The sequence below is a fragment of the Phacochoerus africanus genome, chromosome 7 (assembly GCF_016906955.1).
Source record: "Phacochoerus africanus isolate WHEZ1 chromosome 7, ROS_Pafr_v1, whole genome shotgun sequence".
Taxonomy (NCBI): Eukaryota; Metazoa; Chordata; class Mammalia; order Artiodactyla; family Suidae; genus Phacochoerus; species Phacochoerus africanus.
In genome coordinates this window covers 85,134,134-85,278,312 of record NC_062550.1, presented here as the reverse complement: position 1 = coordinate 85,278,312, position 144,179 = coordinate 85,134,134, and the positions used below count along the sequence as shown (strand labels likewise).

At 46.2% G+C, this 144,179-nt stretch overlaps 2 protein-coding genes across 2 annotated transcripts; one reads left to right on the top strand and one right to left on the bottom strand.

Annotated features, from left to right (window-relative positions):
* Positions 1–30,373: 30,373 nt before the first annotated feature.
* Positions 30,374–105,779, bottom strand: PAH (phenylalanine hydroxylase). The gene is made up of 13 exons (XM_047788162.1): positions 105,511–105,779; positions 99,622–99,729; positions 86,423–86,606; positions 72,865–72,953; positions 58,409–58,476; positions 51,051–51,247; positions 48,502–48,637; positions 47,348–47,417; positions 43,876–43,932; positions 41,357–41,452; positions 40,555–40,688; positions 37,254–37,369; positions 30,374–31,066 (listed from the first exon to the last, which is right to left on the bottom strand). Exons 1-13 carry the CDS (start codon positions 105,568–105,570, stop codon positions 31,023–31,025), a joined length of 1,359 nt encoding a protein of 452 aa, XP_047644118.1. The 5' UTR covers positions 105,571–105,779; the 3' UTR covers positions 30,374–31,022.
* A 24,652-nt stretch (positions 105,780–130,431) lies between these two features.
* On the top strand, positions 130,432–132,217 carry ASCL1 (achaete-scute family bHLH transcription factor 1). Its single transcript, XM_047788594.1, has 2 exons — positions 130,432–131,754; positions 132,128–132,217. The coding sequence occupies exon 1, from the start codon at positions 131,012–131,014 to the stop codon at positions 131,705–131,707; it is 696 nt and encodes a 231-aa protein (XP_047644550.1). The 5' UTR covers positions 130,432–131,011; the 3' UTR covers positions 131,708–131,754; positions 132,128–132,217.
* Positions 132,218–144,179: the final 11,962 nt, after the last annotated feature.

Here is a 144,179-nt window from a genome sequence, read left to right as displayed (position 1 = left end):
GGAGTTTGCCGCGGGCTCCACAGCTCCCTGGGGGCTTTGCTGGAGCATCACATCCATGAGGTAATGGATGTGACCCTCTCACAAAGCCAGAGCACATACGAGCTAATTCAGAGAGCAAATTTCGAGAAAGGGTGATGTAATTGGCCCCAGGGGTCCCCGGGTGGAGCCTTGTGGAGAGGACAGCCATTTCACTGGTCTGGCATGGTCTGGCTATGAGTTAGACAAGAGTTGACTGGTAGGAAGACAGAGGCACAAGCAGCAGTGAAAGGTCAGTGTCGAGGGTGGCCCAGCACTAAGGCCACTGAGGCTTCCTAGAGGGGCTGTGCTGAACCAGAGGTTACAACAAGAAAATGGAAATCCAGAGAGGTGAAGCAGCTCACCCAAGGTCACACAGCTTATTCATGGCAGCATTGGAATTAAATATTTGTTTGCCCTGTTCCGAGCTAGACTGCCAGCAAATTGAAGTCAAGGACTGTGTCTGACTTGCTCATCATGGATTCCTCAGCACCTAGGACAGTGCCTGGTACGCAGCGTATTTGGAACATGCCATGCAACTGTACATTCACTGTACATTTTGAGCTGATGTGTCTAGGGACAAAAAAAAGTCAAACAGGTGGAGAGACCGAAAGGGTGAGTGGCTTATCCCTGAGCCATTCAGCATTTTCATCTGTGCTCCCAGCTCCTTTCTGTCACAGTCGTCCCTTGGTGTTTTTACCAGCAGGTCCAAGGTTCTTCTTCCAAAAGAGCTTTGAAGTGCTTGATCTAATGTCACAGTTGAGGAAAAAAACCTAAGCATCATCATTTCTCCATTTTAGGGTCGTTTAAAAAAGTCGGCAGTACACCACCAGGTTGACTCAGTCCAGGTTATCAACTCACTGGAAGCATATTGGCTCAGTGCACTGCCCAGATCCGGTTAGCTAAATAGCTGTGTTCCTGGAAATATAAAGTGGTAGGAAGCATCGTGTGGGACAAAATGCAGATTCCTGGGTTTGAACCTTATGAATGTGCATTTTAGCAAATGTCCCAATGACTCAGATGTAGATGATGTTGGATAAAAAAGCCTTCATGCAGGACTCAAGAGATGAAAGTCCTAGTTGGGGACATGCCTCTAGGTGCTATGGGAACTTGTCCAATTCCCTCGGTCTCCCTAGACATGACTCTCTTGTCTGGACAACAAGCATATAATTCAAGGCTTGCAAATGGGCAACTTGGTGAACAGTATGACAGTCGTAAAGGTTAGGCGTTGCCATTTCCCCCACCCCTGAGTTGTAGGTTTTCTTACTCTTTTATGCCTATCAAATCTAGTGAGCAGGTTAAAAATGAACCACAATCCACATAAATGCACCTTAAATTAGCTACAGAATAGTTAAACTGAAGTGTTTTGGTTGGTATGTTATACTTTGCAGGCATCTAGTTAAATTTTTATTTTATTTTATTTTATTTTTGTCTTTTTAGGGCTGCACCTGCGGCATATGGAAGTTCCCAAGCTAGGGGTCCAATTGGAGCTGCAGCTGCTGCAAGGCCTACTCCTCAGCCACAGCAACAGCAGATCCAAGCCGCATCTGCGACCTACTCCATAGCTACCTACAACGCTGGATCCTTAACCCACTGAACGAAGTCAGGGATTGAACCCGAAACCTCAGGGTTCCTAGTCGGATTCGTTAACCACTGAGCCACGACGGGACCTCCCCAACAGAGTATTTTAACAGGCAACAAAACTAGCCAGGAGCTACCTTGAGCGGAATACGAGTAGTAAGTCTCAGAGGTCCTAGGCACTGTCTGTGTTATACTTTGGTATTGCCTGTCTAGCCCTGGCGTTGTTACGCACTGTCTTTCAGGAGAAAATTTTTAAGATGACCCAACTCTTACTATTTTATAAATTGTAACTTCCCTGCCCTATGAAGCATAGGTCCTGTACATCAAATTGGCTAGTATATCTGAGGTGTTCAGTTGGCTCTGGTCTATCACTTATCCATTTGTGATACAGAACACATATTTGGCTAAATCCAAGCCTTAACTTCTCTATTCACTTGCTTAAAAAATGCCAGGGCAATTGACGTATAGAGTAACAAGTTCTCTAAGCCTGCATTCAGAGCCATCAAAAAATTGTACAAAGAATAGAAGTTCGCATTGTCGTTCAACAGGTTAAGGACCCAGCACAGTCTCTGTGAGGATGCAGGTTCGATCCCTGGCCTCACTCAGTGGGTTAAGGATCTAGCATTGCTGCAAGCTGTGGCATATGTGGCAGGTGTGGCTCAGATCCTGCATTGCTGCAGCTGTGGTGTAGGCCAGCAGCTGCAGCTCCAATTCAACCTCTGGCCTGGAAACTTTCATATGCTTCAGGAGTGGCCATAAAAGGAAAAGGAAAAAAAACATTCATGATGATTTTAGAAACTCTCGTCACAACATATAAAGCCAATATGTATAAATCAATGAAGAGAGAGAGAAGAAGGAAAGAAAAGGAGGAAGGAAGGGAAGAGAGAGAGTAAAGGAAGGAGGAAGGAGGGAGGGAGAGAAGGAAGGAAGGAGGAAAGGAAGGACACAAAGAAAAGAAAGAAATGGGATATGTTCACCCAGTTGAGATCTTCTGAGATGTATCATTTACTCCTGGAAAGGGATTATCACTTGAAAAGTCGGGAGAAAGAGGAAACACATTTTGTAAATAGATTCTCACCTTGTGGTTTCCTCCCACACGGATACTAGAGTTAATCGTACATGTCTAAGGAGTTCTAGGCACCTTAGTTTCTGAAATATCTGGTCAGTTCTCTGACAGGGATTTCTCACTGATGAAGCTTAATGACACCACCAAGCCTCGCCGAGCTAGGATCTAAGTTCCAGGAAAGCAGGAACCATTTCTCTCTGGTTTGGTACTGCATCTTCAGGATCTTGCCAAAGATAGGCTTGCATATAAGTATTTATCCAACGAATGAACTCCAGTAGCTTTTGCAAATTTATGCTACTACCACGTGGCAACAAAGAATATTGAGTGTATGCCTCCTAGAAAAATCTGAAAATAAACATTACCATGAGAGACAGGTGTGTGATGACTAAATCAGGTTAGCATTTGTTCGGGGGTCCAGACAGAAATAATGAAAAAAGTACTGATTATTCAGGTTAATTTTTGGTTATGCCATTATATAATTTGTATGTGACCGTCATTGCTCATCCCTTAGGCACAAGCTCTGCCACACTATGCCAATGCCACTTCAGTAGCTGCCTGGTACTTGTGCAGATGTTGAACTTGTCCATCAGCATAGAAGGCTGTGTTGGATAGTATTGCTATAGGGAATGTGTTTTGTTTCTATCAAAAAATCTGATGGTCCCATATTTTATTGGAGCAGGTTTAATTATCTGTATCTCAGTTTCTATTTCAAATACCAATGTGGAAGAATGTTTGGCGCCACAATTAATGTATGGCTAGCTGAAATGTTGTCTAATAAACTGAGCTTTGTAGTATATCAACATATATTATACTGGTTAGAAGCAAAAGGTGAGTTTTTAATAATTCAAAATTGGAGAGTTCCCTTCGTGGCTCAGCAGTTAATGAACCTGACTAGGATCCAGGAGGGTGTGGGTTCGATCCCTGGCCTCACTCAGTGGGTTAAGGGTCTGGCATTGCCGTGAGCTGTGGTGTAGGCGGCAGACATAGCTCAGATCCCAAGTTGCTGTAGCTCTGATTAGCTCTGATTTGACCCCTAGCCTGGGAATTTCCGAATGTCTCAGGTGCTGCTCTGAAAAGCAAAAAAAAAATTCAAAATTGATTTCTACAAATCCTATAAATCTAACTTTAACATAAAGCTGCAGTATAGATGGTCATAAATAAAATATCCCATATAATAAAACATTGTTTTGGTTTGACAGTTTATATCCAGTATATTTGATGTTTTCATTGCAGCTATTAGAACTAAGAAAAAGATAGTCTGTTTATGAAAGTAGACAATCTATTTATTCAACCACCGTATTAAAATATAAGCAAAAGAACAACTAGTATTTTTAGGACAACCTTAGAAAAGAATTTAAAGTTGTACCTCAAAGTAGAAATAGATATGCTGTATCTCTCACCAATCAATAGTCTTATTCTTTAAATTTTTTTAACCTTTTAAAACCCAGTCTCAATTCTACCTTTTTCTATTTTCACACCACTGGCAGGTTGCCATCCTTTAGAAAAGCATTTCCAAAAAAGAGTACACATATCACTTTAGATGGGACACAGACAATTATTTATTTTTAAATTTACATATTAGAAAAAAATATAATTATTCCTTCAAAACCATAAATTCTCAGACATTAAGCTTTTTCCAAAAAATAATTCATACAAAAGTATAAGAAAATGTATGGACAATACTGGCTAAATAATGGTAGTGGTATCCTCATGGGAAGAAGAATCATGCACTTAGTATATATGTAAATGACCAAGATTTAGAAAATACTGCTTAAACTAACCACCAGTCTTACCTGGTAGATCATCTAAGTATTGGAAGATGTGTTGACTAAAAGAAAAACATCACAGCCTAAGAGCTGTGGGTTTCATTTTTATTCAGAGACCTTATTGAGAACAATAGCCTGGGAGACAGCCTCTCAGTAGCTCCGAGAGGACTGTCCCCAAGAGATTGGAGGAGAAACCAGAATATATATGATTTTTAGCTAGGGAATACATGCAGTCAGGCACACATCTGGGTAAAAGATTCCTGCTCCTCACGAAGAACAGAGGTCTCGGTGAATGATTTTCGAGTGTTTCTGTGTATGAGAAGATGTAAGACTCTGAGTTCATCAAGATTCTTCCTGGGATACACATCTTTCTCTCTAAGGGGACTCTTTCACCAAAGCACAGAGTGCCTCATCCTGTTTTTTTGCCTGAATTCCCTTCCAGGTATACTCTCGGCCTGCGACTGCAGTGGCTAATAACTTAATCTTTGCACAACAGGATGATGGGACACATTTTACAGTCCTCCCATTTTACAGTACATTCAGCCAAGGTTTTGAAGGCATTTCATGACCAGTTCATCCCACGGTGCTAGGAAGGCTAATTGCTAAGTCAAACAAGGTTTGCAGTGAGTGACCTCTCAATGTGCCTTGACTGAGCGGGGCCATGTTGACAGCAGCCATAAAAGTCTCAGGACCACTTGTCTTACTAGTTCTGTTATGGTCCAGGAAATGATTCTCCTTTGCTCCTTCTTCCAATATTTAGAGTTACACTATTATAATCATTTTAATCTTATATAGAACTATATATTTGGCTAACCATTTTGAGTCGCTTAGTCATTATTTTTGTTGGAGACTCAGTTACACATTAGGTAATACAAGAAACAACAATCTTATAAAAATAGGCAGAATACAAGTAATATAGCTGGTAACATTAGTGAGGTCATAAGTAAGAATTTAAGCCAAGAACTTCCATTAGATGTGGTCCAGTATCTCCCCAGTTGTCTGATCCAGTATGTTCTGTACCAACTGCTATTTTAAGGGTAATGATATATTGGCATTTTTTTCATAAGGCATTCAGCCTAATTTCCCAGTGTTATTAGCTTGATTATCTTTAGTATTATTTAATTGTTCCCACCACAAGGGGACCTTTAAACTTAAATAACCCATATAAATCCATCCCATAACTAAAGGAGAGTCCCTCATAGTAAGTAGGTGGTTATGGTTATGGTATGAAATTTAGCTCATTGCTCTGATTGAGCTTGAGTTAGGGAAACTTGTAGGGAAAATTTATGTTATAGCCAGAGTCAGAGCAAGTATACTTGATTGGCCAAGTAAGGGGATCCCATCTAGAATATCAATAGTGGCCCAAACAGAACTATAACTTATTTCTTCTAAAATTTTTCTAAGAATTACCTAATTGGAACATTGGAGAGGAAAAATCTAAAATCTACCAAGGTAAACAGAAGTACTAGATGTAGGTAATTGACCACTGACCCAACAATTGGATTAATTTTTAGGTGCTGCATAAGATTGTGCCCATGATAGAAAAACATTTGATTCATATGCAAAAAGTCCAGGAATTCAAGAAAATACTATAAATAATCCTATGGTTCAAGTCCAGCATCTTGGGATAGCTGTCTACTTCTGGTATAGTTGTCATTTCTCCTCTGTTTGAGCATTGTTTTGAGGTGCATTTGAGGTCAGCAGCCCTCTCTGTGGAGCAGTTCAGTGCATGGTCCCTTTTTAAGTGAGATGTATAAATCCAAGAATTAGTTTCCTTCAGGGTTTTTATTTTGTTTTGTTACATGTGAGCTACCTAAGAGTACCTGGTGAGGGCCCTTCCGTCTAGGTTGGAGAAAGTCACTTAAATAATGTCTTTTCCGGAGTTCCTGTCATGGCTCAGTGGTTAACCAATCTGATTAGGAGCCATGAGGTTGTGGGTTCAATTCCTGGCCTTTCTCAGTGGGTTAAGGATCCGGCGTTGCCATGACCTGTGGTGTACATCGCAGACGTGGCTCAGATCCCGTGTTGCTGTGGCTGTGGCATAGGCCGGCGGCTGCAGCTCCGATTCAACCCCTAGCCGGGGAACCTCCATATGCTGTGGGAGCAGCCCCCAAATAAATAAATAATGTCTTTTCTATTACATATATTCTCCTGGTTGTAGGTCATGGGGCATCCAATCTTCATCCAAATTTACATTATTTTTTAAAAATGTAGATAAGCTTCAAAAACAAGCTTTGAATGTCCTTTCACTAATTCAGTTTACAATAATGCAGCATAGTTACAAGGAGCACCTAGGACGTGCGTCTTAAGCAATAAATACCAAAACTCAAAGACAATTAAGAGACAATTAACATTAGAAATTAATATACACTGAAACATTTTTTTCTCTAAAATTAACCCTCATTTGTACCAGATATAGCCACATTAATTTGTTTGCAAAATAGGTCTGGTTTCAATAAACTTGGTCTGATTATTTACATAAGTATAATTTATCATGTAGGTTCTTTTAAATTGGCTTTGCTGTAACTTTTCATATGGAATGTCAGATTGAACTCTAACAGGCCTTTCAAGGCCAGGAAAGCCACTCTGGGTACTTGCCATCAGATTTTGCCTGCAATACCTACAAATTTGGGTGAACTCCTCTCGTCTTGAGGTCCCCCAAATATCTTAAACTTTTTGCATTTGACAAGAAGTGACCTTCCTTACTCACCTTGTAAGGCTGCTTAGAACTCTAAGTAAGATACCAGATTGTTTTTCCAAGGGGCTTTATGGCTCCAAAAGTCCACCTTAGTTCTTTAAAGATGTTTGGTCATATTTGATTTCATGTATATTTGCAAATATACCATCCTAATCAAAGCCATGGTAATATAACCAATGTTTTCAGTGTTTTTCTGAGAACATATTCTTATTGAACTTATGCAAATAACTATATTGCTATCAAAATAAGAATGCTCACTAAAAGTCTCCAATTTTGGAGGGATCAGATATAAAAAGGTAAATGTTTCCATTATACTTACAAAGATCTAATTTACCAAATTGTCATAAGCTAAAATTAGCTTAAGGAGAAAGACTTCTTTATATCCGGAAAACAAAGATTAAAAGGCAGTAATATTTCAGACAGAAAGTCATAAAAATTATCATTCGGTCCTATGCAACTCATTCTTGTTGCTCTTCTGTTAGCAGTTTTGCGAATCTATAATGTTCCCATTAAAATTCTATAATTTCTCACCCAATTCAATGGTATAATCTGAAAGTTATCAGAGACCTGTACTTGTTGCAAAAAACTTTCTAAGATTCTTCCAGAAGATGAGGCATTTTATTAAAATAAGAACTCCCTATAAATGACAAAAGACTTTCTCAATGTCTTTCAACTGGTAAGTCAGGTACCTCTTTATCTGCTACAGAATAAAATTTAGGCTTGCCAACCAAGATGGGAGATCTGAGAACAGGAGAGACTTACCCAGTCATGTGGCCTTGCTGAGGAGGCAGGTGGGCATAAGGGACCCTTGCTGGTACCATGGCTCCAGATCCTCCGACAGTTCAGGATGAGAGAGGTCTGCTCTGGGTCCCTTTATGGTCACCAAAAACTGTCCACTGAAAGAAAAATGCACAACACAAGAGTTGTGGGTTTTCGTTTTATTCAGGACCTTACTGTGGATTATAGCCTGGAAAATAGCTCCTCAGTAATTCTGGGGGAACTGCCTCCTAGAGGCAAGGGGAGAAGCCAGTATATATAGGATTTTCCCTTGGGAATACAGGCAGTCAGGCACATATCTTAGTAAAAAATTACTGCTAGTCACAAGGAACAGATATCTCAGTTAATGATTTTAGTGCTTTTCTGTATATGGGAAGATGCAAAAATCTAGGATCATTGAATTCGTCCTGAGATGTACATCAGCTGTCTAATGGGTCCTGTTTTTCCAAAGCACAGAGTGCCTCATCCTGTTTTTTGTCCTTAATCCCTTTCAGGGTGCACTATGGGCCGGTGACCGTTGTAGCTAATGACTTGATCCTTATAAAATTGGATGGTGAGCAACTTTTTTTATTTCACAGATGTTTTAACTTGATTCTAAAAAGGCCTTGTGTTGGTCAGAAATACCACTCTTCTTCCAGCCCTAATTCTCCAACATTATTTAGAATCTCAGTTTTATTTTTGGATTCTCATGAAGAGGTGAGCATTTCCTCATTTTGCCAGAACATTCCACACTGTATTTATCCTATAAATAGGAAACTATATTTAGCTTCCCTGCTGAACTCTGTAGCTTCCTAGTTTTACCTCTATACTTTTTTTTTTTCCCTTCCCGAGAAAAAGCAGTTCCGACCGGTAGTTGACATACTTTAAATGCACACTTTAGTCTTGCTTTAGTAGCCTTAGCTTTGAGAACAGACATTAACATGACAGGAGCCTTCTCATCAAATTGGCATTCAACTGAATGCTAACCATTCAATGACTTTATAATAGGCCCATGGATTTGTATTGAAATTAAATTTTAAAAAGGGATGGCATTTTGTCATCATATTATGGAAGTATTTCTCACAGTGTGTCCTATTAAACACTAGTCCTCTTTGTTGACCCTAGAAAAGAATTCCAGACCCAGACAAATTTAGGAAATTGCGAGTATTGAATTCCTCCTCTTGAAGTCTCACCTTGCAGACATTATAGGGGGATGGTCACCTGTGCAGCTTCTGTAGCTACATGGCCTGTGTTTGAAACTCAGCTACCACTTAGAAGCTCTGTGCCTCTTTGTTCATTTGTAAAGTGGAGAATTGCATCGGTGCCCACTCCTGGGTGGTGGGGAGGATTAACCAGGTCAGTGTAGGTAAAGCATGCACTGCACGTGCCAGGCACACTGTGAGCATGCCCGAGTGTTCATTTTGTACCACAAAACCTGTTAAAGTTTCTGAAAGGTCTTTCAGGTAAGACACCTTTTAACTTTGCTTAAACCAGTTACCTAACCTTATTTGAAAGGGTGTGGAACCCTTTCTTCAAATACAGTTCTTCAGAGTAAATATTTATTGGGTCAGTCATTTGGGAAACACTGCTTGAAAGGCTTATGTTTGAAAGCCAGGAGGCCAGAAAGCCAGTCGTCTCCTTTAAGGTGCTTTTCTACATAAGGATATGCTGCCCCCAGGCGGACAGAAAGGTTTGGGCCAAAAACTTGGAATCTAAAGAGCCAGGCTTGCCACAGGTGCTGTTAAGAGGAAGTGAAACACACAAACAAATGGTTTTCCAGTTAGGACATATTTTAAAATAATTTGGGGAAGAGCTCTTTATTAAAAGACTAATATAAAAATAGATATTACCAGGCAGAGGGATGACTAAGAAGTGAGGCTCTAAGTTGCCTCCTGTGAAAAGACATTGTCTTTTCATTGTTATATAACCCGATTGGAGCACGCCAGCCAGGTACAACATAGGTGATCAACAGACACTTGCAGAATAAATGACTGGCTGTATGCTTTTTCTCAAGAAGGGGCAGAAAATCCAACTTAGTTGTGTCTCTTCAATCTGATCTTTAGGGAACTCAAGCAACTGCGGCAGATAGAAAATTCCAGATAAAATGGCTTAGAATCCTTTCTCTGAGATAATTCACTACTGACCAAGAAAGGAAAGTAAGCTAATAGCATTTGCACAGAGGTATCAATTGGAACTAAAATTCCAAGGTGCTAAACAGTTAACCAGCAAATTTAATTTACCAGAATAGCCAACTCTATAGAAATTACAACCCAGAGAGAGTTCTCGTTGTGGCTCAGCAAGTTAAGCATCGGACATAATGTCCTTTAGGATGTGGGCTTGATCCCTGGCCTCGCTCAGTGAGTTAAGGATCTGGTGTTGCCGCAAGCCTTGTTATTAACGTGGTGTAGGCTGCAGGTGCAGCTCTAATTCGACCCCTAGCCCAGGAACTGCCTGTCTTTTTCAGTTTCTTTACACCTTTTTCCCACCCTATCTAGTGTATCCAGTCCCAGTACGAAACTCTTCCCAATCTGAGTGTCTCCTCTGTTTCTTGCTAGAACCTGCTGGATACCAGGGATCTATCATGGAATCCATCAGGCAATTACTTAGCTTCTCTGGTCTATAGTTTCCTCAGCTGGAAGCTTGGATCAGTGCTTCACAGAGTTAAGTGGGGCTTAAATGTGTTCAGTGGGTTGGCACATAAAAAACTCAATAAAATTAGGCTATTATTATTATTTTGTTTTTACAGTGAAGTGTGTGTGTGATTTAAAATGTTACCTAAGAATTTACACATACGCCCTTTTCAAAATTAGGAAAAATTCATGTGTGGCCAAGTGTCCCCACTTGGGGCAGGGCAAAGTGGGATCACAGTGGCTCTGGTGCCCTGCCCAGTTGTAGGTAAGTAGCAGATTCTCAGTGGTTATGCCTTGATTCACTTTAAAATCTTAGAGATGGGCTGTGAGCAGCTCTTCTGCCCACTGATGACCTCTACTGCTGAACTTCATGAGAGTGGGTCTTCAGAAGAGCACCCACAGCAGACACTGCCCCTTCTTCTCTATGGAGCAACACGACCTGCTGGCCATCCCACAGGACAAAAAACATTCCCATGAGGAAAAGAATGCTCTTTCCCGGGAGCGTTATGGAGCCAGGAGTACTGTCTGAGTGGCTCGCTTACTCTCTGTAGCCCAAAGCCATAATATCTGCTCTTAAATGCTATATTCCAGATCTGTGTAGCTCTAGAAGGAAGAAGCTAGCTGGAATCCATCCCTGGAACATGGTTCCATTCATTCAGCAAGGATTTTTCCCTCTCGGAGAAGTTACAGCCATCCTACTGCTGAGGAGTGTCATTCAAGATAGGCAGCATGGCCCAGTTGAAAAAGCATGAGCTACAAAGCCAGAGAGCCCTGAGTTCAGTCCTAATTCAGTAAGTCACTAGTAGATGATCTTGAGAAAGTTATTCACCCTCCCTGGACCAGAGGATCCTCATCAACCCGGTGGGGGATACTTTCTATTTTTGTAGGATTCTTGTTAGGATTTAGTGAGAAAAGATGTAAAGCATCTCAGTGGTGCCTGGCACACTCGGTAAATAGTGACTGCTAGTGGCTGGAACAATAGTCATTTTCCACTTGTTAAGTGCTAATGTCCTTGCCTTTCATGCAGTGACCCCAAAGCAACTCAGAGATCCTCACGCTCCGTTGGAAGGGACCAAAAGATCCAGCTACTTGAGCACCCCCCACACCTCCCCAAACCCTTGCTGGAGAGAACTCTGTAAAGCCAACTGGGCAGAATGTACAGAAGCTTCTGAGCCATCCAGCTGGCTTAAATCTAGACACATAGTAATAGTTTGCATTTACTGAGAGCCACTCTGTGCCAGGCACTGCACTAAGACTTTCATAAGCAATGAAGTCAATTCTAAATTAATCCTCAAAACGATCTATGTTGTAATTGCCCCCCCCTCGTTTTACAGGTTATGAAACTAAGGTTCAAAAGGGTTAAGTGACTTTCTCAAAGGCATATAAGCCCATACGTGGACTCAGAATATGACCCAGGCAGCCTGATCTCAGAGCCCCCACTCTTCTATTGTATGGCCTCAATATCTGGCAGGAAGACACAGCAAGGCAGAGCCACATTCCAGGATAGCTATTTAGATTGAACTGATGAGTTCATCAGCGAAGCAAGGGTTAGGGTTAGGGTTCAGGTTGACTTGGGCATGCTGCCTCTACCAGAGATATAAGTATCCTATAGACCAGAGGTTCTCAACCCTGGAAGAATATTATGCTCATTTAGGGAGGTTTTCAAAAAGTACCAATTCCTGGACCTCACTGAAAGATTCTTATTTAACTGCTCTAGGGCAGAGTCTGGGTGTAGAAAAAATTTAAAGCTCCCCAAGTAGTTCTAACGGGCAGCCAGTGTTGAGTGTGGACTCTCCTTGTTCTTGATGGGCACTTGATGTTGCCTCTTAGTCACAGAGCTTCTTGGAGTCCCTCAGGGATTGGATTTGTTCCTCTTGACATTTTAGTTCAGAATTAATTAGCCGATCCTCATACATTAGGCAATAATACATTGTGTAAATTCTGACTTAGGATACCGCTTTGCATAGAAATCTGAGACTTCCCAAGGAGAACATTTTTCTCTATTACTAAGTGTAGTCAAGTTTCCTCTGGAAAATGGCAACATCCAAATCCTTTCCTACGAATCATGTATTACAAAAAAAAAAAAATTGCTTTGAAACATTGCAAGGCAGCCAACATCATTCAGTAAATTACACCATGTAACTGGCTGAGACCTCATGAGACTTGCCCTCTTTGGCTTTATCAAGGGAACAGCCACTTCTCTCTGCAATCCCTTATGGGAATGGATTTCTTCACTTTTCTCTGAAAGGTCAGCTCGCCCCCCCTTTCCTGTATCCCTCATCAAGTGGTGGCAGCTCAGCCTTTTGTTATCTTCCTGTGCAGCTCCCTTGGGGATGCGTTTTACTTGCAAATAAGAGATGCCTGCAATTTTAGATAATCTATATTTGAAAAAGAAAAAGAACAGTTTTATTTTGAACAAGGATATTTAGCATGAATTCCATTAGATATCTATGCTGTATTTCCTTTGCTCTTTCTCCCAGGACCCCGTCTTGTTTGGGTTCTCTTCAGTCCCCTGCGCAGTCTGAGCGTGTTCAACGTTCCCTTGTGCACACTATTCCGTTTGCTCCTCCAAGTGCATCTTTATTCTCCTCCTTTCTGACCTGGAGCCTGGATGCCTGGCCTGGGGATGGGTGTGCGTTGATGGCATTAACGGTTCCTGGCCCTGTGGCTTTTGGCCAGTGGTGGAAGAGTGAAGTTGGGCTCTGTATTCTGTGGGCTTTCTCCATGGCTGAGTAGTTGCAGGTAGACTGTGTTTTTATGAATGGACAAAGATCGTCCTCGATAGCCCTCTCCATCCGATGCTCCGTGCATCTGTTATAATAAAAGCTCCCTGTTTCTCAAGCTGGGGAGCACTAGTGGCTCCCTGTCATTGCTAGCCCCTGGGCACTGCACCAGCCCTGGCTGAGTTCCTTCAGCTTTGCCCACAACTTCATGGTCACTTTATTAAACTTCCCTCCTTGGATCCGTTCTAATAATGTCATCTACTTTCTGCTGAGACCATAAGGCATCATGCAATTCACTTCTTCAGTTTCAGGGGCCGGATCTTGCTTGGTCTGCTGTAGTCCCAGGATCCCATCTGCTGGTCATCAGTTCAGACACCCAGGATTAAGGCCATCAGAGCATGGTCTTCCCTGAACAAGGCTTTTTGATCCAGCGATGGGCACTTGACTTGAGTAGCCCAATTAGATGGAAGGTGTTTCTTATTCTGCCCAAGCCGCTCTAAGAAAACACTACAGACTAGGTGACTTAGAAATAACAGAAATTTATTTCTCGGCATTCTGGATGCTGGGAAGTCCAAGATGAAGGCCCCAGAGTTCTGGTGAGAGGGTTCTGGTGAAAGCCCTCTTTCTGGTTCATAGCTGGCACTTTCTAGTTCTCTCTTCACACAGTGCAAGGGGAGAAGGATATCTCTGGGGTCTCCTGTATGGGAACATGAAGGCTACAGTGTCTGAACCCAGGCACCTCCACGGACCCCACCTCCAGGAACTGTTATCTTTGGCGGTGAGGGTTTCAACGTTTGAATTTTGCAGGGACGGACCACTGCTGAAGGGAAGTAACCACGCTGTGAGCATGAGGAATGCCATTGTAAAGACACAGACAGCACACTCAGGGCAGAGCCAGCGTAATGGCATTGGAGCTGTGATTGCCGCATTTGGGGACTTAACTGCTGTCATAAATCCCCTTATAGGTTAAGCTAGTTTTAGTCGCTTTTGGTTTTGTTTTGTAATTTGATGCCACAGCCAATGTGGTTTTAGCAGTATTTCTTTTATTTGTGTAGCAGCCATAGGGCTCAAAGTATCTCCCATTCATTGTCCCATTTGATTTTCTCAATAGACATGTGAATGATTATAAGTAACAGTAATAGCTAAGTTAATAAAAAATGATAATAGTTATATCCCAGGGATTATTCAGAGCACTTTATCTGTTAATACTAATTTGATTAGTGATCAAAACAACTCCATTAGGTAGGTACTATTATTGATCCTATTTATGGTTATTATTAGATGACAGACAGAAGGCACAGGGGTATAAAAACCATACATCAGGTCAGTCAACCAGCTGGTAAGTGGTAAAGCTGAATCTGAACCCAGGCGGTCGCATCCTAGGGTCAGTGTTCTTTGTCGCTATATTCTACCACACTGTGGCTCAAGGAGGCTGGTTTTTATGCCCTTATTTCAAACGAGGAAACTGTGATACAGAGAGCTAAAGAGCCAGTTAGGAGAAGACTGCAGACTCACATTAGATCTAGTGCTATTTCCAGAATGCCACATATCCCTCCCAGTGACCTTTCTATCCAGGGCTTTTCTAATAATTTATGGAGCAATCAATGCAAATAAGAATTCTCCACCCTTCCAAATTGTCCTTGAAGTGGAACTGAAAAAGGACTCCCTCTAGGGGCCACTAAATATAATGCAGCCTATGGATGTAAAGCCTTTATTTCCTACACTCTCTAAAAGAATTTTGTAAAACCGTATACTCTGTATATGATTCAAGTTATTTTTTATCATACTTTGCAAAGAATTTAATTCCTGATGTATTAACATATTGACATTTAAAATAAAACTGTAGAGCATACTTCTATAAGTTTCCGATGAAATCTGAATTCCATTGCAATTTGTTATTCCTCATACTCCATTCAAAATATGTGAATAAACATTTTAATAATAGTTCAGAATTTTTATATCTTCCCTTTTAAACAGTCCTATTTCCATTCTATATTGCACATATAATTTTACCTCCATGCAGTATACTTCATTTCTTATAGTATTTTATTGATCTTTGCAACAAAAATATGAATATAAATTAAAAGCAAATATACTTTTTAAAAAATTTCCTAGGATTATAAGCTCCTAAGGGTTAAACATTTCTTCTGGATTGAATAAAATGTACAAATATTATTGGTACACAATGTAAAAATAGTTAAAACCCACAAAAGTTCACTTTAATTGGAAATGCATTTATTAAGTAGAAACATGTTTTTTTTCCATTCTGTGAAGTTTTAGTGAAGTGTGGTTTATTTACAAGGTTGTGATCATTTTTGCTGTACAGCAAAGTGATTCTGTTATACACATACACACATCCATTCTCTTTCAGTTTCTTCTCCCACATAGATTATCGAGAAAAGTGGGGATTTTTTTTTTTACCTTGATTAGTTCATATAGAATTTACTCATGGCTAGAATTAATCAGGAACAAGTATTGACTATCTTGGGTATTTTAAAATTTTTCTGTAGTCCTAAGCACTGAGAAACCTTACTGACATACACGGGCAAATGAGAATATAAGGTTTATTAGAGCAGTGTCCTTCCATTATCTGAACACCCTCAGATTATTTGCTGAAAGGATATAGTGATTTATCATCAGAAATTATTTTCACGAACAATCGGACGTTTAATTGCTTCATAGCCCTTATCACGCAAAATAATTACACTCTTTTATTTATGTCTTCCCTCCTGCCTCAGGATGCAAACTCCACAGAAGCGGGAAACTTGCTTATCTTCTTTGGAAGCGTCTGGCACATAATAGATAATTAACAAATCTTTGTTGGACAGATAACTAAGGCAGTCTGCTCCCTTGAGGGGAGGCCATCCTAGTGATTCTGTTAGAACAGGCCATGAGGACAGGTTGGCTGTGTAGGTGACCAGGTTCTCCATGAGCCCAGTTATTGAAGCCTCCTCATCCTCCGTGAATAGGGAGAGGTACTCTTTGAGGTGCACTGTTGTTTCAGTACGATAGAGAGTCTCCTCCCATCCTCCAGTGGGCAGCAGAGGCAACTCTCTGATTCTGGAACCTTGGCAGCCATCCCCCGTCCTTGCCTCAGTTGATCCTCTTAACCTCTCCCAGTAGGTAGACTGAATGGCCATCCGCGGTGTACTTGAGTAACTTTAGTGTATTTGGTGTGTCCACCAATCTTTGTTCATTTCCCAGCTGTGTAACACTTAGGGGTGAGTATCTAGAAGGCGCCAGTGGTACCTTAACTTATATTTCCATGCCGTCCGAAGGTCTGCAATTTGTACCGTCGTAATTGATTTTTATCCTTACCCGGGCTTTGGGAGGTGGGTGGGACAGATATTTTATCCCTTAATGACGAGGATACTGAGGCCCAGGGAGGTAGAGAAACATGCTCGATATCACATCATCAGCAGATGGCTGAGTATGGGTTTGAATGCCACTCTAAAAGTGGTAGATTTGAATTGAAATCCAGCCTGCTTTAGCTGTTATTAGGAAAGTGACTTGGCTTCTCTGAACCTCAGTTGTGGAAATTAATGTATTTGTGGCTCTGCCACTCACCAGTACATTGCCTTCCCTGACATCAAGAGGCGTTATTATTACCCCCATTTTAAAACTGAAAAAACCCTGAGGCACAGCATAGCAGAATAGCATAGCCTCCAAGAGTGTGGGCTTTGGAGTCAAGCTGCCTGAGCTCAAGTCTTGTCTCCTTACTCATTAGCTAAGTGACCTTGGGCCAGTTAAAATACTTGCCCAGCACAGGTAGAAATCACTATGTGTCCACAAATATTATCAGGCAATTTCTCCAGGACCGCAAACAAACAGCAGCAGTGCTAGTGTTCAAAGGTAATCAATCTGATCCCAGAAACTCTGCTTTGATCCATGTCACCATGTTGTCTTTAGAGCCAGAAAGTCAGGAGATAGGAAGGCAGATAGGAAAGAGCAAAAGGAGAGCAATTGGAGTATCAGGGTGTTTTTCTGTAAGGAAAGAAGAAGACTTTCCTTTAGGCACCCTTTCCAAGGATGCCAGTAAGGAATTAAATTGCTCAACCATGCTTCTTTACCACGGCAATGATGTTTTCGTTAGAAGCAGTACTGTGATAAGATAGGCTGTAAGGCAGTACAGCTTTATTTGGGTTAAATTTCGGACAGAATTCCAGCAGTTCACTCTGATTAAGGTCGCCAGCATGGGGCTTTGGCGACAAGGGGCAGACATTTCTAGGGCAAATGCCACTGTGCATCCCACCAGCAGCAATGGGTCCTGCATAGTATGGATACTCATTCTGTGCTGGGAACTGATCATCTGGCCAACTAAGAAATTTACCTGGTGGGTGTGTCTAGTCAGAAGCCACGCTCCTTCTCTGTTCCTGTGTACTCCTGTCTCAGTGCCACACTGAGAAGCCCACTTTTCCCTCTGGAAAACTGCACCCAGGGAGCCCCTCCTTCCTTTCCAAGATAGAACATTCTTTGTGGCCACATTCTTGGCCTGGAGAAGAGAGATGGTTTACTTTTTTTCAGCTGGTATTAGGTGTTGCGTGTGGTCACCTGCTGGGTGAAAATGAATAGGCTCAGCGCTGACCTGTAGCCTTGATGTCTTCCAGCACCTAGCTCTCCTCTTTGCCTGTAGTTCCAACAGCAACACCAGCACCAACAAGCATAACTAACAGGTGCTGAACAATGACTTCATTTGCTTGCTGAAGTCAGTTGTGTGCCCTGTAGAATGTCACCTCCCCTTTCCTCAGTCAGAGGATCGCTGTGCTGCTAGATGTGTATCGTCTCCGTGCAGTGTCCAGATTCTATGAATCCATTGCCTTCTATGTGGTCCTTTGTGGCTCCTCTACAAGATGTTGTTGTTGTTATTATTATTAATAGTTAAAATGAGGGCTGACATTTCTTAGACACCGTATGCCATTGTGTCGAGTACTTAATATGTATTAGCATATTTAATTGCTAAAATAAAAACCCCGCAAGGTGTGTATGTATATGGTCACCCTCAGTTTGCAAATGAGGAAAACCACAGTTCAGCAAGATTCAGTACATTTGTCAAGATTACACAGCTAGTTGTGAACGACCTGGGATAAAATCCCAGCCTGACTTCAGGCTACCAGCTCTACTGTGTGGAATTGTTCCTTGCAAGGTTCATAAACAAGAGCTCAGTCTACCTTTGTCTGAGGTTAGAGTTTGCGCAGTACATACACTTTGGCCTAAGTCAGTGTTCGTGTTTCCAGTCATATTGATAAGGAAAGGATGATAAGGTTGATAAAAAAGACAAGCCTGTCAGATTCCCACATGACAGTGACCATTGATGGTATTTATCGTCAGTGCAGAATCCTGCCTGGAGGCTTATATTGGAAATTTGGAGAGTAGAAATTGTAAGTTATGGAATGGATTTCAGACCAACAGGGTGATAGTAGTCCATCACCAGGTGGTTGCTGTTGTCAAGACCTCATATGTTCCCTGGAATCCAGGCAACATTAAGAAAGAGAAATGAAGATATCTGAGTTAAGAGAGAGCAGTTAGGGAGTTCCCTTGTGGCACAGTGGGTTAAGGATCTGGCAGTATTGCGGCAGTGGCTTGGGTTGCTGCTGTGGGGTGGGTTTGATCCTTTGCCCCAGAATTTCCACATGCCATGGGTGTGTCTAAAAATAAGAATAATAAAATCAAATAATTTTTTAAAAGGAGGGAGCAATTATGTCATAGAATAAGGTTTACGAATGGCAATCATGGAAGCAAATAATGTAGAAGCTTGTATGACCAACATATGCTGCCATCATAATCACCACTGAAACGCTATGTCCTTCTGTCTTACTTTGGGTTCTCCCAGAAACAGAACCTGAGAAAAGAATTCTAGTGCAAATATATATATTTATAAATTGAAAATAGTAAATTAACAAAGTGAGACAGGAAGAAAAAGGCAATAATTAAAGGCAGTGTCATCAAGCAGCTCTTATTGTGAGCAGTTGAGCTTAGTCTCACTGAGGAAACCCTGGGAGTTTATATGTAATCCGGAAATATATATATAATCCTCTAGAAGGCCGATGGGGGATTATTAATTTCTAGGCACTTTTGTTCTACTATAAGGGCAGTCAAAGTGTTTTAGAATCCAGATAAAACTTTTAGGAAGAGACGTGCAGGAGCTGGCTGCTGGCAGTCAGCCATCCTGCACTGACGTGGAAAGGACGGGGGGTATGGATGGCCAACTAGATATTTACCCGGTACTCCTATTTACCCGGTACGTACTCCTATCTCAGTGCCACACTGAGGAAACCCACTGACAGCATCTGAGCAATTTTGTTTTTAAAGGGCAAGAGACATAGAGTAGCTAACAACGCATGGATTCACTTAATTTTCACAGCCACTATATAAAGTAGGTGTTATTACTGTTGTCATTTTGTAGTTAACAAAAAGTACATCGAGGTAACAGAATTGCTTATATGCAAATAGCTGACAAATGGCAAAGCCAGGAATTGAATCCAGGGGTTCCAACTCTAAAACCCATTATCTTGTTCCATCTTTTTTTTTTTTTTGTCTTTTTGCTATTTCTTCGGGCTGCTCCTGCGGCATATGGAGGTTCCCAGGCTAGGGGTCCAATCGGAGCCGCAGCCACTGGCCTACGCCAGAGCCACAGCAACTCGGGATCCGAGCCGCGTCTGCAACCTACACCACAGCTGACGGCAACGCTGGATCGTTAACCCACTGAGCAAGGGCAGGGACCGAACCCTCAACCTCATGGTTCCTAGTCGGACTCGTTAACCACTGCGCCACGATGGGAACTCCCATCTTGTTCCATCTAAATAAGCAGTCTGTAAGAGTGCCTCTTGTGGCTCAGCAGATTAAGAACCCTACTAGTAGCCATGAGGATGTGGGTTTGACCCCTGGCTTCAAAGGGGATCCCGGTGTTGCCTAGTTTCCGTGAGCTATGCGGGAGATCACAGATGCAGCTCGGATCCTGTGGTGCTGTGGCTATGGAGCAGGCCAGCAGCTGTAGCTCCAGTTCAGCCCCTAGCCTGGGAACTTACATATGCTGCCGGTGTGGTCCTAAAGAGCAAAAAAGACAAAAAAAAAAAAACAACCCACAAAAAACAGACTGTAGCTTCAGGCTCCTTAATTCTCATTTCCCTAGCTTCATACCTCTTGGCTATGTGTTTTTTTTTTATCCAGAAAAAAAAATCCAAGTTGCTTCTAGCAGGTTTTCATTGCCCCATGATGAGAATTTTTCTAGGCAGTGTTATTGATAATTACTGCTGACACTTAGCCTGCTCCTAAGCTATTTATAGGCTTATCTTTTCAAACCAATGAGGCATTTACTATAGTACTCCCATCTTACTGGTGAGGGAGCACTTACTTACAGGAGCACTGGGTGGTAATAATTTGCTTGGGACCATGTATTCAGTGAATGAGAAAACCGGAAGTTCAGTCTGACTTCAACTCCCTTACTTTTATTTACATGTATTCTTTTTCTCACATTATCCTGCATCATGATTCATCACAAGTGACTATATATAGTTCCCAATGCTATACAGCAGGGTCTCATTTCTTATCCACTCCAAATGCAGTAGTTTGCATCTATTAACCCCAGACTCCCAGTCCATCCCATTCCCTTCCCCTCCTCCTTGGCAACCACAGTCTGTTCTCCAAGTCCATGAGTTTCTTTTCTGTGGAAAGGTTCCTTTGTGCCATATATTAGATTCCAGATATAAGTGATATCATATGGTATTTGTCTTTCTTTCTAACTTCACGTAGTATGAGAGTCTCTGGTTTCATCCATGTTGCTGCAAATGGCATTATTTTTTATGGCTGAGTAGTATTCCATTATGTATATATGCCACATCTTCTTAATCCATTCACCTGTTGATGGGCCAAACTTTCATTGAAAAAGATACATGCTCTTGTACGTTCATTGCAGCACTATTCAGAATAGCCAAAACATGGAAACAACCTAAATGTCCATCAATTTCCTTACTTGATCACTATGTTCTGCTGTCGTCTTAATTGGAAAGATTTACAAAAACAAAGTTGTTTGTAGACTGGGCCCTTGGGAATTCCAGGAACTACCTTTAACATGAGACAAAGTCAGTGAGCATAGCCAATCCAGGGAAGTGGCATCTCTACTCAGTTTTGATTCAGAAAGTATAAATAGGGAAACATGACGATATGACTCTGGGTGAACATTTGTATTTCTGAGCTCTTGATTAAAGTCGTCGCTAGATGGACACTGGACTTAGAAGTGTCACATTCATGTAAGTTTCCAGCTGAGTCAACGCGCTCTTAGCTTTGGGAGCAAGTTTGGATTCTAGACAGTGGATCTTTGTTTCAAAGCCCTAAAAGGGAGAGACACATCAGTAGTCGACATCTTCACGTACTTGTTTTTTTCTCGGCGGTCTTTGTTTATTACAGAAAATATTGAAATAAAAAGAACAGAAAAAGTTGAAATTAATCACATCATTTGTCTTCTCTTAAAACCAGCAGATTCAGGCCCCCATCCCAGCCCCAGTAGGAACCACTCTCAACATTTTGGTGCTCCACAGCCTTTTTTTTCCCTCTAGGATCATAAAAATATACCTATAGGCTAAATGCATAGATCTATACCATTGACAGCTTTAAAAATAAATAAATAAATAAAAATGTGATCATGCTTTTTTCACTTACCCATTCCTCCTAGACTTCCTCAATAGTATTTACAGTTACTTCATTCTACCTTGAGCCCCTGCACAGTATCCCAGTATATAGATTATAATTTATCTAAATAAGCTCTTATTGATGGCCATTTGGCTTGTTTCAAAATATTCGTTAATACAAAACGTGCTACAGAAATCTTTTTTATTTATTTATTTATTTTTTTGCTGCCAAATTCATGTCTTTTTAGAGCATTTAGCACCTGCCTGAAGGTGTCAGATGGTTGTGACTTTCCGTCCTTGAACCACCTAGATAAAGCAGAACAGAATATTTATTTTTGAGAATCCTAGACTCCCTTCCACAAATACTTCTTTCTTCTGACTCTTGTTTAGATGCCCACAACCAGTAGCAGTCATTTAAATTATAAATCCCTACAGACAGTAATGTGTCTGCATTCCCATTCTGATACCCAACCAGGAAGAAACCCCAGTGGGCATCGTCCCTCCTCCATCATCTCTCCTCCCACCCCCACCTCGTCATAGGTCCAGCCTTCTCCCCTGGCCGCTGTCTCCTGGACCAGCCCTGAGTCCTTTTGGGGTTCACAGAGCCTTAAACCTTAGAAGGTGTTGCTCAGCAGAACTGAAATATGCCTCCATGCTTCCTGCCACTCACCAGCCATGCACACACCAAGAAAGCTCCAGCTCCTCCAACAACGGCTTTATCTCTGGAAAGCTTCTTCAGTCTTGGAGGGACAGAAAGACTTTTTCTCCTCTTCGAGCTCTGCCTCTACACTTAGCATGGAAGCCAGCAGAGAAGACCCATCTGAAGCAGAAGGATCTCACTTTCCCTTCTCACCTTCCAGCAAAAGGCAGGAACCCCCAGACCTCAACCCCCAGCCTTCCTCTCAGCTCTTTCTTCAGGACCTGGGGATTGTGGCATCTGCAAAGAGAGGAACTGGGGAGTGTGGAGACCGATTGGGATCCTGAGATGGGAGACTGGGGGTGAAGGAATTCCACATCTGGCCACCCCACCCCGAGAGCTAAGAGGGGCAGGAAACTTGTGTGGAGGGGAAAACAGAGATACTGAGCTTACCTTCCTGGGACATCTCAGCTCCACTGTGCAGAGAGGCTTCTAACACATCTCTCTCCCTTCCCTCACCTAGAAGGGAAGGGGTACCTTGCCAAAGGGGTACTTTGTCCAGCTGCCCTGGGGAGAAAAGCAGGATCACCTCCGCCCTGCTGTCTCCTGGGTCCTGCCGCCGCCTTCTCCCCTCTGTCATCTCCCTGGGTGCTGCCTCTCTGGTGCTGAAGCTGAGCTCCCAGCGCTGCAGACCTCTCTACTTACGGGGCTCCCCTTTCTTGGCTCTCGGCTTTGACTCTTCATAGGGCTCTTAGCTCAAGGCCAGACTCCACGCTCCCAGAAGTCACCCCGGGGATGGGTGGGGAGGGAGCAGAGCAAGAGGAGGCAGATTCCATTCGGCAGCCACAGTCCCGGTCCTGGTCCTCCGGGTGGAAATGGAACAGCCCGGCCCGAAGGAAAGAAGGACCTGGGGTGGCAGCTCTCCGTGGTCCTGGCCGACGCCAATACGTGGATGTTTAAGGCCAACAGCCTCCTGCCCATATTCTGTTAAAACGGATGAAGGAGTCAGGGCCTGTGGTACCGGAATTGGTTTTAATTAACCCGCTCGCAGTCTGGCTAATTAAAGTCTGAGTGCCCTGTTTCCACACTCCCCCGCCCCCCGCCCCCCAATCGTGTGTCAATTGCCTGGGCGGATCTCAAGGTTTCTTTTCACTTCTCAGGGCTCTCTCCCCTCTGTGAACTGAAAAGGCTTTGACTGTGTTTATGCTTCCCACCCTCTCATCTTGCCTCCTCCCCATCAGTTCCCCCTCCAGCGGCCTTCTCTGCCCCATCTCTTGGTCTGGGCAGAAAAGTGGGAGTGAGGCAGCTCTAGCCACTTGGTGGTTTCCTGCTTTACTCGCGCTCCCCCAGCTGCCAGATTGGTCCTGGAAATCGGAGTCTGGGGTTGGCTTAAAACCCACTGCCCTTGTCTATAGGTCCAGGGGATGCGATTTTAATTTCATCAAGTAGAAACAGGATCTTTGGATGGGTGAGGTTTGAACCGCTTAAAAATGGAGCCTGTGTTTGTGGTTCCATCTGGGCTGAATCTGAGGCAAGGCTGAAACATGGAAAGCGCTTCCTTTTAGTTTGGAGAATTCTTGGGAGGGAAGAGAAAGGAGGTTAGGAACTGGGTTGGTGCGGAGGTGGGAACATATCAGCTGAACTAATTCCATGCTGAAGGGCCACAGAGGCGGGAGCTGCATAGCCCTCACAGTATAATCATTTTAATGTGCCTGGTCCCAGGCTGAGCAGAAAGTAGACAATCAAATGATTGCTTGTTAAGTTAAACCTGAAAAGTGCAATGAATTGCGTTTTTAAGCTTTGTGTTTTGGCTGATTCTCTCTTCCCTCTGTTAAAGTATACAGTCAGTGGCAGATTTTGGAGACATTTATTTTACAGTCTTTTAATGAGTGGAGATGGAGGAATACTCTTAGAGGAACAGGATGCTTTCTTGTAACATCCACGTCGTTGAGAGACTCTTTCCACTTGGCCTTCTATGCTGGCTATGCTTCCTCGGTCAGCTTTGGAGCAAAATGTTCAGAGGGAGAAATGGCTTGACCAGAGTACCAACTATTTTTATTTTTAAAATTGATCTCTACTTCCTGCCCTTGGAAAGAACAACAACAACAAAAAAAAAAACCACCCCAAAAAACAAACAAAAAAACCCCTGCCAACTCTCACATCCCAAAGCGACCTTAAAATTGGGCAGCAAAGTGAAGCTGTTTTCTTGTGTTGGTTCCTCCATAAAACAACATAGCTAGAGCAAGATGATTTTCAGGTCAATTTCCTTTATGTTAACAATTTTGTAGAACTGGCACAACATGATAATCCCTGTGGAAAGAAGTGTCATTAGCAGCAGATGAATGCTGGCTCTTTGAGGTTATGATTTAAAACTGTGCTGGAAATCCCATAGCTCCAGAGGGAAAAAGAGAACATGCAGTGGTGAGGGAATATCAGAAATAGGGTGAAAGGAGAGCAAATCTATTGCCTTGAGCTTCAAATAGGAAATTTTCCATCTCCACAGTTATCTTTTTCAAGATATAATTTAAAATTTGATGTACATCTCATTGTTCTATTGCTCATGACTTTAATGTATACGTATATAGATTTGGACTGTGTGGAAAAGCTGCAGTTCTGTTTTAGTCAAACTCTTTTCTCATGTGTAAACCAGAGATTCTTCACGTAGGGCGCCTCCGTAGCCGTCCGTCTTTTTGGGAAAACAGGTCAATTGGGACCATGTTTCTGGACCAAAACAACCATAATAATAACCAATTCTTATGGGAGTTCATTTGTGCTTTATGCCAGCATAACAAACATTTAAAATTGTTAGAATTCAACTGAAAGTGATTGAGAGGTATCTATGCACACAACATGCTATTTGATTTTTGTGACAATCTCATAAGGTAGGCATGCCTCTTCCTCCTTTTACAAAGGAGGAAACTGATACTTAGGGAGATTAAGAGTCTGTCCGAGTAGGTTCAACTTGATGGAAAATCTGACATTTGAATTGGGAGTCTCCGGAGCAGTGCTACTGAAAGATGCTACATCTTCTGATCTCAAATAGCATCATGTGGGAGTGCACCACTCACCAAAACAGAGCACCTGTCATCTGTATAAGGCACAAAACACTGGATGTTATTGCCAAGCAGACCCCGTCACACTTGTCCATGTTGTCTTTCCTTTACTCAGCCAGATGTGTTAAAAGTCTGTAGTTAGCAGGACAATTGTCAGAGTCATGCCTCTTGACCTTTGTACTAACTTTTTCTTGACTCTTCTCTCTCCTGACTTTTGCTGAGTAAAAGGATGGGCTTCTGGCCTTTCCATCCTCTTCCAAGCCTGTGGTCCCCTTGCTGGGTATGGGCGCTGTCCGCGGTGCTGAGAAACTGTCACGGGAGGCGAGGCTGGTCCAGTCCTCCCTCCCCCTGCTCCAGCCTCAGGCAGGCTCTTGCTCTCTTACCTGGCACTAAGCCTTCATAAAATGCTGCTTTGTAATCCGAGATTGTCCTCTGCTCGGGCAAGTGATTTTTTCCCCCAAGAGTGACTCTGCAAGGAGCCTCTTGTCCCTCTCTCTTTCCCAAGGACATTCTGGGAATGGAAAGTTTGGAAAAGGGTCAGCTTCCTCCTTCCTTGCTCTGAAATTTATTTATTTATTAAACTATAGTTGACTTACAATGTTGTGACAATTTCTACTGTACATATAAATGACTCAGTCTCATGTGTATGTATATATATATACATGTATATACACACATTCTTTTGAAATTTTAGGGCTATGGGCTGTGAAGAGTATCTGGATGCTAGAGGAGCTTGAAAGCTTTCTGAGGCCAACAATTAACCTTTGCTGTTGTTCTAGGCTGATTTTCTACTTCTGGGTGGTGCCAGTGGTTGTAGGCTCTCTAAGAAACAGATTTAAAATGTTCTCCCCCACATATGTTCTCTGTGTCTTTGCTGAAAGAGTCCTTAACTCAGCCCCAGCTCATCTTGTTCAAGGTCTCTTAGAGGTCAAGGGAATGATGTGTGTGAGTGAGAGAGAGAGAGAGGGAGAGAAAGAGACTTTTCAAAGAAACTCAAGGGGCCACGCTTTTGAAAAGAGAGACACAAGGGAGAAACTCAAAAACACACAAAGGAGCGTACATTCCTGATTGCTTCGTTCTAGGCCCAAATTCCACTCTCCCCTGAGAAAACGCACAAGGACTGGTGGCAACCAGCCCTTCGCCGCCACCGTCTCCGTTTGAGAGGTGATCGCAGAAGAGGGCAGGATGCCGCTGACCTTTCTTTGAGAAACTTTAGGAATAAAGGGGGCTCCGAAAGGACTAGACGTAATTTTTATTCTTTATTAGATATTCCCTAATTCCTGATTTGCTTCTGGGAAGAATAAACATAAGCATCCCCAGTATGTGTTGATTTTAATAATCTCCATGAAGGAGCCTGATTTACTTACTCTCTTTGGGCATCACCTGCGTCCTAAGATTGATCTGAGGAAAAATAAGACTGTGGTTCAAGCTAATTGCCATTCATCTTTTATCCATTGAGACAAACCTGAAAATAAACCGGTATCAAGCTTCCTGCAGAAACACCTCCTTCTTCTGGGAGACTTACGTCCATCTCTCAGAGACGCTCAGCCTCTTTTTATTTTTCATAAATGCTCTATTACTTAGAGATTGTTGTCATAAAAGGCACAATGTGCAGGACACATAGAACAGCCATTGTTAAAGAGTAATCCTGACCACTTATGAATAATCTTTTAGAGGAGAGTTGTTTTTACCTTGCAGGGTGAGTCAGTCTTCTCTGCACTTGCTCACCAGTCTGAGCTTATTCTTTAAAGGAACTGTGCTCACTACAGATGAGAAGGGAAATTGTGCCTGGAAGCTACTAGCAAAGTGGAAAGATTATAAACGAGGAGAAATTTCAACACAGAAACTACTAGACTCATTTCTAGCACGTATCAAATCTACTATTGTTTATAGTTTTTGAAAATGAACAGGAAAGCTCATAAAAGGCAGTGACCATGTGTGTTCGTGTGTGTGTGTGTGTGTGTGTGTGTGTGTGTGTAGGCGTACAGTCCACTGGGAAGAGAGCTTTGACCACGGTTTTCTCTTTCTTTTGCCAGGTCCATTTTTTAATTAGCCTTTTTATTTTGTCACCTCTGCGGTTTTTTGCAGTTATTAGGCAAGTCACTCATTGCGTTCTGACTATTTCAGCCTCACTGTGGGTAACTGAGATGTTTCACTGATGTGGTTTTGTCCCTTTTATTAAGTGACAAACATTTATTAATCACTTACATATGTTAGTTGTTGAAGCAGTGTAAATACAACCTATCTAGCCATAATCTAGCCTAAAGAAGAGATATGTCTTTCTTTTAAAAAATCATAAGGGAGTTCCCGTTGTGCCTCAGTGGACTCAGGTTCAATCCCTGGCCTCGCTCAGTAGGTTAAGGATCTGGTGTTGCCTTGAGCTGTGGTGTAGATCAAAAGACGTGGCTTGGATCTGGCGCTGATGTGGCTGTGGCTGCCGCGTGGGCCAGCAGTGTAGCTCCCATTTGACCCCTAACCTGTGAACTTGCATATGCCGTGGGTGTGGCCCTAAAAGGACAAAAACAAACAAAGTCAAATGGCTTAGGCTAAGGTGCAAAGTTTTAGTTGTTTTAAAAATAAAATTGCAAGTTTATTTGTTTCTCAGGGTTTTTTTTACCTTGCAAAATAGTTTATGAGGGACAATCTTCACTATTCCCTGTGATTCAACTCAAAGAAACTTTTAAAGATTGCTGAATACCTACCATGTGCTACATGCTCAGCCTTTCGGAGGTGAAAAAGATAGCCAAGGCTCCTGTTCTTATGAAGCTGATAATTTAGTGGTAGAGTCGCTGAAGCACAACTGAATGACTGAGTTAGATTTTAGCTTTCTCCTTTTAGAAACCTATTGAATGCTAATACTACACAGTTTTAATATTCTTACATATATTCCTTTTGTTTGGAAATAGCAAGGTTAGCTGTCATTAAAACATTACTGTTGTTTCTTTTTAAAAAACCTGCTCATTTAATATATATTAAATGGATAATAATACTAACACATGGACATGTACTGAATCCTGTTGCCATAGCTTTTATATCCAGGTAAAAAGTGCTAAGTACTGAGGAACACATGAAAACTTCAGATACTCTTTTCCATTCAGTATGTAATTTTCTCCTGCCAAAATTACAACCTCAACCTTAGCTTTGACTTTGAGCATACTCATTCATATTCAGTAGAACTAAAAAAAAATCACTATAAAATAAAATATCCAGTCTAAAATACTATATAATACTTCTGTTCCAAAATCAAGAAAGTCTCAAGTTTACATTTAATGTGAAGTAAAGGAACAGTCATCAAAATAATCCTTTTGGGAGTTCCTGTTGTGGTGGCGCAGCAATGAATCCGACTAGTATCCATGAGGACGTGGGCTTGATCCGGCACCGCCATAAGCTGTGGTGCGGGTCACCAGTGCTGCTTGCTTCCCGAGTCACTGTGGCTGTGGCTGTGGCCAGCAGCTGTAGCTCCGATTTGACCCCTAGCCTGGGAACTTGCATATGCCGCGGGTGCAGCCATAAAAAGAAAAACAAAGTTCCTTTGCAGGTGTTTGGGCACTAGAGGAGCACCGAAGGAAAAGTCCACTTCCACTCGTAGAATCAGTGCTTGTCAATGAGCTCTTCAAAGTCATGAGGAAATAGATAAAGACAAGACAGTCCCAGCTTCAAAGCAATGAATCTGCAGACACATTTAGACCAAATTACTCTTTGCACCCAGCTGGCATACGAAGGCGGGTTTTATTACTTCCTATTAATGGACTGGGGACAGCTCTTTGAAGACACATGTTAGCATTTGAATTGTATTTCGAGGCTGGAAGGAATCTTTGTTCATCCAGTTTAACTCCTTCATGATTAAAGGAAAACCAAGGCCCAAAGAGGGGCTGTGGCTTATACAAGACGACATAACTGGCAAGCAGCAGAACTGACCACCGCGAGTCAGGTTTCCTCAAACTCGCTGTACCTAGTAAATGTGGCTGGGCGCAAGAGAATCACCCGGGGCACTTAAAACACAGGTCTCTGTGCCCAACCTCAGATACTCTAGTTGTGTAGAGCCGGGACGGTGCCTGGGATTCGTTGTTGATGATGAGACAGCTGGTCTGAGAATTGCACTTGAAGAAGTACTACAAAAATCCTTTAAGCTTTAACTGTTTTCAAAATAAAATGGTATAGTAGTATGAGCAAAGCTTTTAAGGAGTTTCCATTGTGGCGCAGCGGGTTAAGAACCTGACTAGTGTCCATGAGGATGTGGGTTCGATCCCAGGACTTGCTCATTGGGTGAAGGATCTGGCATTGCTGCAAGCTGCTGCATAGGTCATGGATGTGGCTGTGGTGTGGGAACTTCTATATGCCTTGGTGCAGCCCTAAAAAGACAAAAAAAAAAAAAAAAAGCAAAGCTTTTGAGACATTGTTATCCTCCCCACTGTCCCTCAGCTATGCACGTATTCCTGTAAAGTGCACAACCAACAAAAGTCGGTCTGTCAACTGCCCAGACTTGGCTCAGATGATCACAATGAGCCCCCACAAAGTGTGGGAAGGCTGAGATCCTGATCATTCTTTTTTTTGTCACAAGTTGATCCAGCTAATGTATTTCTAAGGCCATGAGAGGAATATTTCATTCCAAGAAGCACTGGAAACGGCACCATTTTGTAACCAGTTAAGTTTTTTTAACATAATTAAATTGCCATTTAATACTGTCTTCCCTTATTCATGCAAGAGCATTTACTGAGTATCTACCAGCCGGGCTTTTAATGAGCATCCACTGCATATTAAGTGTCTTCAAAATGTCTCCCCAAACAGACCTGACAATCAATCGGAAAATGATAGTGCAAGGTTTGGGAGTCAGGTGGAGAGTTCTATCCCTTTCCACAGCAGTATTTATGATTACAATAAAACTTACAGAAATATTTTGATATTATGCTTTGATCTTTAATATTTATAACTATTTCAATAGGCTCCTGAATGAAAGAAAATCTACACAGGCAAAATAACAAAGCAGTAATTAGAATCACAGTCCCCTGCCATAGAAAATGACCTTTATAGGTTAAGATTTATATTAAGCCCAGAACTTCAATTCCAATAGATTCATGTTTCCCATTCAGTGACACATATACTCCTTTAGGGATTCTTAGAGCAAATACAGAAGTATTTAGGAAGGTTGAATGAGGCAGGTCCCAAATTTTAATTAAGTCTGATGAAATGTGACAGGTTATTGATTTTTAACTCAATTAAGAGGATGCGATTATCATCTCTAAATCAAAGATGAGCCCCCAAAGAGCCACCGTTATATTTTGGAGCTGTGTATTAATATGCTGTCATTTCTGATTATTTTGATTTACTTGTTGATCCTCCATCTTGTTCTAAAAAGGATTTAAGGCTGTCATTTCAAATAAAGGTTTGCTTTTCAGATTTTTTCAGATGAAAGAAGTAGCTGGATTTCCATCAATAGCTTCTTAAGCTGACAGATGAGGTTCTGCCCGTGGCTTCACTTTAATTTCTGGAGGGCACTGCAAAGGATTCCAACTTCACCTACAAAGAAAAACAAATGAGCCACTCATATCATGAACACACATCCTTCAAGTGTCCACTATGTATAAAACACGAGAGGATCGGTAGGGTTCCTGGATGCATGATGGACCACCCCACCCTTCAAGATGCTGACAGCTGAATTTGGGCTGTTAAGGCCTGGGCGACTCCAAGTTGTGGGCAGTGCTAGAGCTCTGACTGTAATTAGCTTACTCTTTCCAGGGGCTGTTTCTCAGGGAAGGAGGTCATAGTTTTCTCCCGAGGGAAATCACTAGCTCTTCTGTTTCTCTTTTATATGCCCATCCATAGATGCTTGCAAGGAGCTAAGCCACAGGACCTAAAAGTGTGGTTCACACAAACCAGAATCACCCTGGGGTCCTATTACAGATACAAACTCCTGAGCCTTGCTACAAATTCGGTGAATTTAGTCAGGAAACATGACCCAGGACTGCTGATTTTTAAGTAGCTTGCTAAGCAGTTCTGCTGCACGCTAGGTTTGAGAAGCCATGGTCTAAGCAGATCACTCAGCCCAGGTTGCCAGACCGCTGAACTTGGTATGGTATGGTGGAGCTGCTTCCATTCATGCCATGTTCTCACGTGCCAGGGGGCCACGGGGACACAGACTTTTCATAGACGTGGAAGAGGCTTTGAAGACAGACCAAGCCTCACCCTTTCCTAGATCCGAGGAAACAAACGTATAGAGAAGTGATGGGCCTTATGTAAGGTCACATAGCTCCGAGGTCCCTCCGGTTCTTAAATGTGTCAATCTGGGATTTTAAAACGTCCCTTATAGACAACAGCTGATAGAGTGATTTTTGCCTCCTCGGAGGCAAAGAGAAAGAGAAAAACAGCTATGGCCTAACCCTCCTATCTTACATCGCAGCCTCCAGAGCCCTTCGCCAAGCCTCTCTGGTGAGGAGATCTAGTCCAGCTAAATATCCAAGATGCCATCTGGGGGGTGAATGAGCCCCGGGCTTTTGCAAAGTGGCTGACTGCAGGAGGCCGTGCCTCATTGGGACTGACTCTAAGGGGCCAGCTCTACGTATTAGAAATGGCCCCAGGCTGCGGCAGAGGGGTATTAGATACATGAAGCCCACCTGCCCTTTTGGCCTTTGCCAGTATTATTTCGGACAAAAACTCCCACTTGGCTGAGAGCTCCGCCCTTTAGGTTTGCAGATGGTTTTGTCCATTCATTCACTAGCTCTCGAGAACCTCATATCCTTTTTAGGACGAGGACTAAGGGCTGAGGATTTGAAAGCCTGTTGGAGACGGCCGAACCTGCGGAATTCTGTAGTAAACAAATTGGGCGCTCATGCAAAAGCACAGCCACAAAGAGAGCTTTATCAGTACCTGCACCTGATTTTGCTCCTTAACCTATGTCACCTTCCCTAATAAAAGTCATGTGGGCTAAAGCCTAGGGGCATTTGTTCTGCGAAACAGAGTGCCTCCGGGTCCCCCCGATTTCTGGATGTGAGAGAGTCTTGTGTGTTTTGTTACACCGCGCCTGCCCTCTTCCAGGATCTCCCGTTGCCCTGCAGCGCCGGCCGTGGTTGAGTGGTGCCCAACGTGGGGCTGGAGGAGAAGGTCTGCCATGAGTAGGAAAAGGTGAAACTACAGACAGCGGAAACGGTAGGCTTGCACTCGATGGAGTCGAGACTGTGGGTGGCAAGTGGCGCAGGGGGGAAAGAATCTGCCCAGGAACCATGAGGTTGCAGGTTCAATCCCTGGCCTCCCTCAGGGGGTTAAGGATCCGGTGTCCCGTGCTGCTGTGGCCGTGGTGTAGGCTGGCAGCTGTAGCTCTGACTAGACCCCCTAGCCTGGGAACCGCCATATGCCACAGGTGCGGCCCTTTCAACCAGGATAACAATGGGGAAGAATCAATCACAAGAAACTAAACCTTATATTCAGTTACTTAATTTAAAACAGTCAGGGGCTCGGGTAACAGAGTCTAACTGAGATAGAGGAATTGTTAGAAGCCGTGATCAAATATAAGCCTTGGTTTCCAGGCGAGGCTACTGTGGACCCAGAGTGGCGACATCCTGTAGGAGAAGGTTTAAAGCGTGCCCGTCAGCCTGGGGCCTCTCTCTCCGTTTGTTTTTTCCACATGGGATGTCATGTAGTAAGGCCCGTTTTGGAACCCTTGCGGGAGCATACATTTGAATCCAGTCTCTCTTGGAACTGACAGGTTTTACACAGATGTACTTTATTCATGGCTAAAACTTCCAAATGGGAAATACGAGGTCTCTGTTTGGCTTGTTTGTGTGTGTTGTGCATGCATGGCATTGCCAAAATTAATTCATGAAAGGGCTCTGCTTAATTGGCTTAAAGGAAATCAAGCGCTTCCATAAATTCTCAAAATACCTAAAGTAAATTAATTTTTGGTTCACGTGAACTGCAAAAAATTCAGTATTTGCTATTATTAGATGTTAATATTAAAGTTTGTTGATCTAATAGAGACAGGCTTTAGAGTCATCAGCATTAAGCATAATACCTTACTGTACCTGGGTTTAATAGAGGAATGTACCTGCATTTTATTAAGAGAAAAGAGCCTGTCTTAGAGCTTGTTGTTTCGAATGGGAAGATGGGGGACAGAGTAATAGGGGTACAGAAAGTGATGGAAGGTTTGTGGGAAGTGGACAATGAGAAAAGAATTTTGTGCATGATTGGGGCTAAGTTTAAAATTTCAGTAAACTAATTTTAAAAGCAGGCTAGTGCAAAATGTGAATTTGGATTCGGTCTCTGTTAAGCTTTTCGTAAGTCAGGGCTATGGGAAATCCAAGACGGCTGCTTGGCTCTTCCCGGCTCCCTGGCAATCCCAGTAATGAAAAAGGAATGGTTAGAAAATGTGTTTTCCATTTGGGGAAGACTTTCTACAGCCCTAATTTGGCTATATTTGGTAAAAATGAGGGTAATTTTAAAGAAAAAGTGCTTTGATTCATATTCTAGTTTTGCGTATTGAGCTTAGTGTTTACTGTCTAAAATTCACCTCCCAAAGAGTTCTTTGCTGCTATGTTACATTATTATAAGCTTTAACTGAGTTATTAAGAAAAATAATCTGTGCTTTTTCTGAAGCTGATTGCTGTAATTGTCTCTGGGCGAATATCAGATTCCCAGGATCACCAGGGAACTACATATATATATATACATTCTGGAAAAGTATCCTTTAAAGGGTTGTCTTCAGCCTAACATGTTTCTTATCAGGAATTAAGAGCCACAGGCACTAAGAGAGTGAAGAAAATTAACTCCTAAATTTACACTTCTCACTTCAGAAGGGCCTCTACATTGGACTGGTCCATAGAGTGACTTCAAACTCACCCTAAAACAAGGCTCTACTAAGAAAAAGACAACTTCCTGGACAAAAAGAAGACAACACCAGAAGTAGGACTACCACCCCAAGATTGTCACACCTGAAGGTATGGGTATTTGTTTTACTTCTGATTTAGCCCGATGGGTTTCTCCCCTCCAAGGCTCTTATCATTGACGTTACTCGGTGGGATCCCTCACCTGGCCAGTTAATACCTGCTCTGACCCAGGCCACAAATATGTTTTCTTCTAATGTTACTCAAGCTCAGTCAGCAACAAGTGAGACTTTAGCCAAGGGCTCTAACTTTGCCAGGCTATAGTAATTTAAATCTAAAGGCTCCTTTATGTTGGGAACAATTAAACCATCTAGGGATAACCAACCTAATAGCACTAGGAAATTGGGCTGAATGGATAAAGCTGGTATATAATTTCCCTTAAAGATAAGAAGACTAAGCCAGCTGAACAGGGTGAAAGCTCTTAACTTAAACTCGTGTTTATGACTTTACTAATACTGCTATATTTTTATTAACTGTTTTCAAAAAATTGCGATTTCTTGCATTGCCAAATTTGTAACTGAGTCTCTGATAAAATGATAAACAGTTCCATATGAGGTCAGTGATCTCTGGATATGGGAAGATGCAACAAGTGGGAATGTTTTCCTGGACCATAGCAGACCAGAAAGATAGGTGGTCCAGAGACTTTTGGCTCCTGTTCATAAGGCCTCATCTAGTAATAACACACGGAGTCGCCTATCAGTGAAATCTTTGCCAGATCTAGGAATGTTCCTGCCTAGCACTGTGGGACGAGATGATGATGATACGCCTCCCAAAACTATGGTGGATTTATGACCGTGGGGGAGCCCTGTGAACTGAAGTTTGGCACTTGCCATCAGCCTCTACATAGAGTAGAACATGAGCCCCTGGTAGCTGCCGACCCGCAGCACCCCCTGAGCAGAGCTCAGCATGGAGACCAGGAGTGGGGCACTCTGTGCTCTGGGAAAATGGACAGAACCGGCCTTCAGTTAGTTAGATTTCAGGTGAGGATTTTTATGAGTCCAAATTCCTGCATCTTCTCATATCTAGAAAAAAACAAATCATTTACAGTGGCATCTGCATCGGGCATTAGAGAGAAAAGGCAGAATAGAGTAGCTGTGGGTCAGACAGCCAAGGTGATGCTAGGAAATATGATGGGAGTGATTTTAAACAAGTCCTTCTAGTGCTGAAAACGTAAGGTTTATGTGCCCTGTCAGACTTGATGCCACCAGTTGTTCTCACAGCAGCATCAGCTGGCAGCTCAACCTCACATCTTCAAGGCCTCCTCTTAAAACAACAGAAAGGAGACAACATTATAAGGACCGAGAGCTCCTGTTATTTAGGTACTAATACCACACGAAACATTAAGACCTACTTAGATGAAACTACACTCCTCCTTCAACAGTACCGGTATCAACCTAAATTCCAAACCTCTGTTGAATCTTATTTTTCTTTTCTTCCCAGTCTCTATAGTAGGAACCTACCATGTCCAGCCACCCAGTACTCGTCGCCCCTAGCCAGCAGGAAGTAGCTACAGAAGAGAGCACCGTCGCCCTGTCCCATGTGACCGAAGGCTGGGGTGATAGGTTCCCAGGAGGATGGAGACAGACCCCCGCCCCCCCGAATGTGACCGTTCCCCTTGGAGACCTGCTGCGGACATGGTCTGCAGAATCGGAGTGATCCATAGAAACCAGGTGAACGCTCTGCAATCAAAATGTACTAAGACTGTTCTTATGCAACAAATAAATAACAAAGGGGGAGATGCTGGAGACGGCCGAACCTGCGGAATTCTGCAGTAAACAAATTGGGCGCACATGCAAAAGCACAGCCACAAAGAGAGCTTTATCAGTACCTGCACCTGATTTTGCTCCTTAACCTATGTCACCTTCCCTAATAAAAGTCATGTGGGCTAAAGCCTAGGGGCATTTGTTCTGCGAAACAGAGTGCCTCCTGGTCCCCCCAGTTTCTGGATGTGAGAGAGTCTTGTGTGTTTTGTTACACCGCGCCTGCCCTCTTCCAGGATCTCCCGTTGCCCTGCAGCGCCGGCCGTGGTTACAGCCAACCTGCCATGGCCCTCCACTCAGGTCTAGATGGGCAGCCAGACGAGTGAACAAATACACAATTACCAAAAATATAATAAGTGCTCTGAGAGGGGGCTCTACTGGAAGGCCAGTATGTCAGGGGGACACCTGAGCCAGGCTTCCCAGAAGAGAGCTCTGGGAAGGACTTGAAAGAGGAACTGGGGCGGGGGGGGGGGCACTGGTAAGGAGACGATTTCAAAAAAGAACTGTGTGGGCAAAGGCCAGGAGCCGGGGGCAAAAATGGGGACTAAAATTTGGTCAGTGTCAGTGTTGCTAGAGGGGAGTTTGAAGGCCAGAAAGAATTCAGCAGGGAACATAATAACACTGTGCTGCTTTAAGAGCAACTATTATTATCGCCTCATCATTCAGAAAGAATCAAAAGCCAATAGATGAGCTACCATATGGTCAATGAAGTAGATGGAATCTCTCTCTTAGGGACTGATGGTCCAGGCAGAGCAGGATCCAGTGGACACTTTAGAGGAAAGGGGATAAAAATGCAAAGGAGAAAGAGGAACAAGCAAGTGAGTAGCCAGGATGGGAAGCTGTTCCGATGCTGGGGCGCGGGGTGGACTCTGGGAAGCTCAAAGAAGAAAGGACATTCAGGGAAATTCTGGCCTTTATGCCACGTTTCGTTCTCTCAATCAATCAGTCTCTTCCCCGGAGATACTTTTTTTCATAATTGACATATTCATTAAATTTCTTACTGTCCCTATGGTAAAGGTATACAATCTTCTATTTATGGAAGAATGGCCTCAAAGGGTAGAAGTTACTTACCATTGATGGAGTCAGCCAGAATCTTAAGTTGCTGGGTGTTGTCCAAGACCTCAATCCTTTGGGTGTATGGGTCATAACGAACTGAGAAGGGCCGAGGAATTGTGGCAGCAAAGTTCCTGAAACCAAAACCAGAGATCTGAGAGGAGGACACAATTTGGGGAAAAAAATAACTTTCGAAGATTTCGCAGTGGCATTTCACTTAGCTATTAGCAGTAAAACCTTACTAGAACAGAGGCTTCGGGACCAGGCTGAGAGGTGAAGTGGCGTTTTAGTGAGGTCCTCTTGGGAACCCTTTCTGTGCGGTAGGTGTGACTATGTGTGTGTACACACACGCTTATTTAACCATCTCCCTCCAAAACGTCAGAAGCGGCTTACAATAAAAGCCCAGAAGGTAGTAAGGCCAAAATTCTTATAAAATAAAGAGTAAAATCCAGCCAAAGAATGTTACAGAAAAAAAAAAAAAAAAGCTCTGAGATGCTGCACCATCATCACAAAGAGAAGCACAGTTCCCAATAGTTAAAAACCCCATTAATGAAGTTTAACATGGATTGAGCCTCATGTGTACCAAGAACTGCATGCAGCAAGTCCTAACTGTTCTATAGTCTTAGCAGCCGACATCACAAACTTAATTTTCATAAAGACTTAGGAGGAAGGTACCCATTGCTATTCCCATGTTATAGATGGGGAAACTGAGGGACGGGCAAGGTCATACTGGCAACACACTGTGGAGCTAGGAAAGGACACAGGTAGTCCGGCTCTGGCCTGGGCTCTCCACGGTCCTGCCTTCCAGATGCATCACTCCCGGGTCTGGGAGGAAGGCACCCTGAGGGGCTTATGCAAGATGTCAGACCACGTAATTAACAAGATATCCCCACATGGCCTCAAAGATGCGAAGACATCCCAAGGAAGGTTTTTGGGGTGGCTCCTGGTGAGGGCAGGATACCGGGAAGACAGTTAGTTCTAAGGGAGGCTAGAAGGCCATCCAAGTTCAGCAAGAGTAGTGCGGCTTAGTGGCCGGACCCTCGAGTTCCAGAGGCGGACTGCCTGGGCTCCAATCCTGCAATGTGACGATCACAGCCCTCGTGGCGTGGGCAGGGGTTCCTCTGCACCTCCTTTCTTGATTCTTCCGTAAGACTGGAACAAGCATAGGACTCTGTGAGTGTCAGGGGTGGTCTTTTATTCGTGACTGGGGCCGCACGAAGAATAAAAGGGCAAGTACCTCTCGCCCTCTCTTCTTCTCTGGAAAGAGCTTTCTCAGCCTGGCTGGTGACGTGAACCAGGTAATACAGACCCATGCCTCTGTCTGCTCTTCCTCTTATTCCCAGAGTGCACGTCAGTTTTGCTCCGGGGAGCCTACCTCCAGCCCACTGGATGTACATCAGCTGGGCTGTCAGTCTCAGGCCCAGCCCCCCCCTGGCCGAAGTGGGTGGGCGACCAAACTCTCTGCTAGAACTTGGATCTTGAAACTGAAAATGGTTGGTGTTGGTTTCTTTCAGGCAGGATGCTCTACCACTATCCCAGACATGCTCTGGAACCTTGCTCTTTAGAAATTTCTTTGGCTCTGTGGGTCACCTCTCAGCCTATGGGAGTTTTTGTGGGTACTTCTTCTGGGCCCCGGACACTAGCAAAGTAGGTGGGATTTCAAAGACCTGAGGGGCCCAAGTCCTGGAAAGGTCTCCCCTGCTGGCCTGGGACTGATAACTTCCTGGGTTAGGGAGTTGTCTCCAGACGGGCCTGTCCACATGTGATCCCAGTGTGACAAGGCGGTTAAAAGTACTGCCTCTAAGCTCCACCACCGGGGTCCAAACCCCAGGCTAGCCACTTACCGGCTCTACGATCCTGGGGGAGTTACTCAGTCCTGCTATGCTTCTGCACCCCCATTCATGATGAAATGAGCACTTAGTGATTGGGGAGTTCCCGTCGTGGCGCAGTGGTTAACGAATCCGACTAGGAACCATGAGGTTTCGGGTTCGGTCCCTGCCCTTGCTCAGTGGGTTAACGATCCGGCGTTGCCGTCAGCTGTGGTGTAGGTTGCAGATGCGGCTCGGATCCCGCGTCGCTGTGGCTCTGGCGTAGGCCGGTGGCTACAGCTCCGATTGGACCCCTAGCCTGGGAACCTCCATATGCCGCGGGAGCGGCCCAAGAAATAGCAAAAAGACAAAAAAAAAAAAGAACAGTGATTGGTACAGAATAGGTATTAGGCATCTTACCTGTTACTATAATGACTTACAATGCATGAATCCACTAAAATCCATAACCCTAAAAAGGTCCCAGGAATGGCAGTGGCATCTTTAGGGGATAGAAGAAGGCTAGGCTCCCAAAACAAAGATCATTTGTTCACTAGCATTTTACCTTTGGTTACCTAAGCCCAGTGTGTTGAAGGCTGACATGCCTAGCTTCGCAGATATGCCTTAATGCTTATTATCTATCCCTGATGAGATATAAAAAAAGAAGTGGTAAAAAAAAAATGGTATCATGGGTGCCATGTCTAAGTAGACCCTCTGCCTGGCCTCACTCCTCCTGGTGAATGGCAGGTTAATGGCAGGGCCATCCTCTCGGAGGGCTGAGGGTCTCAGAGTCCTGGTACCACCCCATCAGCCTCTTGCTGAACTGCCTGTGAGACTAATGCATTCACCAATTACTTACTACGTGCCTTCTATCTGTCAAGCACTGTTCCAGGGGCAGGAGAGAGCGGGAAACAGAAAGGACCAAAATCCCTATCCTCATGGCCTTCAATCATGTAAGACTGGAGACATTAGTAAGTGCTAAGGAGGAAAAGAAATCCAGAAGGGGATAAGGAGTACTGTGGGGACAGGGCTGGGGGGTGGTTTAAATAAGCTGGTTAGAGAAAGACACGTGAAGAAGCTGAAATGTGGGTGAAGACCTGTTGGCAGTGGGGGAGCGAGCTGTACAAGCATCTGGGAGAGTAAAGTGACAAGGGACTTTGCAGGTTAGAAGAGTCCTGGGGCGGATTTGATAGGAGGACCTCTGCGGTACCTAGGACAGTTTAGTGTGTGGCCTGGGTGGCTGCACTGAGCAAGGATCAGGTGGCAGGGCTGTCTGCAGGGGTCGGTGTGTTTAGCCAATAAGCCATGAAATGGGGCCCCATGAGGGAGGAATGTCTCGCGACAGAGGGGAAAGGGACGGGGGTGGGGGACGCTGGGGAGATAACCCTGTGTGGGGCACGCTGTTGCTGTGGGCACTAGAGTCCCCTCTCCTGGGTGACCACCCACAGATCAGGGGCGCCAGATAATGTCAGGAGGTCCCAAGAGCTGCTGCCCCATCCTGCTCACCAGCTCACCTCACTTTCTCCTTGGCATCATTGAAACTCTCGGCCACGTAGTACAGGGGCTGGAACTCCGTGACTGTGTACTCCTGGACAGCTGTCTTCTCCAGTTCCAGAGTGAGGAGCTTTGGCTCACCTGACAAGCAATACTGCCGGCCCCAAATGGAAAGTTTTCATGGTCAAGTCAGGGCGGGTGGTCCCCACCGCATCCCAGAGGCCGCTTGTGCATCCCCTCCCATGTCATCTTGAGTCCTTCCACACCCCAGCCCAGATGCAGTGTACTCAACTATTTGGCGTAGACCAGATAACCTTCATAGCTCATCTAAAGACAACAGTCCAGATAGAAAGGAGTAATTTGCCCTGGTCGTTTTCATGTAAGGCGGTCCGTGGACATATGGGAGCCAACCGCATTTTCTGGCCTGTGTTTGCATAAATCCTGAAACACAGTTCAACCTTGGGCTCAGGAGGCCCTGCAGCCCTGGAGATCTGTGTGTCTGTGGTTCAGTTTCCTTTTTTGAATGGTCACACCCACAGCATATGGAAGTTCCCAGGCCAGGGATTGAATCTGAGCCACATCTGTGGCAGAGCCAGATCCTTTAACCCACTGCACCACAACTGGAACTTCTTGTTTTTTCATTTCTATCTCTAATACCCATAGTCCATCTTAGCCCCTAGGAGATCAATCACTTGAGAAGAAGAAGCCCCCAGGTTAAATTTCAAAGTGGGTATAAATGGGTTTCAGTGGCACAAAGATAAAAGAATGGTCTGCTCTACCCACTGCTTTCAAATCCATCCTTGGCTCCTGCTAGGGTCATACCTGTAATTCACCAAAGGATGACAGGAGCCCAGCACCATATGCCTTTATGGAGTCTTCTTGCTTGCAGAGCCCAAACTCCACAGTAAACCAGTAAATCTGAAATGGAAAGTCAAGTTGAGAGCACGTCCCAAGGAAGGAAAAGGCACCAGATGACCGAGGACCAAGGACAGGACTGCCCGAGGTGGGAGCTCATGTAGGCCTGTAGGCCTGAATCAGCTTGACTTGGGGTCACGGTTTTGTGTCCTCTGTCTTACCCTATCCAGTCACCTGTTGAATCAGGAGTTGGCTGAATGCAAGATGTGACGGGAAGCAGTGAAGGAATATTGAGGAAACCCCAAAGGATACCCCCAAGAAGACAAGCAACTGTCTCCAGGACAGGCGCTCTTCCACCTCTTTTGTGGTCTTATCCACAGCATCGACTGGTGTGAGGTGCTCCCCTACGTGGGTGGGGCTTTCCAGACAATCCCGTCATGCTCCCTAGTGAGAGGCAAGGGAATTGGGCCATAACGGAATCAGTGAGGGCCATCCCATCAGCTGTGTGGCCGAACCACACTGACTCCATTTTGTCAGCTCCCTCTTAGGCCCGCGGTCCTAACCCCTCTCTCCTTGCTGCATGACTGACTAGCATTCCTCACAGGGAGCGCGCTCTGACCAGGTAAGTTCCCCACTGACGTTTGCCCTTGCCTTCATCGGATATAAAAACGATATAAAGCCTCATCCGATACAAGCATTTTTCTGACATAGATGGTCAATGGCCCTCAAGGAATAACGGTCATGAGACCACCCCCGGGGGGAGGAAAGAGCCCTGGTTCCACTTGGCCATGCTTCTCCTTTAGCAGTCAGACTCTGCCTTTGGCTTTGGCCCTTTCAAAATCTCTTGTACCCTTTTTGTGGCAAAGTGTGTCTGTGAATCCTCTGGGTCATGGTCCACCCAACCCTGCCTGCGGGTGTGTCACCCACAGTAAACGTCACAATTGGATTTCATGGAGTTGCTGGCTCCTCTTTTTGGCCTCCAAGCTCCTTCTCAGTTTGGAGGTTATTATTCAACATCCCCACCATCCAGCAATCGGTGTTACAACCCTGTTACTCACTGCCTTTAGCCTCTCCAATAACCAAGTCCTTTTTTTTTTTTTTTTTTTCCCAAGAGCTCCCAGTCCACCATGTCCTAGATAACTGGCATGGGAAATATGGTCTTGAAATTCTGGCATCACCCTACTGAATAGGACCGAGAGAAAGCCAAGGCCCAGTTGGCTTCTGGAGAGAGTCACAGGCTTAGACAATTAGGGGTGTGTTTCTACTTAAGTCTGTTGATTGCCCTGGAGAATGGGAAACATGGGAAGGCTGTCCAAACTTAGTCAGTGTGACCTCCTCAAATGCAGATGAGAAACCTTTCGCCCAGAGAGGTCAAGCAACATGTTTACAGTGACACAGCAATGCAAAGGCAGAGCAAGGACCCCAAGACTGTTCCCAGCTCGGTATATCAATATTAAGAACTTTTTTTTTCAGAAGTTAGGTCAGTGATGAGTACTTTTTATTACTGTGACAGCAGGTAACATGATGCTCTAAATTTGAGTTTATTTTTTGCTTATAAGTGAGAGAGTCTACCAAGCTCTGCGGCCTCCTTCAAAGTTGCTTTTTGCTTCACTACAGCATCGGATGTTCAAACACTCATGTTCACACAAATTTAACTCTTTAGACCCTCAAGATCCTTGTGATATGCTTTTGAGATGGGCAGAATATAAACAATTGTACCCATTTTTAGACGCGAGGAAGCAAAAACCACTTGCCAGGGTCTCAGAGAAGCTGGTCCATGTGAAAGAATCTGGGGTTTGGGGCCTTCGGATAAATTGAATTCATGAACTTCGAAATGGATACATCTTAACCATCTATTTGCATTCATTTGCAACCCCTAGTTCTAGGGTTTTCCCCTAGGGGTTTCTAGGTCTGACCCCTAGTCATAGGGTTTTCTTTGTCATCTTCCACATTATAAGGACTGCGGCTCAGAGCGGGGAAGGATGCACTCAGGTTGGAAAGGGGTCTGCAGGAAGGAAAGCTGCTGTGCGGAGCGGCTGCCTCCGTTGCTTCAATGTGTAAAGGTCACCACATCCACCGGGAAGAAGGAAGTGCTGGCTTAGAGGGAAGAGCAACCTTGCGCCTGAGAAAGGAAGGGTCCTAACGCCGGCTCCAGAGTAAAGGCAGAGCGTACATTTTCCACTCCCTCTTCAAAGCTGTGAATCCAGACTACTTCCCACACACGAAAGGGATTCTCAGCGGCTATCATTACAGCCTGTTGGTGTTTTCAAGACCGTGTGTTTAAAATTACATGTAAACATCTGCATGCTGTTGATTTCAAAAATCAAACCATTAAGAAGTCAAAATGTGAAATGTCACTTGTGCGGATGTAACCCAGGGCATCCTGATTTTTTTTTCCCCCAAAACCGACCTGGCTTTCAGGGAAGGAGCAAAGCTTCAAAGACCTGAGGTGCTTCTACTATCCACCAGGGAGAGAGGGAACTTACTGTTGCAAGTTTCTCAATATACTCGTCAGGTGCCCCCAGAGAGGCGAGGCCGATTTCCTGTAATGAGAAAGAAAGACAGTCACTGGCACAGCTGGAGTCTGCCCATCTTCAACTTTTACCCTCAGCTCTAGCCTTGTACTTGACCACAAGGAAGGGGATAGGTGGTTAGATGCCTTCAGAAGGGCCCAGGTAGACTCTGATCGTTTTGTCAAGTCTTCCTTGACCACGCTTCAGAGAATCACAGAGCTCTGGACTGGGGGAAGCCTCCTCCATCACTTGGTCCCTCATGTTCACTTTGCAAATGAGAAAACCAGAGAGAAGAGATGACCTGTTCAAGGTCACACAGTAGGTTGTGTCTAAAGCTTCGTCTTTTGACTTCCACTCAGTGATTATTCTTGCAGAGTTCAAGTGGAGCTTTCCTGGAGCACTAGATGAGATTTAATCATGTACCCTGAAGACATGACAGGAGACTTGCAGAGACGGGCATAACATCTGTCCAAGTATATACCTAGCTGGAGAGTCTGAGATTTCATGGACCGCGTCTCATCATAGCTCCAAATGCAGAATTCCCCTAGTGGTCTCTGTCTCTTTTATAGCACTGACCCAGCCTTACGCTGGACAGAGTGTAATATACAAATATATGCATATACGAATGCATATGATACATATATGAATTAACCTACTATATGCATTAATTAATTCCAGAAGTATTTGCATAGTCCTACTATATTAATTCATTTCAAAAATAGTTGTTGAATGCCTTCTATGTGGCAGGCGGTGTACCAAATTGATAAAGACCCTTGACCTTGTGAATGGTGGGTACAGACGGACAGTAAATAATAAGCATATACATAGATATATTCGAAGGTGATAAGTTCTTTAAGAAAGAAGAAACAAAAAGAGAAAGGGGCAGGGGAATCCCGAGTCCCAGGAAAGCAGGATGGGGTGAGCCTGTGATTTGTAAATAAGGGTTCAGGATAAGGGGTGAGAAGGTGATATCTGATGGAAGTGAGGTCGTTGACTCTGCCGACCTATGAGGGAAGGTACTGTGAAGACCAAGTGTACAGCTGGTGAAAAAAATCTCTTGAAGGAAGGGCAAGGTCAGTTGGTTCAAATAAGGAAGGACAACACTGTGGTTAGAGCAGAGTAAGGTGTGGGGGTGGCAGGTGCTATCAAAGAGGGTTCTGGAGCTCAATCACCAAGGACCTTTTTGGCTACTTTAGGGCTTAGGATTTTCCTCTCAGTGAAATGGGGAGCCATGGTGTGGCTTTGCGCGGGGGTGGCGAGATGGGATGTGTATCATTAAGGAATCACTCTGGCTGCTGTGTGAGCATTGACCGTGGGGTCAAGGATAGAGAAAGACTAGTTAGGAGGCTACTGCAGTCACCAGCGTGAGAAGTGAGAGAGGAGACAAAGTTGCAGCGGTCGTGATGGGCAATGGGCAAGAATCCACACATAGTTTGAAGGTAAAACACATAGAATTTTATGAAAGATTGAGTGTGAGCTCTGCCAGAGAGCCGTCGATACTGCTTTAGGTTTGAGCAACTGCACAGACAGAATCGCCAAGAACTAACTGATACAGGGCGAGCTGTGGGAGGAGACGGTTTCAGTGGGAGGATTGGGAGTCCAGTGTGGGACGGGAGGAGCGGAGATGCCTAGTGGACCTCCAAGCGGAGATGTGGAGCAGGTGGTTGGATGAGTACGTCTGAGTCTGAGGACTGAAGTGTGGGCTGCAGATAAGCATGTGTTCATCATCAGAGTAGAGACGGTACTTAAAGCCGTGAGACTGGGTGAGGTAACAAATGGCAGCAGCACAGAGAGAGAGGAGGACTAAGGACCAGGCCCACTTTGAAGCAAGAGGCTACCTGGTCTTCCTCTCTGTATCCTTCCCTGGACAAGCCCAGTACGTGCTGAGAAAATGCCGACAGTGACTTAGCCTGGCTCCACTCTCCTGCCCCTTCCCCATCTCTGCTCCATCCAGCCTGCGCCGAACACGCCACCAGCCTGAGTCTAACAAAAGTCATCGGTAGGTCCAAAGTTGACATGGTGCCTGTTCTCATTGTCACCATTCTTCGTGAGCCCAGACCTTGCCTAAAACAAGGGGCCCAACGTGCTCTATCCTCACGCCATCCCGAACTCCAGTGAGACGCAAGTTCTGCGTTTAGATCAAAAAGGAATGTGCTCGGGGAACTTTCCAAATGATTCCCTGCCTTGGAACTGTCCAGGTCCAAGCTGGAACCATGAACACTGAGGACCCAGTGGCTTCTGTCTACAGGACTCAGGTAATGGTCCACTCCTCTGTGGGGATCCCCCGAATGGAAATGGCTTGAGGGGGGATGGCCACTTAGCCCCTGACCGGACAGGATAACTTCTGGTTTTAAGAATAAAAAGTTTCCTATTCCCCAAGGGAGAAAACTGATTTTTCTTTGGTCATAGGAACACACCCTGGTTTTAAAGCTATCCCCAGCAATCAATGACATCTTAGCAGCAGGAACCACACTTCTGAAGGTCAGCTGGTCAGCAACAGCCTCAGCCTAGGGTGACACTTCTTCTGCTTTCTGTTTGGTTCACTCTTCACTGAAGAATGGAAGGAAGTCATTTCTTTCAGCCGAGGGAAAATGCTTATGAAATTCACACACAGTCCCATCACTCAGAAATTCATCCTTGGCCCAGCCTCAGCTCATGGGGCATCCCTTTGAGCCTCCTTCCTCCTCGTGAGGAAGAAGCCTATCCGAAAGGTCTTTGTGTGATTGATCCACAGCTGTGGTGACTGAGGCACAGAGTGGCCTGGCAACTTGCCTCAGGCCACACAGCTGCATCATTCAGCTCTCCCCCGATCTCAGCTACCCACCTGTGGTTTGGGACGGCCTCTCAGTGCCAGGAGAGAGTTGGTAGGATTTTTTCACTCATCCAAAAAAGCATGTTTGAGCCCACTCGCCACTGTGATAGATGAAACAAAGGCTAGCCTGTTGCTCTGATGACGGTGGCAAGGCAACTGGCTCGTAATTTTTTGCCAACTCTGAGTCAGGCTGTTGGCACTGGATTCTTAGCAAATGCCATCTCAATTAAAGCACATACAAAAAGGACTGCCTGGCAAGGTAGAAAGTGCCAAAGGCCCTAAAGAGAAGGGGAAAGCGGCTGGGAGAATGTGAAAGAAGGTACGGTTGCTTCTGCGTGGGGATCAGAAGTAACCAGGGATGAAGAAGCTCTTAAAACTACACACGTGAGAATAGCTGAGTGGGTAACACATACAGTTCAGAGGATGACTGGGTCCCAGTTCCATTCTGGGGTCCCTGAGATGAATAATTAGCCAGCTCCACGAGACCACATACCCATCTATGATGGGATCACAGAACCGTACCTGGTTTCCAGCCTTGCAGACGACAGGAGGACCCCCTCCACAGACTGAATTTACTTGAGCAATCCAGGTCTCAGCCCGACAACTAGAAGGCTCAAGAGATCAGTTCCTCACCTGGGAAAACTGGGCAAAGCTGCGATCTGAAAACAAGGGTACATGTCCCAACAGCTCATGGCAGATGTCACTGAAAAACAGAAAGCACAGAGCTTAGAGGGGAGGAGGGTATAAGCCATGCAGACCCAGGCTTTCTGTGCAGAGAATGGGTGGGGAGAGAGAAAGCAACTCTTTCCTTCTTATAACCTTATGCCTAAGAATAAGTGCTGTGTAGCGCCTGGGTCGGTCGTGACAAGGTACAAGAGAAGAGGAAGAAGGGGAGGGAGAAGTAAGGACGGGGCAGAGCACAGCAGCCAAGGGGTCTTAGGTGTATGCCCAGCAGGATGCAGAACCAAAGAGCCAGTGTCCTGAGGGACATTATCCAGGCCCCAGAGCAAACTGTGGCTCACAAACACCTCCCATCCCAAATCCTCTCCTTGGTATTGACATGCTGGGCAGATAAAACACGCTCGGTCACTCCTCTTGGGAACTAAATAGTAACAATGACGACGGTGACGATGCTAATAATGATGATGTTTCTCTCTTTTTCCGGAGGGGCAGCCATTGGTCAGAGAAGAAAACCTGCATTTATTGAACACTTGATGTGCCAGGTTATGGAGAACAGGCCTTTTAATTTATAGGAATGAACTTTGCGGGCAGGGAAAGATCATTTGGGATGTCCTGCTGACTTTTTCTAGAAGTTGCTTAAGTGCTGTCTGGCTAAGAAGAGATCTAAGTGCAAAGGTAAGAAGCATGTGCCCAGTCATCCTCTACTCCAGCCGAGCCCAATCCAGGCAGCGAGACATCGGAGTCATCTAGGTGCGGATTCAGGAGGTGGGGGGCTGGCCTGGCCATCCCTTGCTCCTGTTCCCCCTGGACGCTTCTTAGCGCTGACTCCTACAGTCTCTTGGGGATTGGAACGTGACCTCTCATTCTTTCATTCAGAGGAGATCTGAACCTTTGATCCACAAGATGCCTAAATCTCCATTCAGTACCATCTGTTTGGACCGGGCAAATCCCCAGGGGAGATGAACTTCTCTCACCGTGCTGTCATCAAACAGTGCAGGCAACTGGTGGTGTGGACCAGCCCACAGTGAACCCAAGCCTTGTTCCCGGAGCAAGGAGCGATGGTGCTCGCTGTGGCGGGTGGCTGGTGGCAGGAGGACAGTACTCACGGTTCAGGTGTATACATGGGCTTGGACGCGTGTCTGATGTACTGAGTGCAGTGGAAGACTCGGAAAGCCAGGCCACCCAGGAAATCCCGAGACGAAAGCAGGCCGGCCACAGGTCGGAGGCGGAAACCGGTGCAAGCTGGAAGCAAAGGAGAAAAAGCTCAGAGCCCATGGCAGAGGGCCTGCGGGGCCTGCGGACCCTGAGGCAGGGCAGTGCTACCCTCAAGGGCCCAGGAGCCTGGATGCTGAGGCCAGGTGATCTGGCTTCAAATCCAAGTCCCAGGACTTGCTCGCCGGGCAATTTGAGTCAATTCACTTCCCTGGGCTTCAGTGTCGTCATGTGCAAAATGGGATAGGTACTTCCTAGGAGAATCAGAAGAGCTAATCAATATAACATACGTAGCGCAGAGTCCCGCACATGGGAAATTGGGAAACCGCTGATGAATGCAGCTTTCGTTATTGTTTGTCAGGGTGGAACCCTGCTTCCCTCCTTCTCACGTTTTCAGAGTGGGGAGGGAATTTTCATGCCGCCGCCCAGGAGGGAAGAGTATGAAGGGAGCACTGCTAGCTTCTCACATGGTTCACACAGTACAAGCCACGAGCAACGGTGACTTCTCCAGTTGCAGCATTTGAGACGAGGAAAGGAACATTCTCAACTGGACCCTTCCTGCCCTTGGTCTTTCTTCACTGCCCAGACAGGAGCACAGCCCGGTCTGCTCTTGACCAGGCGATGGACTACACTGTGCCAGTGAGTGGGTAAGCAAGTTTACCTAGGCCAGGGGTAAAATCTTAAGAAGCCCGTTTTGGCTGCACATCTATACCACCTGTTCTAAGGAGCTTTTATCAGTAATAAATTTGATCGCCCCTCTCTGATTCCTATATGTCTCTCCATTTGTTTCAAACTTGGGAGGAGAAGAGTAATGGCAGTGACCATGATAATAACAGCTAAGATGACACCATATTTGTGAGACCCAGTTCTAAGCACTTTGCATAAACGAATTAATCTGCATCATAATGCTAGGAAGTAGATGCTCTTATTATCTCTATTTTACAGACGGGGGAGCTGAGACATACAGAGGTTAAGGCTCTTGCCCAAGGTCAAAGCTACCAGCAGTCTGGCTTTAGAGTCTGTTTCCTTAATCACTACTCTATACCTCCCCAACTGCTAGTATTACTGATTTTTCTTCTCCTTGTTGGCCATAGCCACATGGGGAATTAGCAAAAGAATGTTTTTAAGACCCCCTTGTTCCTCCACTTAATATGCCCTAGACCTTCAGGCTGAAGTTCATTCTGCTTGGGCTGCTGTTCCTCTCTTTATCTGAGAAGTCAAGACTCTAGACAGAAGGAATTCAGAAGGTCCCCAGCCCAGTCTATCCCCGATACCACGTCCCTCCCTGGCTTCTTGCCCCTGAGCTGTCCATGTCATCTCGGCAGAGTTCAGAGGCACAGAACACGCCATTTATATAAGCCCGTGATCTGTCTCCCCACTTCCCCTCATCTTACCGGGCACACAGTAGATGCTGAATAGGCATTAGTTGACTGTTTATTTTGGTTTTGCTGAATTAACACCTCTTGGGAGAAAGGAAAACACGTATTTCCCCTGGAAATGATGAGCAGGTCAACCCAATCATGTAATTTTTTTAGCCACTGAGTTACTCTGGTTCCAGTTCTGCCCCAGTTTAATGAGTCCCTACCATTCACAGTGTGCAGCACTTTGCTTTCACGTTCAGTATCTTATTTCTTTCTCAGAATTGCCCCATGAGAAAGGCTAAAAGGCTAACAGTCCCCACTTGACAGGTGGCAAAACTGCGGTTGGTTCTCCCAACTAGAGAGGGTCAAGACAGGATTCGTACCAGGTGCACAGACTCAGGCCTCAGGTCTCTTGGCACAAACAGTACATTTCTTACACAAACACACCCTACAGCCAGCTCGTAGCACAGCAGGAGCTGCAGGGAGAACCCAGACTTGTTAGTCACTTTGGGCTTTGAGTATAAAAAATAAAGTACTTTTCAGGAGTTTCCATTGTGGCTCAGTGGTTAACGAATCTGACTAGGAACCATGAGGTTGCAGGTTCAATCCCTGGCCTTGCTCAGTGGCTTAAGGATCTGGTGTTGCCATGACCTGTGGTGTAGGTTGCAGACATGGCTCGGATCCCGTATTGCTGTGGCTGTGGCTGTGGCGTAGGCTGGCGGCTACAGCTCCAATTAGACCCATAGCCTGGGAACCTCCATATGCCACGGGAGCGGCCCAAGAAATGGCAAAAAGACAAAACATAAAAAAAATAAAAAATAAAGTACTTTTCAGGATCATGGAAATGGCAAAATCCACAGCTAATGCCTTTTCTTGGATGGCAGTAGACTAACCGTGGGGGCCTGAGGGGAGGCAGAGCCCAGCAGGGAAACAGTGAAATTCTGGTTTTCCTGGGAGAATCTGTCTTCCTGCATCAGCACAAACGCACTCACGCGCACCTCGGCCTCAATTTACTTTCTTCCCTTTACCCTGCGCCCCCCCCTCCCCCGGCCCTCAACCTTTTGACCCAGATGTGGACTCACACTGCAGAAACTGAGAAACTTCTTCCAGCTGGGGAATATTATCTTCGTGGAAACCACAGTACTTTTCCAGAAGTGGGAAAATGTGATTGTACTCGTAGCAGGCGTGGGTTTGATACAAGGATTTCAGGTTCCTGAACACCGTCCCCCACGTTTTCTTTTCTTCCTCTGTGTACTCCACTCGGGGGATGGGCTGCCCACTAGGATACAGACAGGAAACACTTGTCTGCGGCAGGGTCCGTGCAGACTAGAGGGTGAAGGAGCCTCCGCAGGAGATGGGGCCAGAGTCTGAGAGCCACCACCCCCAGACAACAGTGGATTTCATAAGTTATGCGAAAGAGGAAAATTCTACTTCTTGGTATAGGATTCACGTGATGTGGTTAAGCAAGAATACAAGCTCTCACCTCACTCAGAGCACCAGGGAATTCCTCTCATTTTGGAAAATCACTTGGCTTTTCTTTTCTTTCTCTCTCCCTTTCTCTCTCTCTCTCTCTTTCTTTCCTTTCTTTCATGGCCAGACCTGCAGCATATGGAAGTTCCCAGGCTAGGGATTGAACCCACACCTCTGCAGTGACCCAAGCCGCTGCAGTGGGATTCTTAACCCACTGCTCCACCACAGGAACTCCTCACTTGGCTTTTCTGCTCTCCTATTTCCTATTCTTTACCCAGTATGGGAATTCACTTGCCTTCAAGGGCCTGTAACATAAATATGTCAAGTAGCAGGTATAGATTAGAGGAGGGTGGGGGCTGGGAAAAGTGAAGAATGCATCCCCTTTCTAAACAAAGGCATCCAAGTTCAAATAAAACAATACAGAGTTTTGTGTTGTCAATGAAAGCACTTCTAACTATGGGCTAAAGTGCATTTCCTATGTGCACCATGAGTTTCAAATCCCTTGTTTAGTGGGCATGTACTTGCTGGATTTGATATCTCTGCCCTTAAGAAGTTATAAAGGTATTTAAATGCATGCTGGGTCTAAGATCCAGATCCATTTACCTGGCATCTCTGGCTATGACAGAACAAAACTACGGGCAGCTTGTTAAAGTACATGTGTTGGACCTGCCCCCAGATCTTGAACCTGTCGGGGCGGGGGGGTGGGGGGGAGAGCCCAAGCATCTAGATCCTAATAAGCTCTCAGGTGACACGCTATAATCTGAGAGTCATTAGTTCGAAAGTTCCTTTTGAAAACCATCTAAGAGGGAGCTGTGTTCTGAACAGCAAAAACAAATGAAAAGCAAACAGAGCCTGAGTTCAAAGACCAGTGACCGCTCTCTGGGCTGCAGGCCTGTTTCCTAACAGGGTACACAGTGTCTGGGACAGGGCGAGGCTGTTTACCTTAGAATCATGGATCATCTTCAGGACTTCAGGGAACTAGGTCCCTCTTGCCCTTTCAGAGTTGTAGCTCTTCCAAGGACATTAAGGCAAAGTCATTGTTATGTTCCACGAAAAGATGGGCAGGGATCGGGGGAAAAAGACCAATTTTTTGCTGAAGAACTGAAAGCAAGACAAGCTTAGAAGCTTCTGTGATGGTGTAGGGACTGTGAAAAGATGCTCAGGTCAGCCCTTGCCTAGAGATGCACCACTGGTTCAGGCTGATGCAAGAAAAGAAGAGGCTCGGAGTTCCCGTCGTGACTCAGTGGTTAACGAATCCGACTAGGAACCATGAGGTTGCAGGTTTGATCCCTGGCCTTGCTCAGTGGGTTAACGATCCGGTGTTGCCGTGAGCTGTGGTGTAGGTCGCAGACATGGCTCAGATCCCGCATTGCTGTGGCTCTGGTGTAGGCCGGCGGCTACGGCTCCAATTAGACCCATAGCCTGGGAGCCTCCATATGCCGAGGGAGCGGCCCTAGAAAAGGCAAAAAAAAAAAAAAAAAGAGGCTTTGGAAACTGACAGAGATGGGTTCACTGCTTCGCTCTACCACTGCCTCGCTGAATGGCTTTGGGCAACTTAGTGAACCTCTCTGAGCTTAGTCTGTATAGCCCTTGTGCTAAGAACAAGCAGCACTGGAGGGTGTGGAGGAGAGTTAAGTGAAAGGCTATGTATAAAGTACCTAACACTGGTGCTGACAAATAATACCACTGGATAATTGGTAATTACCATTACAATGGATTCCTGTTCTGAAGAGAAAGGTATTTGCTATTTCTGCAACAAATTTTCAGGAGAATAATATTCTGGGCACTCAGACGTCCCCCTGGTTGACATTTGCGCTGCCGGGGGTTCAGTATTCATTCTGGTTCTTTCAGTAAAGCACCCTTCTCTCTTCTGAGTCTGGAGGTTCAGATATGGGGAGATGCCACCTTCCTGCCTTCAGAGATGGGCACGTGACCAGGCCTGGCCAATTAGAGTGCCTCACTTCCTTGGCCACAGTGACTGGCTGAGAGATGGGCCCATGTCCTAATCTGAGCCAAGGAGACTCAGAGAGAGAACTTTTGATGATTCTGTTGAAAAAAGACAGAACCTCTGGTGGGTTGGCGGTGCTGGGCTCCATCTCCGAGAGACATGAGGCCAGTTCCTGAGAGTAAGGCCACTACTGGGGAACACCAGAGTCAGGAGGGAGAGAGAATGAGATGCTGGGTCCCAAGCCACCTGTGCTGCAACTACTCCACTTTTCACTTACTGGAGTCTATAAAATCCCCACTTTTTGTTTGAGCTGACTTGCAGCTGAAAAATACAAATTCCTATAATCCATTAGTGTATACTTACATAAAAGTTTAAAGCCCACCCCTCACCCCAGGAACAATCAAAAGCTGCTGCAGCTGCCTTCCAAGTGGTTCCAGACACAACGCCCAGCTCCATCTCTGACTTAGCACTTTTCATCTTCACTAACTTGCGGTCTCTTAGATCCATGCATTCACTCACTTAACAAATATTTATTAAACACGCACAGTGCTCTGGCAATGCAGCCCTGAACAAAACTGTCAAAAGTCCTTTGCAATGGAGTGTTGTTCAGCAGTAAAAAGGAGGAACTCCTGCCACATGCAAAGACATGAATGAGGGTATTCTACTAAGTGAAATAAGCCAGTTACAGAAGGTCAGGTAGTGTGTGATTCCACTTACATGAGGTTTGTAAAAGAATCAAGGACACAGAAGCAGAATTGAATGGAAGTTGCCAATGGCGGAGGGGGGGGGGGGACATAAGGGTGTGATTCAACAGGTATAAAGTTTCAGTTATGCTAGATGATTCCTTTCTAGAGGTTGGATGGACAATACTGTGTCAACAGTCACTGTTACTGTACAGTATGCTCATACATTGGCTAGGAAACTAGATTTCCTGTTAAGCATTTTTACTGCATAAAAAAGAAACATCCCTGCCCTCTTGGAGCCTACGTTTTTAGTGGGGGGAGGGGGCAGAAAAGCTGCACAATTTTGTTAGATGGTAAGTGTGAGGGAGGAAAAGAAGGGCAACCTATGGGGAACGTTAGGCTGCGGTTTTGATCTTACGTGGGACACTGGAGAAGACCCGGCTGAGAAGATGCCATGTGACTAAAGACCCAAGGAGGTGAGGCTTCCCTGTGGAGCCCTCCTCTCACCTACACACACCTGTCTGAGGTTCTGCCTCAGCTGCCCCGCAGATTCAGCCAGTCAGCACCCAGCCTTACAGTCTGGGGAGGGAGGCTGTGCGCTTTACTTAGTTGCTGGAGCAGCTCATCCCAACTTAGACATCGATGGCCCAGGGGCAGGAGACTAGAATTTGAGTGGTGACTCTTGCAGCTTCCAGGTGGTGGGAGACCTGGGGCAAGTTTTTGTCACTCTCTGATAATATACATCATACACATATGATAATATAAATCATACATATATTCTAAACAAGGATAATCAAACCTACCTTATAATGTTGCAGTGATCATCAATGTGTAAAATGCTGCCTTGATGTAGTAAATTCTTCAGAATTTGGTTTTACACACACACATACACACACACACTCACACACACACACACACCCCAATTTCCATGGTCTACCTAGGAATTAACCTTGGCACATTTTCTTCCATCTTCTCTTTCCACCAAGAGACCTGAAGTTCTTCAAGATCCTCAGTCTTTGAATATATTGTCAATTCTTTTTATCAAACCATGATCTCATTAAGTAAAATACATGATGATATTTTGTGAAGACTATCCCTTTGGCCCAAAATGAGTTACCGTTAAAGCCATTGGTATCCCTCTTTAAAAAAAAAAAAAAATGTGTTAAAGAGAAGACACTGGTTTTGAATTATTCCACTCACCAAACATGGCATTCAAGGTACTCCAGAACCTGGTATAACTTTCCTTTTTCAGTTTTATTTTACCCCAAGCCCCCACACATGTAATTATTACCAAGACAAATAATTTTGTGCCCCCCAAATACAACAGCAATTTGTCAGTGCCTCTTCAACCTCATATGTTAAGACTGCTGTTAAATATTCTTAGGGAGGAGAGTCAGAACATGGCATGGGGACGGGCAGAGAAGGGGGTGGCTAAGAGTAGCAGGGTTGAACTGCTTCCCTACTGTCTAGAGTAATGAGCTCTGGCCCCAAAACACACACAGCTCAAAACAAAAGTCCTGTTTCTAGCCAAACCCACCCTCTCATTCATGATCCACATTCTCTTCGTTGGTAAACTCTTGCTCAGTCTTCAATTCTCAGTCTGTTGCTTCTTCCTAGCCTATTCCCCCAGTCTGCATTCAAATTCTAATTAGATGGCCTCATGACACCCACATTTTGATTTTAGTAATACTTATTGCATTTACTGTCCTTTTTGTCATTGCCTGTCTTTCTCCACAGTCCCTCAGGGGACATGGACTCTGCTGGTCTAGCTCTTGGCGTTGGGTCCTAGAACACAGTAGGCACCTTTTATCAACAGATCCTGTGATTCTATGACTCAATAGGCAGGAGTTTGATCCCCATGTGGGATGATGAGTGGGAAGGTGCTCGCGATTGGAAAGTGGGACCTTTGGCAGGAAGGATGGCAGAGCCCGAGGGAGAAGGCCAAAGTTGAGTCCTGAAAGGCATTACAGTTTCTGGGTAGGAGGAAAGAGGCTGGAGGAGATTGAGAAGAAGCCTCAGAAAGGAAGAGGGAAACCAGCAGAGAGTGGAATAGACTCGATTCTCCTTATTTGCAGCAGTTCTGGTCCACGAAGTTACCATGATCTCTGAGTGAGTGAACACGAAATCGTTCTCCTTAGCAAAATACAGACTCTTCGCAACTCATAGAACCTAGCCTTCCTTGTGTGTGCTTCTGCCTAAAGATACCCTGTTGAATATAGATGGTTGATTGATTCATTCCCACTGAACCCACAGCCAATAGCACTGCAACTCAGGCCCAAAGGAAGTGCATTATCACCCATGTTCTCCATTAGGTACGTCAGAGCCATGCTGCACTTGGGAACACCAGACAGTGCTTCAGAGATCCACCGGAGGGCCATTTTAAACAGCAAAATTACCAATAAAAAGAACCCCCAAATTCAACAAACGTGGCTCTAAAGAGACTGCAAAAAGAACACTTGTTGACAGCCGAGAAGCGGCACCAAGCAGGCAGTGTTGCCTTATTTGACCTCAGCTTATGCATGAGGGGGACTCCAGTCCTTCCCTGCTCTGAGCATGTCTGGGAACAAGTGAGAAAGTGCCCCCAAGCTTGGGGAAGGGAGAGGGTCTCAAATAAATTTAAGCAAGTCATCCTCAAATAATGAGAGTCAACTGTACCAGACCCCAAGCGAAAAGACAACTGCAAAGAAGGAAGGGATAGTAAAGAGCATCAGAAGCTCAAAAGAGGGAGCTGAGGTCAGAAATAGGCTTTGAATTGGAAGACAAGTTCCGTCCCTAATGAGTCATGACCTTGCGTACACCCCTTAACCATCTGGGATTCATCTATACAAGGTGGAAAAGACCTCTGGTATTCCTCGCAGTACCAGCCATCTACAGATAGTTTTCCAGAACTGCTTTAACGTATCTGATGACCATCCAGAATGGTGAGGCATTCCACCAATTCCACACTTCTCCATCAGCTGAAACATTTTTATGGAAAAGAGCTTGAGGGGGACCAGTTTCTCACCTCAAATCCCACGCAGGAGTGAGTTTAGCTCATGAGCAGCTCCTGGCTTATATGGAGAAGACGGGTCCCCAGACACTCCGGGACCTGGTCGAGAATGCCTCTGCAGTTAAACAAGCCTGAGGGCAACACCAGACCACGCCACCTACAAATCCTATGACTTTGGCAGGTGACTGAACCATGTTAAGCTTTAGTTTTCCCACCTGAAAAATGGGGAATTGGGATTAAGACGGAAGGAAATCACATGAACAAAGCATTTAGTGAAGCCCAAGGTAGAGCGAGGGGCTCATGAATGAGACCCGTTACAACTGACTGTCTGAAGCGGACGCTTGTCCGCCCCTGGATGGATGGTGTCCACCTGACTGCACTGGGGCCACCGCGGGGACGGAGGAGAGAGGCCATCTTCCTCTGCGTCTCCTGCTCGCCACAAACCAAGGTCCAGGGGGGCCTGGCTCTGACTAAGGTCAGCACTGTTCTGGGTCCTCCCATTGCTAGGAGCCACTCAGAGAAGGGCGTTTTCTCGTTTTCTCTGGAAGCCCTTCCCTTTGGAAGGTAGGTCTTTACTGGGTATCCAGAGCCTTAGCTTCTCCTTTACCTCCCCTGGACTCTCTCCAGCCATGTAAGTATCAGCAGCTCAGGGTTCCGAACATCTTGATGGTTTGTTCTCATGCCCGTCTTCTGTCCCACCCTAAGCTCAGAAATGGAGCTCAGGTCCCCTAAGTTTCTCAAGGTAGAAATATTTCTGTGCTTCCTGAGGACTTAGAGTAGCAAAACAGTTCTCGTCCTTTTAAATAACATATTTGACATTTGCGTGTTCCTTTGGTTCACATTTGGTAGAGGAGGAGCGTAGAACCCCAGAGAGAAAAACGGTAACTCTTCCTAAAATTGCCCTTTGCATCTGGGTCAGATCAGATAAAAGCAGAACCTGGAGGCTTGGCTCTAGTGATTCACTGATCCAGTAAAGCAGCCACTCCTACTTGAATGTAAACGATTCTCTTTTTCCTTCTTCCCGGTTTCATGACCAGAGGCTGTTTTATTTAAGGCCTTTTAGAGTTACTTCAGACATCACTGCATAATTACACAACAAAGCTGGGAAGAGAGCTGGGCCCTGGCGCAGTGGATAATTTGTTTTGTCTAGCGGCAATTCTTTAATGTGTGTTATTGAAGGGAGGGTTTAAACACACAGGTGGATGCGCGCGCATGCGCACATATGCACAACACACTCACACACACAGGTAAGGATTCTCTAAGATGATGGTATTTCCCAACCTTGGGCAAGGGAGAGGCAGGCAAGGCTGGGTCTGCTCCCGACCCCCAACCCCCCACAAGCAAACTTACTGTCGATAGTTGTAGGCAATGTCAGCAAAGTACTTCCGTCTTGTTCGGTATACAGGATCTTTAAAACCCTAGGAAGAAGAGGGACACTTGATGTCTCCAGGCTTTGGTGCATCTATGCACGACTTGAATGAGGGCCCTGGAGCTCTGACAGTACATCTCTCTGTCCCCTGATTCTCCTTTGAAAATAAAGTCTCAGTTAACCCGAGTATAAGCTCCCCCACCAGGTATTAAGAATGACACATTACTAGCATCATGTTCAATTCAGTGTGAACCTCTTGGGGTTCCAGAATGCAAACGGTGCCCAGGTTTTAAAGACATCTCATCTACAGCATTTCTCACCTGTAAACTTGCTAAGTTAGGCAGAAACTGTCTGTGAAGGAGATACACAAGAGTCACTAAATTCCTGACCAATAATATGTGTCCGGCACTGTCTCCTAACTTCTTGATAGGCAGACAGGTACAACTGCTATTGCAAGTGTTAAAAATATATATATATACCCTTTATTGAGTGTCTATTATGTGCCCGTCTATGTGTGAGAAGAACTTATTTTATTTATTTATAATTTTCACAACAAATGTGAAAGGTACACTGGTAGGAGTATCCCTTTCTTTGCAGAATAAACAGCGGCTCAGCAAATATGAAGCCAGGATTTGAATCACCCAGTTTCATGCTCCTCTCACTTCACTTTAGCAAATGTCAGCCTTTACAACTTGACAGGGGCTCAACTAACTGAGATTCTGCCTCAGTACATAAAAAGGATGATGACAATTTCTCCTTGAGGCTGACTTGCAGGCACCTTTCCCCAACAATGTGTAAGCAGTGAAAAGAGGCCAGATGTGTTTTTCAGTGTTGCGGGGCTGGAATGGGGGGAAGTCACATCCCTGAGTTGGAGATGATCACAATTGGATAAAAGGACATTTTCTTTATGTGTTCTTCTTGGAGTTTTACTGTTTCAGGTCTTATATTTAAGTCTTTCATGCATTTCAGGTTCATTGTTGTGAGTGGTGTAAGAAAGGGATCTAATTTCCTTCTTTTAACATGTGAATATCCAGTTTTCCCAACACCATTTATTGAAGAGACTGTTTTCCCCATTGATATTCTCTGCTCCCTTGTCAAATACTAGTTGACTACATGTACACGAGCTTATTTCTAGGTCCATTGGTTCATCTGTCTGTTTTTAATGCCAGTATCATACTGTTTTGACTACTATAGCTTTGTAATAGAGTTTGAAATCAGGATGTGTGATTCCCCCAGCTTTTTTCTTCTTTCTCAGGATTGCTCCTAGATGTTGGTTTATGGAATGAGTTTTTGGCAATGACGTCAAAGGCCCAAGTGAGAAAAGCAAAAGGAAGTAAGTACATCCAACAAAAAAAGCTTCTGCACAGCAAAAGAAACAATGAATAGGATGAAAGGCAGCCTATAAAATGGAATAAAATATTTGCAAACCATACATCAGATAAGGGGTTAATATCCAAAATATATATGGAACTCACAACTCAATAGAAAAAAAGTCAAATCATCTAATTTAAAAATAGGCAGAGGATCTGAACAGGCATTTTTCCCAAAGAAGATATACAAATAGCCAACAGGTACAGGAAAAGATGCTCAGTATCACTAATCATCAGTAAAATGCAAATCAAAATCACAATGAGCCGTCACCTCGCACCTGTTAGAATAGCTGATCTCGAAAAGACAAGAGGTAAGTATTAGCGAGAATGTGCAGGAAAGGAAACCTCTGTGCACCACTGGTGGGAATGTCAGTTGGTACAGCTAACTTGGCAAATAGTATGGAGGGTCCTCAAAAAAGTAAAAACAGATCTACCCTATGATTCAGCAATCCCATTTGTAGGTATATATCCAAAGGAAATAAAATCACTCTCTTGGAGAGGAATCTGCTCTTCCATCTTCACTGCAGCCTTGTTCAAACAGTCAAGACATAGAAACAACCTAAGTGTTCACTGGCAGATAGACGGATAAAGAAAACGCCGTCTATACATACAGTGGAATATTATGCGTCCATAAAAAATAAGGAAACCCTTCTGACCACATAGGGGGACCTTGAGAGCATTTTACCAAGTGAAATAAGTCAGACAGAAAAAGTCAAAGGCTGTTTTGGCCAGATAATACGAAGCCAAACTCATGGACAGAGAGGACATTGCTGGTTTGCAGAGAATGGGAGTGGGAGAGACGGGGATATGTCGGTTAAAGGGTCAAACTTCTAGGTAGACGATGAATAGGTTCTGGGGATCTAATGCACAACGTGAAGATTACAGTTAACGGTGCTGGTTCATAGACTTGAAAGTCGCGAAGAGAGTAGATCTTAAATGTTTGCATCACAGACAGAAACGGCAAGTAGCTGAAGCGACAGATGTTTACCATGCTGGTCATTTCTCAACATATACACGTATCAAATCGGCACCTCAGACGTACGCAACGGTATGTGTCCATTATATTCCAATAAAGCTAGAAACGTCACGTTCCAAAAAATGGATCGTAATCTGAATTTCAGTAAGACAAAATAAATGTAGTAGAACTTTGCTTTGTTCCCCGCAAGCAATAACGGATAAGCTGGGTAAGCCATGCCATCCATCCCTTTACCCTGCAATTTCTCTGCCCCACCATCCCTCCAAACGAAGGCATTAACGGATTGAAAACAAAGGCTGATGTCATGGAGGGTCCTGTTTAAAGACTCTTTTAAAAGGATAAGTGCTCCCTGACTTTCAGACTTTGGGGGTTTTTTTTGTTTTTTTTTTTAAGTCAAGCTCTATTAGTAATTCCAAAGAACCAGGGGTTCACGTGTATCATGTAATTTCACCTGAGAAGCCCTGGCCCAGAGTCTGGCATACAGAAAGAATGACAAGCGCTCCTTGAAAGAGGGAAGGAAGCAAAGAATAAGGGGCAGGGAGGGATAAACAGAGGGAGGCAGCAGGGAGGGAGGCATTCCCTGTTTTGTTTCCTAGGATGTGTTTTGAGAAACAGAGAAATCCAAATGGTTCACACTGGAAAAGTAAAATTACCCTGCATCTTTCCTTCCAAAACTAAATCCCAGGTAAATTAAGTGATTATTTGGTTTAGAAAAGAGCCCACGACATGGTTATTACAAAGGATAACTGCAGTATTTCCCCTAGAGCACTGAATGGTTTTGAAGCATTCATTCCAGATAGGAAAGCTCGGGAATCGGAAAACTGAAAACTCCTGCTGGGTTCAGCTCTACCGGGTGAAGATAAGTTGCTGTGGGATGATGCGGCCAGAAAATGGGACATTTTGATTTCTAAGCAGCACGACCACACCCATGGAGGAATCTGGCTGCTGAGCTCAATGAACACATCTCCATACTTAGGGCTTAATATACAACGTTAATGGGGTTTTTTTTGGGGGGGAGGGGGTTGGTGTTTGTTTGTTGTCTTTGAGGGCCACACCCACAGCACATGGAGGCTCCCAGGCTAGGGGTTCAATCGGAACCACAGCCGCTAGCCTACACCACAGCCACAACCACGCCAGACCCAAGGCCCATCTGCGACCTGCACCACAGCTCACGTCAACGCTGGATCCTCAACCCACTGAGCAAGGGTAGGGATCAAACTTGCAACCTCATGGATCCTAGTTGGGTTCACCAACTGCTGAGCCATGACGGGAACTCCCTAGAATGTTAATGTTTGTCCTGCATATAAAGACTTTGGCACTGCCAGGTGCCTTGGAGAAAACCTCTTTTTATATTGCAATCTAGACACGAAGAAAGCAGAGCCCACAGAGCCATTTGCCCAGGGGCCCTGAACGACAGAACCAACACCTCCACCTGGGTTGTGTGGTCCTCCCCAGGTGGCGGGTTGAGGGTTGAGACCGGTAACCAGGGAGACAAATGAACAATTCTTTTAACCAGTGGCTTTCCACCTCGTTATGCTGCCTCTAGCAGTGGGATGCTCATGATAGCTTCTCTTCTCCATGTGGCTCTTTATCATTCAGCCTCAGTGTACTCTGTCTAGGTAGTTTAAAATTTTTTTTCCAGCCATAAAAAAAAAAGCTTAATCTAAAATTTTAGGAGTTCCTGTTGTGGCTCAGCAGTTAACGAACCCAACTAGCATCCAGGAGGATGCGGGTTCGATCCCTGGCTTCACTCAGTGGGTTAAGGATCCGGCGTTGCCATGAGCCGTGGTGTAGGTCACAGATGCGGCTAGGATCGTGCGTTGCGGGACTGTGCATTGCCGTGGCTGTGGCTACAGCGGCTACAGCTCCAACTGGACCCCCAGCCTGGGAACCTCCATATGCCTCGGCTGCAGCCCTAAAAAGACAAAAAGACACACACAAAAATTGTAGGAGTTCTCTGGTGGCCTAGCAGTTAAGGATCCACAGTTGTCACTGCCATGGCTCGGGTTACTACTGTGGCATGGGTTTGATCCCTGGCCCAGGAACGTCTGCATGCCACAGGCGAGGCCAAAAAATAAAAAAAATAAGATAGAATGTACATCCAGTAGCTATCCACTATGTCAGAGGGATTATATAAATCATTTAAGAATGAAATGATGGAATAAATATATCAAAATCCAACAAACGGCAGGAAAATTGGAGCTCTTTTATTCTTCTATACCACTTATGCTTTTGATTTTTCTACCGTGAGTGTGGATTTCTTTTACAACTTGAAACAAAGTAAAATAATATTAAAAATCCATCTTAACTCACTAGGGAAGTGATGGCAGTTTCATACATGGAGCTACCTCAACACACCCCTATATAATATACTACACAGATTTTCTCTGTGGGAAGGTTTCTAACCCTGGCCCTCTACAGTGCAGGGTTTCAAAGAAGCTCATCATCAGTCTGCAAAGGAGCCCTGCCCACCAGATTGCCCAGACTTTTGCTCTCAGTTACCAGTGAAAGAGATCAGCAGCCTCGGAGTTGTCTCTCCGGGCTTTGCCCTGGTATCCTTCGGGTTGCCAGGTGACCCCAGGGCTTCAGCAGCCAAGCGAAACTCACTCTGAATGAAGTTACTCTTGCTGATGACTAATCATCCTGTCTCAATTTAGACTAATAGCAGCAATTTCAGTAGCACTGCATGTAATTTATTTATAATCGCCCTGTCTCAATTAAGCTAATAGCAGCAATTTTGGTTGCACTGCATGTAACCAAGTATGTTTTGACAGGAAAATCTATTGCTGGTGACTGAGTGGGGAGGGGGAGGGGGATGAGAGGAGAAGTGGTGGGAGGAAGTGGAGAGAATTCTACTGGATGCAAAGGTGCAACATCACACCCACGGTCCACACACAATCACTTTTCATCTCAGCATTTCTGTTACCTGGGATGTGGACACGAGTGATTTTGATTCAGTGGGGATTTGGGGGAGGCAGCAACTATACAGAAAAGCCTTCTGAGTCTTCTTCCAGCCTGAGATCGTTAGGTTATCCTGCCTTGATCTCGTGCCTGGAATTAAAGCTCAGAAGTGCCGTCTTTAGACTAGAGAGAAGAACAGGGGGCTTACAGTTGGACGGGCTGGGATGGATTGCTGACCCATTCGGTCATGAGCAGCATGGCCTGATGTTGGTCCCTTCACCTCCCAGAGCCTTAGTTTCTTCATCAGTAAAATGAAACTAGCAATGGTAGCCACCTCACGGTCTCGGATGGATGTGGTTAGATAACATAAGCAGGGCATCAAGTAGAATTCTGCCTACAAAGGAGACACTCAAGAAATGATGCATTTGTGCAAAATGGTGGGAAATCCAAAAGCTGAGAGGTCTGACTCAGAATAATAAAAGGATATTCTCTGGAATGGTTCACTGAGTCCCATCACCAATCCCTGGGCTTTAAAAAAAATTTTTTGTCGTTTTTTGGGCTGCACCTGTGGCATATATAAGTTCCCAGGCTAGGGGTTCAACTGGAGCTGCAGATGCTGGCCTACAACACAGCCACAGCAACACCAGAGCCGAGCCACATCTGTGACCTATGCTGAAGTTTGTGGCAATGCCAGATCCTTAACCCACTGAGCGAGGCCAGGGGTCGAACCCACATCCTCATGGATACTAGTCAGATTTTCACCCCGCTGAGCCGCAACTGGAACTCCTCCCTGGGCTTTTTAAATAGCATCTGTCAAATTCTTGCCTTGCTATTTATATTTCATCTGGAGCAATAATGAGGTTTTTTGCATTCTGTGAGCCCCACACCAACTGGAAGAAGGATGGTACACAGGAGACAAGAAGTTCAAAGTAGTATTTTTTAAAGTAACTGACATCCTGTAGACACTCACCAAAGATGTGCAACTCAGTAGACAAGGACAGCGCTGACCTCGCCCCTCCCCTCACCCACTCTGTGTTGCCATGGTCACCCCCTACCAGTAAGGCCAAGAAGACTGTCTTGGAAAAGATTAAGATCCTTGGTGGCTCCAGGGAGTTCCTGCCGTGGCTCAGTGGTTAACGAATCCGACTAGGAACCATGAGGTTTCGGGTTCGGTCCCTACCCTTGCTCAGTGGGTTAAGGATCCGGCGTTGCTGTGAGCTGTGGTGTAGGTTGCAGAAGTGGCTCGGATCCCGTGTTGCTGTGGCTCTGGCGTAGGCCTGTGGCTACAGCTCCGATTAGACTCCTAGCCTGGGAACCTCCATATGCTGCAGGAGCGGCCCAAGAAATAGCAAAAAGACAAAAAAAAAAAAAAAAAAGATCCTTGGTGGCTCCAGCCAGTAACCTGGGAATTCACTGGGTACATCTCTCCTTTCCACATTCAGCAATCAATTTTTGTCCATTTTTTCCTGCCAAACATCTTGAGTCTGTCCTTTTTACTTTAATCTCATTGCTATGCCTTCATTCAGGCCCCAATCACTTCTTTCCCAGCGTCTATGTCTGTTTTCCAAGTGGCCTGTCTTTGTCTCCTCCCCACACCCCCTCCCTCCCTTCAGCCCAAGGAGACTTATACTACACAAATCTATTCTCTCCCCTCCTTCCAAACTTTCAATGGCTTCTCATCACTTTTAGGATAAAGTCCAAAATCCCTAACATAGACCACGAGGCTCCATCTGATCTGGCCCTGCCTATGTTTCCAACTCTGTGCTGAACCACGATTGCCCAACCCGGTGTTTATCTGCAAATTTGTCCATCTGGTCTAACGTGACTTCTCTAAACACACCATGCTTTTTCCCAGGTTCAGCATGGTTCCCACATCCTGTTCCCTCTGACTGGAACACTTCCACACTCTCCTGGACCAATAAGCTATTATTTGGTCTTTCTAACTTGGTTCCAACTGCATTCTTAGAAATCTACCTTGGCTTTTCTGAAGGTTATTGGTTTCCCTCTGCAATAGACTCCCTCAGCGACCTGAGTGTTTCTCCTTTCAGACAATCATTATATACTGGTTAATAATTATTAAACTCGGGATTCTGTTTATCTTATTTATCACTGGATTTTCAGTGCAAAGCAGACTCAGTATACTCCTGAGTAGATGCTTTTAAGAAAAATTATGCAAAACTTAGGCAAAAAAATTGTGTGTCTTTTGAAAGTCCAATGAGATCACTGTTTAACAAGCCTACTGTACGCTATCTAGGGGCGGGAATATTTGTTTGATGTGCAATTTACTACTTCCTAAGGTCCGAAGTCTTCAAAGGTAGACGCGTACTTATAGAAGAGTTGCAAAATATTTATTTTATGATCAAGTTGCAAATGTTTCTGTCCAACAGAAAACACTCATGGTTATGGCTTGATTGTTTCATTGGACCTATATCATGGGAACCCATCTTTGCAATCTCATTCCAGCATCCTAGTCTTCAATGACCATAACTATTTCGGTCTCTTGCATCTTCCTTTGCAACGTCTTTGACATCTTGTTGCTGCCCTTACTATGGACGCAACAGACCTTTGACAGATGTTTACTAGCCACCTTTATGACGGTTGGTTTTGGCTTTAATTTAAAAATTGTGCTTTGACAGAGCAGCAGAGGGAAGTATAAGAAGTCTTTGATGACTCAACTGGCTAATGATCCTTAGAACAGACCTTGACAGGGGCCTCAGATGGAGAAGGTTGGATGGACAAAGGAAGAGGCAAGGAGAGAAGTACTGGAAAGACAGGCTTCCTCTTGGGGAAGAACAAGGGTCTTTGGGGAGAGTGGGAAATCTCAATGTCTACGCCTTGAAAGGTTGAAAAGCATTTACGAGATTTAGATAAAGACGTAGAAACAGGCCCGGAAAAGCAGCTGCACTGGTTAATGTGTTCTCCACCAGAAAGCCTCCCCTAGTGCAGATCTGCTTGGACCCAGCTCAGGTGCCAAAGAAACTGGAAGAGGGAGCTCTGGGGTTGGGGTCTTGGCAGCAGAGGCTGGCGGTGCTCCCCAAGATCTGCCCTTGCCGGCCTTCAGAGAACATTGCTAAACCACTGCTCCCAGTCTCTCTGGAACATAGGAGTGGCCCTGTGACCGAACTACAGTCAGAGGAATTTGAGGGAAGGGATGCATCCCCATCAATCCCAGACCATAAAAACCTCTCTAGAGAACTGCTCACTCTCTCTTCATCCTTGTCTGGCAGCATGGAGACAGCTCCCAGGATCTGGTTGAGGGGCCACCACTGGATGGAAGGAGAGTTGGTCTCTGCAAGACTGTATGGAGCAAGTTCCCTAATGACCTACCCTGGAAATAAACTTTTCTTGGGTTTGCCCATAGAGAGGGGGCTGCTGTCAGACAAGCACAGAGCCCGCTCTGGTTACTAGAGGGCTCACCCCAGATCTCCCTTTTTCCAGAAGTCGTCCCTAACTATTCCAATCCATGGAGACCTTAGAACTGACAGCATCTGCTATCTGACTCATTAAACATGGTGCTTAATCACACACTTTTTTTTTAATGGCCACACCCACAACATATGGAAGTTCCAGGGCCAGGGACTGAATGGGAGCCACACCTGTGGCAGCTCTGGATCCTTTAACCCACTGCCTTGGGCTGGAGATTAAATGTACCCCTCTGCAGCCCCAGCCGTTGCAGTTGTGTTCTTTTTTTTTTTTTTTCCCCCTAGCTCCGCACCCACGGTGTATGAAATTTCCCAGGCTAGGAGTCGAATCAGAGCTACAGCTGCCGGCCTACACCACAGCCACAGCAAGTGGGATCCAAGCCACAGCTGCGATCTACACCACAGCTCACAGCAACGCCAGATCCCCGACTCACTGAGCCAGGCCAGGGATCAAACCCCGATCCTCATGGACACTAGTAGGATTTGTTTCTACTGCGCCACAACGGGAACTTCCTGCAATTGTATTCTTAACCCACCGTGCCACAGCAGGAACTCCAATCATCTACTTTTTATATGCTGCAATTTAACCAAATATTATGATGAAACACTACCATTCAAGATAATGCTGCTAGGTACTCCATTAAAAAATGGATTTCAGGAGTTCCTATTGTGGCTCAGCAGTTACAAACCTGACTAGGATCCATAAGAATGCGGGTTTGATCCCTGCTCTTACTCAGTGGGTTAAGGATCCAGCGTTGCCATGAACTGTGGTGTCGGACGCAGACACGGCTCAGATCCCGAGTTGCTGTGGCTGTGGTGTAGGCCAGCAGCTGCGGCTCTGATTTGACCCTTAACCAGGGAACTTCCATATGCCACAGATGTGGCCCTAAAAAGACATAAAAATAAAGGGGGGGTGGGTTGGTTCCATGGGTAAATAAATTTTAAGGATCGTTAGGTTGAATGGGTTTTTTTTTTTTTTATGGGATTTTCCAGCGCCTCTCATGAGATAACGGGACTTGTATGTGCTTAAAATGAGCTTCTAGAATACAGCAGATCTCCCTTTGATGGTGAGATTTTTTTTGTTTTTCAAAGACTGCAGTTTGAGGATCATGCACAGGACCCTTCACTTGAATAAGTCCTATGAGGCTGTGAACTTACTGGGATCTGATGCTCTGTGTTCATAATTTTAAACACAGTGCACACAGTTCTACAGCATCAGTGTGAAAAGCTTAGCCTGGGGAAGAAGGCGCTGGAAGGCTTTAGGGAAGCCAAGATACATGCTTGGGCCTTAAAAGATGAATAGAGCTTTGCCAGCAGGGAAAGAGGTGAGAGGAGATGACACGCACAGGAGCACAGAGGCTGGGAAATGGTCAGAGAGAGTCTGTGCTGGAAATGAGAATCCAACAGACCCATTTGGATTGGGGCTGCCAGGCTGTGTCCCAGCCCCCTCTGGCCACCTTTGGGAAGACCAGATGTCCTCCCTCTACCCCACCACTGAAGGCCTGGAGGGCAGGGACCAGGTCTTACTAGTCATTTCAACCGTCTTTCCTTTACACGGCCGGAAACAGACACAGTTCCCATCCACAATTTCTCCTCCGCAAATGAGAAAATTCAACCCTCCCGGGAGATGGTTATAACATTTACATCTTGAGAATGAGGGTAAAAGCCAAGACATGGAATCAACCCAAATGTCCACTGACTGGATTAGGAAGATGTGGTGTATATACACAATGGAATATTGCTCAGCCATAAAAAAGAACAAACGAATGCCATTTGCAGCAACAGGGATGGAACTAGAGACTCTCATCCTGAGTGAAGTAAGTCAGAAAGAGAAAGACAATCACCATAGGCTATCACTTATATCTGGAATCTAACATATGGCACAAAGGAAACTTTCTACAGAAAAGAAAATCCTGGACTTAGAGAATAGACTTGTGGTTGCCAAGGGAGAAGGGGAGGGAGTGGGAGGGACTGGGAGCTTGGGGTAAATAGATGCAGACTGTTGCCTTGGGAATAGATTAGCAATGGGATCCTGCTGTGTAGCACTGGGAACTCTGCCTAGTCACTTATGATGGAACATTTAATGTGAGAAAAAAGAATGTATACATGTATGTGTACCTGGGTCACCATGCTGTACAGTAGAAAAAAATATATACACAAATAAATGATAAAAAAATTAAAAATAAATAAAATTAAAAAAAAAAAAAAGAACGAGGGTAAAGCACAGTCCCTGGCATCCAGTCTGTGGTCAGTGCCGAAATATCAGCTACAAATGTCATTTGCTGAACAAATGTTTGCGGAAGGAAGAAAGGAAGGAGGAAAGGTGAGAGCCTGGCAGGTCAGCGTGCCCGTCTCACGTCCCACTTCACCACGGCTCAGAGGCAGGTGCCCTTTACCCTGTGTTTTGGGAACGGTCCTTGTTTGGCCGCACTTCTCCAAGAGGCTGTTTGCGAGGCCCCCAAAGTGAGCTGCTGGGTCAAGTGTCAGCGCGTGCTGCCAAGGGCAGGGGTCGGGGAGGCTCAGCCTGGACGCCAGGGACAGGGAGGAACAGAGGGTCCTTTCGGGAAGAACAGCCGAGCCGCTCCCCACATGGAGGCCAGGCCCCGTGGGGCCAGTGAGGCTGCGCGAAGCACCCTGGAGGGTGTGCTCTGTCCTTGGCCCGTCCGTTCCCGGGACCTGATGAGAAGCCACAGGAACAGAGAGAGCCTGGCCTCCGAGGCAGGGGGACCGTGTACCTGATAAAGTGTGTTTTTAAGATAAAATCCACGATGCGGGAGGCCAGGGAGTCAAAGACGTGGGCTGGGTCTAGAAAGAGAACGAATTCCAGGGAGTTTTAAGAGCAGCCCCGACTGCCCCTGAGGACCCACGAGGATAAAGAGAGGGAACAGGCCGTATCCATAGCCTGGCCTCTTCTGCCACCGCTCCCAGCGAGCCGGGAATGCGGCCAGCAGAAGGGACGGGCGTCAGGGCAGGAGGATGGAGGTGGGCGAGAGGAGAAAACACCCTGATGGGCCGGGCCCAGGGACTGGGTCAGGGCCGGCCAACAGCTTTGCGGACGAACCGTATCTTGGGAGATGCTTTGCTTTCCCCCTGGGCGGACGGCAAAGAGGCCCAGACCCAGACTTGTCCACAGGGATAGGGAGCTTCTGGAAGGGCTCCTGTCACCCAGGCCAGGGGAGTGGGCTGCATTCTACCCAGGAAAGGGGGGGCAGGGATCCAAAGGCTCCAACTCGACCTCGAGTTTCGGGAGGGGGGCATTTAAATAATAGATACCAGGAGCCTGAAGAAAACTGACTATCCTTAGATTAAGTCATTTCACAAGCAAGCATCAGAGAAGCTAAGCTACACGGAGGTCACACAGAGATGCAGAGGCAAGACGATTCCCTGCGGAATTATCATCATAGTGAAAGACCAAAAACCCCATACAAGCTCACCATTGGGGGCTGGTTAGTAAGTTATGACACTGCGATTAAAAACATACATTCGCTGTAAACTGGTACAGCCACTATGGAGAACAGTTTGGAGATACCTTAGAAATCTATACATAGAACTTCCACATGACCCCGCAATCCCACTCTTGGGCATCTATCCGGAAAAAACTCTACTTAAAAGAGACACGTGCACCCGCATGTTCCTTGCAGCACTATTCACAATAGCCAGGACATGGAAACAACCCAAATGTCCATCGACAGACGATTGGATTCGGAAGAGGTGGTATATATACACAATGGAATACTACTCAGCCATAAAAAAGAATGACATCATGCCATTTGCAGCAACATGGATGGAGCTAGAGAATCTCATACTGAGTGAAATGAGCCAGAAAGACAAAGACAAATACCATATGATATCACTCATAACTGGAATCTAATATCCAGCACAAATGAACATCTCCTTAGAAAAGAAAATCATGGACTTGGAGAAGAGACTTGTGGCTGCCTGATGGGAGGGGGAGGGAGTGGGAGGGATCGGGAGCTTGGGCTTATCAGACACAACTTGGAATAGATCTACAAGGAGATCCTGCTGAATAGCATTGAGAACTTCATCTACTCATGTTGCATCAGAAGAAAGGCTGGGGGAAAAATGTAATTGTAATGTATACATGTAAGGATAACCTGACCCCCTTGCTGTACAGTGGGAAAATAAAAAAAAATAATAATAATAATAAAAATATATATATATACACATTTGCGGAATTCCCGCTGTGGCTCAGAGGAAACGAACCCAACTAGTATCCATGTGGGCTCCCTCCCTGGCCTTGCTCAGTGGGTTAAGGATCCGGCGTTGCCACGAGCTGTGGTGTTGGTCACAGACATGGTATCTCGGATGTGGCGTTGCTGTGGCATAGACTGGCAGGTATAGCTCCCATTTGGCCCCTAACCTGGGAACCTCCAGATGCTGCAGGTGCGGCCCTAAAATATATATATATATATATAAAAGGAGGAGGGAATTCATTCTTTGCTTCAGTGTATAAAATACTTTCTCATTGTAAAAAACAAACAAACAAACAAAAAAACAAACAAAAAAAACAAGCAGAATGGTACCAAGAGAAAAAAGAGAAATAATGGAGATTATAGGCGATCTTCATTTTCTTCCTCAGGCTTTTCTGTATTTTCAAGTTATTCTAAGGGCTTTACTATTTGAATTGATAAACTACGGAATTTGAATTGGAACGAGCAACAGTTGTTGATATTTTAAAAGGCCAGCCTACCCCAGAACTGGCTCCCTCTTCATCTCTGTGAAAGGGCCTGAATTTCTGCCCTTTGTCAGAGGCCAAGTGGCCAAATCTAGCCTGAGACCTTGGAGAAGTCATTCCTCTTGTTGGGCCTCCACGACTCTGTAAAGTGGGAGCATCTGTTTTGCCTCCTGAGAGAAGCCTTCCTGCAAATTCTCAACTTGCTCACCTGGAAAGACCGCAGAGATGGGAGGAAGAAACAGACTCCCCCCAGGAAGTGCAGAGACTCCCACTGGGTTGCAGTAACCCTGGGAAGGAAAACAGCTTCCAAGTCATTTGAAGACTGAGGAGCCCTTTGTCTGGGCAGAGAATGAGACAGCCAACCTAAGGCAGCACCTCTCACCTCCAGGCTGCTCCTCCCTGGGGCCCTCCGCCCTGGAGAAAGGAAGTAAGACCTCCCGAGCTTGGTCCTCCACTTAGAAAAGGTAGGGACACAGGACACAGTCGTAGTTCTCTGTCGGGTACATCAGACCCTTTAAAGTCTGCCCACAGTCCACCCGATCTCATCTCCTGACACTCTCGCCCTCACGCCTAACACCAGCCAGGCATCCCCCAGATATTCCGGACTCTGAGCCTTGGCACGTGCTGTTCCCCTCGGCGCAGAAAGCCTCTCGTTCCTTATTCGACCAGCATCTTGTTCTCAGTTTTTGAAATCCAATTCCAGTGTCACCACTCCCCACAGCCCCCCTGCCCCTGGCAGCGCTGTCAGCAGTTTAGTATTTCCCGAACACTTGATTTAAACCTCTGTCGTTGGACCAAATCAAAAATAAAGATGCTTTACACACGTGTGTGTGTGTGTGTGTGTATACATACCACTTACACACCTACGTGGCACGTAAACAGTAGTTTCTGGATGGTGATGTCTCGCTGCCTCGTCCATAATAACCGCGGTAATGATGACGGCAGTGTCGTCTACGTGGGCACTCAATACATGTGTGTTGTACAGGCGGACAAACAAAGACACCATGCCCCCGAGGGAGAGGGGGTGTCGGGGGGAACCCACAGGACCGGATCAGAGGGGCCGTGCACTCACAGGGTGATCTGCATCCAGTTCCGCTCCGTAGCTGAGAATCTGATTGGCAAATCTGTCCAGCTCTTGAATGGTTTTGGGGAACCAGGGCACTGCAACACAGAAAGGGCAAAGTCCTGAGCAGAGATTGGTGGGATGCAGCCCAAGGCCTCACCAGGATCAGAAGCAGGGGATCAGCCCTAGGGACGCAAATCCACGGTGGCAGCAAGTGGGGTCCCAGATGACCCCCCAAACATGACCGCCCAAAAGTTAAATCTCATTTTCCTTGGGAACTAATTTTATTGATTGATTTGCTTATTCAGCTTTACCGAAGTATATTTGACCAGTAACATTTTAACATGTTTTAAGCATATCTCATGGTGATGGGATAGACACACACACATGGTGAAAGGATTCTCCCCATCCAGGTAATTAACACGTCCATCGCCTAACAGATTTGTCTTTTGGTGGGGGGGGGGGGAATGGTCCTACTCTCTTCGCAAATTTCAATGATATAATACAGTGCTATCAACTCCAGTCGCCATGCTTTCCATTAGATCCTTAGACCTTATTCATCTGCATCCTTTGACCAGCCCTTCCTATTTCCACCTTCCCCAGCTCCTGGCAACCAGTTATCTACTTTGTCTGTTTCTATGAGTAGAATATCCAAAAATTAAGTTTTTGAATATTCCACATAAAAGTGACACCATGCAGTATTATCTTTTTTTCTCCCCTGTCTAGCTTATTTCACTTAACACCTTGGAAACTAATTTTAAAACACATTCCTGGGAGTTCCCATTGTGGCTCAGTGGGTTAAGAACCTGACATAGTGTCCATGAAGATACAGGTTTGATCCTTGGCCTCAGTTAAGGATCTGGAGTTGCCACAAGCTGTGGCTTAGATCACAGATGCAGCTCTGGTTCAACCCGTGGCCTGGGAACTTCCATATGTGACAGGTGTGGCCATTAAAAGCAAACAGACAGAATAACCACATTCCCAAACATCTCTTTCCTGGGGATTGTCTCTGAATTATCACAAAATTCATCTCCCTTCCATCTATCATGGTATGGTGGAATGGGCTTTGACAGTTTTCTTTAGTGGCAGAGTCTTCTGTGCAATATATATATTCCAGAATATAAATGAGATAAAGCCAGAGCTGAGCTATTGTAAGCAAGGGGAAGCTCAGGAACCCCACCTCATGACCCCGTCTGCTATCTCGTGTCTCTCCTGAGGGCGCCCAGGCACCTCAGCACAAGACCAGGCAGCAGCACTCGAATCCCCGTGGCCTTCGGGACAGAATTCACGCTAGGAGTGGAATCATCCCAGGAATGAACAGAAACTGGGACATTCTGGGCTATAAGGTCCAAAGAGTTAGGAACCGGGAGTGCACTGTAATTCTAAGGTCATGCAAGGAAAGGAGGGAGGAAGGTTTAGGGAGAAAAGATGCTGAACTTGCAACCAGGCAAGTCTGGCTTAGAACACAGGCTCCAGCTGCCTACTTGTTTTCTCAGTGTCTCAGTCCCAACTCTGTAAAAAGAGAATGATGACAACAACAACAGGAAAATAGCAAACATGAAGGCTTTGCCATGTGCCAGGCACTGTGCTTAGCATTTTTGGTGGACTCCCTCCTTCAATCTGGGGGTTTCTGGGAGGCGTAAATGAGAATGTAGGCAAAGGGTGCAGCCTGGTCTCTGGCCCATAAAATGTAGCTTTCCATCTCTCATGTGTTTCGGATTCTGGCCCTGCGCAGGTTGGGCAGGAAAGAACATGCATGCCACCTAGTGGCCAGACCTAGGAACTGCCACCCGTGGTCCATACAGAAGAGCATCAGACAAGAATGAGCAGCCTTCCACCAAAACAAGCCGCTTACCTGAGAAGCAGTAATAAGGTCCATTTAGAGCCTGTTTCCATAGATCTGTGATGCTAAGCTCTCTACTGCCTTTGTTAATAATAAATACTAACACTGATATCACTCCCAGTACTATAGCTAGTATTCGTACTATTCATGGTACTATTGGTTTCCCCATATTGTAAGAACACTGAGGTACAGAGCGGTTAAGTGGCAAACACAAGTACACACACTGCTAGGAAACAGCAGATTCGGGATTCAAATTTGGGCCTAGCTGACTCCCTGCTCTCAGGTTTGGACCACAAATCATCCTGCCAGCTGTAGGGGTCGGGGTAGAGCACGGCGGTTAAGGGGGCTGGTTCTGTCCTGCAGTTTCCTACCTGGAGGTTTCCAGGCCCCTAAGCCCAGCGCCCCTCTCAAGATGGGCTCCCCACAATAGCCCTAAGAGTAATAATTCCGGCTAATGCTTATATGGCGTTTGCTGTGCCAGGCACCGTCCTAAACGCTCCACATCCACTACCTCACCTGGCTCTCATGACAGCCCCACGAAGATGGTGTCATTATTATCCCATTTTACAGAAGAGGAAACTGAGGACAGGGAGGGGAAGTCTCTTCATAGACCCCCGTGGCCCAAAACACTAGACTTTGGAATCGAGGGTGACTCAGCACCATGATTGCTCACCTAACAGGGATCCCAACGTCCCACTTTGTCACCCAAATTCTCCCCTAGCTTCTTTCTCCCTGAATCCAGTGCTTTGTCTTGCACAGAGGAGCTCTACTGTCGGCCCTGAAAATGGGGTCGAGTCCCTACCCAAGTGTGGAAGGGCCTGAGAAAGGGCATCCTTTGGTTCTGCGGGCAGCCTCAGGGTCTCCCCTGAGCCCCTCCCTGTTTCTTTGGATTGGTGCCACCTTGTCACCTCATGTTCAAGGCATCCCATCCCCACCCATTCAGTCTCTCTTTTGCCTGAGACTTATCTGTAATTCCGGCAACAACAGCTGCTCCCAGAGATGGGTGAACCAGCCCTTTCCTGCTGCACCACCTTGCGACCTGGGGACCCTTAGTCCTGGCAAAGGAGTTTCCACGAACATGTCCTGAGCACATCCTACTCCTGAGCACTGGACATGGAGGGGGAACCTGGGGGAGTCTTCGCTCTGGTGGCGCCTACATTCCAGGGACAGCGACTGGGAATAAGTCAGGAATAAATGCCAAGAGATAACATTGCCAGGAAGTTCCTGAGAAAGAAGAAAGCATACAAGGAGGGTATGGGGATACTCTTTTATATAACATCCTGTGGCTCCAGACCCCAGGGTCCTGAAGACTGGACACTACCTTGCCATGGCTCAAGGGGACTGGACTAGCCCAGATCTGGTTCCGGATGTGTCTCAGGGAGAGGCAGCCTAGCCATGGGTAAGGGCCTGGACAACAGAGCCAGACAGCCTAGGCTTAATGCTGTCTCTGGGAGTTCCCACTGTGGCTCAGCGGTAATGAAGCTGACTAGTACCTGTTAGGATGTGGGTTCGATTCCTGGCCTTGCTCCAAGGGTTAAGGATCTGGTGTTGCCTCCTGCTGTGGTGCAATTCACAGAGATGGCTTGGATCTGGCATTGCTGTGGCTGTGATGTAGCCCGGCAGCCGCAGCTCTGATTCAACCCCGAGCCTATGGAAGTTCCCATACGCCCTGGGTGCGGCCCTAAAACAAACAAACAAACAAACAACTGGTCTCTGCACTTAACTCTGCTGCACCCAGGACAAATTATTAAACCTCTTTGTGCCTCAGTCTTCCTCTCAGTAAAGTGGGGGTAATAATTATAGGAATAAATTGAAAAGAGTTAATGTGTGTGATTCATGAAAAGAGAGACTGGTACATAGTAAATACAGACTTATGTTGGAAATATTGTGGAGTTCGGTTCCAGACCACTGCAATAAATAGAAGAGCACAATAAAGCAAGTCACAAAAATTCTTGGGTTTCCCAGTACATATGAAAATCATGTTTACACTATACTGTAGTCTATTAAGTGTGCAGTGGTATTACATCTGAAAAAACAATGTACCTGCCTTAGTTTAAAAACATTGCTAAAATTGGAGTTCCCGTCGTGGCGCAGTGGTTAACGAATCCGACTAGGAACCATGAGGTTGCGGGTTCGGTCCCTGCCCTTGCTCAGTGGGTTAAGGATCTGGCGTTGCCGTGAGCTGTGGTGTAGGTCGCAGACGCGGCTCGGATCCCGTGTTGCTGTGGCTCTGGCGTAGGCCGGTAGCTACAGCTCCGATTCGACCCCTAGCCTGGGAATCTCCATATGCCGCGGGAGCAGCCCAAAGAAATAGCAAAAAGACAAAAAAAAAAAAAAATTTGCTGAAAAATGCTAACCATCATCTGAGCCTTCAGCAAGCTGTAGTCACATCACTGATCTCAGATCACCGTACAAATATAATCATGACACAGATTTCAAAGCCAGTCTTCCGGTTGCCACAGGTGAAACCACTGGGGGGAGGGAGGCATTGGGAGGGTGGGAATAACACACTCAAGCTCCGACATAAAACAGATGATTAATGAGAACCTACGGAACAGCACAGGAAAACCTACTCGATAGACTGGAATAACCTATATAGGAAAAAGAAAGGCTATGCTTATACGACTGATTCGCTTTGCTGTACACCGGGAACTCATATAACACTGTAAGTCAACTATACTCCAATATTATTAATTTAAAAAAAAACTGATGCAGAAATTCTAATTGTAAAAAAGAAGTATCATCATGAAAAAGTTTGAAATATTGGGGGAATTGCCAACACGGGACACGGAGACACGAAGCGAGCCAATGCTGTTGGCAAAACGGCGCCGATGGACTTGCCCGACACCGGGCTGCCGCAAACCTTCCCATATGCAAAACCCACAAAATCTTCGAAGCACAATAAAGCAAAGCACATAAACGAGGGATGCCTGTATACCGTGACTGTTCAGCATCGAGCTCCAGGGATTTTTTTTTTTTCTTTTTACTCCGCTTGTAACTTAACAGGGTGCAAAGGGCAGAGTAGAAAATCTTTCTGCAAAGCTAGAAAGTCTGCCCCTTAGTCCGCTGCAGAACTGAGTATTTTATCTCAGAGCCGTAGTGTCTATACCACGAAACAAGCTGAACAATCTTTCTACGGTATTGCATCATCGTGTAAATTAAATGCTGTAGGAAACGGGGCCATTCTTAGCACGGTGACCGGCCCACAGTAAATGCTGATTAGGTGTTACCCATTAGCATGGGAAAGGGTTTGACGATGATGAAGAAGAAGGAGGAGGAGAGGAAAGAGGAAGAAAGACAAGGAGGAAGGAGGGGGGAGGAGGAAAGAAGGGAGACGGGAGTCGGAAGCGCCTTCTCAGCTCGGCTCTGATGTTAAGAGGGTTTCTGATCTTGGGCCTCGTTCCTCCCTGTATAACATGAGCGACTGGATTCATTTGCTGCTGCAAACCCTTTTCGGTTTTGTATTCCAGCTGTGGAGAGGGCTGAGGTTGGCCGGAGAACACATAAAAATAACTTCCAGCCTGTCCATGCGTCACCCTCGCTTGTTTCTAGAAGTATGGCCACTGCATTTCTTCAGCTCCCCAAGATGCACGGCCCACCACTGACTGCCCTTTCTCCTCTCACCCAAGATAGAGGAAGCCTTGTGGATTCCACCTTGGTTCAGCGCTGGGCATGCTGGCCGGCTCCCAACACCAGAGGGCAGCAGAACCAATGTATGTGCAGCTTTGGCTGACTTTTTCTCGCTTTCAAAGGCAAAACACTACACCGCTGGGCCACAGGGCTTGAGACAGACTTCTTGGTGGGGAAAAAGAGAGAGAGAATAGACCCTTTGAGAGGGTTTCAAGGACTCAAAGTATTCGAGTCTTGGTGAAAAGAAGACCCAGGTCGAGCAGCTCAGCAGCCCCAGGACCTCGTCACAGACACTGTCGGGGACCCCGCCAGGCTGTGGGGCGCCTACCCCTGTCATCATTCAGAAAAGGCCCAGAACACAGCAGACTGGAGAAGTGGCCAGGCTTGGTGACTAGTCACATAGATTCTGGAGCCAGCCTGCCTGGGTTCAAGTCTCATCTCTGCCACTTTGAGACTTTGTGCAAATTACTTAACCTCTTTGCTCCCCAGTTTCCTATCTGTAAAACAGCTATAATAACAGGATGTTCTTTAGAGGATGTGAGGATTCAATGAGCTAATTCGGAGTTCCCATCGTGGCTCAGTGGTTAATGAATCCAACTAGGAACCATGAGATTGTAGGTTCGATCCCTGGCCTTACTCAGTGGGTTAAGGATCCGGTGTTGCCGTGAGCTGTGGTGTAGGTTGCAGACGGGGCTCCGATCTGGCATTGCTGTGGCTCTGGTGTAGGCCAGCAGTCTTAGCTCGGATTAGACCCCTAGCCTGGGAACCTTCATATGCCGCAGGTGCAGGTGTGGCCCTAAAAAGACAAAAAAATAAATAAAAAATGAATGAGCTAATTCATAAACAGGACATTGCTTGGCACATAGCAGGCGCTGTATGAGTATTTGGTATCATTGTCACTCTCGATCTCATTCTAAGTTGATATTGTCACCACTCTCACCATCATTAGCGGAGGCTGAGGACTAAGGCATGATGGGCCCCGTACACACTTTCTCCAGGCAGCAGCTCAGTCCTATCTTTGAATCGATTCCCCTGGCCCCTCCCCAGACCTCCCGTGAGGTTAAGGCGTCACCTCTGGCTTCTCATCTGTGAAATGGGTGCGCCAGCCAAGGCCTCACCTGCTCCTCGGTTTGGATGTGAAGCTACTGACGCACAGTAGGTAGACCAGCGACATCCTTCCACTCGAACTCCCCCAAACAAAAACAAAAACACACAGAGACGCTTGGGTGGTTACGTAAGGCCACACAGGCCCGGGTGGCAGGGGACAGACAGAGTTCACGCTTGTGTCCGCATCCTTAACACCTGGGCTCTTCCAATGTTCCCAGCCCCCCCAAGTAATCACTCTCTCCCTCCCCCCTTTAAAGTTAACATTTTTTTTTTTTTTTTGAGAGCGTCAGATGCAGCAGATGCTTTGCTAATAAGCACTTGGCTTCCAGGGTTGTTTTCATTCTCAGAGCTGTCCTAGCAGGTAAGCATGAGCATTTCTCCTTGACTGAGGAGCAAACGGGGGCTCTGAGAGATGAAGTGACTTGTCCGAGAGCAGCGAGCTGGCCGGGCCCAGAGAACTCTGCAGCGGGCGAGTTTCACCGCTGCGCTAGGCCAGCTTAGAACGGGGTGCAAGTGGCGGGGAGGGTGCCTTTAGGTTTCTGTTCTCCCACCTGGAGAGGGGAGGACGTGACAGCCTCACACAGGAATTTAAAGAGGCTTGAAGAACATCCCTAGAACAGCCCTGGGTCCCCCTTACCTTCCATCCCGAGCCCCCCTGGCTTTAGGGGCAGTAACTTTTTAACACCTAAGTTCCCGGCTCCTCAAAGACACCTCCACACCTCCTTTTTCTTCTTCGGTGCCAGCCGCAGGCCTCTCCTCTCCCACCCCGTCTCACTCACAAAGCGGGGACTAGAGACTGACCCCCGCGACCCAGGCCTCCGTTTTGAAAAGTTAAATCAGATTAGCTCATTAATGACCTTTGCAAATACCTCCGAGGTGGGCTGGCCTCTGTGCGCCCCTCCACGGCCTCATGGGCTGCTAGGCTCCCAGTTAATGAATGACTCGGGCAGGCTGGTGCAACAGAGGGGCTCTGTGAAGCCAGAGGCACCCAGGGAGGGAGGCAGATCGTTAATAAATATTGATTTGGCTCCAAGGGAAGCAGCCCTCGGGAGAGCTGGCCCCGGACACCCACGTCGTGGTCTCATTAAGTCGGGGTCAACTGCTCAGCCCTGGAGGCTGCGAGGCGGCCGGCTCAGGGATACTCTTGAACCAACACCCCCCACACCCCCCATCCCGGCCTGGCTGGAGCCCACTTCCCGGCCAGCAGGTCAGAGCAGGCCCCTTAAATTTATAGCAGTTCAAGGTGCAGGCCGAGTCGCCTGCACCCGACATTCACCAGCCCCAGCGAGGACCCATGCTTGCCCAGACTTCTGCCTCCAGCCTGTCTCAGGGAGAGCAATAAATCCTCTGCTCCCTGGGCCCAAAATAGATGGGGGTTTTCACCCCCTCTTCCCAGGCTCCTGGATGTCTCCTCCGAGGCAGTGGCCTCTAGCCCAGAAGGGAAGCCTTTGCTGTGCGGATCACAGCAGCTCCACTGAAGGAAAGGGGGTGACGAGCCAGCATCCTGCAGGACGGAGACTTTGGAGGGCCGGGGTTTTCCTGTTAAGGAGTTTCCATTTTCTTTCCTTTTTTTTTTTTTTTCCCCCTCTCTTTTTAGGGCCGTACCTGCAGCATAGGGAAGTTCCTGGGGTTGATTCGGAGCTGCGGCTGCCAGTCTATACCACAGCCACAGCCACGCTGGCTCCAGGCTACATCTGTGACCTATGGCAACGCTGATCCTTAACCCACTGTTTGAGACCAGGAACTGAACTCACAGCCTCATGGACACTAGGCGGGTTCTTAACCCACTGACCACAATGGGAACTCCCTTCCATTTTCTTTCTGAAGACGGAATGCCTTTCAGGAAGGTCTTGGCAAGAATAGGGGACCCAAATGCTGGCTGATGGTGCCAAGCCAGGCCCTTCCTCCTGGATGGAGCAGGGGGGTGGCGTGTACAGGGCCCGCTTGTATCTCTGACATGCCAGGCAGAGCATGTGATCTCTCTGGGCATGTGTCAAAATGAGAATGAGAGCCAGATGAGTGAAAGGAACCCAAGGGGAAGTAAAGCGTGCAAAGGTGTCGAAATGAATAAATGGTTGGAAGAAGTGAAAGAGCGAATAAAGGAAAGGGTATTTAATGGCCAATCTAAATTGGAACTATCCTCCCAAGAGCCTTTGTACGATGTCCCTTCTCTTATAAACATGTCTATTGGCAGAGCGCCCACTATGTCCTCAAATGTGGAATTCTGTTTTCTGAGCGCTCACATGGCATTGAGATCTGATTATGGTCACTTCACAGCTGGACTTATGGTCAACCTACACTGGGTCAAACAGAATGCTTCTACAGCCTCTTCCACGTAAGGTCTGTCTCCCTCCAGGAGACCCTCCCTGACGCTAATGCCCACCCCTTCCCCACCATGCCCCCAGGCTGGGTTGGTAGCTGGTAGATAGAGAGATGAAAAAAACAAACAAAGAGCCTTTCTGGTCCCCTCAGGAAGTGCACCTGGACTAGCGGTCTCGACTCGCTGCTTGCACCCCGAGACCCTTCTAATCATCAACTTGAACAAAATCTAGTCAATGACCAATTGCTCGTGGAAAATAACTTCAAGCAGATAAATTTCGCCAAAGGTGAGGCTCCTATGCCTCTGTCTAGCCAAGACATTTTGTCCATCTGCTTCTCCTGGCTGCGTCTGCCTCCGTGTAGGAATTTTCCGTGCCCACCGCGCCCCCCGCCCAGATGTCGTAATGTCATGCACAAGACTCAAAAGGAAAGGTAAAAGGATTAGTAGATGGATCGATGGAAGATATTAATGCTCTTTCATGTCGGTTGAAGAAGGATTTGAGTTCATCAGGAGAGAAGGGAGCAGGAGAATAGACCTCAAGTATTCAAAAGACTCTCTGGATTAAAATCCTATTAAACTCCCATCAGCTTCTCCAGGAGGCATTTGAGAAGGTTGGGGTTTCTTTAACATGTCACCATAATTAGGCTTCCCTTAAGCTGTTTTGGGTGGGGAACTTTAGCAATTAAGAAACTGAAAACTTTCATTTCCTAGCACCCACATGGCCTTTTGAGTGGCTTAGAAATGCGAGTGGAAAGTGGTTTAGCCTAATTGATTTGAGGGGTTCAAATCTCCTCCTTCAACCTGCTGTCAGACTGGCCCCTGAGATCTGAGCCCCTCGATAAAAAGGGAGTTTTGCTGAGTGAAAGAATCAAAGGCTCAGGTCTACACTGACGCTTTTCTTCTTCTAATCATTCTCCCAAGGAGTTTGACGCAAAGGCCAGCTCTGCAAAGGACAGCCGTATCCCCTAGAAAGATCTGTTTCTGGGCCCAGACTCCAGTTTCCAAACCTCCCCCCTCCAGAAGCCCAAAGGGCTCCTCGCTCTCAGCAGGGACAAGCCTGGGCTGTTTCAGCATCACTGCATCCAGCTCGGCCACATAGACATGAAGGTCAGAAAACTGTCAGAGAGGGGCAGCCAGGGTGGGATGAGGTGAACAACCAGCTGAAGAAATAAGGATCCCCAGACACGTGTTGTTTTTAAGCGTCAGCCCGGGCAGGGCAGGCTTTTCCTTCCCAGGTAAAACGTCGGCCCTGCCATTGTGAGCCCCGCTGGGAATTCAACCAGTGCAATATTCGACGGCTGGTGACCCCGCACTGATGATGCGGTACCTCTGACAGAACGCTGGCCTCCTGGCTTTCACGTTTGCTGTGTCCTCAGAGTTAAAAGGTGGAGAAGAGGCCACACCCCGCCAGCCTTGTCTCTGTCGCGGCACCTGCCTGCTTCTGCATTTGCCGGGCTGTCCCATCACCCTTATCAGCCTGTGAGCTCCTTAAGGGCAGGCCGGGCTGACCTTCCCTCCCTCCAGCTCCAAGTTTCGTGCCTGGCACAGAGCAGTGCTCTGTACCCGCTTGCCCACAACTGCAGAGAATTCACTCTGTGCCTTAAGGCAACTCACAGCCTCTGGTTTTTATGGTGAAAAATGATGGAGTCTGTCGGGCTACGTGACCTCCGAGGTCATTTTCCAATTCCCAGCATCTCTGAAAACGTAGTTGTGTGCAAGCTGGTTTTTCATGGTTCTTGTGCTCAGGTCATTATTTATAATAACAATGATGATAATGATAAGAACAGAGAACTTCCACGAAGCCCTTAAACAGACTCTGTGCAGTTCTCAAGGCTCCCCTGGGGCTATTCCATTAATCCTGTGAGGCAGAGACTCTTCCCTCCCATTTGATACAGCGGGAAACTGTGAAGGCCAGTAAGTTGCCCTGTCACAGAAGGGGTGCGTCCTGGTTCCGGAGTCTGGGCGCCTCACTGTTCTCCTACATTTCTTTCCGAGACTCCAGCTCGGGCTGCCAGCCCTTCAGCTGATCTGTACACATCGTCTCTGCCTCCCCAAGGGGCCCCCTGCCTGCCTGTCATTTGCTTTGATTTCCTACCGCAGGGCCCCAGCTGGCCAGCCTCCACCTGCTCTGAGCAGAGGCAGAGCTTGTCCCAGGATCCGGCAGGCCCTTTGCCCTGAGGGCCTGGGGCTCCTGCCGGGAGCAGGTGGCCGGAAAAGCCAGAGAAGACAGTTATCAGGGAAGCAGCTCACTGGGGAGGTGGAAGGGGAAGGAAGGCAGATGGGGTTAATCTGAAGAGGAATTCCAAGTGCCTCCCCCGCCTGTCCTACCTCCCGCCTGTGACCAGGGCCCACGTGCACGGCTGTCCACCCTCTGCAAGGGCAGAAGCTCAGGATGGACTGCCTTGTCTTGGTGATAGCCACAAGAGGACCAGGGCAGGAAAAGAAGAGATCGCCTGGGTAGGCCTCTTGTAGGAAGGAGTCTTCTAGAAAATGTTTCAGTGGCCTGTGCGAAGAGGTGGGTCTTGGCAGTGGGATGGACTGGGAATCTGGGGTTAATAGACGCAAACGATTGCCTTTGGAATGGAGAAGCCATGAGATGCTGCTGTACAGCACTGGGAACTATATCTAGAGAAAAACTATATGTGAGAAAAACAATGTATACATGTATGTGTGACTGGGTCACTTTGCTGTGCAGAAGATTAACAGAACACTGGAAACCAGCTATAATGGAAAAAAATAAAAATCACTTAAAAATAAAAATAAAAAACATCTCTACCTATTAACATCCGATTTATAGCTACAGAGCCTGAAATCCTCTTGGCCTAAAGTCTTCAGTGTTTTGGCAAAAACAAACAAACAACCCCAACATTTTGGTTTTACAGTAGAAAAAAAAAAGTTTGGTAGTTTAGGGAAAAAAATTATTTATCTCGGTACTCACATACCTAAGTATTTATCCAAATGAGCTGAAAACTTGGGTCCCATGTGGTACAGCTACACAATGGAACATTGTTTAGTGATTTAAAAAAAAAGAGCTATTGAAGTTTATGCAATATATTTTGCCCTGCTTTATGAGATTGTAATTGCAGTGAGATGCTACTAGCCATAGTCAATTAAAACACACCAGAATTATCAGAATAAAGCATTTGGGGAAATAGAAAAAAAGAGTTATGGGGGCACAAAAAGGCATTGAGGAACCTTGCTAAATGGGGAGAAAAAAAAAGTGGAAAAAGGATATATACTCTATGATTCCAGCTGTATGACATTCTGGACAAGTCAAAATCATGGAGACAACAAAACGATGAGTGGTTGCCAGGGGCAGGTGTCCAGAAAGAGGGAGGAACAAATGGAGCACAGGGCACTTTGAGAGCATTGAAGCCACTCTGTGTGAGGTTTTGCAGTAGGTATGTGACCTTATGCATTTGTCAAAACCAACAGAACTATACCATACAAAGCGCAATCCCTAATGTAAACTATGGCTCATCAATTTAACGGCCACTATCTACCATCACTTATCCAGCCAGGCACTGTTCCGAGCACCAGCTATGCAAGATCTCATTTCATCCTCACAAGAGCCCTCTGAAAAACTGAAGTCAGAGCAGTGAACGAGACTTGTCAGGGGTCTCAAAGCCAGCAAGTGGGAAAAGGAGGACTTGAACTGAAGCCTGGCCAACCACCACCACCACCCCCATCCCACCCCCGTCCCCACACACTTGAAATTGCGATGCTCTCGTTCCCTTTTCCCCTCCAGGGCCCACCAAGAGACAGCATCTCAGCAGAGAAAGGGGCAGAACAAGTCAACAACTGCTCCATGGGGTCATTTGCTCACAAGGATTTGCTGAGCGTTTGAGCCCTGTGCTAACTCCGTGAACATTACACAGGTAAAGACTCTCCCTGCCCTGAAGGAGCTCGCCATCGAGCAGAAGAGGTGCTTATGAAGACAAGGAATGTCCCAGGAACGAGGAGCACAGGAGTCTCCAGTTCCAACCTGGTGGGTCCTGAGATGGACCTGGGGACAGCCCACTGGATGAAATGGAGATAACTAAAGAATCTGTCCTGAAACTACTTATATAAGAAGGCACCTTTAGAAGTACCCATCATGGCACAGTGGTTAACGAATCCGACTAGGAACCACAGGGTTGTGGGTTCGATCCCTGGCCTTACTCAGTGGGTTAAGGATCTGGCGTTGTCTTGAGCTGTGGTATAGGTTGCAGATGCGGCTTGGATCCTGTGTTGCTGTTGCTGTGGCTGTGGTGTAGGCCGGTCGCTACAGCTCCTGTTAGACCCCTAACCTGGGAACCTCCATATGCCGTGGGAGCAGCCCTAGAAAAGGCAAAAAGACAAAAAAAAAAAAGAAAAGAAAGAAAAGAAGAAGGCACCTTTAGACACCCAAATCATCCTACCTCTAGAGACTGGGAAATAGCGTGATATTCCACTAATGAAAAACAAGTAAACATTGCAGCCACCCCAAAAGAACTCATATAAGAAATAGCTGTCTTGAGGAAAGGCGGGCAAGAATGAACATTTATTAAAGGTCCAAATACGCAAGGCAGCCTTCTGGGTTCCTAATCTACATCCTCTCACTTAAGCCTGGTCCTCCAAGGTACGTGAGTTTTTGGCCACTGTGCTACGCTGCAGGGTCACGTGCGTGGCACATTCCTGTCTCTTACCTGTGTCTTTCTCCTTGTCCCGGGAGAGCTCGTGCACGGTGGCGCCGATGTCATGTCTCAAGACCTTGATGATGTTTGACAGAGTAGGCATGCTGCCTTTATCCAGGTGGGTGAAAAACTCATACTCATCTTTCTTTAAACGCGAAGGTCGGGATTCAATGTGGGTCAGGTTTATACCATTCTCCTAGAAAAGAGAAGCAGAAGCAGGGGGTGTGAAGGGGACAACTGTGGCACTGACGCAAACCCAACACATGGAGCCAGAGCAGTGGAAAATGAATCTGACTAGCAGCCATGAGGATGCAGCTTCGACCCCTGGCCTCAATCAGTGGGTTAAGGACCTGGCGTTGCTGTGGCGGTGGTGCAGGCTGGCAGCTACAGCTCCAGTTCGACCCCTAGCCTGGGAACCTCCATATGCCGCAAGTGTGGCTAAAAAGATTAAAATAAAAATAAATTTAAAAAAAAGAGTAGAAGTCTTCGATGTTGCAAAAGTTGTTTACCTTTTCTTCTGCAAAGCCAAGTAACAAATGGCAAGAGGTGGGGGAAACAGTTCAAACGCCACAGAATTTAATCACACGGAAATCTGCTCAAGGCCCAGGATGGCACACAGAAGATTTCAGTTTGGTTTGAGTGTCTAAGACATCGACTGCCAAAAATATTTACATAGGAAAACTTCTTTTTCTGAATGACCTCTCATAGAATCTCAACAAATAATACCTCAACAAATAAATTATATAGACGCAACATTGTTCTACTTGAATAGAGTCCACAGGAGTCAGACATATTGGATTTAAATCAAAGTTCTTAATTATATTGGCTATGAGACCTTAGAAAATGTACTTTCGTGATTCTGTCAGCTTCTCCATCTGTTAATTTGGTGGTCCTCATGGTATCTGCTTCATAAATTTGTAGGAAACACTGCTTGAGATAACAGACACATACTACCAGGAACACAGTAAATGCTCGGTGAAGATTATTCAGGAGTTCCCGTCGTGGCTCAGTGGTTAACGAATCCGACTAGGAACCACGAGGTTGCAGGTTCAATCCCTGGCCTTGCTCAGTGGGTTAAGGATCTGGTGTTGCCGTGAGCTGTGGTATAGGTCGCAGACATAGCTTGGATCCTGTGTTGCTGTGGCTGTGGTGTAGGCCTGCGTCTACAGCTCCGATTAGACCCCTAGCCTGGGAACCTCCATATGCCATAGGATCGGCCCTAGAAATGGCAAAAAGACAAAAAAAAAAAGAAAAAAAGACAAAAAAAAGATTATTCAGTATAATTGCCATTCATATTTTTATAGAATTATTTTCCATTCAAGTTATCAAACAAATGTATATACAGTATCTAGCAGACACTGATGGCCCTTCTAGGTGGCCAGGACACATCCGTGAACAAAACAAAGATATCTTCCTTCATAAAATTTACATTCAAGTTGTGGGGAGACAAATAACCAACATAAAAGATTATTGATTTATGGATAATTCTGTAATGTTTGCAGTGGTCAAGGCTACAAGGCAGAGCAGGGTGAAGCGGACAAACAGTCCTGGGATGCAGCGGGGCAGGGTGCAGTATTTCACAGAGCAGACACGTGAGGCCTCACTCAGGAGGGAAGGTTCACTTACAGGCCGCTTTCATTAAATGCCACAAAAATAATAATCATTTACTACAGCTACTCAATGTCAGTGTCTTTGGCTGATGATACTTTACCTGTGATGGGGTTTGGCATAAAAACAGGAGCCATTGACTTGAATTGTTCCTCACGTTTGAATGTGTGGTCATCATTTGCTACTTACTCAAAAGTCTGATTTCACTGACAGAACTGTTGGTTCTTTGTGAAGAGAACCAAGGAGTAGCCTCTACGTTAAAATAAAAAAGGGGGGCTACTACCCCCAAACAATGAAACGGACAAAATGTACTCAGAAAAAAATGTTGAACTTGAATAACTGTAATTTCAAAGAAATGAAATTCTTCAACCTTGGAGAAGTGGATCTTGCAAAAGATCAAGAAGTGGATCTTTTTCCTTGAGGGTTCGTGACAGGTGGTTCAAGAGTACAAGGGTTTTTTCAATAACAATCCCTTTCTGCATCTGGACGTCACTTTACAGTTTAGAATTCTTTGCTCTGACCTTCCCAAGAATCCTCCGAGGAGGTGAAGAAAGATGTAAAAAGATGGAATCAGAGAAGGAGACGCTTTGTTAAAGTGGCTGGAGAGGGAGGCCTGTTTAATCTCAAGAGCTGTCCACTGCCAAGCGGATAGTGAGGAACCTGAAATCATCAGCTTTGATCGTTGTCACTACTATTATTCTAAGTACGAGATGTGAAAACCTCTGGGTGTAGTCAATGCAACAATAAGCAACCCCAGACTGGCACCCTTCCTGCTCTTTTTTCCTTATAAATCTGGGGGGCCCATGATGGAGCCATTATTCATGGGCACTCGCTGCAGGGAACTCAGGTAACCCATGGAGGGGCCCCAACTACAGAGAGAGAGAGGGAGGAGGGAAGGCCAGAGATAGAGCGATTGCTCTAAAGATTTCTTTGCAAACAGAGGTGACTTCTTAAACAAAGCAAAGCTCAATGTCACCCTTCTTGGCTCAGGATGAAAAAGCGTGGTTAAGTTTCACCTGCTATTTACCCAAGTTGAAACTTCACTGAAGAGATGACCCAATTCCTGACTTGTGTACAGCAGAGAAAACAGCAAAGCCAAGAGTTACCACACCTGGGCGTGCGTGCGTGTGTGCTGGGGAGAAGGAGTGATGCAGAAGGCGGGGAGGGGGGTAGAGTGGACACAAGGCTAGAAGACCAACCATAGGCTGTTTGGGGTCCTCACCCCCGTCCCCACCCTTAGATCAGCACTTCCTGCAGGAAGCCTCTCACTTTGAGAACAGCCATAAAGCAACGTATGCCCCTGACTCAGGTTTTATAATTCTGGAGACCTCCCTCATGAGAAAATTGTTTACCAAAATTTGTAAGCTAATTAAATTTCCCCTAAGAGGGGAACGGTGCTGGAGCGAAGTCACCCAGTGGAGATTCACAACCATTACAAAGAAAGCAACAACGGCAAGAACGTGGATCAAATAAAGCGCCAGGAAGCGCTCCAAGATGTATCGAGAGTGATGGTTTGTCTGTCTGTATTTATTAATTTACTTATTGTCTTTTTAGGCCACACCCCCACCACAGGGAGGCTCCCAGGCTAAGGGTCGAATCAGAGCTGTAGCCGCCAGACACAGGATCTGAGCCACATCTGCGACCTGCACCACACAGCTCAGGGCAATGCCAGATCCTTAACCCACTGAGCGAGGCCAGGGATCCTGTCCTCATGGATGCCAGTCAGATTCGCTTCCGTTGTGCCACGACAGGAACTCCTCATGAGTGATGATTTATTTTTTCCATTTGCAATGATTTTTATTTTTTCCATTATATCTGGTTTACAGTGTTCTGTCAATTTTCTACTGTACAGCAAGGTGACCCAGTCACACATACACATAGACATTCTTTTTTCTCCCATTATCACGCTCCCTCATAAGTGACTAGACATAGGTCCCAGTGCTACAGAGCAGGATCTCATTGCTTATCCATTAAAGGCCATAGTTTGCATCTAATGAGTGATGATTATTAGATGATGGGCCTGGGGGATGTGTATCTGACTTCTTTCTATTTCCTTTTTTTTTAATCATACTTCAATGGTTCTACAAACATTTATTACTTGCATGATGAAATTTTAACTTTCTCTCTTAAAAGATAGCCACTGAGGGAAATACTTATGATGGATACAGCTATGTGCTTACTAAAACATGTCTTGAAATATTATGCCCAGGCCAAGAAAAAGAAGGCTAGAATAAAATGCATCAGGGTGGGTTATGCCAAGATGATGCGCACCTTCTCAGTAATTGGGAAAGTCTTATAAGAGTATCCATGTAATGAAAATTAAAATATATCTTTTAAATGTGAGTGAAATGTAGCTTGGCATGCAATCTCCTTAGTGGAGTTTTTCCAGTTTATCAGTGTGGATCCTTGAATACCAATAATTTCAGTTGCTAAGACAGGTTTTAGCAATGAACCTCCAAACCGGATTATGATCCTAGTTACCTTTTAGTGAGTGAATTTTTATTTTATTTATTTATTTTGCCTTTTCTAGGGCCGATCCTGCGGCACATGGAGAGTCCCAGGCTAGGGGTCTAATCGGAGCTATAGCCGCCAGCCTACACCAGAGCCACAGCAACTCGAGATCCGAGCTGCATCTGGGACCTACACCAGAGCTCACGGCAACACTGGATCCTTATCCCACTGAGCGAGGCCAGGGATCGAACCCACAACCTCATGGTTCCTAGTCAGTTTCGTTAACCACTGAGCCATGACGGGAACTCCTGAATTTTTATTTTTAAACAAGGGCTCTTTGCAGGTTTACAAACCGACCCACACATACCCTCCACTCTCTTTGGGGAAGCAACAACGAAAGAAGAACTCTTTCTGCTACTTCACCTGGACATCTTGGCAGAGGCAAGAAAGGTTTAGCTGTTGCCTTAGGGGAAACTCAAATGCAGTTATGTCCTGGCCTGACTCAGAGCTTTCTGGAGGCAAGGTCAAAGACATTGGCAAAGGATGTACCACATGGTTGGTCTCGCGTCAACAAACAAGAGCCTTTCAATAACCAATCCAATCCTATACCTTCTTCAGCCCAGCTCTGCCCTAGGTGCTGGGCTACAACAGCGAGCAAAGCAGGAGACATCCCCACCCTCCTGGAGCTTACTTTCTTGAGGGAGGAGACAAACAAGAACTATAATAAGTAGGAGTTCCCCTCGTGGCTCAGTGGAAACAAATACGACTGGAACCATGAGGTTGCGGGTTCGATCCCTGGCCTTGCTCAGTGGGTTAAGAATCAGGCATTGTGGTGAGCTGTGGTGTAGGTCGCAGATGTGGCTCGGATGCCACATTGCTGTGGCTGTGGCATAGGCCGGCGGCTACAACTCTGATTGGACCCCTAGCCTGGGAACCTCTATATGCCATGGAAGTAGCCCTAGAAACGGCAAAAAGCAAAGAGGGATAGCACATTCCAGGGGTTCACTGGCAGTGCTATTTTAAACAGTGGGGTCCCAGGGCCTCAAAAATAACAGGTGACATGTAAGCATAGACCTGAAGTCAGTGAGGGAGCAAGTTATGAGGGAAATGGGAAGTGCAAGGGTCCTGGGGTCAGATATTGCACAATATGGTTGAGGACCATCAGTGAGGCCCACATGACTGGGGCAAAGGGAGCAGGGGACAGCAGACAATAGGGCCTAAGGCAGAGAAGTTACCAAGAACGACCTACTGGTCATTATCTCAACCTTGGTTTTTACTTGGAGTGATATTAGGAAGCCATGAGAGCCAACAGGACCAAGAGAGACATACTTTGATTCATGTTTTTTTTTTTTTTCTTTTTTAGGGCCACACCTGCAGCGTATGGAAGTTTCCAGGCTAGCGATCGAACCAGAGCTACAGCTGCCAGTCCACAGCAATGCTGCATCTGCAACCTACACCACAAGTCATGGTAACGCTGGATCCTTAACTCACTGAGTGAGGCCAGGGATTGAACCCGCATTCTCATGGATACCAGGTGGGTTCTTAACCCACTGAGCCACAATGGGAACTCCTTACTCATATTTTTCCTTTTTTTTTTTTTTTTTTTTTTGTCTTTTGAGGGCCACACCCTCAGCATTGGAGGTTCCCAGGCTAGGGGTCCAATTGGAGCTACAGCTGCCACCTTACACCACAGCCACAGCAACACCAGATCAAACCCGCATCTGCAACCTATACCACAGCTCACAGCAACACCAGATCCTTAAGCCACAGAGCAAGGCCAGGGATCAAACCCACAACCTCATGGTTCCTAGTCAGATTCGTTTCCATAGAGCCACGATGGGAACTCCTCATTTTTTTTTTTTTTTTTTTTTTAAGGAGCACTCTGGCAGCTGATTTAAGAATAAACCGTAGTGGAACAGAGGCAGCAGTCTGGGGACTATCACAATATTGGGGGTGAGACATGGTAGTTCCAAAAACAGGGGAGTCTCAGGGAGGTATAGGCAGGGCTTCCTATATATTTTACTGATCTCCTCTTGTTAGAAGGCCAGCCACAGCCCTGGTTGACCAAGTGTCTGGAAATTAAACCCACTGGGCTTAACAGGAAGCCAAAAACATTCAAGAAAGCGGGAACGGGACAAGGAAATTCCAGAAGGAGCTCAAGATTATCCCCCCTCTACCTTTCGGGAGAGCTCTCGGGCAGATTCAAGCTGCCCTTTCAGTAGGATTCACCCCCCAGAGAGCATCTGCCGGGATCCCACGCTTGCTGGCTCTGCAAGTGTCTCGGTGGTAGTCTCCTGGCCTGTTCTTCCCTCAGTCTCGTCCCTCTTGGCTCGACTATTTCCCTCCCTGTGGCTGGGATTGTGACCAACTCAGAAGAGACCCCTTCCTGGAGGAGAGCCGGGCTCGCAGCTTAATCTAGACTCTTTTCGAGGCTTTGGGGAAGCTCCTTCCTCAGAGCCTTCGTGTCCAAGGTTCTCTTTTCTTGCCACAGGAGCGATAAGATCGGAATGGCCCAGGGGCCTGTTTCAGTCCATAGAGAGCAACCACAACGCCTGTGCCATCAACGGGCCCGGCACTCAGTCTACATTTTCACGATGTGGGATCTCACTTCGAGATGAAAGATTAAAACATCAGCTCTGTGCTACTGGTTTTCAAACATGCTCAGCTCCGAACCGTTCAGTAGCTAAAAACAGGGCCAGCTTTCCATCTGAGGGTCTTCCGTTCAATAACGAGATCATCAAAGCGGCACCAGATGTTTAGCGCAGCACCGTGTGCATATGGACAAACGACGGAAGCAAGCTAAGTGGATTCATAGTCCAACAGGTAAGGAAGCATAGTCACATGATGGAAGATAGACAGGGGAAGGGGAAGGAGCAAGAACAAATGCAAAAATCTCAAAAACAATGTTCAAAAGAAAACTGTACATGGACAATTACAATATGATTTAATTGTATGATGATGAAAACCATCCATAAATCCTAATGGATACTGGTAGATAAGAAAGTCTAAAAAGATGCATAGGAATAATATACATCAAATTCAGATGAACAGCTACCTCTGGGGGGGAGGTGCATGGGGAGGGGGTACCCGGGAACTTGAGTCGTTTCTATTACGATTTATTTCTTACGCAGGGGGTGAGTTACAGGGGCATTCTTTAGAGCATTATCTATATTTGGGGGGGGGGGGGGTAAATAGGATGGAGAAGTCATCTGGGTTGTTAAGAACTCTTTCCCCCAGTGGAACTCAATGCTCTTCTTATTTTGATTAAAGATGGAACGTTCCCTGTAAACGTTTTACTGCCACGACTGCTCTGGACCTGAGGCCAAAGGGGCCAAAGGGGCCAAAGCAACCCTTGGGATTCAGTCTTGATCCTGTCCTGCCATCGCCCATTCCAGGGGTCACAGGCGGGACCTGAAAGTCCAACCTGCAGAGGAACAAACATCTTTTATCTGCCCGAATGTCCCCCTACAGCCCCGCCTCTGTCCCCGGAACCTGAGGTCCGTAGGTGGTAAAGGATCGAGGAGCCCGTGACTTGACCACTTGTTTATTCTCCCCTCGCAGGTGGTTTGTCTCTTCCTTCCGGACCAGGCTCACCCTTTAGGTTTCAGCTGACACACTGATGACTGCAAGGAACCTCCCTCGACCAATGTTGCCCCAAGCCTGGGATAAGCATGCTCATGGAACCTTGAGGTCCTCCAAGTTCTAGAAGGGCAGAGAATGACTGCCTGGGTCATCCCAGTCTCCTCAGCACCTACACAGGGTCTGACAACCGTCGGCACTCAGAGAACAGTAATGGAAGGCCTAAGTGAGGAAGCCTGAGCTCCTTGGCTCTCGGATGAAGGTCATCCGGGAAGAGGTTGAACATAGGAAGTAATGGGACAAGTACAGACTATATTTGTCACATTAGAGTATAAACAAATACAGAGATTTGTTTCCAAAAGACCGGCCTACGGAGACAATGGAGGGTGAACCCAGAAGCAATTTTTGACTCCAAGGGTCTAGCCTTGGGCGGCACGCTGAGTCTGAACCTGAGTGTCTCCATCAGTTCCGTGATGATAACTGAGCACACCCATGTGCTTGAGCGCTCTGTGCATCTGCCTGTTTGCTTGGACCCTTCCCCAGGGAATACCCGGGAAAATGATTAGTGGTGTGCTGGCAGAGGAAGGGAGACCTCTTCTTTGCAACGTCTCCGAGGAGCTTGCTTCTAATTTTATAGCCCATTACTAAGCCACTTGCAGTAATGACTCTCAGGAGACTCTTTTTCTAAGAAGGCGTGGCACATGAGCTTGCAGAGGCTTAAATGATAGAGAACTATGGAAAATGCATACAGAATGGAGAGATCCGTCTCCTGAGGACAGCGTGGGATGTTTGCAGGTGAACAAGGAGCGGTTTGGGTATGTGCCGATGTGTTTGGCTCCAACTCACTAAAACATCTGCTTCACTATCCACACCACCCATCCAGCCCATGTACATCCTGCACCTCCGTATCTCTGTCATACATATCAAGCCTCTTGCGCGGCCTTCTGATGTTGTTACCAGCTGAGGTCTAAAAGGTCACGAGCCCCTGGGGAGGCAGCATCGCTAATGGGTAATGACTTTGGTGTTAATCGTCTGAGGAAGAGACAGGCCTGCTCATTAAAGCGTGGAGGTGACTCTAGGTGTACCTAACAAGTGACTCACAGGGAGCTGGTCATTCTCCCCTATGGAATGTTTCTCCCTCCACCGCCAATCTGGGAGAAGCTGGAAAGGATTTGTATCTTTTGTCTCTAGTAAGGAAAGTTACGTTTATTTACACCCCCCTTTTTTTTTTTTTTTTGGCTTTGATTTTGCCCTGCCTTTTACTAGCTGTCTGGATAGGAATAATGCTTGAAATCGTGCCTTCAACACGGCTGAGGACCCTTCTACAGCAGAGATGCTTGCTGTGTAAGTGATTTGCTCCCTATAATTTCCACACTTGGCCTTTTTGCCTTTGAAGTAATAAAAGATAAGCAGTGTGTTTCTTCTGTGACGGCCCTTCAAATGTTTGAATGAAGCTATTGTTTTCTCATCCCATCGTCCCTCTTTAAGCCAATTAACCCTAATCATTTCACTATTTTTCATAGAGCTAAGAATTTAAGAGTCCCTGGTGTCCCATGATTCTCCAAAATTACAGTGCATAGAAATAATGAGAGCAAACATTTATTGAACCCTTAGTAGGTGCCAGACGCTCTTATAAGTACTTTGTATCTATTATTTTCCTTTTCCCAGCAGCCCTATAAAACAAGCTTATCATTACCTTCATTTTTAAAATGAGGAAACTAAGCTACCAAGAAGTAGAATAACTTTTTTTTTGTCTTTTTGTGAATGCCGCACCCGCGACACATGGAAGTTCCCTGGCTAGGGGTCTAATCAGAGCTGTAGCCGCTGGCCTATGCCAGAGCCCCAGCAACATCAGATCCGAGCCACATCTGTGACCACAGCTCACGGCAATGCCGGGTCCTTAACCCACTGAGCGAGGCCAGGGATCAAACCTGCAACCTCATGGTTCCTAGTTGGATTCATTTCCTCTGTGCCACGATGGGAACTCCCTACCTTCATTTTTAAAATGAGGAAACTAAGCCACCAAGAGGTGAAATAACTTTTTTTTTTTGGTCTTTTTGTGAATGCCGCACCTGCAGCATATGGAGGTTCCCAGGCTGGGGGTCTAATCAGAGCTGTAGCAGCCGGCCTATGCCACAGCCTCAGCAACGCTGGATCCGAGCCACATCTGTGACCTACACCACAGCTCACAGCAACGCTAGATCTTTAACCCACTGAGCAAGGCCAGGGATCAAATCCATAACCTCATGGTTCTTAGTCGGATTAGTTAACCACTGAGCCATGACAGGAACTCCTGAAATAACTTTCCTAAGGTGACCCAGCTCAGAGGTGGTACAACTGGGCTCTCAACCCAATTTGGTTTTAGACAATCCGGTCTTAATCCCAATGCTGTTATACTCCTCAGGGTCCCAACCTCGGTTGTAACTGATAATCCGGAGCTCAGAACTCTAACACAGCATAAATCCAGTGGACCACTAGTGCCTGCAAAATGTTAATAGGTCCTTTGTGAACAGGTCCCATGGCCAAAAACATTTGGGAAATGCTGAGTAAGATAACACTGAATAAGTTTCCACCCTGCGGGGCTTCTCATAGCCTTTACCCTGTGGACAGGTATGAGGGCTCTCCAAAATCCAGACACAGAATTTTCCAGCCATATTTATCTTTGGAAATCTCTTTCACTAAAACACCTACTAATATGCAGCACTCGACAGAGTATTATTTAGGAAACTCTGCCTTAAAGTGTAGCTCAGATTCTTCCTTTTTTTTTTTTTTTTTTGCGGCTTATGACCTTTGATTTCATTTTATATGGCCTCGAAGTTTAAGTGCCACCATGCAATTTAAAGGTTCTGTCTGTATGTTCATCTAATACCTACTTCTCCATCTCATTCTCAAAGATGTCACCAAAGACGTCAGTTACACAAATACGCTGTGGCCACCACAGTCCCCTGCTTCTCCTAAGCTGTTCCGCTTTTCTTTAATGGCCCTGCCCTGACTCTTGGTCAATGCCATTTGCTTTACATGTTCACAAAATATACTAAGTAATTCATTCTAGATATTTTACTTTTTTGGAAAAAATATTTTAAGACATCAAGGCTCTGGGCTGTCTCTAGGCTTCTCTCATCTTTCTCTGCACATTCTCAGAGATTCCTGATAGGTTTCATAGGTCACGAGTGGAAGAGGTAAAGGAACAGACATCACATGAGCATTTTGGTGGGCCCAGAGGCCTGCCATGCATTGACATGCACATAAAATCTCATGGCCCCAGGAAGAGATGGTTCATTGGCCCCATTTTATAGACGAGTAAACAAAGGCACGCAGGTTAAACAACCTGTCCAAGTCAATGAACTCTGGGACTCAACACTCACATACAGCCTACGCTCCTTGGGTGGATTTCATCTAGTTCTGGCAACTTAGTTACGTGTGGCTTATTTATTAGGTTGAAAACATCCTGTTAATTAACTATTATTTAATTTATTAACTCTGCCTAGGGTCTGATATTTGAAAAGGAACATGCTGATGAACTGTATAATACAGAAGCTAAAATGTGACACAGGAGCTTTTTACAGGTGTCTTCTTTCTCAGGACCAGTGTGTCATTCAGAAAGCCCTGTCTCTCTTTTCTGCACTCATTTCTTGCTCTCACTCAGGCAGACGTTTTCTCCCTCCTTTTGCATGCCAAGTTTTTTTTTCCACGGACTTTATTTTTTAGATCAATTTTAGCTTTACAGAAAAATTGAGAGCACAGTTCAGAGAATTCTCATCTACTCTGCATCCCGTTTCTCCTAATATTAATATCGTGCATTAGTATGGAACACGCATTACAAGTGATGAACCAAGGCTGGTACATTATCACACACTATGCTTTATTTGACTATGCTGTATTTGAACGTCTTTGGTTTATATCTAACGTCCTTTTTCTGCTCTACACTGCCACTCAGGGTACTGAATTATATTTAGTTGCCATCTCCCTTTAGGCTCCTTTTGACTGTGACAACATCTTGGACGCTTCTTGCTCTTGACGACCTTGGCAATTTTGAAGAGTACGGGTCAAGCATTTTGTGTATGTCCCTCGATTGGAATTTGTCTGATGTTTTTCTCATGGTTAGACTGAGGGTAAGGGTTTGGGGGAGGAAGACCCAGACGTAAAGGGCCATTTCATCAAGTCACACTGCATGGCCCACACTCAAGGAGTAGGGAGTTACACTCTGTTTCTTTGACTCCAGAGTATCTACTAAAATTATTTGGCATTCTTCTGTCTGGAAGATGTGTCTCTTGTCCATCAACTTATGTATTTAGTCATTAGACAGAATTTTATCAAAGTACTAGGGGTATGGAGTTCCTGTCGTGGCTCAGCGGTAACAAACCCAACTGGCATCCATGAGGATACAGGTTCAATCCTTGGCCTCACTCTGTGGGTGAAGCCTCTAGCATTGCTGTGAGCTATGGTGTGGGCCAGCAGCTACAGGTCTGATTCGATCCCTAACGTGGGAACCTCCATATGCCATGGGTGTAGCCCTAAAAAGACCAAAAAATAAAAATTAAAAAAGTACTAGGGGTAAAAATTAATTGGTTCAAAAATATTCCTTCGTCGTCTTTTTTTTTTTTTTTTTGTCTTTTAGGGCTGCATGCATAGCATATGAAAGTTCCCAGGCCAGGTTTTGCCTTGGAGCTATAGCTGCCAGCTTATGTCATAGCCACAGCAACGTGGGATCTGCAACCTATGCCAGGTTCTTAACCCACTAAGCAAGGCCAGGGATTGAACCAACATCCTCGTGGATACTAGTCAAGTTCTTAACTCGCTGAGCCTCAATGGGAACTTCATAAAATATTCCTTCTTAAATCCCAGGGCAAACGTGTTTTTGAAAAGTCAAATTTCCTTAGCTCATATTTAAATTTAATTTCAATTCTTAATCGAATGCTTATTACACATTAAAACTGAGTCTGTAGAGGATATAAAGATGACTCCCACAAGGTTCCCTGCCTGAAAAAACTATCCTCTGGGTCAGAGAAACCTGTATGCATTTAACAAGGCAAATATGTACTACAGTTAAGAGTAAAAAGTGCTTTGGGAACATAGTAGAGTCGACCCCTAGTGTCCACGGAGGACTGGCTCCAGGACCTCCTGGATACCAAAATCCACAGATGCTCAAGGCCCTTATATAACATGGTGATAGTACAATGAATACAGTTATCCCTCTGTAGTATCTGTGGGTTCCACACCCGTGGATTTAAGCAGTCATAGATCGACATTTCGGTTGAATCTAAGGGATGTGGGACCCGCAGATATGGAGGGTTGACTGCAATTAATTCAAGGAGAGTTTGATAAAAGAACTGTGAGTCCAGGGCTGGCCTCCTGCATGTGCAACCAGTGATTCTGAATGAGCCTCATTACAACATGGAGAAGCCTTCGTTCAGAGAATGAAAGACATACCCAAGGTCACATGGGTGGTTCAGGTAAGAGCCTATGCTGCAAATCAATCAAGTCTTCCAGTTCCAGATCCTATGTTCTTGACACTGCATCCAACTAGAAGGTAACACAGAAGTCTGCTAGGCAGAGATGAAGAAAGCACTCACCTCAAATAAACGCAAGACTTTGGCCAGCGCACCAACTTCTTCTTTGAGTGAGAAGATCAGTGATATGGAACCATCTTGGCTGGAGCTGTCTTCAATATAGCTTGTTTCCTGTAGGATTAAATTCACTTGAGTGAAATGTTTTCCATAGCTCAGCAACTCATTCCTGTGAAACCTCCAAGGAGGAGGTGAGCATGAGCTTTCTCTTCCAGTTAAGCCTCGGAATACAATGAGGTACACAGAGTACACACAGATGTACATGTGAGATGGAAAGATGAGTAAAGCAAGGAAGTGAAATATTCACTGATGCTCCCAGATCAGATTTCAATTTCAGAAAGATTTAATTATTCACTGATGTCACTAGTCATGCTATAGCTTTACTGCCGTTCAGTGAGCACCTACCAAGGACCAGGGCTCCGGGAGAAACAAAGATGAATAAGAGAATGCCCCATGCATCAGGGGCTCAAAATTCAACTAAATAGACATATGCAACAAATGAGATGACTAGAAAAAGATCTTAGAGGTGGCATATTGTGATCCAGTAAGTGTTCCAGGAAAACACTGAGAAATACAGGATAAAAAACACTATTAGAAAAAACACATATTTGTGTCCAAAGACATGGGTTGGAATCCTCTCTTTTGCCTTTAAAATCTGACTAATGTATAATAGTCATGCCAAGCCATGTCAAAACAGTATATGTGTGATGAAAGAAAGAAAAAGAAAAAAAATAGCTTAAATATCATATTAAAAGAAGTATATAAAATGATGGAAATACTAAAAATACACACGAATGACTTCTTGGTCTTTGGCAAAGATCTCACAGGAGCGTTAACTTGTTCTCATATGCTGGGATCAGAGATACCAATTGTGGAAAAAGTCACAAAATACGTAAGAACACAGAAATAACCTACTGGAAGATGGATGTTTTAAAATAGCAAGGACTATCAAGGATCTAGCACTTTTTACATGCATGTGACAGCAAATTAAGGTGGAACTAGGGTTGGCATTCCAGATAGAATTTTCCAAAATGTTTTATTTTTTCTCCTCGCTGTATATTCATTTTTATTTTTCCATTATAGCTGGTTTACAGTGTTCTGTTAATTTTCTCCTGTACAGCATGGTGACTCGGTCACACATACATATATACATTCACATAAAGTTAAGTGTTAAATTAAGTTTTGCAATAATACAAAAATTTCCATGCATACTTTCAAATAAACAGCATGTACCTAAAACTGGGAAGAAAAACCCATGCAGAACAATTACTCTCTTGTAAGCAAGTTCATGAAATTAGTGGAATAGATGTTATATCATCTCGATGAGATGGATGTATTGAACTCTTGGTGACTTGGCACAAAAAGCCCTGCACGAACGCCAATGACTCTTAGGATGAAATTCTTTTAATTCAGAAACTTCAGATTTTCCCAGAACCTCCCTTGAAAGAGAGCTGTGGGGGAAGAGTCAGAAATATCAGCAAGTGTGATTAGAGGGATCCTCAGAGAAATTGGAAGCTTTGTTATATATATTGCTATGTATTGATAGATTGTTATATGTCCCTATACAATGACATTATCTTTCTAAACGTGTTTTTAATCTACCATCTATTAAAAGCTGCTGTTAACCTCCCAGGCATTATAATAAGCACTTGATTTGGATTATCTCATATAATTTTGATAACAACCTAGAAAGAAGGTTTGAATATCTTCTAAGCGCCTCCCTTCTACTGATGACAAAATTAAGGCTTAGAGATGTTCAAGGACCTTGTCCAGAGTTGCATGGTGAGCCACTGGATCCCAGCATGCTATCCACGAATCACAGCCTCTTGCCGACTCCACTCTACTTCCCTCCCTAGTAAACCCTGCCAGAGACACGCAGGTCATCTCCGACGTCAGTCTTCTTCCGAGGAGAGAACACTGAACCCTTGGTTCTTTCCAGTTTCCTTGAAGTGACAAATGATTTCCATTTCTAGTTCATCTGGCAACACTCTCTTCTCCTGTTGGCCTCCAAGAAAGGCAGCATATTCCTGATACACTCAACGGATGTCACCGATGGCTGGGACAATTCCGACTTGAATGCACGGTGCTTGAAACCCTGTCAACCACCACCTGCCCGCTGGTGTGTGTCCAGCCTGAACTTTGCCAGAAATGACTCTTAGGGTCTTCTTTTGCCACCGCCACCACAATCCAGCTCCTCGTGATCTGCAGAGATTGGGCCCTTCCAGCAGAATTTTGCTCATGTCCTTCTACTCAGAATTCTTTAGGGGCTCCCCACGGCCAACAGGATTAAAATACCTCCTTCTGATTTTCAAAAGTCGCCTTGGGACCTCCCCTTCTGAGGCTCACCCACAGGGACCTCCCCTCCAGAAAACTCGTTTCCCCCTTGCCCTTTCAACTCCTCTTTAGAGGCAATGCACCGCATCCCTTCCCCTCCCCCTTTCAAATACACCTCCCTTCCTCAATAGCCTGCCTGGCTCTCCCTTCTCTTGGAAAACCTCCATACTCCTCAGCCAAGGTGAGCAACCCCTCCTCGATCCATGCCTCCCATTTGGCTTCTGATGCCCCCATGAGACTAATTATTGACTCACAGAGCTAGTCCTGTCTTCTGAGTTCATCTAGTTCCACTGTCTCATTTTTCAGATGGGGAAACCATGGGCCAAGCAGTGTGATTCACCTGAGATCACACAAGTAGCACCTGGGAAGTTAAGAACTCAGGCTCCTAAATGTCATTCGTTCCATGCAACTCCCTCTGCTAGGAATACAGTATCCATATTAAAGGCTCTGTTTCTGGCAAAGTAAGGGCTGTCCTCTGGTCCCATCACCAGATGCTTATGTAATACCACTCTGAACAGGCTGCGTCTTATCACCCATGCCTGTGCCCTTTCACTCCCTCCATTCTTCCCATGCAGTTTCTAGAGCTTGGGTTCTCAGAGGTTGTTCCTGGGGTCTCCACTTCAAAATCACCTGCGGAGTCTGTTTGCATTCAGACTCCTGGGCCTCAGCCAAACCTATGAAATCAGAATGTCTGGGCTAGGATCTTAGAATCTGCATTTTCAAAACCATGGCAGAGGACTCTCTGGCGTGGAAGATTTTGAAATCACCAATAAATATACAGGCTATTTTTAAAAATTAGGACTTTTCTCAAATGTCTGCAAATCCACATTTACCACATCATAAGGCATTACTCTTTACTGTTCATAGTATTGAACTAGGACCTGCCATTGACTGAGTACCCACTATATGCCAGGCACCATACATGGTACTTTTTTTTTTTTTGTCTTTTTTGTCTTTTTAGGGCTACATCCATAGCATATGGAGGTTCCCAGGCTAGGGGTCCAAATGGAGCTGTAGCAGCCACCCTATGTCACAGCCACAGCAACGCCAGATCCAAGCCATGTTTGCAACCTATACCACAGTTCATGGCAACGCTAGATCCTAACCCAACCCACTGAGCGAGGGATTGAACCCCTGTCCTCATGGATGCTACTAAGGTTCATTAACTGCTGAGCCACCGAACCAATATTTGGTACTTTTTACAATTAACCAACCTCACAGCTGTCCCCATAAGGTGGATGCTGTTATTTTGTAAATGAGTTAACAGACTCAGCAAGATTAAGAGGCTTTTCTGAAGACATCCGGCTAATGAGTTGCAGAACCTGCATGTGAACCCCGGTCCAACATCTCCAAAATCCTTAATTTGCCTCCCAGTCCCCCCTTTTCAAAGCTTGAGGGACTTGAAATGAAAGGAAGCTTGGAATTTTGTGGAAGAGTGTGGCCTGGGATGGATTCTGATTCTAACGTTACGTGGATCAGCATAGGATCTTGGGCAAAGCTCTTCTGGAATATGTTTCTATTGGCTCATAATCTATACCTTATTGGCTTCTAACAGACATAGGAGTTGACTTAGAAACACATGTACACCCAAGATGGGTAACGGTAGAGAAAAGCAGCTCAGAAACTGCATAAGAAGAAAGAGGGCAGGAGGAAAAGCACTTCACTCGCAACCGGGAAGGAAAGACTTCTGAACACTGAGCAGCACATTTAGCAAGAGAAGCACGTTCTCTGTGGTTGTGTCTAACAAACACCTTCGGTTATCTCTGGGAGAGAGCAGCTTTCACAATCACAAGCAATTCTCATCCGCAAGGATAGTCCAGGGCACTGACTTTACCTCTTAGTGCTTTGGGGGTCATGGGAGGAGGTGTGCATTTACCTGTATGATTTATACATACACACATCTACAGTGTAAGACACCCTAAAACAAGGTGTAGACATCCTGCCATGGGCACACTGGGCCTTTATATCACAGAATTTATCTACAGGAGCAAACAGTGTGGTAGAGGAACGCACAGGGTGTTGGAATTAGATCTGAGTCTGAACACTGGCTTTGCGCCATTCAGAACTGGGATTTATGAGTTCCCTTCTTCTTCTGTTCTATTTTTCCTTACAGCACTTATCTCTACATGAAATTACATGTTTAGTTCATTTTTCATGGTCTCTTTCATTCTGTCTCTTTCACAAGAATGTACGTTTCACTAAGGCAGAAACTCTACTGTGCCTGGCACGTAGCAAGTGCCTTCATTTCTCAGGGCTCCCCAACCAGATCACTAGCCCTAACCTCCGAGGGGTGAGTTGGGGTGCGGGGGTGCCTACTACCAGCAGCACAGAGGTTAAATGATAGCACAGCTGGGATCTCTTCTGGATCTGTCTGATGCCCTCCTCAACGTGAAGTTTTCTTGCTCCCAAGCACTACATACCATTTTCAAAGGAAGCCTTTCTCTTGGGACTCCAAAAAAAAAGTTAGTCCAAAGTTCTGCAGTCTCTAGTAAAACATCAAGCATCCTCTCCCCTCCAGCCTCCCTGTTCTTCAAATTGTTCTCACTAATCCTACAGGTGACAGAAATCTGTAGGTCCCTGTTATCTCCCAGAGCTGGACTTTAAGGCTGCACCCAAGAATCTGGGAGTGTGATTGGTCAATTAAAGAATGTATATTGCAACTGTTCACCTCCAGGGAAGGGCGACAAATACCAGAGAACGGAATACACTCTAGACATTATTCCTGCCCCATTTAGGGTTCTTTACATGCCAAGCCCAAGACTAACTCTTCTTTGTGGTTGTTTCTTATTTATTTATTTATTGCATACATAAGGGTTTTTTCAGAGCTTTTTTTATTATAGTTGATTTACAGTGTTCTGTCAATGTCTGCTGTACAGCAAAGTGACCCAGTTACACACACACACACACATACACACATTCTTTTTCTCATTCATATCTTCCATCGTGCTCCATCACAAGTGATTGGATATAGTTCCCAGTGCTACACAGCAGGACCTCATTGCTTATCTACTCCAAAAGCTATAGTTTGCATCTACTAACTCTTGTGCATTTTTCTGTTTAATTTTCTCCTTCCCCAGGTCTGAGTAAGTCTGAGACCTCTTCTTATTTTCTCCCAAGGGTGAAAAAAAAGATAATTTCTCACAATTTTGCCATTTTGATACCTGGCTCAGCACACGTATAAACATGACAGAAGAGCAGTTCTGGATGGACCCGAACTCCCATTCCAGATCGTTAAGGGCCCTTGCAGAGAAGAAAAAGACAACAGAGACGGTGCCTTGTCCAAAGATACACAGCACATCTGTGGCAGCTCTGGGAACCAGATCCCCACGTCCTTAGCAATACTCTTTCCCTGAACGCCAACCAGGACAGAGGGCCTGCCAGTGGGAAACCTCTGTGGAGCACACGTGTAATCTATCGACCTCCTGGCCGCTCTCATCATCTTCAAACGAATTCAGACTTGGTGGCTTGTTTAAGGGAGTAGGAAACACCGACATTCCTCAGCCCTCTCTCCACGGGGGCCAAGCGCCCCTCTCTGCTCAGCGCAGGCACACCCCGGCTCACCTGTCCCAAGTCGCTGAGTTTGCAGCCCCCGCCTCCGTCCTCCAGGACCGCCGCTGACATGCTGGCTCCCAGCCGAGGGCAGCCTCTAGCTCTGGGGCGGCCGTCGCAGGCACGTCTGTAAACAGCACGCGGGGCTGAGGTTTCCAAGCCGGCCTTTAGAGGGGAGAGGAGAGGTTCCGAGGTGTCTCCAGCCCTCCTAGCCGCCGCAGGACCGCCCCGAGGGCACCGTGTCCTGACGCTGGGGCCTTAAGGTCGCCGGAACCCAGACCGCCCCCAGGGGGAGGGGGAGAGGGAGGGGCCGGGAGGGCGCGGCGCAGAGGCCTGACTTGGCTGCCCGCCTGGGGGGGAGGAAAGCCAGCGAGCCAGCACAGGGCCACCTGTGCCCTGGCCCTTAGACAGGTTTGGCACGTTGAGGACTCCGAAGTCCGGGCACGAGGTCTCTGCAACTGAAGTAAACCTGCTGCAGCCTGATGGTAACAAGTCTAAGAATCAGAGTCAGGATCTCAGTTGGGATTGGGGAGGTGGGGTGGGTTGTCGTTTTTATTAACCACAAAGCGAACTGCTTTTCTTTGACTTCAGAAAACTGCATAGAGGTGACAGCACAGCTGCTCAGGAGCAAAGGCACCACCTGGGCTGCAGTGCAGCCACATGTCCCCAAGCTGTTTATGTCCCTGCCAGAAGCACTCAAAAGGGGATGGGAGAGCTACCTTGGCAGGATGTGTTAAGAATGTGGATAAGACAAAGAAATGAGGTAATGCATTTAACACGGAGTACAGTTCTTGCCATGTAGTTGAATACTCAATAACTAGAAGATCCTGCTTAGAAGTGGCAACAAGAAATGCTTATTGAGGTGCCAAGTGGTATTTTAGGCACTGGGGATTCAGCAGTGGATGAAGTGGAGGGCTCCTGCATCATTGCTGCCATTCTGGGAGGGAGACAGAAAAATCAACAAATAAGTTTAGGCAGTGCTAACCCTTCTGACGAATATAAAACAGGGGATGGGCCGGTGGACAGGAAGATGTCATTCACCCTCATTCTTCAGATCCAGAAACAGATAAGGCATCCAGCAGGAAGAACAAAACAGAAAAGAACACTGTAAAGTCAAAAGTTCAGAAAGGATGTGAAAAGTCAGAGTCATCAGGACCTTGAGTTCCTGCCTAATATTTAGCCAGGTGAGGGTACCAGGTTGAGAGATAACCAGCCAGTAATAGAGCTTGCTAGAAACCCGCCTCCTCCCCTCCCATGATTCTTTGACGGAATGACCAAGAACCTGCCAAAAAAGAGAAACAAAACAAAACAAAACAAAACAAAAACAAGCTCAGATTTGGGATTCAAAACAAACTGATTAACTCCTCATTCCACCACTGATTAATTTTGGTCACGTCCATGTCTCAGTTTCTTTGCCTTTAAAATGGGGTTTTAGGGGAGTTCCCGTCGTGGCGCAGTGGTTAACGAATCCGACTAGGAACCATGAGGTTGCAGGTTCGGTCCCTGCCCTTGCTCAGTGGGTTAATGATCCGGCGTTGCTGTGAGCTGTGGTGCAGGTTGCAGACACGGCTCGGATCTGGCATTGCTCTGGCTGTGGCACAGGCTGGTGGCTACAGCTCCAATTGGACCTCTAGCCTGGGAACCTCCATATGCTGTGTGTGTGGCCCTAAAAAGACAAAAAGACAAAAAAAAAAGTATTAAAAATAAATAAATAAATAAATAAAATGGGGTTTTTGGGGTTGTTGTTTAGGATTCTTTGAGCCCATGTGAAGTACCAGGTTTTCTCTGGCTGCTAAGAGTACAGACATAAGCATAATTCCTGTCTAAAAGGAGTCCTTGGGTGTGTGCTTAGTAGCACCTATGGTAAGTTAGGAGATTGCTGCTGTTGAGCACGGCAGGGCAAGGCCTTGTCTTCCACCCTCAGGAGAATCTGTATCCTTTATCTGACTCGTGTTTTTCTAGCGTGATAGACATGAAATGCAGAGTTTTCCTCCACCCCAGGATTGCCTTACAAACTTCCCTTCATCTCTTGCTGCTCTGGCATACCAAGGGGAGCAATGAATGTGACGGCACCTGTTCTACTGCTGTGTAACAGGCATGCAATCAACGCATGCAATGAATAAAAGCAAGCCATAACAGCAACTTACTTACATGTGCCCTGTACCCTGTGTGTTAGACACTGCCAAGCTGTCCACATGCATGATTTCATTTCTTCCCCTTAAAACCCTGAAGTATGTATTCCTACTTTATAAGGAAACTGAGGCTCAGAAAGTTTAGATAAGCAGTTCAAAGTCAAACTGTATTTCACCCAGTTCCAAGGCACTGGCTCTTAAATACGCTTCCTCTCCCCCCCCCTTTTTTTTTTGGTCTTTTGTCTTTTTAGGGCCACACCTGTGGCATATGGAGGGTCCCAGGCTAGGGGTTGAATCTGAGCTGGCCTACGCCACAGCCACAGCAACACAGGATCTGAGCTGCCACATCTGCAACCCACACCACAGCTGACGGCCATGCAGGATCCTTAACCCATTGAGCGCGGCCAGGGACTGAACCTGTGTCTTCATGGATACTAGTCGGGTTTGTTAACCACTGGGCCATGATGGGCACTCCCTCTTCCTTCCCTTTCGAAAAGAACAACAACAGTGACTGTTAGGACAACCAAACAATAGCACCTCTGTTGTCTCTTCACACCCACTCAAAATTGAATTCTTCATTTTTTTTCACATACAAATGCCCCGGGTCTGTGTTGGGAGGAGAATGCAATTAGTTGTCTGCAACTTCAGAGAAAAACACTTCACAGCTTCTTTAAAACATTATTCTGGCAAAAAGGGAAAATTTATCCATGCAATAACAAAAACTCAGGGTGAATTTTGTAGATGATTTTTAAACTATCATTTTAATTGAGATGGAATGCAATGCATTATGTTTATGAACAAGGGTGGTGCCAGGTCCTGAGAAAATTGGTGTGGAAGGAACATCCAAGAATTCAGCCGCCGGTAGACCACGGAGATACTGAGAATGGCTGGGAAGAGATGGGCACCGTGTCGCAAGATGTGCCCTTGTGTACCGGGTAAACTTAGAGCTGACCTTCACTGATTTGGAAATTGAATATTTCCCAATCACTGTAGGTTTATCAATCCCTTTTCATTTAACCTTACAGGGAGACAGTTGAGTTAATCATAATCTCTGAGTTCATGGTAAATAATCAAAACTTCAGGGACCCTCTCTTGTTTGATTTATTCCTTCCCTACTGCCAGTCCCTTCCCCCAAAGGCCACATCCTTAGTGTGCTTTAAGATTTAGCCTTGGAGTTATTCAATGCAGGGAAATATTGGGGTATGTATTTTTCATGGATAGGAGTGATATCATAGTGTAGATTCACGATAGCATGTAAATGTTCTACAGATTCCATAGCTTCTTTTTCCTTTCTGCTGTGTTCTTCGGCTGTAGCCATGCTGCTGAACATTCTTGTTCTTTGCTCTTTGAACTGGTGTAGACTCTATCCACCACATTTCTCCACTCCCCTGGGCTAGCTCTGACTTCCCACCACTCCAAACGACACTGTGATAAGCATCCTCCTTGTTGCTTCATATACCGAAGTGAGAATTTTTCTGGGCTAGATGGGCGGGATCCTGAATCACAAGGAACATGCGTTCTTAATTTCACAAAGTACTGCCAGGATGCCCCCTCTGAATGCCTTGTACTAGTCCACACTCTCACCAGCAGGGCAAAAGAGTTCCCGTTGCTGGGCAGCCTCGATAGTTGGCATTTTCCAAGTGTCCAATTCTTTGCAGTCTGTTCAGTGAGACAAGGCATGTTCTTGCTGTTTTTAATTCACACCCCTCTTCTGACAAGGGAGTTTGAGCATCTCTTTCTACATTGGGTCAGTTAAGACTTCCCAGGCTGTGAAGAGTTCATTATCAAACACTTTGCCTATTTTTCTGTTAGGATTCCTATTTTTTGTGTTGATTTGCAGGAATAATTTGTATGATCTAGGTATCAGCCCTGTGCCTTTCTCAAGCCACGGATGATACCATCTCCTAATCCGTCACTCTCAGTTGACTGTCAACTGATGTCTTTCCTTCAGAAAAAAATACATAATTCCAATACAATAAAAATTCATCTTAAAATTTTTTTCTGGTTTATGCTCTTGGGGCCTTTTTAAAAGAAATCCTTTCTCATCCCTAAGTTACTAAGATATCCTCTTCTTTCTTCTGTCTTTCTTATAGTTTTATCTTTCACATTTATACCATTAATCTTTCTGTATCTCTTGTATACGGAATATGGTAATAACCCAGTGTTTTTCTTCTCTCTTTGTCCATATCTGAGTCCGTTTTTCAATAATATGTGCAAAGACTTTTCCCTACTTTTTTGCCAGAGTTTTTTGAATTGATGAAAGAATCTCTTCTCAGAGAGGAGTAGCAGAGACATGCCTTTGACTTCTGGTACCACACGAACAGTTTTTTACATTGCCATTTATAAGCCCAAACCCAGTCTTTCTCTGAAGCGTAATTTTATTCCATTGGTTTATTCCATAATGTCTCCTCTGGTGTCATTATCATCCTACATTCATTATTGCAACATGGTTCGGTAGTATATCTTAATATCTGGGTTGTCAAGTCTTGCTTTTATTTAAACAGTAGTAGTGAGTAGACATGCATCCTAGGTCCCAATTTGCTATGAATGCAGACAAAGTTTATCCGTCAATAACATGCTTGAGGAGTTCCCATTGTGGTGCAGCGGAAGCAAATCCAACTAGTATCCATGAGGAGGTGGGCTCAATCCTTGGCCTCGCTCAGTGGGTTAAGGATCCAGCGTTGCCGTGAGCTGGGGTGTAGGTTGCAGCTGTGGCTCAGATCTGGCGTTGCTGTGGCTGTGGCATAGGCCAGGAGTGACAGCTCAGATTTGACCCCTAGCCTGGGAACTTGCATATGCCATGGGTGCCGCCCTAAAAAGCAAATACACACACCCACACACACACACACACAGAGAAGAGTGAGCTTGATAAAGGTTTTTGATGTTATAGGAATCATCAGATTTATGAAATCCTCTCTGCCCCTTGTGTGCTGAAACTTGTTTTTATTTCAAATAGTTCAATTTAACAAATGCTTCTTCTGCATCTACTGAGAAAATTATGTGACGTATTCCTTTAAGTCTATTAATGTGGTGAATCACATTGGTAGATCTTTGTAGACATTACACTCTTCTTACATACTAGGAAAACCTTCTTTTTTGATAATATACTAATTTTTACACACTATTAGATATGGTTAACTTATATTTTGTGTAAGGTGTTCCCATCTCTGTTTGTTAGTGAAATGGAACTGCAATTTTATGACTTGTACCACTACTATCTTATTTTGAAATCAGTATTATAGTAGCCTTGGAGTTGCTGTTATGGCTCAGTGCTAACAAACCCCACTAGTATCCATGAGGATGCAGGTTCGATCCTTGGCCTAGCTCATTGAGTTAAGGATCTGGCACTACTGTGAGCTGCAGTGTAGGCTGCAGACAAGGCTCACATCTAGCGTTACTGTGGCTCTGGCGAGCAGCTACAGCTCTGATTTGACACCCTGGCCTGGGAACTTCCCTATGCCATGGGTACAGCCCTAAAAAATAAAACAAAACAAAAGAAAAAGATTATAGTGGCCTTACATAAGGAGTTGTACAACTTTCCCTGTTTTTATCATTTCTGGAACGATCAATAGAAAATGGAAATTATTTGTTTCTTGAAGATTTGGTAGAACCTCCTATAAATATACTGGCCCTGAAATTTTTGGAGGCAAGAAAAGTAGGAGACTATATTTTAATTTATTTAACTATTATTGGCATATTTATGTTTTCTCCTTATTTTATATTTTCCCAGAAATTAATTCATTCTGTCAAGGTCTCAATAAAATTAACCTATTACTGTTCATAATACTCTTTTCTTATTTTTTGAAGTTCTATTGTGTCTACGTTTATGTTTCCTTTATCAGTTTGTATTTTGTTTTTTTGAGGCTTCTCTCATCCTGCCAGATGTTTATCCATTAAGAGTCAGCATTTCATAAGACTGCTCTTCCCTAATGTTTGGGTTGTTGTCTATTTTATTGCTTCTCCCCACTTTTCTTATTATGTCTTTGTTTAAGCTTGCTTTGTTGGCCTTTTCCCAACTTCTGGAGTAGAACACTTAGCTCGTTTGTCTTCAATCTTCTTTGTTTCCTGATAAATGCATTTTAAATGAAGTATCTCGAGTACTGCTGTAGCTGGGTCTCATTAATACAATAGTGTTTTTAATTATTGTTTGGTTCTAAGCTTTGAATATAATTTTCTCAATAATCCAAGAGTTATTACTAGTCTGTTATTTAAATTCAAGGTATTTGAGATATTTTTAGCTTTCCTTCTTTTTATTGTCTTTTGTCTTTTTTTTTTTTTTTTAGGGCCGCACCTGGGGCATATGGAGGTTCCCAGGCTAGGGGTCGAATCAGAGCTATAGCTGCCAGCCTACACCACAGCCACAGCAATGCAGGATCCAAGCCACGTCTGTGACCTACACCACAGCTCAGGGCAACGCCAGATCCTTAACCCACTGAGCAAGGCCAGGGATCGAACCCGCAATCTCATGGTTCCTAGTCGGATTCGTTTCCGCCGCACCACGATGGGAATTCCTAGCTTTCCTCTTTTAAAAATGTTTAACTGTTACCTAGTGGTTAGAGAACCCAGTATTTATGATTCTGATTCTTTGGAGTTTATTGATGCTTTTTTGGTGGCCTAGCACATGTGGTCAATTTTTGTAAATGTTTAAGCATGCTAGCAAAGAATAGGTATTCTTTATTTCTTGGCTATAGATGGATAGATATAGATATTTTAACATTCTCATTTCAGAAATTAATAGATCAGACAAAAAAAGATAGAGAACATAAACATACATTCAAACATTTATATATAAACGACATGCCTGTGCACATCCCTATCTTGTACTTTGATCATTTCTGCCTTCTTGTTAGTCAGTTTAACTCACTTATACTTATTAAAACAGCTTTTACGTTCAGACCTATTTCTGCCATTTTACTTCATATTTTCCATTTCTTATACTTTCTACTTATTTCCTTTTCTCCTTTTATACCTTTCAGTGGAAGAACAGCTCAAGGTTTCTTCTTATGATTAAAAAGTTATCCCTTCGATTTTTATTTCTTGGCTGGTTGCTGTGGGCCGATATGTTTGTGTCCCCTGCCCCATAATCCATAGGTTGAAGCCTAATCCCCAGTGGGATGGTATTTGGAACTGAGGGCTTTGGGAGGTAATTAGGTCCTAAGCATGGAGCCCTTATGAGTGCGGTTAGTGCCTTTACAAAAAGAGACACAAAAGCGCTTGCTTCTTGTCTCTCTCTTTTCCACTATGTGTGATACAACAAGGAGACGGCCATCTGAAAGCCAGGAAGGGGGCGCTCACCGAACAGTGGACCTGCGGGCACCTTGATCTTGGACTTCCCAGCCTCCAAAACTGTGAGAGGAAAAAAAGTTTGCTCTTTTAGCCACCAGGTCTATGGTATATATGTTTATAGCAGCCCAAACGGACTAAGATACTGGTTATCTCTAAGCTGCTATTGATTTTTTTCCAGTTAGCTGAAATTTCTAATTTCAGTTTTCACTCATGTAGATGAAAAATCCAAAAGCACAAGCATAGATACTGAAAAGTCTCCCACACGTCCATATTCTTCAGGCACCTGAGTCTCTTCCCCAGACAACCAATGTTACTATTCTCTTCCAGAGACTTTGCAGCAAATGTGAGTTTGTGTGTGTGTGTGTGTGTGTGTATTCCTTTTTGTCCTTTCGAACAGCCCAGCGTGCATGGTTCTGCACCTTGCCATTCTGAACTTTTAACTTAATAATGTATCTTAAGAGCACCCTGTACTACCTGAATCTTCTTCATTCTTTTGTTTGTTTGTTTGGTCTTTCTTTTTTTGGACTCGCCTGCAGCATGGGGGAGTTCCTGGGCCAGATTAGAACCTGCAGCACAGCACTGACAATGCCAGATCCTTAATCACTAGGCCACCAGGGAACTCCCCTCATTCTTCTTTCTTAAAATACTTTTCCTGTTGTACTTCTTTGTCTGGATTATCATAATTTAATTAGTCCTCATTAGTTAGTAAACACTGTTATTCTTTGCAATCTTTTGCTATTACAAATAATGCCGGGATGAATAACCGTGTTTGTGCATCATTTCACACCTATGTTAGACTATGTCTGTATGGGCGTTCCCATTGTGGCTCAGCAGATTAAGAAACTGACATCGTGTCTGTGCAGATGCATGTTTGATCCCTGGCCTTGCTCAGTAATCGCAAGCGAGTGATCCAGTGAGTTAATGATCCGGTGTTGCTGCAAGCTGAGGGGTAGGTCCCAGATGCAGCTCAGATCTGGTGTTGCTGTGGCTGTGGTGTAGGCCTGTAACTGCAGCCTTCATTTGACCCCTAGCCAGGGAATTTCCATATGCTGCAGGTACAGATGTTAAAAATATATATATGTGTGTGTGTGTGTGTATACACGTGTGTGTGTGTGTGTGTGTGTGTGTATGAAAAAATACTGTAAGTGGAATTTCTGGCTCAAAGGATATGGACATTTGTCATTTCAATAGATATGACAAATTATCCTCCAAAGAGGTGACCATATCATTTACCATCCAAACTGGAAGTTTTTATAATGAAAAGAGTGCTAGTGATAATTACATTGACACAAGTGTAAATTGGGACTATCCCAGGCAGATTGTTACGTGTAGTTTCGCAATCCCAATGGCTTCTACCAATTGCTACACAACCAGGAAAATGTGAGTGTCTATTTCCCTATAATTTTTTCAACCCACTCTGAGGTTACCTACCTCAGTCCTGACAAATACTGACAAATGGGTTCAGATGCACAGAAAGACCAGTGGTCCCCTGAGTAAATCAAACAAATCTGCTGAGTTGGGATTCACAGCAGAAAGGTCATCCTTGTTATCTGGGGACAAGTGGGGCTATAACCCTCACCAAGCGTACACACACGTGCATGGTAACAGCAGAGGGAAGGAGAGCTCCGCCAGGTCTTATGGAAGCTCAGCACTTCCCCCTTCACACCCTGATGACCAGGAGACTGAAGCAGGTCTGGACAGAGCCCTGCCTGGATCAAACCGAACTCATTAACCTCAGCCATGCATTGCACAAGCTGATGAAGGATGTAGCATGAAACCTAGAACCAACTTCCCACTTACCAATCTCGTCACGTGACTATAAACCACTGGAGCCAAGAACATTTGTGAATTTATTGCTCTGAGGGCAGAACCAATGTTTGAGGCCCAGACATGTGGCCTTTAGACCAGCCCTGAGGCCTCCTCGGCCCTTATCAAATTTTAAAATCCTTGACAATGTGGAGGGAAAAAAAAAAAAAAACCCACCTCATTATAGTTTTAATTAGAATATCTCTTATCTTGAGCAAGGTTCCTGTTTACTCTTCTGTGAATTATTGATGCCTTGGGTTAGCCCACTGCGCTTTATGTTTTAAACCCCCAGGCAGGTCAAAGGCCTGGGCTTTATCCCTAAACCCTGCCCCCAGCCACAGACACACTGCACCATGGATGATACCTGTTCTTCATGGAAGCATCTATAGTTATAAACTGGTATTGCTGTTCTCTGGTACAAACATAAATTGTCCAATTTCTGCTATCTCTCTAAAGGGGAATTTTATATTTCGCTTGGAGATTTCCCACTGGGGGCTTTTTTTTTTTTTCCTTTTTAGGACCATATCTGTGGGATACTGAAGTTCCCAGGTGAGAGGTGGAATTGGAGTTGCAGCAGTCAGCATAGACCACAGCCACCACAACACCAGATTGGAGCCACAGCTTCAATTTACGATCCTTAACCCACTGAGTAAGGCCAGGGATTGAACCAGCATCCTCACAGACACTATGTCAGGTTGTTAACCCTCTGAGCCACAACGGGAACTCCCAACCACTGGGGTCCAGCGGATAGCCTCTGACTTAGAGAGGTTCATCCTGGAATATACTGTCTCTTTGGGGTCATCTCACCATGCAGCCTCGTTAAGAAAAAAACATATCTTTGTCCTGCCAATGGTGTAGTCCAATTTGCTTTCCCTGTGGTCATCCATCCATGTTCAACATTCGGATAAGCTAGATAGTTTCTTGCCTTTTTTTTTTTTTTTTGGTCTTTTTTGCCATTTCTTGGGCTGCTCCCGCAGCATATGGAGGTTCCCAGGCTAGGGGTCTGACCAGAGCTGTAGCCACTGGCCTACACCAGAGCCACAGCAACACGGGATCCGAGCCGCGTCTGCAACCTACACCACAGCTCACGGCAACGCCGGATCCTTAACCCACTGAGCAAGGCCAGGGACCGAACCTACAACCTCACGGTTCCTAGTCGGATTCATTAACCACTGAGCCACGATGGGAACTCCCAGTTTCTTGCCTTTTATACAAGACTTAGGCACAGTGCCTGCACGCCCCAAGTTCCAGAGGACACAGGCCAAGCTCTCTGATAGTTCTTTTCACCTCCCTCACTTCATATAAGGTGAAGGGGAAAGGTGTCTGGAAAGAAAGGAGAAATATGACAGCACACTAAGCAATGGAAAGAAACATGTCACAGCATACTGCCATCTCTCTCTGATAGAATTCTCTAGTCCAGCCATTTGTGTTAAGTCTCCCAGACTCCCCTTATAAAGCCTTGAAGTGCATGTTGAGCTGAAGGTTGCAAAATGGGCTTCATCATCTCTTAGAAGATCCTTATAGAGCCTCAGACCCCAAACAACTGTCACAAAACAATCCCTTTTAACATACAACTAGAGTAGTAACAAAACCTATGAGTTTCAAAAAAAATTGAGATATTCCTTTATTTATTTGTTTATCTACTTATTCATTTTTAGGGCTGCACCCACTGCAAATGGAAGTTTCCAGGCTAGGGGTTGAATTAGAGCTACAGCTGCCAGCCCCAATATAGCCACAGCAACTCCAGATCCGAGCCGCATCTGCGACCTACACCACAGCTCACCGCAACGCCAGATCCTTAACCCACTGAGCGAGGTCGAGGATCGAACCCACATCCTCATGGATACTAGTCAGATTCCTTTCCGCTGCCCCACAATGGGAACTCCGAGATAGTCCCTGAAATGTGAAACCAGGGCCATGCATTCATGGAGAACTTAGAGAAGGGAATTTTGGGAGGTAATTTCCCTGGTGTTTCTGCATGTCTTGGACTAGCTTTCCAAGGGTATTTACACAGCCAACAACCTTGGAGGGGAGCGAGCATCTTCCTCCGGGTCGAAGGGCATATTTGTTCCCTGATCAGCATAACAGATAGAGAACCTCTCCATCCCCAAAGACATCCCATGATAATAAAGTCCATCTCCTTTTCCTAGAGAAAATTTTCTTATGTTCCAGGGTAAAGATAATGCCTCTCTTTGGAGATGAGGATGGGAACACTGTCATCAACCCCTAAAGAAGATCAGAGTTTCCTAAGCTCAGTGTCCCTCAGCTGTGACACAGACCCACTCTGCATTGATGCCCAGGGACCTGAGGGACAAGGGGAGCCACTGTAAACATGAAACTCAAGTTGCCTATTGTGCTTTGAGCAACTAACTGCCTACAATCATTTGGGCTGTTTCTTGGAGGTTTGGCCTGTCAGCCTAGTAGCTACACTGATATCTGGGAACTGCTTAACCCACTTGATGGAGGAGAAACAAAGATGTGCTACGTATGGCCAGTTGCCCCATTTCCTTTCTCTATCAGGAAATAAATGTCCTGATGTTAGCCCCATTGCTTCCCAGAAGAAAAGCTACATTTCCGAGACTTCCTTACTGCTAGATGTGGGTCTAATATTGAACCAAGGAAATGCAAAGAGAAGTAGTCTGTGCCAACATGTAAGAGTTAAAAGAAGCATGCATGCCCTTCTCCTTTTTTTTTTTTTTTTGTCTTTTTTGTCTTTTTGTCTTTTTAGGGCTGCACTTGTGGCATATGGAGGTTCCCAGGCTAGGGTGTGAATCAGAGCTCTAGCTGCCAGCCTACACCACAGCCACAGCAACACCAGATCTGAGCCGCATTTGCGACCTACACCACAGCTCACGGCAATGCGGGATCCTTAACCCACTGAGTGAGGCCAGGGATCGAACCCGCAACCTCATGGTTCCTTGTTGGATTCATTTCTGCTGCTCCATGACAGGAACTCCACTTCTCCTTTTATTTTCTCCTTCTTGCAGGTTGGAATGAAGAAATTCTAGCTGGAGATGGAGCAGCTGTATTGGATTATGAGGCAAAGGTAGGAATGGGAGCCATGCTTTTCAGAGCAAATAGAGAAGGATCAGAGTTCCTGCTTCAGTGCAGTGGGCTAAGGATACAGCATTGCCCATTTTGATCCCTGGCCTGGGAACTTCCATATGCTGCAGGCATGGCCAAAAAAAGAAAAGAAAAGAAAGAGAGAGAGAAAGATCAAAGGACCAAGATAGAAAAGAGCCTGGTTCTTGACACCATGGACCATCATGCCAGCACCTTGGACTGATGACTTAAGACTTTGATATAAAAAAAAATTAACTTCTTATTTTGTTTAAACCCATGTTATTTTGAAATTTCTGCCATTCACAGCCAAATCTACTTCTAACAACCTAAGCGATGTGGGAATGATATTTAATATGGATTTATCTGTCCAAGAACTACTCTTTTCTCATCAGAATTTAAAGAACAGTGATGGGTATTGTTGGAAAAATTTAGGAACCCCCCCCCACCTGCGCCCTGCAGTCAGCTAACCATGAACCTCTTAAGAACCTCATTTTTTTGGGGGGGGGCAGCCTTTTTTAGTGTAATTTCTCCCATACAGACAACTTAGAAATCTGACAATCACTATCAGTCAGTGACATAAACTATGATTAGTACATAAAGTGGTTTTCATCAAAATAAAATTTAAAGCAGGCTATTCCAGGAATTCTTTTTTTTTTTTTTTTTGTCTTTTTGCCATTTCTTGGGCCGCTCCCGCGGCATATGGAGGTTCCCAGGCTAGGGGTCGAATCGGAGCTGTAGCCACCGGCCTACGCCAGAGCCACAGCAACTCGGGATCCGAACCACGTCTGCAACCTACACCACAGCTCACGGCAACACGGCAATGCCAGATCGTTAACCCACTGAGCAAGGGCAGGGACCGAACCTGCAACTTCATGGTTCCTAGTCAGATTCGTTAACCACTGCGCCACGACGGGAACTCCTATTCCGGGAATTCTTAACAGAACTTAGGCATTCCCTTGGGTTATAATAAAATCAATTGGTAAACCAAGTGCACTTGATCAAAAGTTTATTAAATAAGTATATTTAATATGTATGTGCTATATATATAACAACATATAAATATATGTTCATGTTTATATATTATATACAACATGTATATCATGGAGCCATTACATTCGCATCCCTTCTTGGCAACATCAGAGTAAAGTCACCAAGTGTTGGAGTTCCCTTTGTGGCGCAGCAGTTAAGGAACCTGACTAGGATCCATGATGATGTGTGTTCGATTCCTGGCCTTGCTCAGTGGGTTAAGGATCCAGTGTTGCCGTGGGTTGTGGTGTAGGTCGCAGACTTGGCTCAGATCCTGAGTTGCTGTGGCTGTGGTGTAGGCCGGGGGCTATAGCTCCTATTCGACCCTTAGCCTGGGAACTTCCATATGCTGTGGGTGTGGCCCTAAAAAAATAGGTCACCAAGGGTTGTCATTCATATGCTCATTCATTAAACTAATATTTGTTGAGTATATCCTATGTGTCAGGCACTGTTCTAGACCCTGATGAGCAGGACAGTGAATGTTTTCATTGATTTTACATTCTGTCAGGGAACATGACCGGTAAACAAGTAGGAAAAAGACAAAGCAAGATATACTCTGTATTGATAATGGCCAAGATGAAATAAAGTGTTTGAAAAAAGGTATCATAAAGGAGGTAAACTATTTTGAAGAGGCTAACTTAAGTTGGATGCACAAGGGAGACCTATTCAACAAGGTCCTACCTGAACTGAGAACTGGATTATGAGAAGGTTCCACGCCAAATGCGAAGATCTGAGAGAAGAGGGTTCCCACTGGAGGGCATATCTGCACAAGATCTCTAGAATAATGAGCATGTGGCCTTTTTTGAAGAACAGACAGAGAGGCCAGTCGTGGCTGAAGTAGAGAGTGGGCAGGAGCAGTTCATGTGCTTATAACCAGTAATGTACTAAAGCCAGTTCATACTTGGACTTGAGAGAGACGATTGTTCAGTTTTGTGAGCCTGTTGCTAAACACATCCCTGATTAAAAACTAAATTGTAGGACTTCCCGTCGTGGCTCGGCGGTAACAAACCCAACTAGTATCCATGAGGACTCGGGTTCGATCTCTAGCCTCCCTCAGCGGGTTGAAGATCTGGCGTTGCTGTGGCTGTGGCATAGGTCAGCAGCTATAGCTCTGATTCAACCCCTAGCCTGGGAACTTCCATATGTCATGGGTGTGGCCCTAAAAAGACAAATAAAAAAAAAAGAAAGAAATTATGTAAACTTCAAATTACATAAATTACTAAAACAAAGGTAACAGATCCTCAAGATTTCATTATTTCACAATTACTTTACCAAATAATGTATTATTTACACTGTTAAGGTTATTTATGACCATTTTACCTGCTTGGTAGAAATTCTACGTAATTACATAGGCTACTGCACATCTCACCTTCACGATCACACCGGTAGCTTGAAATCTACCATAGTGGAAATATGGCAAACACCATGAAAATCAGCACGCACTACAAATCAGGGGCAAAGTCAGTGGGTCGTTAAACATTTACCACCATCCTACTGAGTAATAGCCATGGCAGCAAGCCGCAGGGAGGGCAGGATCCAAATCAGACGCCTCAGAGGCAGGACACCAGTGTCACTCAGGCGTTGACACTTTGGGGACAGAGTAGGCTCAGCTACTGGTCAACAGAGCAATGACATCAAATCCAAGCAGATTAGGGTAAGATTCAGTCTGGGAAAAATCCAAGGTCAAAGCCAGGGGAAGCTCACAACAGTGAGGCTTCTAAGTAAGGGTTGGTTTTCAATTGGTCAACCCAAAAGCCTTCTCTGACGCACGCCCTCCTGTTGGGAATGGGCACCCTTCCTTGGCTCAGAGAGCATCTTGAACTTTCTTCCATGACTAAACTAATCATCTCTCTTATTGTCTTGTTGTCACTATTCTGTCTCCTTCTTCTAGATTAAAAGCTCTCAGACTAAGGACCAAAAGGAAGAGTGGGAAGAAACAGAGTTTAGGAAAGGAGGTTGCAGAGAGGTGCAGCAGAGGAGTTGGGGGGAGGATGGAAAGCTTAGATCCAAGGTGGAGCTGTTCTGGGTGCAGACAAAACTCAAGATGTAGCCTCAAAAGGGGCGAGCCAAAGGGGAGTGGAGGTTAAATTGCTGGAGTCTCAAAAGTCAAGGAAGCAAGAGGCTCTGTGCTGAGTAGGTTGTTCTCATGGCCCTTTCCTTCCCATTACAAATTTCTCACAATTCTTCAGGGCCAGCATCAAAGACTGTCTCTGAAAGAATTTAACAGTCCTCTCCACCCCCTTCAGAAATCAGTAGGACCCCTCTTTACCCAAATAAAATATACTTATGGGACCAGGGTAACTTCTTTATCAGCAGAGATTAATTCTCCATAGCTCTGAAAAAATGTAGGCAGTGTCTTATCACCTGGAATACATCTAGAATGCTAGTTAGTACAAAAGGACTATTCCAAAGCTTCTTAAAAAGGCCAACTGGCCAGATTAGGACTTGGTGGGTCTGGGATGAAGCTTCATAACCTAAACATTAACCGGCACCTCATTTATTTCTAATGGGGGTATTGAGTGGATGTGATCCAGACAGCAGTGTCGCTCTGTGTGGTTGAACTGAATTGTATGAGGTAGAACTAGCGGTATCAACTTGTAATGAATGGATTGCAATGCAAGATTTTCACTCAGTCCTTTCTGTAGTTCAAGAAATGGCCAGCAGGTGGCAAGCGACTCACACAACCCATCCAGGAGGGACTTGAAGCTTCCCTGGCCCCAAATCCCAGATCAAAACCTGCTCAGGCAGTCAAGGAGGAACCTGCTTCCCAAGCAAAGCCGCCTGTAGCCAGAGTGGTGAGTTTCTTCTTTCTGTATGTGAATCCCGATGAGCCAGTTGCCCATCTCTTACTCTGGTCCCCAGGGCTGCAGTTATGCTGACCCCATCATGCAGTCTTCTGGCTACTAGGAGCCATAATCCTGGCACTAGATGGACTGACTGGTCTCCAACATGAAGCTGTGAGTGAGGTCATGTACCTGCCAAAGGCTCTTGCAGTAAAGATCTGCAAAAGATGTTTGGTCAAAGAGGGAAGCCGTGGCCAACAGGGAGTCCTGTGGACATGCCTACGTTGCCGGTGTAGTCAGAACTGAAGGGGAGGCATTTTACTTAGTTCTCTCATTTTGTAGATGGACAACAGTCTAGAAGAGAGTGAGCAATTTGCCCAAAGGCACAGAACAAGGAAGTTCCAGATCCTGAAGTCTGTCATGACTGCAAATGGCTCGCCTTTTCACTGCACTTTACACTATAGGAGTTAAAGGTGTACGTGTGTGTTTACTTCACTAGTGTCCGCTCATGAACTGTCACACGGGAGAAGCTGGGGGTGGACCATCTGCTAGAGGAAGAGGGGCTGGATGTGTTGGCATCAGTAAGTCCACTTTTTTACCTAGATTGTATATTTCTTTAGATAAGGGAGCTTGGGAGTCCACACTAACGGAGCATGAGGGAAGAGGATTCTTCATTGTCTGGGGGGTTTTTTTGTTTTGGGTTTTGTTTGTTTGTTTGTTTGTTTGCATTTTAGGCCCACACCCATAGCATATGGAAGTTCCCAGGCTAGGGGTTGAATCAGAGCTGCAGCTGCGGCCTATGCCACAGCAACTGAAGATCCAAACAGCATCTGCAACCTACACCACAGCTCGCTGCAAGGTGGGATCCTTAATCCACTGAGTGGAGCCAGGGATCGAACCCGAATCCTCATGGATGCTAGTTGGGTTTGTAACTGCTGAGCCATAACGGGAACTCCTGTTTTTTGGTTTTGGGGTTTGTTTGTTTGGTTGGTTGGTTGGTTTTTTACTGTGTTTTAATTTAAGAGCTTCTTGTCCTATACCCGTCCTTTTGTGTTTACTAAACTAGAAGCTCATTGAAGGCAAACTGTCTTATTTCTCTCTGATTATGCTCAGTAGTTATTTGATGGATCAGTGAGCATATCAACCTGGATCATTTTGGAGGATCGAAGTAGTATTTTCTAACATCTTAGATAATAGCACATACCTCCTGTGATGTATTTCAGGATGCTTAGGTTTATTTAACAAACCCATATACAGTGTTTGTTACATGCAGTGAGTGCCGGCACTGTTCTCAGCATTTTGCAAGTACTAATTCATTTAATTGTGGGTTTTGTTGCTGTTTATTTAAGGTTCCCCACCAATAAATAACCCTACATCAGAAATCACCCTCTCCCTCTCCCTCCCCTTCCTCCCCTCAAAGAGAGCAAATACTAGGTCTAGGGAAAGTGGTGGAGGAAAGGGTTAACAGACTAACCACGACGTTCCCAGTTTCCCAGGTAGACTCTGGACCCTGGCAGCGGTTGCTTCCTTGCTAACCTGGTGCAGAGCAAACTTTCCCCTGGGCGGCGGGCGCAGCCAGCGGCCAGGTCCACGCAGAGGTGCAGACGGCTAGCAGCCGCCGGCTGATTTACAGGCCAGAGCATTCCCGGGCCGCGCCGCAAGGAGTCGGGCTGAGCTCGGACTTCGGGGAGGTGATGATGGACACAGGACACGTGGCCACACAATGGGGACACACGACTGACCTCAGTCACTTCGGCAAACTGCCCCTGTTTTCTGGAGGCAGCGGGAGCGTTTCAGGAGCTGCAGCTCCAGGGCCCAGGGCGCCTGAATTCCTCGCCCCAGCAGGTAGCGCCCCTCGCCCGCCGGTTGAGCGCAGAAGGCACCCAGGGGCGTGCTGGGCCCCGGGAACTCTCAGGGACCTCTGACCCCGAGTCTCAAAGTCCTTTCCCGAGGAATGGAGCCATGGTGCGTTCCATCCTTTGTAAAGAAAGACACACGAACCGTCTCCGCTGGGCGCTGAGACTGGCCGGCTCGCACTGGGAGTGAACTTGCCCGGCAGGTCAGACGCAGGCACCCGCGGATTTTGCGATGTCACCCAGCGGCCGGGAGGGGTGAAGACAGAGGAAGGGTCAAAGCGGGTGGAGTGCGTGTGTGCTGTGTGTGGGATGGAAGGTGGGGGGATGTGAGGAGCGGGAACCCGGGGAACGGGGGCCTGGAGATGCCTGAATTTGAGAAGCAGCAGCCAAGTTAGGGAAAAAATAACCGGGCTTTTTCCCCCCCTTCCCCGCTATATGCAAACTGTCACTTCGGGTTAGAGTGAGCCCTTATCTGGCTCATTAGCATGAGCTGTGGCTAACGCGCTTAAACCCTCTAATTATTTATTATGCCGTCACGGAGCGGTTCGCCACCCCGGGGCGGACTTGGGCACCCGGACGCAGCGCGCAGTCAGGCTGTGCGCTCCCGAGGACGCACCCTCCGCGCCAGGGCCCCGCGGGGCGCTGCTCCACGAGGCCGCGTTGCAGCGTCCTTGGGGTGCATCAGAAACGTCCTCTCCCCAAAACTCACCCGCAGGGAGATGGTGGGGCCCTCAGCTCTCGTCTACTCTCCTGTCCGATCCTCTCTCTAGCCTACCGAAGGTGGAGCCACGGGGCACAGGATTTTTGCAAAAATGCAAGAAGAACAAGGAGCTGGGAACTTGGGCTGGGTGGTGTGGCTGGTCGGGTGCACCTTTTAGAAGGACCTGGGGGAGACTCCAAAGGTTGTGGCAGTCCTTCTTCCAACTCTCCTCCCTACCGTCGCCTCCCAACGCCCCACTCCCCGCGGAGTTTGAAAAGAGTTCAGAAAGTTGGGGGAGAACGGGGCGCTGGGCTGACAGCCGGCCCCTCACAACCGTGGTCCTATTCAGAAAACAGTTTCAAAATAAGTTAACCTCGGTAGGGTGTTTTTTTTTTTTCCCTCCCCTCTAATTGTGCCCCCTTCCCCCTCCCTCTCTCCATTCGCGTCTGTTTTATGTTCCTCTGCGTTGTGCCAACTATTTTATCTTTATTCCTTCTCTTTCTCTCTGGCCATTCAATCCTTTTTTTGTGTGTGTGGCTTCTCGGGCTGATGTGCAGCTCGTTACCACCCACTGCACGCTGGCTCCTGTAGCTGAGGTGTTTCTATACAAACTGGAGCGTCCAGTTGTCATATTAATTATTACACCGAGTAATGACTGAAATGGTCAAAATAAGGGGAGAGTCGAGAGCGCTTTCTCTTGCTGCTCAAAGATTCAGCAAAGAAGCCTTGCGACAAAGCACTAATTGGTCCCCAGAAACACTCCGACAAGGCATGGAAGATAGGTTTCATAGAACCCAGCGACTGTGAAGGGGGAAAGCGCTGAATGGACCCCACGCTCCTTTTCTAAACTCTCTTGCTGAGCAAAAAATGGACCTCTGTTTGAATACTGCCCTGAGCCTTGAATACTATACCCAGCAGAGAAAAAAATGCACCATTTATTGTAAGTTTTTTTTTTTTCTTCTCCAGCTATTCATAGGTTCTCTGTGAAGAATCAGCTGGTTTTGTTTACCCTGAAAGACCTTTACTTTATTTCCTTTCTTGGAGGAGGTGGGGAAGGGGGGGAGGGAAGGAGAGCCCTGTGCCTAGACGGAGAGGAGCTGGCCTACTGTAACAAAATAGGGTGTAACAAATCCTACAGAAGTTTAGAATGTATTGGTTCTTTGGAGCGCTATATAGATTAACGACTTTCTTTATGCTGCCCTGAGGAAGGTATTTAATCATAATGTAAATGGGGCTTTAGAAAAAATAAAGACTTAGCAGCAGTTACTTCTCCTTATTTGAAGAACTTCAAAAGGATTTTGTGAGGGTGGCTGCAAATGACCCCCTCCCCCTCTCCCTCCCCTCCCCTCCCTAACCAAAAAGCCACAAGAAAATAATAGTTTGTGCTTTTTTTGTTTTGTTTTGTTTTTCCAGCTCCCCCCACCCCACCCCATCCCCTGCCTTTGTAAAGTGTATTGAAAAAGCAAATAGATTGGTTTGAAGCCTGGATTCCTTAATGCAGGTGCAGGCCTGGCTGCTGGGACTGAGGAGCACAGCCAAATCCCCCCACCCCAACAGCCCAACCACCCTGGCTGGTCAGATCAACCCAGGCTGGGCAGCAGCCCTTCTGAAGTTAGTTGGGGAACGGTGTACTCGGAGACAGCAGAGGTCACAGCAATGAACTCCTTTTCCCCGGGTACGGCAGCGTCAAGCATAGGCTTGGAGCAGTAGACGCACTGGGACAGAGACCCTGTGTTATAGCTCCTGGACATGTGGTATCTGCGGTGAATTCTCTGCACACTCATTTTTCTCGAACCTCCGCTTTACGGGGCTTAGCGCTCACCAACCCTGAAGGTTGTACCCAGAAATCGGGTCAAGCCAACTCGAAGGCCTGTGTTCCCCTTTGTACTCTCTGTACCCCTTACTCAGCATCCGCTATAAATAAAATTTTGTTAAGGGATTCATTCCATAGGAAACCTAGTTTCGCTTTTAATATGAACGCCCCTCCCTCTGAAGAAAAAGCACGGAGGCACTTTTATAAAGAGACGAGGCCCATCTCCTTGCCACATGAGAAGGTGCATAGTTACAGAGCATGAGGGGAGTGTGGGAGCAGAGGGGGCCTGGCCTTCAACTCTGAGTAGAGAGAAATGGCAGGAGACCGGGTCACCAGTGCTTCAGATCTTCGGGGCGGCTGCTTCCTCTCCATCACTAGGAAAGGCATGTCCCCAAGAAGGTCCTAGTGTTGAATGCAGATAAGTTTTAAACTAAGGTGTGGTCCAGCTCCAGGAGTCTCTAACATAGAGGCGGGGTCCAAAGGCAGAAATTAAGGCCTTTTTTGTATTGGAGGAGAAAGAGGAACCTCCCCAGTTTCTGGGATGTCCGTATTCTGGGTATACACACTGGGGCGGGGGGGGGGTCAGTGTCCTGTCTCCCCATCAGAGGAATGGCAATCTCTGATATGTGTGGAGGGATTTGCAAAGTGAATTCACAAACAGTATCAGATTTAATTCTCCTGACAGTCTTGACAGATAAGCAAAGGGACTGCCACTGCTCCAGACAAGGACGAAAGTACTGAACATGCCTTTTGTAAGGTGTTTTCTTCGTCCTCCACTTGTAGAGAAATGGGACCTTGAATGTCCCACACAGGTAAGGCCCGGTCAGGTCAATGTGCTCAGAGGCAGGTCCACTGGGTGTCAAGGAAGCCACGGAGAGCTGGAGGTCAGGGCCACTGGCTCTGCTAGAGCCCTTTCCCATGCCAGCCATGAACTTGTCTGTATCTGATCTGACTTGGTAGAATTTATGTTAAAAACAACAACAACAACCATTCCTCAAGAAGGGCAGGAATTACCCTCTCCTGGCTGCTCGGACAGTGGGACAGGGTGGCTTTGGATCAACAATGGCTGGAGCAATTAGCACAGTGTGGTTCTAGAAAGAGAGCTATGCAGCCTCTTCCCATAAACGCCTTCCCAGATGGGCTGTGTGGGCAGTGCCTTCTTCCTTGTTTCAGAAAGGCTATTCCTATTCCTCTCCTTCTATGTGACCTAGTTCAGAGGTCTAGAATCACATGCATTTCTTTGAACTTGGAAGACCCTGGGCAGTAGGCGCTATAATCACAGGCATGCCGTTGAGGAAACCAAGTGCAGCGTGTAGGCTATTTACTCAGCGTCACAGCTCTTCGGTCACAAAGTTTGAGTACCAAATCAGGTCCATCTGCTTTACCCCCCCCCCCCCCCCCGTCTGGGAGAGTATGTGGCAGCTCTCTTAGGTGTATAATGGTGTGTGTTGGGGGGGGGGAGGTCAAATCTAGGTCACAGAATTGAGGCTCTTGGTCCTCCGTCCTTTACTCCAAATTGGTGAAACGTTCAGAAAGGCAACTTCAGCGGAAGAGCATCTTAAACTTTCCATGATAGTGAGTGCACAGTCCCTAACGGCAGAGGCCAAGCCCCTTAAAAAAAGATTCTAGACTGCTCTACCTTAGAGGTGGAGAAGGTGGAGAGGATGGTGATGGGCAGGGAGGATCCTTTGTGTTTACTTGAGTCGGAGGGAGCAGAGGGAGCGAAAGCGTTGGTTCTTGGAGAGTCTGCAAAGCATGTAAGGAAGGAAGCAGGCTGAGGATGTGGCAGTGGGGAGGGTGAGGACGGGATTTTGGCTCAGGGCTGGCACGGGAAGAATAGGGACAAATGTTCCCTGGCTTGGGCCGGAAGGATCCCAGCGCCCGCTGTCTTTTCTCCTGGGTGGAGGCCAATGCACAGGGCCACGACAATGCACAGCCTCACTAGTTGGCGCTTCTGTTGGAGTGCCCATGGCATGGCGTGTGTGTGTGTGTGTGTGTGTGTGTGTGTGTGTGTGTGTGGTTGGGAGTATGCTTTGGCCTTGAAGTCGCTGATAATGAGATCTCTGTGCCCCCCGAGAAGCAAACCAAGAACACACGCGGGCTATGGGCAGATTTTCCCCGCACCTAGTTAGGCCTTGAAATGAGCGGGAGAATGCTTGTCCCGTGGTTGGGAAACTGAGGGCTGCAGCCGTTAAGGTTAATGCAAAATGAATGGTGGTAGAGCCAGAAGTGTGGGCCTTGTCAGGTGTGGAATAAGATCGAGTCTGAATTGGAAAGAAGCTCAGGGCACATGATACAACCTGATGTGAAAGAAAAGGCACTTAGATGTGTAGATATTGGCCGCCTGCCCTGTGCCCCCTCCCCCAGCCCCTGACTGTTTTGCTAAAGACACCTCGATTGGGCCAGAGGAGGCCTTTCCTAGATGCCTCCTAGCTGCCTGGAACCCAGGGCTCACAGCAGCGACAAGTGGGTGGCAGGATGGGCCTGAACGGCCCTCCTCTTCTGCCAGGTGCTCCAAGGCTTCCTTCTGTTGGAAAGTGCATGGTGCTCCCCCACTGCTTTAGGCCTCAAGGCCTCCCATATTTCCTGGAAGAGGAGACAGATCTAATCTGGGGCTGCTCAGCTCCTCCCTGGGGTGGGGGTGGGAGGAGAGACCAGAGGTGTAAATCCCAAGGAGTTCAGCCCTGTCCTGTGGGGTTGGCAGGCCGCAGGTCACGTGGGGAAGGGGGCTGTGTGCTTAGGAAGGTTTACAGAACTGATCTCTGTTGGCACCCTTCAGTCCTATGCTTGCCCAAACCACCTGTTTTCAAAGAAGATACTGAGGCAGAGAAGAGGGGAGATTTACCTGGGGAGCCCCTCTTACTGCTGTCACCAGCACCACTGCACTCAGAGTCGGTCACATATACCAAAGGGGGCTCCCTGGGTCACCCCAGCAATCTTTTAGAAAGTCCTCTCTCCCCAAAGGGAAGTTGAATGAGAAGCAATTAGCCTGATAATTTCCCGCAGGCATCCTTGCACCCAGGTCTCTCACCAAAACTGCTTATTTCTAGTGGACACACCAACCGGACGGTAACCCTCTGCTTCTATCTATGCAGACTCGAGCTGCGATGCGCGCCAGCCTTCTTCCTCTGCCTCCGCCAGAGCCCTACAGAGGTGGGACCGGCTGCTCCGTCCTTCTCCCCCACAGCACCGCGTCCCAAGGAGAGTCCGAAGCTGGACCAGGCTCGGCCAGAGAGCGCCAGGGCCCAGGGCCCAGGAAGGGCGCCTGGGTGGGCGCTGTCCAAGAGGCCGAGCGAAGGCTGCAAGCGCCTCCTCCTCCCTCGCGGCGCCAGCACGCGGCCCCGCCGGGCTCGGCTCCCAGTCGCCTGCCATCGGCCTGCCGGGCACACGCCTGGGGCGGGATGGAGGCTGCGCCAAGGCCGCCGAGGTGCCTGCGGCGGCGCCTAACAACCCGCACCCCCCAAAGCTCCACCACCCTCCCATCTTTTTTCTCAGATCAGCCCCGGGAAGACCCGAAAGCGCTCCCCTTGTTATTCAACCCCCTAAGCGGGTCTGGAAAGAATGTATCCTTGCCACACACACCTCTCTACAGCCAGGATCATAACGAATTCGCAACGCAATCGCTTCCCTTCCTCTTGACCTCCTCCACACTTGGTCACTTATAGGGAGCATCTCCTAGTTTTTAACACCTGGGTGGGACATCAGGCCATCTAACCCAAACTCCTTCTGTTACAGAGGAGGAAACTGAGGCTCGGAGAGGATGACGCTTGCCAAGAACCACAGAGCTAGTGAGAGGATGTGCTGGGACTAGAACCCAGGTCTTATCTACTTAGTTCCACGGGGGTTCTCTCCACCTTTCTGAATTGCATTAGCACATTTACTTCCGCTCTCAAGAACATCGAAAACCCCCAAGAGAGAGGCAATGGGGGAGAAGAAAAGAGAGAAAATGGAGCCCCACGGTTCCCAGCCTCCACACCGCCCCGTGTCACTTTTTCTGCGCAAACCCTTCCCAGTGCTTTTCTTCAAGTTCTCAGGAGAATCCCGGGTCCCTTCACCCCAAACCTTTCCAACTGTACACCCCCAATTTCCAGAGTTATTCGCCCCTCCAGCGACGCTGGCCCCCCCTTTCTAGAACCACCCCCGGCTGCAGCCCGCCCTGAGCGCGCCGCCTGTTTATTCAGCCGGGAGTCCGGCACGCGCCAGGCGCACGCACTGCAACAACAAACCCGGCTGAATGGGGAGTTTGCAAGGAACGGGCGCAGGGAACGGGCGGGGGGAAGGGAGAGGAGGAGGGGGAGTTTAGGGAGTGGGTGGGAGGAGGAGGTAAGGGAGGGGGAGTGGGGGCTGCAGCCGCTCGCCGCAGCAGCGGGGAGTGGGGGGCGAGGCGGGGCCAGGGCTGCGCGTGGGGCTGGGTGTCCCATTGAAAAGGCGGCCGCACTCCGGCCGCCCAGCACTCTCTCACTTCTGGCCAGGGAACGTGGAAGGCGCACCGACCAGGAGCCGGCCAGGGAGGGCAAGGGAAAGAAGGAAATTAGAAAGAAAGAGGGTTAACAAAATAATACAAACAGCGCGAGCCGCGGCTGGAGAGACCGAGACCCGGCGCAAGAGAGCGCAGCCCTAGGGGCAGTGGGACAGAAGACTCAGCAGAGCGCGCTCACCACTGACTTTTGCTTCTTCTGCGTTTTTTTCTTTCTTTTTTTTTTGTTTTTTGTTTTTTTTAAAACAAGAAGGCGCTAGCGGCAGCCACACACGCGAGCGCCACGCGAGGCTCCCGAAGCCAACCCGCGAAGGGAGGAGGAGAGGGAGGAGGAGTGGAGGGAGGAGGAAAAGCATTTGCACCTTCTTTGCTCCCACCCTAAGAAGTCTCCCGAGGATTTTGTATTTTTGCAACTTCCCTCCGGGCTCCCTCTCCATCTCTCCCCTTGTCTGCCACTCCGTTCGTGCCCCCCCTTCCCCTCCCCCCCGTCCTGTCTGTGTCCCCTCGCGCGCGCCCTGCGCCTCGCGTCCCCGCTCGCTCCCATCCCGCGACTCCTTGGCCGTCGCCGCGCATGGAGAGCTCTGCCAAGATGGAGAGCGGCGGCGGCGCGGGCCAGCAGCCCCAGCCGCAGCCCCAGCAGCCTTTCCTGCCGCCCGCAGCCTGCTTCTTTGCCACGGCCGCCGCGGCGGCTGCGGCGGCTGCGGCCGCGGCGGCGCAGAGCGCTCAGCAGCCGCCGCCGCAGGCGCCGCAGCTTAGCCCCGCGGGCGACGGCCAGCCCTCAGGGGGCGGTCACAAGTCAGGGCCCAAGCAAGTCAAGCGACAGCGCTCGTCCTCGCCCGAACTGATGCGCTGCAAACGCCGGCTCAACTTCAGCGGCTTCGGCTACAGCCTGCCGCAGCAGCAGCCGGCCGCCGTGGCGCGCCGCAACGAGCGCGAGCGCAACCGGGTCAAGCTGGTCAACCTGGGCTTCGCCACCCTGCGGGAGCACGTCCCCAACGGCGCGGCCAACAAGAAGATGAGCAAGGTGGAGACGCTGCGCTCGGCGGTCGAGTACATCCGTGCGCTGCAGCAGCTGCTGGATGAGCATGACGCGGTGAGCGCCGCCTTCCAGGCTGGCGTCCTGTCGCCCACCATCTCCCCCAACTACTCCAACGACATGAACTCCATGGCCGGCTCGCCGGTCTCATCCTACTCGTCGGACGAGGGCTCTTACGACCCGCTCAGCCCAGAGGAGCAAGAACTGCTCGACTTCACCAACTGGTTCTGAGGGGCTCGGCCTGGTCAGGCCCTGGTGCGAATGGACTTTGGAAGCGGGTAGGTTGCACTTTGGAGTGAAGGAGGGGGGGTGTGATGGTGGTGGTTGTTCCTGCCTCCATCCTTTTTCTTCTGGAGGAGGGGGACTGTCTCCACGGAGACGAGGGAGGGGGCTGGATCTAAAGGATTGGTTAAAGTTTGTCGGTTTCAAATCCTGGTGTGTTAGTTTCAGTCTTGGCTACTGAGAGTGGCTTTGCTCAGGTCTCCAAAGACCAGAGGGTAGAGGTGAGGTGGGGACATGCTGGGGACCCGAGTACTAGGACTTGTCAAAAGAGGCACTCTACCTTGACAGATCTTCCCCTAATCCTCCATTTCCTCCCAGCACCAGCCTCAGGGTTCACACTAACGTCTCCTGCTCTTCTTACCGTTATAGGGCCATCGCACAACCTGCATCTTTAGTGCTTTCTCGTCAGCGATGTTGGGAGAAAAGCAGAAAAAAGAAGAGAAGAAGAAAGCAAACAAATTCCAGGCAACCAACCTCTATGCCAACTAAGCGTCACATGCGAAGCAAGGCTCTGGCAAAACAAGGATGCACTCAGAACAGTATCTCTGCACTCCAACCATTCACGGAGATAGAAAGAGTGACTAGGGCCTGAGTCAATGCACAAAATGCCACTTGTGTGCAAAACTAGTGGGCTCCTGGCAGAAAGGAGCAGCACACGCCCTGTAGAAACTCCCACCCACCACTAACAGGCAGAGCTGACCTTCCTGCCCTCCCTGAGAGCGCAGTTCATAGCCCTCTAGAAATGGGTTGGTGTCTTTCGTCTCTGTTTGCCCCCACCCTGATAAGCTTTGGACACTTTTCTTCAGTGAAATTGTGCTATACTCAGTCCTTTAAAGCCCCAATTGGTGGGGGGGGGGGTCCCCAAGCTCCACTCCCTCACACCACCTTTTCTACCATTTTCATCATAGAATGCTTCCAATCTTTTGTGAATTTTTTTTATTATAAGAAGAATCTATTTGTATCTATCCTAACCAGTTTGGGGATATATTAAGATATTTTTGTACATAAGAGAGAGAGAAAAATTTATAGAGTTTTGTACAAATGGTTTAAAATGTGTATATCTTGATACTTTAACATGTAATGCTATTACCTCTGCATATTTTAGATGTGTAGTTCACCTGACAACTGCCATGTTCCCTATGTGGTTTTGTAAAGACCTGTCCTCATAGGTGAGATCAAAAGGCCACCAGACGTACTTCAGCACCAATGTGTCTTACTTTATAGAAACTTTGTTAATGTATTAATGACGTTATTAAATACTGTTCAAGAAGAACAAAGTTTATGCAGCTACTGTCCAAACGCAAAGTGGCAGCCAGTTGGTTTTGATGGGTTGCCTTTTGGGAAATTTCTATCACTGCCCCCCCCCTTTTTTCTTACTGTTTTATTACAAACTTACAAAAAAAAAAAAAACCCCATGTATAACCCTGTTTTATACAAACTAGTTTCATAATAAAACTTTTTTCTTTTTTTACAAATGAAAATAATCAGCGGTCTCCAAGTCTTCTTTGACGCCACTGCCTTTGTCCAAGTTTTATCAAAATGCCAAAAGAAAGGGAAGGGGGAGGAAAGGGTGGTGTGAAACACGCTAAGTGGCAGAAATGACAAAGATAAGTGCTATGACCAGTCCTACTTGAGGTGACTTTATGATGAATGTACAGGGAAAAAAATATATATATAGAGAGAGATTCCCTCACCTTTATGCCGCAAATGTACACATATACCTAAAGAATAGGCAGTGATTAGTGGCTGCATCATCTTTTGATAAAATGACTGTACCTTGAAAAAAAAATCCCCCCAAAGTAAGCTGGAAAGATGGGGTCCTCCCCCCACTTTCTAACCCTTACCCCCTTTCTGAGTTCCTCACCGTGACACCATGCAAGGGCTGGATGAGGTAATGGACACTGGGGGGCTTGGGGATGGGGTGCGAAGAAGGATGGTGGTACTGAGGTTGGGCTTGGGGAAAGTAGCCCTCTCCACACTTCCAGGGGTGGGTGTGTGGTGTGTTCTTTCCCTGGCAGGCGTGCATCTTCTACTCCCCCCCCCCCCCCGCACACATTTTCCACATTGGTTTTAAGAAAAAAAGGCACGTATGATATGAGTTCCTTACAGGAGTGAGATTTAAATAAATAGAAGCCTTAGAAATGTGTGGTCGCTTTGAGACACTGGCCTATCTAAGCTTGTGACTCTATCCGAATGCCGTGAGCTGCGTGTAAAAGTACCCAATTACCAAGATTCAAAAAGAAATTGGTGGGTTTTTGGCTGGCTTGCTTCTTGTCAGTTAGCAAGGACGTGATCAGAATCCTACTCCGCCTCTTGCCTGGCTCCTCGCTCGCCGCCTGCATTACTTGCAGATTCAGTTAGCGTGTCTCCAGCCAAGCGGAAAGCCGAGCGCAAAATGCATCTTACAAAACCCAACAAAGAGCGGGGAGCCAGCACGTCTTCCAGAGTTAAAAATCTAGTCTGTGTTGGTACATCTATACCATTTAGTGGCACAGAATAATCATTTTTTAAAGCCGCGATGCGCGGAGCACGCCACAGCGTCTGATGTCATTTTGCTAAATGACCCTCTATAGAATGCACATGGAGGCTCCGGTCCCTTTCAAAGAGATGAGCGTAATTAAGGGGGAAAAAAAATCAGTAAATTCCTCATCGCCATAAATAATCGGACTTTCTGCCAGCAGTGGGCCAATTTAGAGCTTACTTGAAGGAAGTAATGCTTTTGTGATGCCTGCTTTATTTTTATCTTCTCCTTTGGAGGACCAGAGCTGGGTCCCCCCACCTCCATCCATTTCTGTTGCTTTTAATTTAGCTCCTTTGCAAGTTTCCAGATAAGGTAGGCAAAGAAAGTGTAGCAAGTCATTTATGGCTATGAATATAACATTAGGATAATGTTTCAGCCTCTACAAAGGGGATTTCTCCCCCCCTTCTCCTTGTGAAGACAGGTGTTCTTTTACTCACTTCTGAATGGGAAATATCCAGTCTCGTTAAACTCGGGGCAAAGTTAGCCGTTGTTTGCCACAATGTGGAGGCAAACTCTAAAAATTCACAAAAACACACACAATTTTGCCGAAGCTAGGAAAGGGCAAAGCGGGGATTGGGCAAAATCTCATTACATCTGCTCTAATCGCTTAGCAACACAAAGCCGGGGCTTGTGCTGCGAAGGGAAGCCATTCACTGCGCTCTGACAGGCCGCATTCAGCCAGCATTAGTCAGCTCCATAAATCACCGCTGCCCATTGGCTGCGCGGCGGGCTTTGGAGCGGCCCTAGGCTGTCAGCGAAATACAAAATGTAGACCCCGGCGGCGGCTAGCAATCGCGGCCTTCCCCCGGCCTAGCCAACCCACCCCCCTTTTTTTTTGGTGGTGGTGGTGGGGGGGAGACGGGGGTACTGAGGAAGAAAACTGCCTTGACTTTATTGACTGAGAAATCTTACCTATTAAAAAAAAAAATGGCCTGGAGACCACCAAGTTAAGTCTGAAGACGCCTGAAATTGACCAGGAGGAGAGCAGCGTGCAAGAGAAAAAAAAAAAACAAAAAACAAAAAACAGATCCGCCGCTGGCTGCGAAACTGTTGAATGCGGGTATTATCAGAGGTCAGGCAGGACCTATGGGACGCATATCTCAGGTCCCCACACAGGCTTTCAAGTTTTAAATTGAGAGTAGAAGGATGTGTGTGGGGGGGGGCATGGGGGAAATACCTATCTTAAGTTTATATCATAGGGGGCCCCCCAAAGAAGAGGGAAGAAATCAGTCTGCTTTCTGCAGAGGGCATCAAAGACTAGGACCAAGATGTAGTAAGGAAGAGAGACTAAATGTGCAGTTCCACTTCACTGCTCTTGCAGGGCTGAGGCTGTCAGAGCAGAGAATCCACACCCCCATTCCTCCTAAACTTCAGTATTCTTGTTTGAAGTATAGGATTGATGGTACCCAGAACAGTAAAAGGAGACCACGGCCTTGTGGGGGTGAGGACAAGCTATATGTCACTATGAGCAGAGCCTGCTATCCTTGTCTCTCATGTTCATGGCACTGGTCAGTGGATGCATCTAAATCACAGCCTAGATTTGAGGCTGACCCACAAAACCACATAAAAAGAGGTCTGGGAGTAGATGAGGAGTTGAGGTAGGCTTTCCTGGGAAGCCCAGGTCCCCCTACCTCCAACCCCACCTCCTCTGAAAAGTTTTTCCTGATCACTCTTTATTATTCAGATCATCCTCCACCAGCCATCACTCTATTACTCAGTTTCTCCTTCTTGGCATCTCTTACTACCTTAAAAGAAATCTGCATTTGTGTTTGTTCATATAATTGCTATCAATTACCCCTACTAAATGGTCAGCTCCATGAGGACAGAGACCTTACTTGTAAAGCTCCCTGGAATCTTTCCACCTCCTGCCCTCTGCTGCATCTCAGACGCTGATTCTGTGGACATCCTCAATGCGCGCTCTTGCGCTCTGGCTTCCTGTTGGGTTTGGCCACTAGGAGGCACCAATAGAAGTTTGTGAGTTAGGACGCGAGGTAGTTCAGGTCATTTTCTACTCCTGCTCCTCACCTTTGCTTTGGCAGTGGCTCTGCTCCTTGGTACCAGGCCACAGCTCTTGTCAGGAAGCGTCTCCCCATGGCAAGAGCTCTTGCTGAGAAGACGCAAACATTTCCCCCTCTGTTTCCTGCAACCCAGAGGTGGTAAGGAGCCCTCTTCTTGCTAGTCTCTGGGTGCTGCATCCTTTGGTTCCCTTAGTTTCACCCACATCCGACTCTTCATGAAACTCCTTTCATTTGCCTTTTCATTGTGCCACTGGCTTCCTCTGACCCTGGCTGGTACTCAGGCTATCCCCTCACAGGGTCTCAGAGATAGACTCATTTTGTGTAAGATTTTCAGGGACTCATCGGACTGTCAGTAAGAAACCTCCTAGGGCTGAGGTGAACTTAACTCTGTTCAAAACCAAACTCTGGAAGATCACTTCATCTTTTGGAGCTAGAAATGATTTATTGGAAAGTTTGCCAAAAAAAAAAAAAAGTCAGTTACAGTTTTCTCTTCTGGAAAATGAGGATGGCAGCTTCCCTTGCCTACGTCACCGGAACAGCAGCTTTCTTCTACTCTTTAGAAGTAGGGCTTTCGAGCTGTCCATGACTATACCAGAAATACCTGTTTCTCCCATCTCCCTGAACCAAGTAGGGAGAGGGTACCAAGATGAACAAAGACCCTGCTGCTGTGGGGAGGTCATTCCTGCACCCATTCATTCATTTGTTTATGCACTCATTTAGTCAAGGGGGGACAAATGAGACTTAATTGTCTTAATCTGTATCTTTTAGAGCGAGCTCTCCGAGAAACTTGCTTTATTGCAAATTGTTTTTAATGTGGCTGCTTCTCTGATGTACTAAATCCCTTCAAACCTGTATCCCTTTCCTATGATGGCAAATCTCTGCACTTTTTTCTCCTTCTCTCCATTCTTGGGCCAAGAAATGCTCTGTGTTCGCATTTCCCCAGAAACTCCAGATCATTCGGGGTCAGGGGTAGGGAGGAAAGGGGACTGGTTGACACTAAAGTTCTTCCCCCCCCCCCCCAAGGCAAATGCTGGGCTCCAGCGCAGGTCGAAGTCATATTCTTACCTCCTCCTCCTTTGTATGTAAGATTAGGTTGTTACAAAAGAGGGTGTGTAGGTTAATGGCAGGAAGCAAGTTACCGCGCAGAGAGCGGCCCAAAGCGCGTGTCAGGCTTAATGATTTATTCAAGCTGCAGCGCATCCGGGCGCTGATTGGCTGCAGGCATGCGTCCCCTGTCAGCTGCGCGCGCCGGGGCCTCGCCCCGCTACCTGACAGCAGGAGTAGGGGTAGGGGTGGGGTGGGGAGGAGTAGGGAGTCGGGGAGGGGAGCTTGGGTGACCCGCCCGGAGTGGAGAGGTGGGAAAAAGGAAGAGAATGGATGCGAGAGAAGAGAGGAAGTGAGAGAGAACCAAGAGATGGGGAGAAAAAGAGAGCGAGAGATTTGGAGAGGGGGAGAGAGGAGAGGAAGGAGGGAGGGGGCAGAGAAGAGGAAGGAAAAATATCAAAGAAAAGCGGGGGTGTTGAAGGAGAGAGGGAGAGATGGAGACGGAGAAAGAGACAAAGCAAGAGAGCAGAGGAGAGGAATGAATGAAAGAATAGAGATCGGAGAGGGGAGTGGGACGCGCTCCCAGAACGTCCCACGTGCGCCCCCCTCCAGGCAGCCTGCAGGCGGCCTCACACAAAGCCGCCTTTGATGCGCTGGCGACCGGGGCTATTTTGGGGACCAGCTGGGGGAAAGGTGCCAACCCACACTCCTTGAAGGGAGTCACTTTCTACAAAGTACGTTGGAGAGGACTGGTCCCTGGGTCCCCCCCCCCCCCCCCCCCCGCCGCTGTCCAGGCAGGAAGTGCATGCAGGGGACAAAAGCTTGGCACCTGCCAAAAGCAAGAGCACTTGGAGAGCACCTCGCCCTCACCCTCCTCCTGGGTCCCCTGCGGCGGGAAGCTGCCTGCTCAGGGCTGCGGGCACCGCCACCTCTGGGCCGAGCACTGAGCCCCGAGCTCCTAAACCCTCTCGGGACCGCAGCCCTTTTGCCTGCCTTTCCTTGTGTCTCCTAACCATCGTCCAAGTCACTTTCTCCCTCTCCTTTCTTCACTTCTTTGCTCTCTCCCACCTTTGCCATCATTATGTACAATTAAAACAAAAACACCACCAACCCAAACGCTTGTAGACTGGAGCCTTACTCCAGCTAACCGGGCCCCAATGGACAAGGAAGAATGCGGTGAGGAGGAGAAGCAGAAGAAAGATATTCAGAGCCGAAGGGAGCATGGCATTTGAACACCAAATGGGAGAGCCAGCTGCTGTGTGCATTTTCCTGGATAAAGCTGTTGAACCTGGAAAGTCAGCAGTCAGAGGGTGGCTGACTGTGTGAGGAGCTGGAAATTCTATCAATAAGCACCCCTCTGCCTCAAACCAGGACAGAAGTAAAGCTGACCCTCCCCCGCTCCACCTCCAGGACACACAGCCCTGGCCCTCCCCCAGTTCTGCTCTTTACTAGGAAACCAGTCTGCCTCCATTGTCCAGGTGCCAGCAGGGCCTTTGGCGAAAGGGAGGCCGGCCAGCCCTCTGATCAAACTCAAAGGTTAGTTAAAAGACGAAAACAGCTGAAAGTCTTCATGAATAATGCTGGGCCAGCACCGCCCCCCCTCCCATCCCCAACTTAGTGTAGTGCAAGCCCATCACAGTGTCCTACCATTTTGTTATGCTGCTCGCCTAAGTCAGAATTTCACAGAAAGGCCAAGAAGAAAAGCTCCCACAATTAGGGGTCGCCTGTCAGAAAACATTAACGCCTTCCTCTCCCAGCCTGTCAGGCCGGCTGCAGATACAAACCGCCATGGCGAATTGGCCCTCCACCCCCATGAAGCCCCTGCCAGCCAAAGGAGCAGGGATTTCAAAGCCAAAGAAGCTGGAGGCCGCCTGAGTGTGGTTTCTGCCGTGTGGGGATGTGCGGACATGCTCCCAGCTTCTCCTTTGGAAGAGTCAGCACAAGGTGCCATGGACAGGTCACAAGAGATAGGTTTCAGGATGGGCACATGAGCATCCCTCTCAGCCCAGGGCAGGAGCACAGGACCTTTCCCTGCAGCAGGTATGGGTGAAACATATGCCCATGGCTACAGCCCCCTCTCCTCTTTACAAAGCATTTTCCAAGCACCGAGGCATCTTACTTTGCTCATAATCAAAGCAGTCCTACAGGGTGGTGTATTCTTATATTTGCCTTACAGATGAAAACACTGAGGGGCTGAGGGAGGCTACAAGATTGTCTGTGATCACAAAGCCAGGTAGTGGCAGAGCCAGGATTTGAATTCAAGTTTGTCTGAGTCCAAATTCTACATTCCTTCTACCATAATCCAGCCCATTGTATCTCCAATAAGATCCAAAGACCAATTCGATGTTTGCCTGCTTCTGAACACACTACCAATAGGTGAGTGTGTTCGTTGGCATCTTCGTTGTATTACCAAGAATATTCCCTGCTTCCAGAACAGTATCTGGCACATGCTTGACACTCAAAAACATGCGAAAGGAAGGGCAGAGGGAGGAAAGGGAGGGATGAAAGGGAGAAATGAAAGAGGGAGGAAGGGAGGGATTAGAAAGATCCTTTTGATTTTCTTTGAACATGATGTTGTCCTGGAAGATATTTGATTTGGGGATCAAGAGACCTGAACTTGGGGTTCCCATTGTGGCACAGTGGTTAGCAAATCTGACTAGGAACCATGAGGTTGTGGGTTCGATCCCTGCCCTCGCCCTGTAGGTTAAGGATCCGGTGTTGCCATGGGCTGTGGTGTAGGCCGCAGATGCGGGCTCGGACCTGGCATTGCTGTGGCTCTGGTGTAAGCCAGCCACTACAGCTCCGATTCGACCCCTAGCCTGGGAACCTCCATATGCCACAGGTGTGGCCCAAGAAAAGACAAAAAAAAAAAAAAAAACAAGAGACCTGAACGTGGGGTTTCGCCATGCATCATCAGGAATCTTTGTTCCCTCATCTGCATACGTAGAGATGATAACACCTATATGCAAGGGGAATGATCAAGTTAGAATGACAGTCTATGCAGGGGTGCCTAGACTGTCTATGCAGGGGTATCTAGCACATAGTAAGTGCTCATGAAAATTCAGTTAAAAATGAAACAGAATTTAGTCTTTGATTTTTGCGTTATTGGGAAATTAGGTGCCACATGTGCAACTCCCTCCATCCGTGAAACATACATAGCGAAGACATCAGGAAATTTTATCGTCGCTTGTTCTACAGTGTTCATGCCACAGGATGGTGTGAACTAGAGCAGGGTCCATGCTCATGGGTGTTCAGGGAGCCTGCCTGGTGGTGTGGGAGTGTTTCAGTGCCTCTGAGAAGTGAGCGGTCATCCGCAGGTAGGAACAGAACGGTTTTGTTGTTATTTGCTCCCCTGGCGAGGCGGGTAGGGTATCATCAGCCCAGTTTGTGGAAGACAAAAATGGAGCTCGAAGGAGTGATTGCTTTGCTAGGAGCGAATGAGCACCAGAAGTGACAACTGGCCACTGGCCTCCCCCAGAAGCCTTGTCCTCTTGGTATTCTGAGGTAATTCAGAACTCTGGCCTCTTCCCAGGTCTCAGAAGGAAACTTTTCAGGAAACCATTCATAGAAATTCAAGGGATAGCCATCACTTCCATTGCATCTGTCACTGGTGAGATTATTTATTTAGATTTGCATCAGCTCCCACCCTTCCAGGATTGCTGTCACAATCCCCCAGTCAGCTCTTCCAAGTTCCAAGACACCAATTTAAAAAGAAAAGAAACCGGAGTTCCCGTCATGGCTCAGTGGTAACAAACTTGACTCGTAGCCATGAGGATGCAGGGTCCATCCCTGGCCTTGCTCAGGATCTGGTGTTGGGGTGTAATGTAGATTGCAGATGTGGCTCAGATTCTGCATTGCTGTGGCTGTGGTGCAGGTGGCAGCTGTAGCCTGGGAACTTCCACAGGCCATGGATGTGGCCCTAAAACAAACAAACAAAAAAAACCAAAACCAAACCAAACCAAAACAAAACAAGAAAGAAAAGAAAAAAGAAGAAACCACGTATGTAAAGTTTATAATCCCAGGAATGTTTGATACTCCTGCACCAGGCGGGCAACGTCTCAGGGACGGTTTTTCCACCGATTCCTGGTGTTAATGTTTTGGTTTCCAGAGAGCACGGGTCATCTGCAGGGTCTTCTCCATTTTCCCTTTTTCCTTTCCTGAGCAACCTTCCTCTTCCAGAAGACAGATCCTGTCCTTGATAGATAATCAATATCTCCCGGATGGCTGGCCCCAAATAGTGGAGGGGTGTAAACACAAGGTCTACTTTTTTTTTTGTCTTTTTGTCTTTTCTAGGGCCGCTCACATGGCATGTGGAGGTTCCCAGGCTAGGGGTCTAATCGGAGCTGTGGCCACCGGCCTACGCCAGAGCCACAGCAACGCAGGATCCGAGCCGAGTCTGCGACCTACACCACAGCTCACGGCAACACCGGATCCTTAACCCACTGAGCGAAGCCAGGGATCGAACCCGCAACCTCATGGTTCCTAGACAGATTCGTTAACCACTGCGCCATGACGGGAACGCCACAAGGTCTACTTTTGAGATATGTTCTGAAAACATTCCCCCCGCTGAAGACATTCAGAATGCAGGCATCTTCGAAGTGCAGGCCAACTGAAGGCCCCCATCCCCAAGCACGTGCGCTAAGGTGACTCAGCTGAAACCTGCAGAGTTTGTATAACCACAGTGTAGTCCATGGTGGTCTACATAAACTATGATGGCATCTTTTCCATGGAAAAAAAAACCAAACAAACCAGAGTGAGCAAACACTGCAGCCCTGGGAGGGGGCGAGGTTGGACCAATAGTATTCTGAGAGTTCCTAATAGCTCTCCTTCCTGAAGACAAGAGGCTAAGCTTGGGAAAGCAGCAGTACCTGCAGTGAGCAGGCGCTTTCCTAGCCTTTTCCTATTGGCGTGACCAAAAAAGAGGTCTGCTCGACATCCATCTCCCCATTCTTAGGAATATGACTCTGTTTCCTTGGGACACAGAGATGAAGGGGATTTATTCTGTGGTGTCTACGTAAGGGATATATTTCAATGAACAGCTAATTTGTTATTAGAGAATAGACATGCTCATTCTAATTCTAGGTATTTTTCCTGAGGGAAAAAGCTAGGCATGCTCAAAAGACACATAACAGAGTATATCATTATTACTATTATTATTATTGTCTTTTTAGGCATATGGAGGTTCCCAGGCTAGGGGTCTAATCGGAGCTGTAGCCACTAACCTCCACCACAGCCACAGCCATGCCAGATCTGAGCTGTGTCTGCGACCTACACCACAGCTCACAGCAATGCCAGATCCTTTACCCACTGAGCGAGGCCAGGGATCAAACCTGCATCCTAATGGATACTAGTCAGATTCGCTTCCGTTGAGCTACAAGGGGAACTCCTGTTATTTTCTTAATAGTGTGGAAGACCATGACACAACACGAAGCTTCAAGGTGCAGTACTGGTTCAAGCACATATTGGCAGGCTCATCGGACAGCATATGGTGCAGAATTTTAAATGGCGACATAGTTTTATACTCACTACCATGGAAATATACCTGTGATATAACAAGTATCATCATAAGTGGAAAGAAGAGAATAGCCATCACCTATAATTCTACCAGCCAAAGTAAACCAGTCAGTATCTATTTGATGTTTTGGCAAAGTAGAATCACATAATTCTCCTTAAAATGTGCCCGTTAATCACTTTAGTCATCAATTCAACAATTATTTTCCCAGGCCCTCAGGAGACAGCAGTGGAAATGACCAACACGACCCCAGCCCATACCATTTACGGGGAAAGACACTAAAAAAATCTGGTAGTTACACATTTTGGAATCCTCAACTCGTCTTCTAGAACATAATTTTTAAAGGCTGATTGAATGTACAATAATATCTTAACCAATCTAGTTTTACACAGACAGGTGTCTTTCTCTTGATTTTATTTTTATTTTTTATTTTTTGCTATTGGTGAATAAGTCCTGTGATGAAAAACCTTATAACCAAACAAGTACACATGATTATGTCCCCAGGACACACCCGAAGAAGGAGAACGCTGCTTTTTCTGTTAAAGGAAATGTACTTTCTGAAGGCTTCTGGTTCCCATCACCTATAAATGCCTTCAGACAGGTAGAATCAGCTACGATGTCACCAGCAGGGCTGAGTACCCGCTAGGCCTTACTGTATTTTAAACAAACAAATAACTCGACCAATATAAGTGGTGTCACATTCTTTCATTCTGCTTGTCCTATAGCCCCAGTGACATTCAATTACTCTTTCATATCTATTCACATCAGTGATTCTCAAACACTGGACCAAGACGAACTGCTTTATAATGAACGCAGGAGGATATGTGCTTAAAATACATACTCTTGGAGATTCGGAATAACTACATGCTCTGGACAATGATTTTAATTTTAGCCCTTCGGTGGTGGGGCGGATTTGCCAACTAACTTTAACAGCAGCAACAGCAGATAAGATAAAACCACCAAGTGCATAAAGGTGACTTCTATTCCAAATTTGCTTTTCCCAAGTGCCAGGCGTCGAATGTCCCCCATGGTAATCCGTGGGTGGGGAATGCAGAGGATTACTCTGGGCTCTGCCTCCCCAAGCCTTCCTACCTCTCCTTTCCAGCCTCTTCCCATTCATGCTGACCTCCCAGCCCTGCCCCCCACCTGCTGCTGGCCCAGAGAAGAAAGCCATTTCCATTGGCCTTGGCTGCCTGGGGAGATCTATATTACCCTGGGGAAGACAAGAGCTGTCCCCATCTTGGTAAAGTGTGAAATTCGGTTTTGATTGCAAAGGGAAGCTATTGCAATGGGATTACACCGTGACCATGTAGATTAAACTCGGCC

Bases quoted from the DNA above. Each gene is read 5' to 3' on its own strand.
- PAH (XM_047788162.1), bottom strand. From the start codon at position 105,570: ATGTCAGCGGCGGTCCTGGAGGACGGAGGCGGGGGCTGCAAACTCAGC. The intron at 99,730-105,510 runs GTGAGCCGGGGT...TTAATCCTACAG, and splicing joins AACTCAGCGACTTGGGACAG to GAAACAAGCTATATTGAAGA. The intron at 86,607-99,621 runs GTGAGTGCTTTC...TCTCTTTTCTAG, and splicing joins AAGTCTTGCGTTTATTTGAG to GAGAATGGTATAAACCTGAC.
- ASCL1 (XM_047788594.1), top strand. From the start codon at position 131,012: ATGGAGAGCTCTGCCAAGATGGAGAGCGGCGGCGGCGCGGGCCAGCAG.